Source organism: Ochotona princeps, chromosome 19 (assembly GCF_030435755.1).
Source record: "Ochotona princeps isolate mOchPri1 chromosome 19, mOchPri1.hap1, whole genome shotgun sequence".
Taxonomy (NCBI): Eukaryota; Metazoa; Chordata; class Mammalia; order Lagomorpha; family Ochotonidae; genus Ochotona; species Ochotona princeps.
Genome location: NC_080850.1, coordinates 37,538,678 through 37,671,971, shown reverse-complemented (window position 1 = coordinate 37,671,971; position 133,294 = coordinate 37,538,678). Strand labels below are relative to the sequence as shown.

At 44.9% G+C, this 133,294-nt stretch overlaps 1 protein-coding gene across 2 annotated transcripts; it reads left to right on the top strand.

Annotated features, from left to right (window-relative positions):
- The first annotated feature begins 35,789 nt into the window (after positions 1-35,789).
- CDC42SE2 (CDC42 small effector 2) lies at positions 35,790-130,795 on the top strand. Of its 2 annotated transcripts, none has more exons than XM_058677731.1 (5): positions 35,790-35,913; positions 63,498-63,663; positions 94,260-94,594; positions 127,194-127,295; positions 130,656-130,795. In XM_058677731.1, the coding sequence occupies exons 3-5, from the start codon at positions 94,541-94,543 to the stop codon at positions 130,752-130,754; spliced, it is 255 nt and encodes an 84-aa protein (XP_058533714.1). In that variant the 5' UTR covers positions 35,790-35,913; positions 63,498-63,663; positions 94,260-94,540; the 3' UTR covers positions 130,755-130,795. The 2 variants fall into 2 exon arrangements, with proteins under 2 accessions (XP_058533714.1, XP_058533715.1); XM_058677732.1 differs by having other exon boundaries at positions 35,836-35,913; positions 63,512-63,663.
- Positions 130,796-133,294: the final 2,499 nt, after the last annotated feature.

Genomic DNA, 133,294 nt, shown 5'->3' with positions numbered 1-133,294 from the left:
TGGTCGGTGCTGTTCCAATCTGAAGCCAGGAGCCAGGAACTTCCTGCTGTCTTCCACACGGATGCAGGGTCCCAAGGCTTTGGGCCGTCCTTGACTGCTTTCCCAGGCCACAAGCAGGGAGCTGGATGGGAAGCAGGTTGCCAGGATTAGAACCGGTGCCCATGTGGGATCACGGCGCATTCAAGGCAAGGACTTTAGCAGCTAGGCCACGCCAGCCCCCCCAAAAAATCTTATGAAGCCTGAAATCCTAATTCCATCCCGTTCCTATTTCTTCTCTCCAAGAGTAATTCCTTCCTTATAATTTCTTAATATCATTTCCTTCATTTTTATGCTCTTACCAAATATGTATGTATTTTGAAATATATTTTAGCTTTAAAATATTACTAATATTATATATGTTAGGTTTGAAAGATTTATCAGTATTGTGGCATGACTGCCTAGATCTTTCCCTTTAGTATTTTCTTCCACTGTAAGAATAAACTAGTTTATCTGTGTCTCTGTTTTGTGTCACAAGCCAATTCACAAAATGTTTGACACATTGTTTTGTACACCCATGTGAAAGCTCATGTGAATTTATACCAAGAAGTGAAACTGTTGAATCATAGGGTATGTACATATTCAACTTTTCAAGAAATTGTTGGGGCCCGGCACGGTAGCCTAGAGACTGGAGTCCTCGTCTTGAATGTGCCTAGATCCCATATGGGCGCAGGTTCTAATCCCAGTAGCCCTGCTTCCCATCCAGCTCCCTCCTTGTGACCTGGGAAGGCAACTCGAGGATGGCCCAAGGACTTGGGACCCTGCACCTGCGTGAGAGACCCAGAGGAAGTTCCTGGCTTCTGGCTTCAGATTGACTCAGCTGGAGCCATTGCGTTCACTTGGGGAGTGATCTTCCTCTCTGTCTCTCTTCCTCTCTGTATATCTGACTTTGCAATAATAATAAATAAGCCTTTTAAGAAATTGTTAAATTGCTCTTCAAAGTGTTATTATTGGTTTATATACCAATTAAATTAAGTCCCATATCTCTACATTCTCATTATAAAAGACTTCTCTTATTTTTGCCCTGCTTTGAGAGTTTGTGTTTCCTGACTACTCCTGAGGCAGATGATCTTGTCAGATGCCTGTGGCCACTGTGGTTTCTCTATCCTTTTTTATCTTGTTAGGTTGTCTGGCTTTTTCTTGATAATCCTTTTTGGATTCTAGATATTAATCCTCTGTTGGTTATCTGTGATGGTAGGGATCTTCCAAAATGTGTCTTTTAACAATTTATTACAAGCTCAGCTGGACTAAGTGATGTTGTTTGTATGCCTAGAAAAACATTTGTTTGTTTGTTTTTATTGGAAAGGTAGATATACAGAAAGAAGGATATAGAGAAGAGAAAGATCTTCTGTCTGCTGGTTTACTCCCCAAGTAGCCTCAATGGCCAGAACTGAGCTGATCCAAGCCAGGAGTTTTTTCCAGGTCTGCCACATGGGTGCAGGGTCCCAAGACTTTGGACTGTCCTTGACTTCCCAGGCCACAAGCAGGGAACTGAATGGGAAGTGGGGCGCCGGGACATGAACCAGTGCCCATATGGGATCCCGGGGCATGCAAGGTGATAACTTTAGCTACTAGGCTACTGTGCTGGACCAAAAAAAATTAGTTCTTGATGTTTCTGGAACATATTGCTGTTTGATTTGGCAGCACGAGTAAATACATTGCGCACAAGTGTGAATGAGCATCATCCAACCCAACCTTAACTGAATACTTGCCAGGCCCAGTTTCCGAGAGAGGTGCTAGGGATTCCGAGGTGAGGCCCTTGAGCAGAGGACAACAGTAAGAAGAGCAATTTGAGTACTTAGAGCACGAGAGTGCCACCCAGGAACTGAACACTCGATTTTAAAGCTAAAGCAAGACTTTATTACAATGTAGCTTTTAAATTAGCATAAGTGTACTATTTGATATGTCTTGCATCTCGAAGAACTAAGTAGGTAAGAAAGAACTCATACATACACCATTAGAATGAGGGGAAACAGGGTTTTGTTGGGACTTTGAGGGAGTTTCAGCTTTGTCACAAGCTGCTTCATTTAATGTTTCTCCTCTATGTTTTACTCTAGCAAGGGAAATGCAAAAAGCTACTGTTGCAGATGGGATTTGCAGAGAAATAGACTTCGAGATGGGGATTTGCTGGCCAGAGGTTTCAGTTAGGCTGTCTGGAAGGGAGGTTCACAAAGTTTCAGGAGAGAGCAATTGAACTGGCTTGTTGCTGCAAAGGCAGCCTGGAGCTGGACTGGCTGTATTTTTTTTTTTTTTTTAAGATTTATTCATTTTATTACAGCCAGATATACAGAGAGGAGGAGAGATAGAGAGGAAGATCTTCCATCCGATGATTCACTCCCCAAGTGAGCCGCAACGGGCCGGTGCACCCCGATCCGATGCCGGGAACCTGGAACCTCTTCCGGGTCTCCCACACAGGTGCAGTGTCCCAAAGCTTTGGGCCGTCCTCGACTGCTTTCCCAGGCCACAAGCAGGGAGCTGGATGGGAAATGAGGCTACTGGGACACAAACTGGGACCCATATGGGATCCAAGCAATTCAAGACAAGAACTTTAGTCACTAGGCCACTGCGCCGGGCACAGTACATTTTTTTAAATTATTTTTTCAAGAGGCAGAAAAAGATACAGACAAAATCAGACAGACAGAGGGAGCTCTCATCTTGTGATTCACTCTCCCAAGTACCCCAAGCTCCGCCAAAGCCAGGAGCCTTGAACTCATTTCCAGGTCTCCCTCATCAATAATAGAATCTCCACCAATCACTATAGCCATCATCGCTGCCTTCTAGGGTCTGCATTAACAAGTAGCTGGAACGAGGAACTGGGCATTGAATCTAGGTACTCCAACTTACGATTTAGACATCTTATCCAGAATCTTAATTGCCAGGCTAAATTCTTGCACTTTAGAGTAGTTTTGTTTGTTTTAATGTGTGCGAATGAATACATCATAAAATAATGACCAGAAATACATTATAGTATAGTGAGTACATAAACCACTAACATTGTTTATTATCACTATCAAGTATTATGTCCGTCTGTTGCGGCCGTTTGGGGAGTGAACCAGTGGATGAAAATTATTTCTGTCTCTCCTTCTCTTACAGAAGCAGATCTCTGTGGATCTGCCTTTCCAATAAAAATAAATATTTTTAAAAACTGTTACAATTAAATATGGAAACACATGAGAGCCCAAATTATTCAAGCGATCTTAAATCACAAAACCAAAGTCAGAGGCATAACAATGCCAGACTTCAAGACATGCTACAAGCCAGTTATAATTAAACAGCTGGGTGCTGGCATACAAATAGACATGTAGACCAATAGAACAAAATAGAAACTTTAAAATTGAATCCACACAGTCTAGGACCGACTAATCTATAAAGGAGCTAAAACTGTTCCCCGGAGAAAGGCCAGTCTCTTCAACAAAGGGTTTTGAGGCTATTAGGGCTGCACATGCAGAAGGATGAAGCAAGACCCCCTGCTTTATGCAAAAAATCAAAATGTCTTAATGTTCTAAACAACTTGATAGCGTCAAATTCCTGGAGGAAAACACTTGGAGACTCTGTGTAACATTGGCCTAGGCTGACTTCTTGGATGTGACCCCAGAAGCACAGGCAATAAAAACAAAAATAGATAAACATGATTACATCAACCTAAGAAGCTTCTTCCCAGCAAACGAAACACTCGACAAAGTGAAAAGGCAACTGAGAAAATGAAAACGCTGCCATGTATCTGATAAAGAAGTAATATTTAGAGCCCAGCACAATGGCTCAATGGCTAAATCCTCACCTTGCAAGTGCCAGGATCCCGCATGCACGCTGGTCTATCTCTTGCTGCTCCACTTCCTTTCCAGTTCCATGCTTACGGTCTGGGAAAGCAGTAGAGGATGGCCCAAAGTCTTGGGACCCTGTACCTGTGTGGGAGACCCTGGCTTTGGATCAGCTCAGCTCCTGCTGTTGTGGCCATTTGAGGAGTGAAGCAGCAGATGGAAGATTTTTCTCTTTGTCTTTGCTTCTCTCTGTGGATCTGCCTTTCCAATAAAAATTTTAAAAATTTGTATTTAGGGGCTGGTACGTTGACTGAACTGACTAATTTTCCCCTTCAGGCATTGCCATATGGGCACTGGTTCGAGTCCCAGCTGACCCCCTTCCCATCCCATCTTGCCTTAGGCCTGATGGAGCAGTGAAGGATGGTCCATGTTTTGGGACCCTGCACCCACACGGGAGACCTGGAAGAAGCTACTGGCTCCTGGCTCCTGGCTCCTGGCTCCTGATTCCTGGCTGCTAGCTTCAGCTCTGGCTTTTGTGGCTAGTTGGAGAGTGAACCAGTAGATGGAAGGTCTTTCTCTCTGTCCCTCCTTCTCTTTGTTAATCTTTCTTCCCAATAAAAATATACCTTAAAAAAAAGAAGATGAAAGAACGAATACTTAGGGCCCAGCACAGTGGCCTAGTGGCTAAAGTCCTCGCCTTGAAATGCGCCAGGATCCCATGGGTGCTGTTTCTAATCCTGGCAGCTCTGCTTCCCATCCAGCTCCCTGCTTATGCCCTGGGAAAGCAGTCAAGGATGGCCCAATGCTTTGGGATTCTGCACCCGTGTGGGAGACCTGGAGGAGGTTCCTGGCTCCTGGCTCTGGATTGGCACAGCAGCAGCCATTTTGCTCACACTTGGGGAGTGAATCATCAGATGGAAGATCTTTCTCTCTGTCTCTCCTCCTCTCTATATCTGACTTTGTAATAAAAATAAATAAGTCTTTAAAAAAAAAGAATGAATACTTAGAATATCTAAGATTAAGAAACACAACAACGAAACAGTCCAGTTATGACTGCCGGGATTAGAACCAGCGCCCATATGGCATCCTGGCACATTTAAGGCAAGGACTTTAGCCACTAGGGCACCATATTGGGCCCGCCTACATTTTTTTTATTTCAAGATCATCAGCTAAGGGTACTTGTTTGATCCAGCAGGTAAGACTCCCATGTTCCTGTGTTTAATCCCCAGTCTGGCTCTTCATTCTGGCTTCCTGTTAACGCGGACCCAGGGAGGCAGTTGCGATGGCTCAAGTAGCAGGATTCTTGCTGTGCGTGTGAGAGACCTACTTTCAATCGCAGTCTCCTGATTTGGCCCGAGCCATTGTGGACACATGGGAAGTAAATCAGAGGTTAGCAGTCCTCTGTCTCTACTTGAATATAATTTTAAATTTTTTCCCATTAATTATCATTTAGCTAAGTTTGGTACTTGGAAGCTCCTTGAAGGCAGTTTATCCCTGACGCCACATTTTTTTGGTTATTCTGAATACACCTCACTATCCTTTTCAGAAGACTGAAATGCTGACTTTTTTTTTACAGTTATTTTTCTTGGAAACGCAGATATACAGAGAGAAGAAGATACAGAGAGAAATATCTTCCATCCACTGGTTCATTCCCCAAGTAGGCGCAATGGCCAGAAGTGAGGCCATCCTAAGCCAGGAGCCAGGATCTTCTCCCAGGTCTCCCACACAGGGTCAGTGTCCCAACGCATTGGGCCATCCTGTACTGTTTTCCCAGGCCACAGGCAGGGAGCTGGATGGGAATTGGAGTATCCAGGAAACTAGCTGGAGACCATATGGGATCTTGGTGCGTGCAAGGCGAGTACTTTAGCCACTAGGCTGCCATGCCAGGCCCAAATTCTGATTCTTTAACCTAAAAGAGTCTAGCCATTTTTCCTGGGAACTGTAACGTGTATTGCTTTTCAACACTAGTGTACAAGTAAGCCTATAAAGCACAATTCAGTGAGGTGGTTGTTCATTATTAAACTCAGGATTTAGATTTCTGTACCATCAGAAAAATCTCACATTGGGGCTTTGATACACACCCCAGTGCTGGAGAAGAAAACTTACGGGTTGTCATAGCAACTGAAATTTCAGTATCTGTTGGTTTTAATTTCTTCTATATATGATCACTCAAACTTCCTCTATATTTTGTGTCAATATGGCTGAGTAATGGTTGATACAGGAATTACTTAAGAAGTATTGAATTTCTGTAAATGGAAGTTGTCAGCATGCAATGCTCTCTTTGATCATATGCCTGTGCTTAATTATGTCATTTGTTTTAAGAATAGCTATGTTTTTAAAAATACTTTTGATCTTTTTTCCCTCAGACAAGATTCCTAAGCAAGCAGCAAATAACACCCATTTCCATCTGCCACAGCACATTTAGCTAGTGTGACTTAACAGCACCTTGATAAACTGTTCTGTTAAAACTGTTCTGAAAAGGAGGTAGAATGGCAGAAAATGATGTATCATTTAGGATCACAAAGCAAATCAGGACAGAACTGTGACTGGGGTTTTTATCCGGATGAGCCATCACCAGGTGGTGCTCTGGGGAGCTTTGTGCTCTGACCTAGTTAACCAGAGCCCGCTCCACCGTGGGACAACAGTAGACTCTGCAAGTTGTCTGTGTGTCTACAAAAACAAAATGTCTCCAAGAGCACCTCACTGGAGACTTTAAATGCTTTGTTTATCTGTCCCGTCTCCGGGCCCCGTCAGTATTTATTAACAACCACTTAAATGCAAAGCACAACTCTAGGTACTCAGGCAAAACAGAGAGAGAGAGAAAGGTCACACATTCCCACCACCCACCCACACACCAGAGTTCACAATATAATATTCTCTTGTGTGAGCACATTAGCAATGGGAAGCAGCCAGGCAACCCCTGGAACACTCACTGCCTTCCCTGAGGCTGATGCTCCCTGTGCCACTTCTAAACACTGCAGGAGGAGTCTCCTCTGCCTTCTGTTTCATTCCTCCCTGATCTAGAACAATCTCCAGTGTGAAGAGGAATTGCCACTTATTTTTAAAAAATGAATTAATTCTTCCACCCTTTACAATTTATTTTTCCTTCTCCCTTTTTCCATTCCCATCAGGTGTCAATATGTAATGGGTTGTTAAATATTGGTGTTGAAAAGAGCATGGCAACTTACTGTTGATTCGTATGTATGCAAGAAGCCAGAAATCACCCAACATGAACATTCATCATAAACATTGCTTAAAGATACAGTTTTCATGATTAGTCAGAAAAGCATAGCCCCGACTAGGCTCACATAGAAGAGTGTTCCAGAATTTATTTGAATTCATAAGGAAAAGTAGTTGTGTTTTCCTGCTTCAGTATATCTGTGATGAAAGGGAATTTCCCAAACATATTTCATTCGTTCGGGTTTGGTTATCACAATGCGAAGATGAAATGGATTTTTGCAAGTGCACACAAAGTCTATAAGGGATTCTTGGCAATTCAAAAATCCCAAAATGTTCCATGGTGGTCAAAAGCATAGGCTTTTGGGGCTGCCAGTGTGGTGCAGCAGGTGAAGGCACTGTTCACAGTGCTGGCATGCCACATTGTACAGCTGGTTCGAGTCCCTGCTGCTCTGCTCCCTATCTGGAGCTCTAGGCTCCTGACTTTGGCCATTGTAGCCATTTGAGGAGTGAACCAACAGGTAGAAAATCTGTCTCTCCCCAGTCTATCACTCTGCCTTTCAAATAAATAAATGAATTTCTCTGAAACAAAAACACAGTCTTCTGGTATAGGTACCTGGGCCACCTCACCTATGAAAGAGAGAATGGTCCTTATGTGAAATGAATTGATCCATGTGAGCTACTTTCTTTTTTTTTTCTTTTTTTTAAGATTTATTTATTTTATTACAGCCAGATATACACAGAGCAGGAGAGACAGAGAGGAAGATCCTCCGTCCGATGATTCACTCCCCAAGTGAGCCGCAACGGGCCAGTGCGCGCCGATCCGAAGCCGGGAACCTGGAACCTCTTCCGGGTCTCCCACGCGGGTGCAGGGTCCCAAAGCTTTGGGCCGTCCTCGACTGCCTTCCCAGGCCACAAGCAGGGAGCTGGATGGGAAGTGGAGCTGCCGGGACCAGAACCGGCACCCATATGGGATCCTGGGGCGTTCAAGGCGAGGACTTTAGCCGCTAGGCCACGCCGCCGGGCCCCGTGAGCTACTTTCTAAGTAGCTGTGTGGGTAGCCACTGTGAATATGCAGTGGCTGTTCTTTGCACTCTCTGATAGTGATCTTACTCCAGAAAAGAGAACTATTTCTAAAGAGAATGTAAGAGGAAGACAAGTGCCAAGAGAAGACACTCTTCTCGGCCCCTGCTGTGCGTGTCTCCTGCACGTGCGTTATCCACTGAATGCCCCACAGTCCGGTTTGAGGCTCTGATCTCCACCCTTGTCCACGTGTCTAATCTCAGCAGTCTGCCTGCAGGAGAGGTGTGTGTGCTAGTGTGGCAGGGGGAGGGCACGCTTGATGTCCCAGCCACCGTCAGCCCCAGCCTCCGTGATGCCCTTGCAAGCGCAGAGCTGACTGTACAATTCCTCCCACCTGCCTTCCTCCCACCAGCCACTCCAGCTGGCCTTCCCCTTCTGTTTCTTGCTACCCAGCCTCCAGCTTTGTCCTCAGTTCAGGTCTTCAGCTCTCTCACCCTGAAAGCAGCACCGCCTGGTTTCTTAGCTTAATGTAATGAAGTCACTGTCACCACATTCAGTTTTCTTAATATAGCAGATTATTTTTCTCTCCTCCTTCCTGGCAGTGTTTCTTAGCTAATTTAATTGAGTCGTCATCACCCTATCCACTGGCTGAAAATAGCAGGAGTGTTCCCACCCCTTCTTTCTCCTTCCGCTCCAGTCCTCAATAGAACATCACTAGCTGTAAGAGCCTAAGTGTTCCTTCTTTCCTTCCTTACCTAGCCAACATTTGAAGCTGATCTGGAGCACCTGCAGACCAGATGTGAGTGCCTCTGCCCACCGGCCAACCTCCTGTCTGGCCTTGTCCTTCACCCATCTCCCCTGGTGAGTTTTCCGTCCTGTGCTCCTGCCCTGCCCTGCTGAATAGGGCATGTGTTTACAGAATGAGTCTAGGGGAGGCTGACCTGGTGGGCACAGATGTTGCCATTGTAGCTAACTCTCCATTGATCTGATCAACAGTCTTGCTTTCTTGTGATTGGTTTTACAAATCAGATCCAAAACCCAATTTTTTTTTTTGCGAATACAACTCCCCTCAAGGGGCTTGTTTCCACACGTTATTTCTCTTGTTTTAAAGCCAGTCCCCTGAACTAATACACTACATCCTACCTTCTTGCCAAACAAAGGACATTGTTTGTCAGTTCTGCTGCCCAGCACATACTACCAACTTTGCATTCTCCACTAAATCATTTCCATTGGCAGGCAAGGATGCTGCTGTTTGTGCCATCTTAAATAAAATGAATGAAAAAGCTTTTCTGACCCACTGACCACTCTCCTCTGCTTCTTTCCAGAGGAGCTTCTTAGTAGCCATATGTGATCTTCCATCCACTGGTTCACTCCCCAAACGCCCACAACAGCCAGGGCTGGCCCAAGCAGAAGCCGAGTCCACATGACAGTTGGGAACCCAAGGATTTGACCCATCATCTTCTGCTTCCTGGGATGCAGTAGGAGGAAGCTGGATTGGAAGCAAAGGATCCAGGACTCAAACCGGGCACTGCAGCATGGGGTGCAGCCATCCCGTGTGCTGGCTTAATTTGCTATGCCGTCATATGTTTACCTCTCCACAATTCTTCACATGCACCCACATCCACAACACTTGGCTTCCAGGAATGCCTAGTTCTCTGGTTTTGCTCCTGCCTCCCTGGCCCCGGATCTCACTTTTCAAACCAGCCCCATCTACAACCTTGCCCATCTTGGCATCTTGGGTTTCATGGCAACTTCATCCTTCCATCTCTGCAGCTCAGAAGCCTTCATGTTTCCAAGCCCCCTCCTCCCTGTCTCTCACAGTTGCCATCCAGTCACTCAGGAGCTTCTGGTGGGCTGTCCCTTCACCAAACCTACAGAATCTGGTCTTGCCCTCCCTCCTTACTTACTTCCCTCTTCTGAGCACCATTGTCTCTCACTTGCCTTACTTCCTCCTCTCTGTCTCTTCCTCCAACCCAGACCCCCAAAGTCAGCCTCAAAACAGCAGCTAGAGTCAGCTGTAGGAGTGTAAGCTGGATCATCCACTTAACTATTCAGGGTCCTTTAGGAACATCTCATTTCATTCAGAGAAGCTAAAGCTCTTACAAGCGGCTCAGCGTCCTGTGACACCTCTCATCCATCATCTCCCCAACCTTATCTCTTCTTACTCTCCCCCTCACTTCCTGTTCTCTCTGCCGTGGCTCCATTACCCCAGGGACAGGCCTGGGCGAGGAACTTTATGCCGTCTCTGCCCTCTGCCCTCTGCCCAAAATGCTCATTCCCTGGAAATCCCCGTAGCCACCCTGCACCCTTCCTCCCTGTCTTCCCCAAATAAGAGAGTTTTCTCAGAGAAATGCTCCCTGCTCTGTGATACACTTCTGCAGCCTCACACACATCTTCATGTGCACACACACACTGCTGGCACTTGGGCTTGTTTTTACCTCATTCAGCTTTCCCCGTTTTTCTGTTGCAGCCATCACCTTATGTATCATTTACTCATGCATTATATTTGTTTGTTTATCTTCTCCCCCCACAAAGTGTAGGCTTCTTAAGGAAAAACTCTTTGATTCACAGATTTATTTAAAATGTGTCACAACATGTGGAGTTGAGGAATACTTTTGATATATGTTTTGTTTCTATACTTGGGAAAAGAACAGAATTCTTTTCCTCTGATAATGCCCAGAGAAATGTTAAATCCAGTACTGGGTGCCTAGCTTCTGCATTCAAGCATGGAGTGAGGCCCGGCCTGACCACGGGATCTGTTTGCGCTCCCTGACTGAGTCACAGTTTGAAGCACCTTCCAGCAACAGTGTTTGAACTTTGTTCAGCCTAGGAACTCAAGCTGAGTGGGAAGACTGAGCTCAAGTGGATCGTGTCACTCCCGGATCCACTTTGCTGCTCCTTGACTTTGACAATGGGTCTGGGACTTCTAGAGGAGTCCTGGGCACAGTCAGGCCTCTGGCCCAAGTTCCTCAGCCCTCTGTCTCCAGCCTCATTGCCCTCATGGATGCCTGGGTCATGGTGGATATGTGGATAATGCTACAAGGTTCAGACTCCTTCCATGAGCCCCAGCAGCCCCATTGTGGGCTTCTGCAAGGGGACAAAGCACAGGGAAAGGAAAATGTTGCTCCGCCCACCTCAAAACCACAACGGGAGCACCAGAACGAGCACAGGGCAGAGTGGTGGCGAAGGTGCAGGGGCTGACTGGCTGCGGAGGTCGGAGTGACACAGCGGAAGCAGGAGACACAGCAGGCAGTAGTGGGCAGGAAGCAGCACAGAGCCGGCCAGCAAGCAGAAGCAGCGGCTGGGTGAGGTCAGAGTCAGGGCCCACAGCAGCCCTTGTGGAGGGACAATGCAAATAAGATACTAACTGGGCCAGGGCAGAGGTGGGACAGATTTTGGCAATGAGTGTGAGAATTCCGTGGGTACAGTTGAATCCAAGGGGTCCGGAAGAACAACAGTTTTGACTGGTTAACTCGATTAGTTCCAAATCAAGAAAACATATGAAATTATCTCTGCAACACATGGATGTCTTCTACCCTACATCAGTTACAAAAGCACAAAAAAATCCCAAATTGCAGGGACTGACACATGACATTAACCCCCTTCACAGCAGCTCAATGCTTGATTTTTCTCACGCCCTCCAAGATTCATCTCCAGCTGGTGGGAAAGCGTGCTCTGCTCCCTGTCTGTGTTGTCAGGAGTCTGTCAGCACAGGTGCTCGCTGCCAGCCATTGTTTATGATGCGACGTCTGAATTAGCTGGCCAGTCTGCCACTCTTCCTGTAGTCCCTGCAGAGCATGTGTGCTTAGGATGATTTGAAAAAGCAGGAATCCTGAGTTTTTGTCCTTGTTTTTATTTTATTTTTGATGATGTTTACATAGTTGACTAGGGTGGGAAGGGTCAAGGGTGAAGGGAAAGTGGGTGAGATCATTGTTTCCACATTTTCTTCTTCCTATATCTGGGGGAAGGAGGGAGAGAAAGGGAGAAGCTGCACCCAGACACCCAACCGCCTCAGTACCCAGGGACGGGGAACAGCCCCTCACTGTCATCCCAAGGCGCTCAGTGTGGAGCATGCTGTCAGGATTCTGCTCAAGTGGTTTCAGTAGTTCGATAGCACTGAAATGCCAAACCAAGAATGAGGAAGTCCTTCCAAGGTCCATTGGCTGACACAGTCCACCTTACTTCTCCATTCGCCCAGATATCTGCTACCAACACTTGTGGTAGTTGAGCAATTTGCTCTGCCTTCCTTCCTGTGCAGTGGTATCAGATATCCTCTGCAGGTTCCAGTGGGCTGCCATATCCTGCATGTGCAATGGGTGTGCTGTCCTCTGCTCCATCTAAGCCATTGAGGAGGTCCAGTTCTGACACATGCACTCTGTAGTCAGAGCACAGATCTTGTGATTCTCCCCGTGGTTCAAGTTCTGAGTCTGGCAGTTCAGTTGGGGTAATCCCCAAAGAAACTGACTCTTGTATGTGCTTGCCAGTACAGGGTCCAGTCTGCGTGTCCCCCGCATCTGCCTACGCACAATAGTAATTGCAATTGCTGGGTCAGTTCTGTCTCCAGCCCCATCTCTTACATAAATCAATGGATGCTGTGGCCCAGCCCAACCCTGCGCACCACACACTTGGCCTTCACGTGCACCAATGAGAGCTATAGCCTAGTTGGAGCAACCCCTAATAACCCAACTAGGTTGGCCCCCAGCCCTGGTTCCTGTGCTGGCTAGATTGTGCAGCAGACTGGTCCATGTCTCATTCAGCTCTTGTATACTTCAATGGGTATTGAAACCTAGCTCAACCCAACCAACCGCAGTATCCAGCCTATACTTGTGCTGGCAGGTGCCACCACCTATCTAGCTAGGCCTGCCCCGAGCCCCAGTTCCCATGGTCACCAGTGGGAATTGAAAACCCATCAGAGGGGTGCCCACAGTTTCCCTAGTGGGCCCACTCCCAGTCCTGGATCTTGCACTTTCCCAGTGATTCTACAGTAGCTTGACAGGGTTTGCTCCCAGTTGCAGCACTTGAGAGCTGATGCTGTGGCAAGGTCCAACGAGCCTGCACTCACTCTGGCTTATGCATTCACTGGTGGTTATAGTCAGTTATCCCAACCTGGCTCTCCCCTAAACCTGTTCACATGCAGGAGGAAGGCCTGATTTTAATTGCACAACAGAATCTGGGTCCCTGAATTGATCCCCAAATGTGGATCGGCTCATAAATCTTAAGCCTCTGAGGGGATTCCAGGTCCCCAAGGAAGAAACATACCCTAAATGGTCGACAGGGCCTGTGGTAGTTCAGAGTGATGTACACTGGGGAAGGCTGGTGTAACATACACAATGCTGGCTCTCAACTGACACCAATTTGTGCAGGACTAGGCCAGGTGATTAGTGGAGTTTTCACTTTGGCCTTCTTTGCAGCAAGCTCAGCAACCCTTCTCTGCCACAACACTCAGTCCCTTTCTTTTGAGAATTTAAACCTTGGGCCCGGCAGCGTGGCCTAGCAGCTAAAGTCCTCGCCTTGAACGCCCCGGGATCCCATATGGGCGCCGGTTCTAGTCCCGGCAGCTCCACTTCCCATCCAGCTCCCTGCTTGTGGCCTGGGAAAGCAGTTGAGGACGGCCCTGAGCACTGGGACCCTGCACCCGCGTGGGGGACCCGGAAGAGGTTCCAGGTTCCTGGCTTCGGATCAGCGCGCATCGGCCCGTTGCGGCTCACTTGGGGAGTGAATCATCAGGCGGAAGATCTTCCTCTCTGTCTCTCCTCCTCTGTGTATATCTGACTGTAATAAAATGAATAAATCTTAAAAAAAAAAAAAAAGAATTTAAACCTTTTCAGTCCCGGCGGTGTGGCCTAGCAGCTAAAGTCCTCGCCCTGAACGTGCCGGGATCCCATATGGGCGCCAGTTCTAATCCCTGCAGCCCCACTTCCCATCCAGCTCCCTGCTTGTGGCCTGGGAAAGAAGTTGAGAAAGGCCCAAAACCTTGGGACCCTGCACCCATGTGGGAGACCTGGAGGCAGGAACTGGAGGCAGTTCCTGGCTCTTGACTTTGGAATCGGCGCAACACCTGATGTTGCGCTCACTTGGGGAGTGAATTATCGGACAGAAGGTCTTCCTCTCTGTCTCTCCTCCTCTCTGTATATCTGACTTTCCAATAAAAATAAATAAATTAAAAAAAAAAATAGAATTTAAACCTTTTCAGTACCATTTTAAAAAAATATGCATGTGTTTATTTTATAGGCAGAATTACAGAAAGAGGCAGAGAAAGAAATCTTCCTTCTTCTGGTCTGCGTTCCAGATGGTTGCAGTGGCTAGTGCTGGGCCAGGCCAGAGCCAGAAGCCCGGAGCTCCTTCAGGTCTCCTTATGGGCTCAAGGACCAAAGCAGTTAGGCCCCACTTGGGGACTTTCCCTGGCACATTGGCAGGGAGCTGGATTGGAAGTGGAACAACAAGAGCATAAAGCAGTGCCCGTGTAGGATGGCAGCTGCTACAGACAGTGGCTTACACTGCTGCACCACAGCACTGGCCCCCATGAGGACTAGGAACTGGCAGCTTCAAGTTGCATAACATTCATTTCATCGCCAGTTTAAATCCGTACAGTTTATTTTCTTTGACCTTGAATTCCCAGGTGAAGGCTGCTAATACAGCGCTGATACCCGAGAATGTGTGATATAAACAACTTTATCCTGCACTTGTCCTCCCAGGAAGGCTTTGTAATGCTTCATCACTGACAATGCTGTTGGTCGCAGAGTTCACTAGATATCTACCTCAGTTACAGACCAGTTCAAACGAAACCACTTGAGGTATTTCACACAGAAGGAAGTTAGTAGCAGGAGGAACTGATAAAATTAATGGAAGGGCAAAGGAGCAGCAAGATGAGGGCAGAGTTAGAAGGCCGGGAGCGCTGCGCTTCGGACCAGCCCGCTGCCGCTACAGCCAGAAGTACCAGAGGGAAAGAAATGGCTGCCTTCCCTTTGCCGCAGCTTCAGCCCCCACCTTGCAGTCCCACCGGCCGAATCCAAGGCAACCACAGCAAGGGAGCATGGGAAATGTAGTTGCCAGGCTTTCAGCCCCGCTGTGATCCAAAGTGCAGGAATGAGGCTGACAGCGAGACGTCAGCTCCACCCAGAGTGTCCTTTCTTCCCGGGGCTGGGCGGAGTCCATCGACGGGTGCGCCTGCTACTCTGCACCTGCTGAGAGGACGATGAGACTTTGCCTTTTCAGTCTCCTAACGAAAATAATGAATTGTGTTACTGATGTTCCCGTTGTTAAATCCCGCTTTGCATTCCTGCTTCCAAGCCTTCTGGATCATGACGCACGTCTGAGCGTAGCCGTGCACACCTGTAGTTGTTTTCTGTATGTGTTTCCAAATGCTGCATTGTCGCTAGCATGTTGTTCAGGGTTTCTTCATCTGTGTTTATTTGCCCTACTGATACTAAATTTTTCTTCTCTGTGCTGTTCTTGTGTAAGTTTGTAACAAAGTTATTTTCATTTCACCAGTTTGTCTCTAGTTCTGTGGTTCTTAATTTTCTGAATGATGAAGGCATTGTAAGTTTGGCCTTTTTAAAATCTCCCATAAAATTCTGAAAGTAGTGCTTGAAATGGCGGTGTATATTTTAGGTAAATGGTGTTATGCTCATTAGTGTTTTTCTTATTATTTCTGAATCTGTCTCTGGAATTAAAGTTTTTTTTTTTTAGAAAATTGCATTTTTAGGGCTTGGCAGCGTGGCCTAGTGGCTAAGTTCCTCGCCTTGATCCCATATGGCCGCTGGTTCTAATCCCGGCAGCTCCACTTCCTCTCTATATCTCCTCCTCTCAGTATATCTGACTTTGTAATAAAAATAAAATAAATCTTAAAAAAAAAAAAAAGAAAATTGCATTTTTAAAAACTTAGTAGCATACAGCTGTTAAATGTAGTCTATTGTAATTTAAAAAAATGTTAAATTACCTTTTGCAGCAAAGGAAACCATGCCAAGCCACAGTGACAGAATACGATTCAGTGGGTTGGCCGCTGTGTCTTCTGGTCTGGGACAGCAGGACGGGTAGTCTATCCTAGCACGACGTCTCTCATCTGCCACCTGCAGGCTCCCTGGCCTCAGAGGCTTCTCGTCTTTTATCCAAGAGTGTGGTCCATTCACACTGGCTGTGATTCTAGTATACTTGAGTTCATCACTGTCAGTCCTGCTGAATTTTTTGCTGCTTCTTTTTTTTTTTTTGCCTTTTGCTGAAATAAACTTTTCTAGGTGCTTTTTCTGTAATTATTCATTTTACATGTCTTTTTTTTTTAGTGGATTTTCTGAAATTTTTTATCCTGTCTTTAAACTATCTTGAATTTAAAGTGTATCTATATCTTCTTATTAATTCTCATCACTGCCTCTCTGCCTAACTTGTCATCTTCTATATTATTGTTCTGTGATATTTTGGATTATTTTAAAATGCTTTATATTTCAAGGAGCTTCCATATAGTATAACATGTTTGAAAGGTACAGAAGAATGTGCAGTGAAAAATCTTCCCATCTCTGCGCCCTTACTTTAGCACCCCTTCTGCATAGAACTCTTACTTTAGAAGCAGGTGCCAGCAATGCCTGCACCCATATAAGCGTACATTTGTATCTGAGCTGCTGTTCCCCACCAGTTCAGCTGCCTGCTGAATTCTGGGAAGGACAGTAGAGCATGGTCCAGGTGTTTGTGCCCTGCCAGCTGTGTGGGAGACCCAGATGAAACTCCTGGCTTCAACCTAGCCTAATCCCAGCCATTGAGGTCATTTGGGGAGTGAACCAACAGATGGAAGATCTCTCTTTTTCTCTCTCTCTAATTCTCTCTTCCTATAATTCTGCCATTCAAGTAAACACAATAGTTTTTTTTTTTACATAATTTTAATATTTGAATCCATTTACCAAGACTTGCTATTACAAGTCATTGTGATGTGTTTTACAGACATCAGGCTAGTTCTCCCAGTAATGCTGTGAGACAAAGCATTCTCATCCTTTTGACTGATGAGGAATTTTTTTTTTTAAGATTTATTCATTTTATTACAGCCAGATATACACAGAGGAGGAGAGACAGAGAGGAAGATCTTCCATCCGATGATTCACTCCCCAAGTGAGCCGCAATGGCCAGTGCTGCGCCGATCTGATGTCGGAAACCAGGAACCTCCTCCGGGTCTCCCACACGGGTGCAGGGTCCCAAAGCTTTGGGCCGTCCTCGACTGCTTTCCCAGGCCACAAACAGGGAGCTGGATGGGAAGTGGAGCTGCCGGCCCTGCCTAGTTACTTTTTAAAAACTATTGTATTGGTCCCGGCGGCGTGGCCTAGCAGCTAAAGTCCTCGCCTTGAAAGCCCCGGAATCCCATATGGGCGCCGGTTCTAATCCCGGCAGCTCCACTTCCTATCCAGCTCCCTGCTTGTGACCTGGGAAAGCAGTCGAGGACGGCCCAAAGCTTTGGGACCCTGCACCCGTGTGGGAGACCCGGAAGAGGTTCCTGGTTCCCGGCTTCGGATCGGCGCACTGGCCCATTGCGGCTCACTTGGGGAGTGAATCATCGGACGGAGGATCTTCCTCTCTGTCTCTCCTCCTCTGTGTATATCTGGCTGTAATAAAATGAATAAATCTTAAAAAAAAAAAAGTAACTAGGCAAAATGCTCACCCTTGTTGTTTTCTTTTAACGAAAAATTATCTGTAATATGTATTATTCTGTATTGGGGGCTGTTTTATTTGAACTCTTCACCTTTAGAAATTATTATTATTATGTGATTATTTCTCTTAAAACTTTTTTTTCCCTCTTTGGGGCCAGCACTGTGGAACAGTGGGCTAAGCTACCACAGTCAACACTGACATCCCATAGGGCACTGTTTCAAGTCCCAAGTGTTTCATTTCCAACCCAACTTCCTGCTACTGGCCTGGGAAAAGTAGTGAAGATGACCTTAGTTGCTGGGCCCCTGCCCCTCGCATGAGAAGACAGGAGGAAGTTCCTGACTCCTGGCTTTGGCCTGATCCAGCTGCAACTGTTGTGGTCATTGGGGAATGAATCAGCAGATGGAAGAGCTCTCTCCTTCTCCCTCTCTCTGTGCTTTTCCTTTTCTCTCTGTTATTCCTTCAATTCTTTCATTTCAATCAAATGTCAAAATTTAATCATTTGAAAGGTGTTTATTTTATAGAATTATTTTTCTGTGACCAAAGATCTTGAGATTGTATGTATGCCTTCTGTTTGCTGTGTCTTTGTGAACTGTAAGCTAATCTCTGTTTCACTGTTTTTGCATTGTGTACTTTGAGAGAATCTGTTTTCATTGTAAAAATGGAGTGCAAAATTCATATGACCCTGGTTGAAGAAGCAGTTCTGCGTGTGCCCCTGCCAGGCACCCTGGTGGGGTTCCACTGGAGTCCAGCCCCAGTTTGAATATGAATGTATCAGCTTGGAGATACTTACAGGGGGCAGAAGAAATGCACGTTCCACGTCTGGGAGAAGCTTTGTGTTCCGTTTGGTTTCTCAGCTGAGGAGGGACGCTTCTATCCCAGCGTTCCCAGCGTTCCCAGCGTCCCGTGCGGAGCCTTGTCTTGACTCTGCTCTGGTTTGACAGGCAGTTTTTCTGTTCCTCTCCCACAGCGGGGAAATCCTTGCTGAGTCATCGCCTCTCTTCCGAAGTCTCAGTTTCACCTTGCTGCCCTGAACGGGCTGCGGCTGTCTTGCCTCCCTGTTGCTGCACTGTTGACAGCCCGGCTTGTGGACGCTGGGGTTCACATTCGGCCTCATGGTCCTCTTTGCGCCAGTCGGTGCACTGTACACGTGGCTTGCTACCTTCTCTGGCACCAGGAAGTGTCTCAGTTACAGATTCGAAGCCTTTCTCTGTGTTTTATGCAACGTTTTCATTATGAAATTTTTATTGTGTTCTATCTTAGCTCAGAAACCAAACTGCTTTCCCATTCTTTCAGAGATACAGCATTCTTTCATAGACACAATATTGGGTTTCTCTGCAAGCATTCTTCGCTATGTCTATTTTTGCCTGGCTACTTCTCGAACTGTACATCTGATTTCTACTACTGATTTATCTAAGAACCCGGTAAGACTATGAAGAGAGTACATTTACATGTTAAAGGACATAATGTAACTGTCAGTCTTCTGCCGTCAGGCAGATCTTAACCCAGAACTGAGGCAAATTTCCCACACTATGAACTTCTCCTAGTGTCAGGGGATCACAGAACTATTGGCCCTGACCTTATATATTAGAATTTGATACAATCTCATCTGTTTATAAAGTTTTGAGTAATGGTTCCCTGATTTTTTTTTTTTAAGTGTTTTAATGATGTAATTGTTTTTTGTTTTTGGCTTTCTCTGACAGGTCACATGGAATTCAATCCAGTGTTTAGTGACAATAAATGAATTTCTTATATATGCTATAGCTTCCTTTTAGATATTTTATCTGGTTTTTTTTTTTTTTTTCAAGAAAATTGTGGTCTTATTTTTGCCTGGCGCCTCCTCTGTAGCCTATCGTATTAGTTATTCACTGACCATTGAATCTACTCAAGTATGATTCTCCGTGAGCTTGTTTTTACTAATGCTGTGCCTCAGCTCTCAGAGTTATATATTCCTACTTTTCTAGCCCATGTCGCCCTCCCCCCCTTTTTTTCTCCTATTAATATCACTGGTATTTCTTTAGACTTTATTCTATGCTGTTCTGGATTTAAGGTCACAAATATTCTCCTTCACTTAATAAAAGCATGTAACAATTTGTTTTTACTCTGAACTCCAGTGTAATTTTTTTTTAAATTCATTTCTTTGAGAGACAGAGAAAGAAGGAGCGCTCGTGTCCATTGTTGTGTTCCTCAAATGCCTGCAGTGCCTGTCAGGGCTAGGTTGACTGGGAGCAAGGAACACAAGCCAGGTGTCTCCTTTGGATGCAGCTGCTCCCACTGCTCCCACCGTCTGCATACACAGGAAGCCAGACTCAGGCAAAGCACGGCAGAGTGGGAGCAGAGTGTCTTAGCCTCAAGGCCAAAAGCTTGCCCTGACCTTATTTTTGAGTCTTCGCTGATCTCTTTCTAGGCCGACACCTTGGCTTGTGTTCCATCCTAGGTCTTCCTTCTTGCATATTTATCTCTTCACCTTAATCTTCAGTCTCTTCATGTCCACAAACACAGCCAGAATTCTTAATTCCTGCATCTTCTTTAAGCATTTTTTTTTTTTTTGCAAATGTCATCTTTTCAGTGAAGTCAGCTTTGGCCACCACTTCATTTAAAATTTCTTTCCCTCTCTATTTTCTCTTCCTTGTAGTTGATTTTTTTTTTCTTTTTGGCACTAACCTTTGGACATTCATGTAGATATGGAAACTCATCTTTCCCCCTGCAATGCAGGCCCTCAATAAATCCTTGCTGAATGATTTGTTAATAATATTACTTCCTTTTTGCTCAACTAGTGCACTCTTAGTATCTTAGTAGATAGCTGAATTTTAGTTTGGTTTGATATTCTTCAAAGTGTACCTCACATAACTATTAGTTACTCACTGGTATGTGTTTATTTCACCCAAATTACTAATTCCACAGTGAAATGTAAAGAATGGATGGCAGCTATGGGTAGAAACTATTCAGAAAACAGAATTGAAGGCTGGATTTTTGTCTCTTTCTACTTCAGTACTATCTTCTTGTGAAGGTAGTAGTTTTGTTACATGGAGCAGAAGTGAGTTCCATCACCACTTTGACAGTAATATGGGTAAACTCTTCTGAAATAAATGGCTGAGAATTTATAAGAATTCATCTGTATACTGTTCTCTCTAGAAAAGTTTAGATGTTTGCAAAAAGGATGTCCATCTCTTTCTGAGGTTTGATGGCTTATTTCTTGCATATACCTTTCCTTGAGTCTGATTATAGTCCTAATACAAAAAGTGAGTCCATCTGTTGTATCAGGTGAATGAGCGTTCAGATCAGCAAACCCCAGCTGTGTCTCACAAGGTCAGCTTCGCGGTGTACAGTGTGTGGCCACACGAGGCCCCGGGAGCAGAAGGGTTATGCTCTTGGGCTAATGTTTTGGTATGGCTGACTTGCTCATCTTAATTTTTTTTAAAAACTTCGCTTTTTCAATTTTGAATTCACAGGAGGGCCCAAAAATTATTTAGCAAGTTCTGGTCTCAGTGGTTCTTGGAGAAAATGGAGAGGTTCTGATGTCAACGCAAAGGTAAAATTCCTTTGGAACTGAGTTTCTGGTTAGCCCAGGAGGTGTGCACTCTGGGTCAGTATTGAAGCCGACTTTGGCTCGGTGCTGTCTGAGTTCCTTCTGCTTAGGCTTGTCCCTAAGAGGAGTCACGGGTAGATCCCAATGAGGACCCAGAGGCCAGAAGACAAATGGAATGAGAATCTTGATATACAGACTGAGAGTGGTTGTCAGTGGAAATTCTGGAAGATCTTCAAGTTGGAAGCAGGAGAATGAAAAAAGTTAAATCATACAAATATCATCTCTAAGAGAGCTGACGTGGCTTAACAATATTAGGCCTTGAAATTAATAAGTGCTACCAAATGCTCCATGATGATGAAAAGCTGCATTTCCATTACCAGGAAGGCACAATGACAATCGCATGACTTGGCCTTAACATTTAAAAAGCTCAAAGTGATATAATTACAGTCAGAATCAGATAAAGTCATCACAACAATGGGTGATATTAATCTACCTCTTTCAATATTATGTAAAACAATCAGCCTCAGAATATCAAAACAAGACAGATTTAAGCAATATGGTTAGCAAACTTGATTCTGTGGACACATGGAGATCACTGTTCCATTGACCACAGAGAATGTCATTTATTTTAAACATGCAAAGACCATTTTCTTTTTCTTTTTTTTTCAAGATTTAGTTTTATATTTTTATTGGAAAGGCAGATATACAGAGAGAAGGAGATACAGAGAGAAAGATCTTCTGTCTGCGTGTTCACTCCCCAAACAGTTGCAGCAGCCAGAGCTGAGCTGTTCTGAAGCCAGGAACCAGGAGCTTCCGGGTCTCAGGCTGGTGCAGGGTTCCAAGGCTTTGGACCATCCTCGACTGCTCTCCCAGGCCACAAGCAGGGAGCTGGATGGGAAGTGGAGCATCCAGGATTAGAACTAGCACACATATGGGATCCTGGAGCATGCAAGGTAAGGACTTTTAGCCACTCGCCCACCATGACGGGCCCAAAGAGCATTTTCAAGAAAGTGTTACATGTCAAGCGGCCAGAACTCTGGAGCAGGCGACTGCCCTGTGGGAGTGAGTGAGGTAGCCATAGATTTCCATGATGTCAGCAGCAAGACTGTTGCTCCAAGTCCTGGTGAATTAGGTTTTCGTAGCCAGTGCTACCTGCCCTGCCCTCAAAGGCTGAAAATAGGAAGATCATTTTGAAGGGAGACGGATTCACTGTAAATCAAACAAGCATGAGAATGTTATATTCTTTTTATGGCTAGAGCTTTTTTAGGCAAACCTAGAAAGTGGCTACCCTACCTGACACTGCTCAGAATTTCAGCCAGACTGATGAGAAGAAGACCGGAAATGAGGCAGGAAAAGACTGATCAGAAGACTGAAAATGAGGCAGGTGTGCCGTCTAGCAGTTAGGATGCCTGAGTCCCATACTAGAGTGCCTGGGTTGGAGTCCCAGCTCCATTTCTCATTCTAGCATGACATTTGGTTCTCAGCACCTTTTTCCCAAAGAGACAGCCCTAACCATGCTTGATTGTGCTGGATAGCAGAGCTTATTTCAGGTTTTTGTTCCATTTGGTTTGTAAATTTATGTATTTTGGGTCTGTACCTTGCGTAGTGTTCTTTGATAAGTTACTGTAGCTGATGGATGCTCTGGGTAAGACTGAACATATTCAGTGTAACCCCGATTTCTCTGACGCGGGCCAGACTCCTAGCCAGGAATACTCTGCTCTTGTCAGCATTGCATCCTGAAATGTCATACCAAGAGGAAAAAAATGTGCTCAGTTTTCTCACATTAGTATAGGGTTTAATATGCAGGTTATTATGCATTGCCATCTTGTAGTTTAACAGTCATGAATAGTGCTAGAAGTCCGCAGTGCTTGGTGTCTTACCATGGTTCATTGAAACTTAAAAGGAGAGTAATTGCCAGAGCGCAGGGTTCCTTGCATTGCCTTGCATTTTGGAATCACTTGGAGACCTTAAGAAGGAAAAAAAAGGGAGCCAATGTTTTTATCTTCTATGTTTTCCTGTACTGATTTTTGCTCAACAGCAGCATTCTTTTAAATCAGAATTAGTAACATTTATATTTTGTTCTTTTTTTTTTTTTTAAAGAAGTTATTTGTTTATTTAGAAGACCAGAGTAATGGGCAGAGGGAGAACCAGAGATAACCCAGATAACCTCTACAGCAAGTGCTGGGCTAGGCTTCAGCCAGGAGCCAGGAGTTTCATCAAGGTTTCCCATGTGGATGGCAGGAGTGTAAACACACGGGCCTTCCTCCACTGCTTTTTTCCAGGCCATTAGCAGGGAACTGGATTGGAGGTGGAGCAGCTGGTACCCGAACTGGCACCCCAATAAGATAGCATCGCAGTCAGCAGCTTTAATGGCTATGGCAACCCCATGTTTTGTTGTTTAATCATGAATCTAACTTTTAATTTAGTATACTGTCACAGCTAAATTAACTCAACATTTCACATTTTATCTTTTCTTCCACAGTTTCTTCTTTCATGTTGCAATTAAAAGTAAATCCTCAACTAGTTAGTTTAAGAACCAGTGGGGTCAAGGGCAGGTATTTGGTCTAGTAGTTAAGATGTCACTTGAAAGGTGTTTTCAGCTACTGGGTCCAGGTCTTAGTGTGCCCCCCAGGAGGCGAGAGAAGCTGCTGGAGTTCTCTTCTCTCTGCCACCTCCTTGGGGAACCCAGATTGAGTTCCACACTTCCGACTTTCGCTTGACCCCACCCCTAGCAGCTGCTGGCGTTTGGGAGTAAACCAGCAGACATTCCCTGTCTCTGTTTCTCCAACTCTTAGATAAATAAGTAAATAAAAGGTTTTAAAAGTGAGTTTACAAGGCATAAAAAGACACGGAAGAACCATAAGGCTTCTTGTTAAATGTAAAAAGCAAATCTCAATATCATCCTGGATGTTTCTAACAATGTGACATTTTAGAAAAGGCAACACTAAGGAGTTAGTGAAAATCTGAGTGACCCCTGAAGGGAAAGAGGAGAAGGATGAATGGGAGATCGTTAGGGTGCTGAAACGATTTTGGCTGATACTGTAATGATGGATTTTCATTCTGTGAAAATCCATAAAATGTGGAACAGAAGACTATGCTCTGTAGTTACAGTTTACTGTGGTGAAGTATAAAGTTAGGGTTTATACAAGTAAACTGATGCTAAGGTAAATTATGGGCTTTAGTTAATAATAGTATATCCCTATTGACTCATGAGCTATAACAAATTACCACACTAATGAAAGATGTTGATCAAAGGGGAAACTGGGGTGGGGGGATGCAGTGGGAACGCTCTGTGAAACCTAAAACCAGTTTGAAAAAAAAATCACTAATTCAAAAGCACTTAAAAAAATAAACCATTTTATTTATTTATTCATTTATTTATTTGCTTATTCGAAAGGTAGAGTGACAGAGATAGCCTGACACATTCATTCTGCTAGTTCACTCCCCAGATGCCTACACAGCCAGGAATGGGCCAGGCTGATGCCTGTAACTCATTCTGGGTCTCACACACAAGCAGCATTGACCCACGCCTTTGAGCCATCACCTGCCATCTTTCAAGATGCATATTCGCAAGACGCTGGAGTCAGAAATGGATCCAGGACTTGAACCTCACTTCTCTGAGATGGGACACGAGTGTCCTAACTAGTGTTTTAACCACCGCGCCGAATGCCTGCCCTTCATTTCTGATTGGGCTGCCTTTGATGGCCTGGGAAAAGCAGTTAAGGTGGCCCTAGTGCTTGGGCCCCTGGCAGCCATGTCAAAGACCCAGTTGAAGTTCCTAGATCTTGGCTTTGACTTGGCCCAGCCCTGGCTATTGCAGTCACTGGGAGAGTAAACATTGGATGAAAAATCTTTGAATCTCTCTTTCTTTATAATACTGACCTTCCAATATACAATTAAATCTTTAAAAATATACATATATATACGTATATATATAGATAGATGCAATATGACTTTAAAAACAAAGCCATTAGTAACAATAACACTATAGCTACTTATCAAGATTAGTGACTTTTAGAAAAATATTTTCAATTAATGCTGTATTGATTTACAATTTATCAGTTAATGCAATATGAAAGTAAAACAGACAATATTTCTTGGCAGGCCAAAGCATGTGATTGGCCCTGTTTGCCTGTAGCAGGAAGCTATGGAATAAGCTGTGGAATCCTGCCCTTTTTGCTAAAGCAAGAAATTACTCTGCAGATAATTCTTTTTGCTAAAGGCAATTTTTAATAAGACTTTTACATTTTTTTCCACAAAAAAAATAGTAATTCCCAACAACTTGTCAAACAGCTAAAATGCTAATGTCCAAAAAGTTGTTTTGTTTTATAAAACAATTTTATTTCTTTTTTGAGACATCAGCCTCTTCAAAGGGGTTCTGCTATTTTTTTGTCTTTTCATGTCAGTAGGGTAGAATATAGAATTCTGTATTGTGAGAGAAGGAAAAATTTGTCAAAGAAATGATATATGAGTACTAGAATGCCAGATGGACATGGCACTTCCCAGACTGAATCTCATGTTACCCCAGCTAATAAAAACCTGTTGAGATTAATGAAAACTAAATGAAGGAAAGAACTAATCTCTTAAATAGGGATGGTTGATTAAAGGCAAGTAGATGAGCATAAAATAATAGTGTAGGTAATAATTCCTCTTCAAGTTTCCCATACTATATAAGAGGATGTAATTGAAGCAATAATATTTTGAAGTTCAGAGGTTACATATGATGTATTATCATATGCCTATATATAAACTTGACTCTTTTTAAGATTAATTTATTTTTATTTGAAAAAAATAAAATCACAGAGAGAGTAGAAGGGACAGAGAGAAGAGGCAGAGACAGAATCTTACATCTGCTGGTTCACTTCCCAGTGGCCACTGTGGCCAGAGCTGGGCTATGCCGAAGTCAAGAGCCGGGGCTTCAACCGGGTCTCCCGTATGCGTGAAGCGGTCCAGGCACCCAGGCCATCCTCTGCTACTTTCCCAGATGCATTAGAAAGCTGGATCAGAAGTGGAACAGTCAGGATTGCATCCAGTGCTCATATGGGATGCTGGCACCACAGGTAGAGAATTAGCTTGCTATACCACAACGCTGGTCCTAAACTTCACTCCATAATCAGTGAATTTTCATCTTCCTGCCCAACTCATCACCATCTTCTCCAGGTCACCAGACCCTTGATGTGAGCTGGTGGATTTCTGCATATTCACTGTCATTTCCCCCTCTGTCCACGTGAATGCTGGTTTTATTCTCTATCTCCTAAGAGAGCAACATACCTCTCATAAATGTCTGATTTTGTGCACCAAGTTCTTTTACACCTCGAAAATTGCATCCCTCCTTTCATTTCTCATTCATTCATCTGGGTTGCTCTTTGAGGAATCCTTTCAAGACTCCCTTTTTCCTCCAGGCCCATGAGAATACTTAGCAAAGTGTGTGCACTTCCTCTTCACACGAGAGCAGTTCTGGTGCAGGAAGCCGTGGTGGCAGCTTCTTGATTCTGCAGCTTCTGGACAGAGCCTGAGCCAGAGCAGGTTCTGCATGTGGCTACAAGATAGGGAACAGAGAACCAAACACCGATCCCACTGTAGTGTTGGCTTGGGAACAAAGTCAAGATCGGGAACTGCATATTAAAGCCAGGGTGAGAAACCCAGGAGAGACGGGAAGCTGCTTGTGAGTGTGAGAGGTGAGCCTGGAAGGGCCTCATCAGACAGAGGCCATGTGGGCAGCCAGCCGTTAAGACATAGAGTGGTGCTGCTTTTAAAAAATTTTTGTTTTATTACTACTTTTTAAGGATTTATTTATTTATTTTGGAAAGTCAGGTTTACAGAGAGGAGGAGAGACAGAGAGGAAGATCTTCTGTGGACTCACTCCATAAGCTGCCGCAATGGCCGGAACTGAGGGGATCCGAAGCTAGGAGCCAGTAGCCTCTTCCGGGTCTCCCATGCAGGCGCAGGGTCACAAGGCTTTGGGCTGTCCTCAGCCACTTTCCCAGGCCCCCAGCAGGGAGCTGGATGGGAAGTGGGGCTGTTGGGGTTAGAACTGGCACCCATATGAGATCCCGGCACATTCAAGGCGAGGATTTTAGCTGCTAGGCCACCGTGCCAGGCCCTGCATTGCTGGTTTTAACATCTGTTGCCTTCCCATCCTCCGCCCAACAGATTAAATGCCCAGACTCCCTCACCACATCCCCATAGTTTACTATGGATCTTGACGCACACAGATGGGTGGCAAAAAAAGCCTATGGAATGCAACTGAGCTGTGTGAACCTTTCTTAAATACCATTTCTTAGGAATTTTCACAAAGAATACTTTTGCCCAAAACCTGACCTCACCTGCAGTGGGAAAATATTCTTTTTTACAAATACTTATAATAGGGTTTGGCTCACCTCTTGTAACCTTGGATTTTCTACCTTGTATTATACGTGTTTGGCTGTATTCTGCTTTCTTCAGAGTCCCTCCTTGGAGAAGGACCACTGGCAGAGCAGCTCTAAAGACCACCACCCAGCAGTGACATAGGTTTAGTTTGCTTTTAGAAAGATTCAGTCTTGGGCCCGGCGTGCTATCCTAGCGGCTGAAGTCCTTGCCTTGCTCGCGCCAGGATCCCATGCGGGTACCAGTTCTAGTCCCGGCAGCTCCACTTCCCATCCAGCTCCCCGCCTGTGGCCTGGGAAAGCAGTCGAGGACGGCCCAAAGCCTTGGGACCCTGCATCCACATGGGTGACTCAGAGGGGTTCCTGGCTCCTGGCTTCGGATAGGCGCAGCACTTGGGGAGTGAATCATCAGACGGAAGATCTTCCTCTCTGTCTCTCCTCCTCTCTGTATATCTGACTTTGCAATAAAAATAAATAAATATTTAACAAAAGAAACAAAAAAGAAAGATTCAGTCTTCAGGTCGTTATTGTTCCTTTCCTGCTGTTTCTCAGCTGCTTTGGTGTTCATTTTTGCCAGATGAGGATATTGACTTAAAAAAAAAGCATGCTTATATATTAAAGGAGAAACAGGAAATAAATATGTAGTCACTTGGTAATGTTACTTTAAAAGCCAGCGTAGAGTGAGCTAGTGAAGAAGCATTCAGGACCCCTGCATCCGACATCGGAGTGCCTGGTTCTTCCTGCTAATGCAGTCCCTGGAGGCAGCAGGTCCAGGTCAGCCTGCCATCCACATGTGAAAACTGGGTTACATCCCTGGCTGCTGGCCTCAAAATGGCCTAGCCTTGGCTGTTGAGGGTGTTTGGGGACTGAACTAAAGGATGCAATTGCGCTACCTATCTGTTTATCTATCTATCTACCTTCAGTTTATCATTTTGCCTTTCAAATAAATCTTAAAAACTAAATTGATTTTTTTAAAAAGTTATTCTATTTTTATGGGAAAGGCAGATTTACGGAGAGAAGGAGAGACAGAAAGAAAGATTTTCCATCTGCTGGCTTACTCTGCAACGGCTGGAGCTAAGCCCATCCGAAGCCGGAAGCCAGGAGTTTTTTCAGGACTCAGAGCCGGGTGCAAGGTTCCAAGGCTTTGGGCTGTCCTGCCTGCCTTCCCAGGCCACAGGCAGGGAGCTGAATGGGAAGTGGAGCAGCTGGGACATGAATTTGCACCCATATGGGATCCTTGCGGCTGCAAGGAAAGGGTTTAGCCACTGGACCCATAAAATGAATTTCTTATTTTTTATTTTGCTTTTTATTCATGAACTAGTGGAAATTTAGAAATATGTATGTGATGTGTCCTGTATTTCTATAGAATAGCATTGGTATTTTTCAAGTTATAATTTAGTTGTTTTCACTATTAAAAACATTGCAGTAAAGTTGTGGAAAAAATTCCCCTGTAATAATGAGGACAAATTATTGATCTTCTTATGTAAACTATTTCATCTACTTTTCTCCAAACCGAATTAGATAGGTACTATTCCTACTTTAAGATGAGTAGACTAGAACTTAAAGAGGTTAAGAAAATTGCCCGTAAGTTCAAGATCAACCAATTTGCAAAACCAATCAGTATTTGCATTGGACATTTGGCCTAGGCGTTTGGGTCCTGCTTGGCATTCTTACATGCCTGCGTACCAGATTAAAGTAGCCTGATTCTCATCCTCGCCGTCCTAGTTCCCTGCTAATGTGCACCCTGTGAGGCAGGAGGTGATGCTCAAGGTGTTCAGTCTCTGCCGCTCATGCAGGAAATCCAGGTTGAATTTTGTGCTCCTGGCTTCAGTGCAGCTCGGCCTCAGCTGGCGTGAGCATTTGAGGAGAGAAGCAGTGGAAGCGCTCGCTTGCCTGCTCTCCACACATCTCTCTGCCTTTCCAATCAAGAAATTATTTTCAAAATGTCTACCTGATCTTGGAGGATATTCTGTTTTACCACCCAACACTGCCCATCAACTCTCTTGTCTATTCAAGGACCAGAACTCTATGTAGCTAGAAATTCTCTATGCATAATTTTAAGGACTCACTAGCTTGTTTCTCCAAAATAAAGTCACATCTGCTTTTTACCCCAAAAGAAAAAAAAATGACATGTAAGTCCCCATCTGTCAGATTATTAGGAATTTCTATCTTTCCCCACAGGTTCCCTCCTCCCATGTAGATACAAACATGGGGCCCGGCGCAGGAGCTTAGAGGTTGAAATCCTCACCTTGCATATGCCAGGATCCCATATGGCGCCGGTTCTAATCCCGACTGCTCCACTTCTCACCCTGCTCCCTGCTTGTGGCCTGGGAAGGCAATCAAGGACAGCCTTAAGCCTTGGGACCCTGCACCCACGTGGGAGACCTGGAGGAAGCTCCTGGCTCCTGGCTTCAGACCAATTTAGCTCGGTTGTTGCAGCCACTTGTGGAGTGAACCAGTGGACAGAAGATCTTTTTCTTTGTGTCTCCTATAAATCTGTGAATAAAAATAAATCTTAAAAAAAAAAAAAAGATGTAAATACAGGACTGTTGGCTAATGTCTGTAAATTGCTGCCTGTCTTTGTGGCTGACAATGGAATGAAAACTTAGGTACGCTCTCTACATATTTTTTTAATTTATTTTTATTTGAAGGCCGAGAAACAGAAGCATGCTCATACATAGAGAGATCCTCCCTCCGCCAATGCCTGCAAGGGCCGGAGCAGATCCAGGACTCACCCTGGGTCTCCATTGTGGGCAGTGGTGCTCAGGCAGCTGAACCACCACCTGCTGCCTCCCAGCCTGCAGGGCAGCAGGAAGCGAGACTCAGGAGGAGCCAGGACTTGAACCCAGGCTGTCCCCAGGTACATGCTGGAGGTAGGAAGGACAGTGCACAGCTGGTCTAGATAAGGATTGATTTCATGTCAGTGACTGCATGGTTTCCTATTGCAGCTTAACAACTTAATACAAAGTTAGTGGCCTGAAACAACACCCATTTATTAGCTCATGTTCTCTGTAGGTCAAAAGTGCAGCGTGGTGTGAACGAGGTTCTCTGCTTACAGTAGCACACGCTGAACACAAGGCCTTGCAGGTCTGCCTTTAGCTCTGCAGCCTCTGGGGAGGGGATCTGCTTCCAGATCCGCAGAACTCAGCTGCTCGTGGATAGAGGCTGCAGGTCCCCATTTGCTTGCTGGCTGTCAGCCAGGGACCGCTCTCTGCTCTTAGAAGCTGCCTGTACCCTCTTCATCTTCAAGTAGGGCATCATGTCCTTCTCTTGCGTTGGATCTCTTTAACTTCTCTTTCTGCGTCTAGCCAGAGGAAGCTCCCACTTTTGAGGACTCACGTGGTTAGAACAGGGTCACCCAGAGAATTTCCTTATTTCTATAAGGTCAGTTATGACACATAACCATGAGAATGGTATCTTGTCTTGGTACATGCAGATTCTGGGGATCCGGGCATGGAATAGTTGGAGTAGGGCATGCTGCTTCCTTAGCCATCTGCCCCTCCACAGTACCTCAGTGACAAAGCTCAGTGGCAGTGCCAGGGGGCAAAGTACCGGAATCCTCCCCGGTACTTAGCTGAGCCGGACTGAGCTGAGTCACTAAGTAATGCTTACTGAGGAGGACTGCTGCTGGACTGGGAAGACTCCCTGCTTTCTCTTGACCTGAATTTACCCCACCCCCCCCCAAGTTTTGTTTTGTTTTGTTTTTTCCTTGTTTTTTTTTTCTCATCGAAAACTTTGTGAAAGCAAGTCACAGGTCTCTGTGTTAGGAGAAAGTGGCAAGGTGTCTGTGCCATCTGTTACAAGGACACCGATCTCCAGGTGCTTTGAGGGTGACTGGATGCTCCCCTCGCTCGCTTCTTGCTGGGGCTGTGGTGAACCGTTCCTGCTGCCCTGTGACTGTGGAGGGACTTTCTAACAGGCCGCCAGGGCTAGTTCTGCTGGTTCCTGGGGCAAAGAGCTTCCTGAGGGCCCGGCGGCGTGGCCTAGCGGCTAAAGTCCTCACCTTGAAAGCCCCGGGATCCCATATAGGCGCCGGTTCTAATCCCGGCAGCTCCACTTCCCATCCAGCTCCCTGCTTGTGGCCTGGGAAAGCAGTCGAGGACGGCCCAATGCATTGGGACACTGCACCCACGTGGGAGACCCGGAAGAGGTTCCAGGTTCCCAGCTTCGGATCGGCGTGTACCGGCCCGTTGCAGCTCACTTGGGGAGTGAATCATCGGACGGAAGATCTTCCTCTCTGTCTCTCCTCCTCTCTGTATATCCGGCTTTCCAATAATAATAAAATCTTTAAAAAAAAAAATCTTAAAAAAAAAAGAGCTTCCTGAAGATGAAGGTTGGGGAGAGGCGGAGAGCGTGTTCTCCATCAGCAGTCCTGGTGCAGAGCCTGCCGCCAGCCTCTGGACTCCATCTTTCCCTGCTCTTACAGGCCATTTTGCTGCTGCAAAGGTCACAGTCCATCCTGCTGCTTGCCCTCCCTGTGGTCACACCCTTAAGGTGCCGGCTTCTGGACTTTGGCTCACTGAGCTCTGTGTGCCTTAGGTGTGCCACATTCTCTTTCTCTTTATGGTGTACTAGTGGGTTTTCTTTTAGCTCTTTTTGCTTTAACTTTCATAGATATTTAAGGGAACTTTTGTTGCTCATCAGAGGAAAATCCATGTTACTTGCTTACATTTGAGGGCGTTTTCATAAAGTTCCTGGGATATGCTTTATGCAGGAATTCAAAAAATGTTTTGAGCCAAAGCAAACTTTTAATTCTCTGTTTTTCCCTATGCATCTTGTTTTGAAGTGTCCTCCTCTGAGTGTTAACTTCAGAAAAGAGAACTGGTCAGTCACACTGCGCTCTAACCCTTCCTCCCTTCCACCTTTGCTTGTCCCCAGAAGCTTGGTTCTTCCAATTGCTGACATACATTTGGAGCGAGGGGCGACATCGCAGTCAGATCACAGGGTCCGGGTTGAGGCGGGACATGCTGTGTGTACCTTCATCTTCCTCTCCCCAGCCCTGGCCCTTGGGCGCTACTGAAGGGTCCCACCCAAAACCCTCCACCAGGGGCTTGCCATTCACAGCTCAGAGAGTACTCTTCTATCTGAACGTCTGCTGACCTTCTTTCCAGAGGCTCACCTTGAATTCCTCTCCCTCTGAGAAGCCTTTTCTGACCCAAATAGACCTCATTGATGGCTTCAAATGTATTCACAGGCTACTGTGTCTGATTATCCCAGTCGTTGCTGTGGGACATTTCATTAAGGACAAAGACCATGCTTTATACCGAATTTTCCCACAGTACTTGGTATGCTACCTGGCAGTTAGCAGGCATTCAACGAATATTTGTGGTTTGATGAGCAGTGAGGATCAGTTCTCGGTAAAAGTGTGAAGCAGTGTAAGTGAGGTTGTCTGCTTGCCAGTGGATGTTTCAGGCATAGAAAGCGCCACTGGCTTCTTTGCTTCTCTGATTTTGTGATTTTTCTCCTTTCTCAGTAAGATCCATGTGTTTTCTCATATTTCTCAATCTCCCTTGGTTACAATGTATATGCCACGTGTCCTGTTTCCTTGACTGAATACTTAAGACACCTGGTGTTTGCCCCTAGATTTTATGTTTCTTATCTGTGTCTTACAATTTTTGTGTATCTTTTATCACACCAAAGACAGATCACATATAGAACAGATGCTCAATATATGAAATGAGGATGCTGTATCAACAAAAGAATATGTATTGTATCATTTGTTTCTTGGAATAGCCTTCCTAAATCTTTGGGAAAAAAAAATCTAAGTCATGAAGCTAATTGATATAACATTAGTCAGTGGCATTCACCACTCTGTTATTCATTTCTAAAGCATAAGCACAGAAAAAGTTTCTAACTTTATGATAAAAACAAAATCTTCCCTTTGCTTTAACTTTCTTTTGTTTCACTTGGCCAATTCAGTTGTTCCTTTCAGAGTAATTGAAGTGTCTGTATCTTTACCAGGACTGATGATTCTTTGTATCCTAAGTGGTTTGCTTATACTTCTAATTAAGAGTGATGATTTATCATGCAACCCTGGACACAAGCAACTATTAAACCAGCACAAGAGTCACTCTGGACAAACTAAGAAGTATGGTGACACTACTTTGAAAGTGCAATAAATGTATATTGTCATTCAACTGTAAAACCATTCTGTTAGATTTGGGCCTTATATCTTTCAGCTTCTTTTGTTGCCTGGAACCGTGCTTGATACATTTGTGGTAGTAAAGATAGTAGCGCCCTTTTAAGATTGTTCATTTAATTGAATATTATATCTCTTTTAAAAATCTTTATTTATTTGTATTGGAAAGTCAGATTTACAGAGAAGCAGAGAGAAAGATCTTCCATCTGCTGGTTCACTCTGCAGGTGACTACCATGGCCGGAGCCGAACTGATCTGAGGCCAGCAGGCAGGAGCTTCTTCTGGGTCTCCCATGTGGGTGCAGGGTTCCAAGGCTTTGGGCCATCCTCGACTGCTTTCCCAGGCCACAAGCAGGGAGCTGGATGGGAAGTGGAGCTGCCGGGATTACAACTGGCACCCACATCCGGGGCATTCAAGGCGATGACTTTAGCCGCTAGGCCACACCGCTGGGCCCGATTTATTTACTTTTTTTAAAAGATGCTTTTAAAGGCAGAATTACATCAAGAAAAGGAGAGACAGCGAGGCCTTTCATCCACTGGTTCACTACATAGCTGCTGCTTTTTCTAGGCTATCCTGGGGTCAGGATCTGAGATGGAGAGGCTGGCCCCCAGATGGAGTACCAGCACTGCAGATTTAGTCATTTGAAACTAATTGCAGACAGATTTGTAGATAGGTCTTCTATCTGCTTGTTCACTCTCCAAGTGGCTTCAAGAGCCAGGGCTGAACCCGGCCAGGGCTAGGAGTCAGGAGGTGGTTCTACCGTGTGAATTCCAGGGCCCAGACACTGGTTACCCACTGCTTCCTTTTCCAGGCCATTAGCAGGAGGGAAGTGTATCGGAAGTGGAGCTGTCAGGCTGGCACTGTAGGAGGTGTCTTCATGTGCCACAATGCTGGTCCTTGTTTTTAAGATTTTTAAAGAGAAATCTATGTAACAAAGCAAAAGATTATAGAATCAGGCCAGTGCGAAAGCTCTGAGAGTTGATAAGTAATCCTCAGCAGTAGGTTAGGCCAATGTGTTCCTTCCTGTTGTCCTTGAGGCGAATGCTTCCACTTGTTATGGAGCAGCAAGTATGCAGAACAGGGCCTTTTGTACTGTCACAGTTGCATTTTTATCAGACTTTTAAATGTACATTATGTGAATAAATTGTAAAGTGACAACTTTCTACCCTTGTCTTTCATTTAGAACAAGAGTTTGCTTGGTGATGATTTTAAGGATAGTGCAAACACATCCTGATACTGACTCTGGTGAAAGCTGACCCTGAGGGAACAATGTTCCAGTCCTGTGAGTTGTAGTCCTTCCAGAATATTCAAGTAACAAGTGGCTGGAGATGAAGTCTGAGAACTAACAGGAAAAAGGCAAGGACTCCGTGAGGACTTTAGTTTTAACACATGAAGTATGGAGCTGTTAGTGGATTTTGATCAGATGGGGCATGGGTTCATTCGCCGCCTTTAGAAAGACATTCCGACTGTTGCTTTGACAACAAACTAAGCTGAAGGTGACCAGAGACCATCCAGCGGTACACTTGTGGCCAGAGGGGTAGGGGTAGCAGCCACAGTCGCTGCCATCGAGGAGCTCACGAGCTCATTTCTAAGGACTCGTTCAGGTGTCTCTGGGTTAGGTAAAGTACACGGCCGGAGGCCCAGGACACCTGGAGTTCCCACACCTATCCAATACCGAGTGGGCGTCCTCGGCCACCAGCCGGTCAACGACCGCGTTGGGACTCCGCCCTTCGCGTTGTCGGGACGGTGGCCCGAGGACTCCCGCCCCGGCGACCCTCCCCTCGTCAGGGCGCAGGCGCCGCCCCTCACGGGGAGCGAGCCGGCCAGACCAAGGCGGGAAGGGACTCTCCCGCGCGCCAGGCCCCGGTCGCCATCTTCCGGCGCGTCCGTCCTTTCCCGCGCGGGCCGCAGCCCCGGCTGCCGAGCGCCCCTGAACCTCGCAGGCGGCTTGCAGGTCGGCGCGGGCCACACCACCGAAGTCCCCGTCGCTCAGCCGCCCGGCCATCCCCGAGGCGGGGGCGTGCTGGGGCGGGGCCTCGGCGGGGGCGGGGCCGGCGCGGCGCCCCGCCCGCCCGCTGCGCTGAGCTCGCGCCCCGCCCCCGGCCCCGCCCGCCCTCGCGCGAGCCTGGGCGGGGAGGGCGGGGCCAGGAAGAGGGGAGCGCGCCGGGTAGCGCAGCTGCGGGCGTGGGGGTGGCAGGAGCCGCGGAGCCGGCACCGAGAGCGGCTGCCGAGGAGCGGGCGGCCGAGACAAAGGCCACGGTGAGTCCAGCGCCGGCCGCCGTGGCGCGCCGGGCCTCGGTGCGGGTCCCTCGCCGTCCTTGCGGGCGGGGCCCTGAGAGCCCCGAACCCCCGCCCCGAGGGCTCCGGGACGAACGCGGCCCGGCCCTGCCCGCCGCGCGTTGCGGGCTGTGGGCTGAGCCTGCGGCTCCATTTTCAGGTCTGGGCGAGGTCGTCAGCCCCGGGGACCCCTGCCTTTGGGCTTTTCCTGGAGTCCCTCGGAGGGATGGTTAAGAAGAGCTCAGTTGGAAATTCCCAGCAGGCGGCGGCTGAGGCGGCGGCAGAGCAGCAGCCGCCCGCCCGGTCGCCCGCCCGCCCTAAAATGGCATTGCAGACCCCCTCCCCCGACTTTGCGGGTGTCCAGCCGGGACGGTGCGGCGAGGGGTGCGCGAGGAGGGCCCGCGTCCTCCAGGTGAGGGGCTGGGAGGGGGCGGGGACCCGAGGCGCCCGGGACGGAACGCGCCCGCGGCTCCCGCAGCGGCTCGCCCCCGGCCCCCGGGGTCGGCCGAGCCCGGGCTACTCGTACAGGTTGTCCTGCCTGGCGCTGATCCGAGGAGGGCGAGAGGAACTCGGGTGTGGTAGGTGGCGGCTCGCTGATGCTGCATTTACTAGCTGAGAAGCAGCCGCGGTCGGCTGACGGCTTGTGCACGGGCAGCCGCGGTGGGGTTCCTCTTGAGCCGCAGTTATTTTAAATGATAAGCTTCTGCAGGCGAGTTTGCTGATGATGTGCGGTTTGCACAGTTGAAACGTGTTGTTGCAGCGCCTGGCGTGTAATAGACGCTTCGTAAGTGTTGGTCATGGGAATGCATGAATCTCGTCCCATCTGGTACTCTCGAGGCACTCTGAGGGAGGAAGGGAGGAAGGTTGGGAAGCAACACGTAGGTTCTCTCATGTGCTTGGTTGATGAATAGTCGGCTTACCAATATAACACGGTGTGGGATCATTTTGAGCAAAGTAATTCGTCACTTTCTCTGAAAAAGCCATTGTAGCTAATTCCTTTTGGAAATAATGGAGAAGATAAAGAAATACTGGGAGTTTTAAAATTTTTTAAGATTTAACTTTTCTGTTTCATTATAGAGTTGAGGTGATTTTGAGGGATTGTGGCATGGTGTTGAGCCTCTGCTTGAGTAAGGAAGAACCTGGAAAAAACTGATGTCCTAGAGATGTAATTAAATGTAACCGCCTCCTGAGCACACGCTGCTTAAGCAGCTGTTGGGAGTTGAGGCCTGTGCGGTATGCTGAATTTCTTGGGTGAACAAACCTGGTGACTTCCTCCTACACGTGAGCAGGAGAGTGCAGGTGGGGGCCCTCTTCTGCCGAGTCTGCTGTAGGTTAGGGGTTCTGCTATAGGTTAGGAAACCCCGGGGAATTGCAGGAAATGTGCGTAGGAACAGGGCTTTAAAGGTTAATCAGTAACTTTTTAAGGATCAAATTATTTGGTTACATTTTTACACTGCCAGTGTAATAACGTTGCATTTTTTCAGGATAGGAGGAAGAGGTTTAACAGTGTTTCTCCTCTGAATTTCATATTTAGGAGATTTTGGTGCTGTGTTTATTGAAGAGTAATGCACTTCTAGTTCTGCTTTCTGTAAATAGTTTTTGGAATAGCAACATTTTCCATTTTTAAAAGGCCGGAGAGGTCAGCAGTGGATTCATGTACTTTCAGAAGAGTTTTGAAGGAAGCATCTTTTGGGGGATGTTAGGCCTTGCAATTTACGTACAGATGCAATATTGACTTGATACTGCTGGAAGGGAATGATTATTATTAAGTTGAGGGTCCATGTTGGGATTTTTATCTAGTATTATAAAGCTTGAGGGGCCTGGCTCGAGAAGTTAGTGGCTAAAGTTTTCGCCATGCATGTGCCAAGATCCCATATGGGTGCCGGTGTGTGTCCTGGCTGCTCCGCTTCCTCAAGTCCTTGGGACTCTGCACCCATGGGGGGGACCTGGAAGAAGCTCCAGGCTCCTGATTTCAGATTGGCTTGTATCTGGCCATTGTGGATACCTGGGGAGTGAATCAGTGGAATGAAGATCTCTTTATTGGTGTCTCCTTCTCTCTGTAAATCTGCCTTTCCAATAAAAATCTTAAAAAAAAAAACTTGGCAAATAAACCTTATTAGAGAGTGAAAATTGTAGTGTTGCATTTATTCTGAACATAAGTTTGCATTGTCTGTATGTATTTTCATGTTTAAAAAAACAATATGGTTAGGCACGGTCAGGCCCTTTTAACCGATAGCAGACTCACTAAAGAACAGTCACCTAATAATGTATTTCTTAAAATGTGTCTCCATGTGAAATGATGTGATTGTGTTTCATTTTATTTGGCCTCTTTGGAGTCTAGTTTAGGTATATATATATATATTTTTAAGAATCATTTTTATTGCAAAGTCTGATATACAGAGAGGAGGAGAGGCAGGAAGATCTTCCATCTGATGATTCACTCCCCAAGTAACCGCAATGGCCGGTACTGCACTGAGCTGAAGTCAGGGGCCAGGAGCTTCCTCCAGGTCTCCCACACGGGTGCAGGGTCCCAAGGATTTGGCTGTCCTCAACTGCTTTCCCAGGCCACAAGTCAGGAACTGGATGGGAAGCAGGGCTGCCAGGGATTAGAACTGCGCCCATGTGGGATCCCAGCACATTCAAGGTGAGGACGTTAGCTGCTAGGCCACCGCACTGGGATATATATATATATATAAATATTGCTTACATAGCTGAGAGGGATGCATTCCGATGTGGCCCTCTGATTAGGGTGGGGAGGAGGGGCGGGCGTGAAGGAAGTTGAGTAGGACTAATGTTTCAGTCTTTTTTTCCTCCTGTGTTCTGGGGAGGAGGGGAGAGGCTTGCTGTCAAACCACATCAATACCTGGGTTTGGGGCCAGTCCTTTGATAACTCTTTAGAGACCTCATTTTGGTGGTAAGTGTTCTGAGGGTCTTACTTGAGTGGTTTTGATAGTTCTGAGAAGTTGTTGGTTTGGTTGTGCAGGGTTGCGAGAATCTTTGCAAGGTCTGTTGGCAAAATCCACCTTAGTGTATCCATTGACCCATGAACATGCTGCAGAACTTGGTCAGGAGATTTGTCCAGCCTGCTCTTTCCATCCTCCAACGAGGCAGTGGACGTCCCCTGCTGGCTTAGCTGAGCTGGCTGTCACATCCCCCATGCTGTCCACTGCACAGGCATTGGCAACTGAGGCGACCCAGTGCTAATACATGCATAGTCAGTTTAATATGTCACAGTCTTGATCTTTGCAGAATGATGTAGGTAATTGTTTTAATAGTTAGCTTTTAGTCTAGGTGTACCTTTTTACTTAACCAGTGTTGATATGCTATACATTGTTGAAGTAGTTATGTTTGAACTTTGAGTTTTTCTACTTCCTGTTAGCTTTGTGTGGTTATTGTTTCTAGGAATAAGGAGCAAAGTCGTCCCTCTGATTTTATTGGTTAGTCATGGAAGTGTTTTTTAAATGTTGTATTTCTCGTGGGAATAGTTTCTTGAAGTATACCACTGGATCTGGTTTTGCAGACGCCTAAGTGGATGAGAATGGAGCCAGATGCAGGGCACTGTGGTCACACTGCTGTGTAACAAGTGCTTGGTGTGCTGGGGGAGGGGGACAGGTGACCTGAACGTCCTTGGACTTGGAAACATAACCTGTTTTCAAAGGTTATTTGTACCTTGAAGCAGTGTATCATTTTAGGGGCTAAATTCCAGCATGATCCCAGTTTAAAAATGTTACAGTATTTGGAATGTTGGTGGTTTTTTTTAGATTTATTTTTTATTTTTATTGGAAAGTCAGATATACAGAGAGGAGGAGAGACAGAGGAAGATCTTCTGTCCGTTGATTCGCTCCCCAAGTGGCTGCAACAGCCAGAGCTGCACCAGCCTGAAAACGGGCCCAGAATACCCTGGGGTCTCACATTCAAGTGCAGGGTCCCAAGTTTCTGGGCCGTCCTCCACTGCTTTCCCAGTGCACTAGCAGGGAGCTCGATGGGAAGCAGGGCTGCTGGGATTAGAACCTGTGCCTATATGGGATCCGGGCGCATGTGAGAAGAGAACTTTGGCTGCTAGGCTACCGTGTTGGGCCCAAAATGTTGATAGTTCTTTGATGGAGTCTGTTTGTGGGATTCCTTCATTTTGTATAGGGCTTTTTTTTTTTTTTTTTTTTTTAATTGAGAAGTCAGACACAGAGGAGAGACAGAGAGGAAGATTCTCTTCTAATGACCCACTCCCCTAGTGGCCAGCTGCAACTGCTGGAGTTGCGCTGATTGAAAGCCGGAAACCTCCCCAGGGTCTCCCACGCGGGTGCAGGGACACAAGGCCCTGGGCCGTCCTCCACTGCTCTCCCAGGCCACAAGCAGGGAGCTGGATGGGAAACCGGAGCACTGGGACCAGTGCCTATATGGCATCCTGGCGTGTGCAAGCAAGGACTTTAGCCGCTAGGCTACCTCACTGGGCACGTGTAGGGCTCTTTAGAATGATTTAGAATGTTTCTTTCCTCAAATGTAATTAATCAAATCATTGAGAGTGATGCTGAATTGTCATATTGCAGCCCTGTCCTGCTTTCCCTGTATGAGTTGTGAGGGTTTGTCAGCAGTTTTTACTAAGCAGTTTTTAAAGTGCTGTGAAACTAATATCTTAGATGATCTAGGATGAGATGGGTGGCTATTAAGTTTGTAGGCTTTTTTTTGTTTTGTTTTAAATCATGTGTTTAGCTTTCTCTTCTGCTTTAGGAGTCAGGGATGTTCAGTTTTGTAGGATTTTTCTGACAGTTGAAAAAGTATGTTGGTTTTGGTCTGTTGTTCATTTCAGCTTTCATGAAAGAAATATTCTGCATTTTACCGAGTGTGACTTGTTCATGTTGGTTTAGATTTCTGTGACAGGAGTTTCCTGTATTCATTCTGTTTACTTGCTAGTTAAGGTAAAGGCATTTAAACCATTTTTTTTTTTCGTATTACCTGGTAAAACTTGTAATTCGGCTTATTAATTATGAACTTTATGCATCCTGTCGCCTCAGGTCCAAGCTTAAATGCAGTGGGCCTTTCTGTAGTACTGGCAGCTAATGAACACAGTAGGGTTTAGCTGAATCTACTCTGGCTTCTCATCTAAAGGGACTTTCTGAATTGAAATCCTGAAGACGTTGGTAATAAGTTGTTGTTAGCCCAACTTTATGAAATTGCTGTGAAGGTGTTTCAGTCGGAATGGATTATACAACCTCCTGGGATGGATGTTTGATGCCTGCCTTTGGCTTCCAGTTTCCTCCAGTGCAGACCCTGGGAGGGTTCCAGCCATCCACATAGGGTCCTGGGTTGAGTTCCTAGTTTGGGCTTTGCACCTGGGGTTGGGGCTCAGCAGCGTCTGCTGTTTGTAGGCGTTTGGCTTCTGCATCCGTAGATGAGAACATTTTGTGGTCTTGATCCTTTGCCTCACAAACATTCTTTTAAAATCAAAATTCAAAGGCAGATGTACTTCCTAGAAAGCATTGGAAAGTGCACATGAGATACAGGTGCTGTTGTAGTGATTCCATGAGGAAGCCTGCTCTTTCCATTTTGCTGCTTACTTGGTTAGGCATTTGTTCTGAGATTAAGAAATCTTTATGGGGCCCGGCGGCGTGGCCTAGCAGCTAAAGTCGTAGCCTTGAAAGCCCCGGGATCCCATATGGGTGCCGGTTCTAGTCCCGGCAGCTCCACTGCCCATCCAGCTCCCTGCTTGTGGCCTGGGAAAGCATTTGAGGACGGCCCAATGCATTGGGACCCTGCACCCGCGTGGGAGACCCGGAAGAGGTTCCAGGTTCCCGGCTTCAGATCGGTGCGCACTGGCCTGTTGAGGCTCACTTGGGGAGTGAATCATCGGATGGAAGATCTTCCTCTCTATCTATCCTCCTCTGTGTATATCTGGCTGTAATAAAATGAATAAATCTTTAAAAAAAAAAAAAGAAATCTTTATGATCAGATTTTGTAAGCATCTTGCACCAAAACATGCATTTTTAAACTTGCTGTATCTTTGACTCTTTGCTTGGTTAAAGCAAAAATGAATCATACTACATTCAGTACTTTGTACATTGTGGGTAATGAAGGAATATGGTAAGTTTTCAGCAGAAAGCAGCCCCTTTCCCTGTGCCTTCAGACTGACTCCAGGCTGACTTGTTTCTGTGCCTGTGGTTGAACTCTTCAGCAGAGAACTCGCTAGCACTTGCCAGTCCTGTTAGGTGCTCACACCCATGGTCACTTGTCAGTGATAGTCCTGTGTTCACCATTCAGAGGTACAAGTTGGTGTTCAAACTCTAAGACAAGTCAGAGCTGTTCCTTTCCAGCTCAGACCTGCAGACCTAGGGAGCTGGCTTTGAGTTCCGGTCAGCTGCTGCTCTCACTTGGCCAGCTCTTCTAGAAGTTGCTGTTACTGTTGGGGTTCAGCTCCGTGGGACTGGGGCCCCAGGGGCAGGTGTGCTTTCAGTGCAGCTCAGCTGATAGTGATTTTAGTAGATTGTTCAAAGCTGACTTTTTTGTCTGAGTGCTGGAAATGATTTGGGGGGATTCTGTGTCTGGGGACCTCCAATTTTAATGACAATGATAAGAGTTTTTCTGTGGCTGCTGTTTTGCCTTCCAGTTTGCCCCAGGGATTTTTGCTCTAACATTTTAACCAGAACTGTCCCTGGTTTATTAAGGTGATTTCACGCAACATAGTGTGAGAGTTGAGGCTTTTCCATTCTTCCACATCCTTCTGTCAAGTACTCCTACTTGAACATCACTTCCAAGTGCCTGAGGACCTACAGTCCATTGCTGCTGCCTTTTTTTGTTGTTGTTTTGTTTTAAGAAGCCTTCCTAGCGTGACTATTGGCCCTGTTTGGATGGTCTGGCTGATACCCCTAGTTCCCTTTTTCTCCCCCCTTTGTTGTCCTGACATGACCAGTGCTCCCAGCCCTATACCATTTGTATCCGTTTGTGCGTAGTGAGGAACCTGCAGCCTTTAACCTTGGCAGTTGAGCATGCTTTGAGAAAAAGCACCCGTCCTCACGCAGGTGTCCCTGAGATTCATAGTCTCTGGTGAGAAGGGCCCTGTGCTGCATACAGTGCGGTGGTCCTGGTTCAGTACGTCTCCACTGCTCCAAGGGACCGCTGTAAGCCTCTGTTCGAGTCTCTGCTGCCTCGTTTTCTCTTGGTTTTCAGCTGGTGACTGGGTTTTCCTGTATATTAAAAAAGGAGGGGCTTGCATTGGGGTGTGGCAGGTGAAGTTGCTTGCCCGTGATGTGGGTTCTGGCTTGGGTATTGGTTGCTTCGCTTGTGTTTTGCTCCCTGCTAATGGCCTGGGAAATTAGCGAAGGATACCTGAGTGTTTGGGCCCCTATAACCACTGGGAGGCTGGAAGAAGCTACTGGCTTCATCATCAAAAATGCAGCCCTTTGGGGAGTGGGTAGTGGATAAAAATTCTGTCTCACGTAAGCGAATGCAAACAAATAATTTTTTAATGAAAACAATCAGGAGAAAACTTGTTTCCCTGCATCTTTACTTCTGTTGCATCTCCACATTTCCTGCTGTTCTGTCACCATCACTTCCACACTTTATTGGTTCTGTCAGTGACATTGCATTGATTGCAGGCTGTACAAACTCATGTTCTGAACTGTTCTGTTTTTACTGCGCTGTTTCTACCAGCATCACCCATCCTCCCCAATGGCATATCTTTGTGTAATTAATCTTCTCTAAAAATGTTGGTATTTGCAGTCACGGATATTCCCTGTCTGGTGGATCCATTACAGTGTTTACCTTCTCCCTTCTGTGAGGCGGCTCTGTCCGAGGTCGCTGGTGACCTCTTCCGTGGTAAATCCCCTGGTGTCACTGTGTCATCATCCGTGTCTCACTGGGGAGCAGCAGTAGCAGCATTTGACATGTCGCAATTACTGTTCCTTGAAACCCTCCTTCCTTTCTGTAGCGGATGCTGCTGCTTGTGTGCAGTTCATCTTGCTGTTCCTTTCCGTGGCCCCTGCTCTGAGATGTGAGGCAATGTGAGGGCTGGCTTTCAGCCTTTTCTGTATTTATATTTATGTTTATGCTTGTGATCTCATCCTGTCTAGCTAGAATTATGCTATTTCAAACTAAAGATTATCTTAATTTTAATCATCTTTTGTAAGCTCCATTTAAAAATTGCTCAGCATTTTCAATTAGATAAAACATATCCCATATTTAACTTAAAAATTTGTTCTCAGTAAATTCTTCCCCATCTTATTAAATGTCAACTAAATCTATTTTTTGGAGAGACAGATGCTTTCTCTGCTGGTTCATTCCCTAAACTCTGTGGTTCATTGCCACAGCAGCTGAAGCTGAGCTGACGGAAAGTAGGGAGCCAGGAGCGTCTTCCAGGTCTCGCTGGTGGGTGCAGGGACCTAAGGCTTCGGGCTCTTTCCCTGCTGCTTTCCCCTTCTGTAGGCAGGGAGCTGTGTTGGAAGTGAAACAGCCAGGATGCAAACCCTGTGCCAGCCCCTTGTTGTATGCATTCTGCTTTCTTATTCTTTACATCTAATTCAAATAATCTGCCACAAAAGGGTGTCTCTTTACCTTAAAAGATGCCTTAAAGAGAAAGTATGAGAATGTGCTGTCTTTGGTGCCTCCTGTCTGAGCCCGCAGCACCTCTTGCCTGTGTTACTCAGTAGCCTGCTGCTTTCCAGTTCAGCTGCTGCTTCTGCTCTTTCCTCTGCTCAGCAGAGTGACCGTGGAGACCTCTGCTCTGTCAAATTCTTCAGTGGCTTTCCATAAATAAAAGTCAGGACACCTACAATGTCTACAAGGCCTTCCATGAGTTGTTCCTCCTGCCTCTGATTTCCTGTCCTGCTGGTTTGTCCTTGGTGTACCCCACTGCAGCCACATGCAACCTGCCAAGCTTGTCGTGCGTTAGTGCCCTTAGGGACAGAGCTGTTTTTATGCCTGTGCAGCCCCCAGCACTGAGAAGTGGACAGCAAAAGGCAGGCACTTGGCTGTGCGGAGTAACGTGGCTTACTCACCTGGCTACTCTGTCTTCTCCATATATGCATGTTTTTTGAAAAAGATTTTGAGCTTCAACCAGAACCCTGTAGGAATGAAGTAGAAGCATATTTGTGCACAAGAAACAAAGGTAAATTTTGGGTAAATTCTTGTGTATGGATAGTGAAAACAGTGAAATAATGAGAGTCAGAGGAGGTAGGAAAGGAAGATAGGTGAAACAAATGGAATTAAGAAGGAAAGCCTGATGTGAAAGTAGGGTGACATAACTTAACAGAAAAACCCAATAAACTAGTTCTGGCTGGCCCGAATTTCTTGTAAGTAGCTTTTTTTTTTTTTAATTAAATTCTGCTTGTTGGTGGTTCAGACACTCAAGGTTTGGCCATTTATTTATTTATTTCTGCTTGCTTTGTTAAAAGAATCAGGGAATGAGGCTTATTGGTTGCCAAAACATATTTTTCTATCTTTTTCTAAACTTGTTTTATTAAACCAGTTACTGTTAAAATGTCTGGTATTCTTAACAGATCGTATTCTTGGGTAGAAAGCTCAAATAGAAGCCTCAGAGTTTGAGGGACATGGTCAGTAGACCTTGCCCTGCCGCCATTGCCCTGTGTCTTTAGGGCCCACCCTCTAATAAAGGGGCAGCACATAAGTATATTTGTAGTGATCCCATGGTGTTGAGTACTGTTTATTATGCACAAAGACACATCATTGCTCTTAAGCTAGAAATGCTTGAACATTCTTAAATGCACGGCAGGGAGCTGGGTTGGGAGCAGAGCAGCTGGGCCTTGAACCTGTGCCCATATGGGATGCCACTGTTACAGGTAGCTATAGTTTGATATTTAGGTAGGGAATTTGAAAACAAAGCAAATTCATGATGTGCAGAGCTCAGTATTTCATTCTGCTGAGAAAAGCTTATTTTATTTTTTTTTCAATTTTTCCCCTTAGCTATAGGGTCCACCCCCCCACCCCGTTGATTTAAAGTGTTTTAGATGCGTCTTTGAAATGGGTAGCTTAGAAGTTGCTGAATGAATGCCACTTTTGTTGACTGTATTTGAAAGTCAGACAGATACTGCATCCTCTTGGACCACTTACTCATTCCCAAAATGCTCACCGTAGCCAGATGGGCCACACTGAGGCTAGGTGCCTGGAACGCCATCTGGATCACAACTGGGAGTGGCAGGAATTCAGCTTCTTAAGCCATCACCTGTTGTCTACAGGAAGTACACAAAAGCAGGAAGCTGAATCAGAAGTAGAGGATTTGGGAGCATGAACCAGATACTTGGATAAGGACCCAGGCATTTCAAGTGGCATCCTAACTGCTATGCCAGATGCCCTGAAGAGACAGTGTTTTGAAGTGCACCTGTGTAGTATCCTCTGTACACCAGGGTGAATATTTTCCTAGTTTATGTGATATGCACTAATATAGTCGTAGTCATTTGTCTTGTGTAACTTTTGTGTGGCTGTACATGGACTTGGGTCTCATGACAATAGTGGTATGAGTATATATATATATATATATTTTTAAAGATTTATTTATTTTATTACAAAGTCAGATATACAGAGAAGAGAGACAGAGAGGAAGATCTTCCGTCCGATGAGTCACTCCCCAAGTGAGCCGCAACGGGCCGGTGCGCGCCGATCCAATGCCGGGAACCAGGAACCTCTTCCGGGTCTCCCACGCGGGTGCAGGGTCCCAATGCATTGGGCCGTCCTCAACTGCTTTCCCAGGCCACAAGCAGGGAGCTGGATGGGAAGTGGAGCTGCCGGGATTAGAACCGGCGCCCATATGGGATCCTGGGACGTTCAAGGCGAGGACTTTAGCCACTAGGCCACGCCTCCGGGCCCATGAGTATATTTTTGTATAAACAAAAAGAGTACATCAAAATGTACATGGAAAGCAGTGTTTTGATGAAAAATATTTTGGATTCTATGTTTAGTTCTTTCATAACACACTTGATAAACTTTTTGAAGTGTCCTTAGGTTGTATAGCTTTTGTAATATGCAGATATTTCACAGATGCTTGATATTTTAGTTGCTAAGCAGTAGTATCTCTAAAAATAAGAGTTAGTGTTTTTCAAATTAAAATATATGACCATTGCACTTGTTAAAATTGATTTTTGATACAATTTAGTTGGCACTGGGCTCTCCCCTCCCCCAAGATCCCTCCCATTTATTTGTTCTACCCCCAGGTTCACAATGTGTGTCCATCATGAATTTTCCCAAGTCCATCACTGGAGTGTCTCTCAGCCATGTAGGAGACTCATTTCGTTGTGGGTTCATTCTTGTATCCTGAGGCCCTAATGTAGGCACAGTGAGGATTAGATCTTCATTGTTTATGGGCAGTATCAATAGCAATGATAAAGGGGACATTGACCATCTCAGGTGATTATAAACAATCAGCCTCTTGTGGATGGTTGCACTTTTAAAGTCTTTACCAAATGCAATCATTTTAGATATTACATTAGATGTGTTTGCAGTTTCCAAGTGATATATTTTATAGACTAATTAGACCATCTTTGTTGAAAATTGACATGGTCTAACCTGAATTTGTAAACATTTCACATGTGGAGTAGCCATCTTGAGATGAATATTTTTGAACTCGTATGTCCTTACTGTTAATTTAGCCAGCTCTGTAGTTTGAAGTCTTCTGCGGTATCGTGCTTTAGCTTGTGTATATTTGCATATAGATTATAAAATAACCAAATGGTCATATTGAGAAAAGTGAATTCAATTGTTACGTGCTATGTAAATCTCATAATGGGTCCATTAAAATAATACAAGATTTTTAAATACTCATTAATTTATTTTTATCTTATGAAATATAAAATCATTTATATTATGATTTTATATTTTTTAAAATATAAAAAATAAAATTATACATTATGATTTTATATTTTATAAAAGTTATGTGAAATTGCCTTAGTCCTCTAAGAATAAAATATAAAGCATACTCACCTAAAAAATCTAAACTTGGGACCAGTGCGTATAACTTGCTAATGTATATAGCAAGTTAATCCTCCACCTGTGATGCTGTAATCCCATATGGGCACTGGTTCAAGTCCTGGCTGCTATGCTTCCTATCTAGCTCCTTGCTAATGGCCTGGGAAAGCAGTGGAGGATGGATCAAGTCCTTGGGCCCCTGGACTTACATGGGAGAGCCAGAAGAAGCTCCAGGCTCTGACTTTCCATTGGCCCAGCTCGGGCCTTTGTAGGTATTTGGGGAGTAAACCAGCAAATAGAAGAGCTCTGTCTCTCCTTATCTCTCTGCAGCTCACTCACACTGTATGTTTAATTTGACCCTGGCGTGCTCTCCGATTATCTTAATCTTGCCTACTACATTCTAGCCATGTTAGTCTGTTTTAACAGTTTCTCACATGTCCCATGCTTATTCTTGCCTTTGTAGATATTTCTTAGAGTATATATTTTTTTGAATTCTTGTGTTATTTATGTAACAAGTAGAATTATATTTAAAGGGTAAGACAGAGTTTTCATCCTCTACTCTATTCTACAAATGGCTGCCACAGCCAGGGCCTGGCCAGACTGAATCCAGGAGCTTTACCAGGTTTCCCACACAGGGAATTGGGCCATCCTCCTCTGTTTTTCCAGAAGCAGAACTGCTGAGACTTGAACCAACACCCATATGGGATTCCTGTGTTTTAGGCGGTGGTATAACCTGTTGTACCGCAATGCTGGCCTCAGTGCTATTTTAGATTGATGTGTGTGGTTGAAAGGTGGGGAGACATAGGGGGATTTTCCATCCACTGATTCAGCTGAAATGTGCACAACATCAAGGGCTAACGCAGGCAGGAGCCAGGAGTCTAGAACGTCATTCTGGTCTGCCTGTAGGTGGCAGGAGGTTAAGCATTTGACCAACGTGTGCTGCCCTCCAGGAGTTTGGATCCGAAGCACTGAGTGGTTGGATAGGCACTGGCACGCTACTTGGAATGTGGGCATTCTGAGCCACAGGTCAACCCTTGTGCCGCAGTGCCTGGCTCTTATCTGACAGTCTTTTTTTAAGATCTATTTATTTATTTTTATTGCAAAGTCAGATATACAGGGAGGAGGAGAGACAGAGAGGAAGATCTTCCATTCAGTGATTCACGCCCAAAAAGTGACTGCAATGGTTGGAGCTGCGCCAATCCGAAGCCAGGAGGAAAGAAACGCATGCACACACGCACGCGCGCACACACACACACACACGACATCCATGTTCAAGCTGCTGGTTCCCTCACTAAATGTGCACAACCATTGGGCTGGAATGAAGCCAGGAGCCAGGAACACCATCTTAGTCTCACAGCTGGGTGTGAGGAGTCCACGTTCATTGCCTTTCCATCAGCAGGAATCTTTGAAAGCAGAACCGCTGGGGCTGAAATGGGCATTCAGCGTGGGATGCTGGATTCCCAGGCAGTGGCTTGACCTATGCCACAACACCAAGCTCTACCATTTTTTTTATTTTTATAGCACTTGCTGGAATTCAAGAATTGTCTTTAGTTACATATTTTTATTTTTACTTTTTTAAAAGATTTATTTGTTTATTTTTATTACAAAGTCAGATATACAGAGAGGAGGAGGAGAGAGGAAGGTCTTCCGTCCGATGATTCACTCCCCAAGTGAGCCTCAATGGCCGGTGCACGCCGATCTGATGCCAGGAACCAGGGACCTGTTCCAGGTCTCCCACGCATTTGCAGGGTCCCAAAGCATTGGGCCATCCTCGACTTCTTTCCCAGGCTACAAGCAGGGAGCTGGATGGGAAGTGGAGCCGCTGGGATTAGAACCGGCACCCATATGGGATCCCGGGGTGTTCAATGGGAGGACTTTAGCCGCTAGGCCACTGTGCCAGGCCTGATTTTCAACATTTTTATGAATATTTAATAATTGAGATTAGCATTGTGGCATAGTGAGTTAAGTTGCTGACTGCAGCACCAACAGTGGCTGCTGGAGACCCAGCTGCTCCGCTTCTGATCCATCTTCCTGGAAATGCAAATGATGACCAAGGTGCTTGGGCCCTTGCACCCATGAGGGAGACTAAGAGGACTTCTTGTTTATGTTCTGTCATCTAATGATTGTTGCTACATAAATTTCATGTACAGAAATTGGCTCTTTTTTTATGAGAGATAATGAGCACTCCCATACACTGTTTGGCCGGACACTTGGAGGGGGCTTGGGGGCGGGGCTGGAGCCAGGAGTGCAGTTGCAATCTCCCCTGTGGTTGGCAGGGAGCCAGTGACTTGAGCTGTCATCACTGTCTTCCGTGTCTGCATTGCAGGAAGCTGGAGCCAGATATCGAACCCAGGTACTCTGATGTGGGACCAAGCATCTTTTTTTTTTTTTTTAAAGATCTATTTTTATTGGAAAGGCAAATTTACACAGAGGAGGAACAGACAGATCATCTGTCCGCTGGTTCACTCCCCAAGTGGCTGCAACAGTCAAAGCTGAGCTGATCTGATCTGGAGCCAGAAACTTCTTCCAGGTCTGCCACACAGGTGCAGGGGCGCAAAGCTTCTGACCGTCTACAACTGCTTTCCCAGGCCACAAGCAGGGAGCTGGATGAAAAGTGGGGACGCCGGGATACGAACCGGTGTCCATATGGGATCCCAGTGCATGGAAGGCAAGGATTCAGCCATTAGACTTGCACCAGGCCCAGGTCCAAGCATCCTAACTGCAGCACTTAAAACCTGCCCCTATTTATATATTTATTGCTTAACTGTATACTGAAGCTTTAGTTCAATTCTGGAGCAAGCAAAAAGATTTTCAAATGCCTCAGTGTTGTAGATTGTGTTACTGAGAGATAAATGAGCCTGTTGAAGAGTGTTCTTTCGTTGTTGAAGAAAGCAAATCTCTTTAAGTTGGCTAAAAGTGTAACTTTTCCCATCCTTGCTTTTGGAATGATTTACATAAATATGCTTGAGTTGACTCCATGCATTCCCACCCCAAGGTGAAGGTCTTATTGTAGAAGTCTTATTAAGGGTCCAAGCAATAGCCTAGTGGCTAAAGTCCTCACCTTGCATGTGCTAGGACCCATAAGGGCCCCGCTTCCCATCCAGCTCCCCGTTGCCTGGGAAAGCAGTAGAGGACGGCCCTAAACCTTGGGACCCTGCACCTGCATGGGAGAAGCGAAAGAAGCTCCTGGCTTTGGATCAGCTCAGCTCTGGCTGTTGTAGCCACTTGGGGAGTGAACCAATGGACAGAAGATCTTCCTCTCTGTTTCTCCTCCTCTCTGCATATCTGACTTTCCTATAAAAATAAATAAATATTCAAAAAAAAGTTGTACTGAAATTTTTATTTTGACAGAGGGCAAAGCTGTAAATAAAGCTGTGATTAGAAACAGTGGTGGGTGGACCTGGCACTATAGTGTAGCTGTTAATGTCCTCACCTTGAACGTGCCGGGATTCCATATGGGTGCTGGTTCTAATCCCGGCAGCTCCACTCCCATCCAGCTTCCTGCTTGTGGCCTGGGAGAGCAATCGAGAACAGCCCAGGGTCTTGGGACTCTGCACCCACATGGGAGACCTGGAACAGGTCCGTGGCTCCTGGCTTCGGATCAGCGTAGCACTGGCCGATCACTTGGGGAGTGAATCATCGGATGGAAGATTTTCCTCTCTCTCCTCTGTATATATGGCTTTCCAATAAATATAAAATCTTAAAAAAAAAAAACAACAGTGGTGGGTGCATTGTGTTCAGTCACCTCAGGATAGGGATTGCTTCAGCAGTGCACAGTTGCCTGCTTGGGTTCAACTGCCAGAAACCCAGATGGGGCAGGCAGGTCAGGGGGTCGGAGTCAGTGCCTGGTGTGGCTGGAGAGGCAGACCTGCATTGTGTGCCCAGCTCCTGGCTTTGGCCTTGGATGCCTGAAGGATTAACCTATGATGGGAACCACTCTGTAGGTCCCCTCAAACCACGGGATTCCATGTTCATAAGAATTATTTAAGTAGTAGCCCTAGAGTAAAATATGGGGCTATGGATATAAGTTCTTTTTTGTATTTTTATTTTGCCTCTAGTCCTTCTGATACTTTATGTTAAAATAATTGTAGAACAGTTTTGAGGACTTTCATTTTGTGTTATGATGGCTGTTGATTGCAAGGTCGTATTGCTGTCCTTAGTTCAAATTTTGTCAGGTAGTTGAGTTTTGAAGTGATCTTTCTTTAGTGCTCGCCCACTTAGAGTTGTGTGACCCACATGATGTTCTTCCTTTACCGCAGTGACATCCACTTCCTGGGGTAGATTGCTGTCTGGCTTTGTCTTTGTTGTTTTTACCCTTGTCCTCTTCTGTGTTCCATGGCTTGTTCACAGATGCCTGCAGTCTCTGTTTTGTTCACTAGCCATTTCTCTTACCACACTTCCTGGATGGTGCATACATCGGTGAAAACATGTTTTTTTTTTTTCATGTGGTAAAGAAAAAAAACAAAAAGCCATGGAGTAATATGCTGAGAAATGACACATTAATTGTCTACAGTGGAGACTAGCAGTCACTAAGCGAACTTCTTCAGCATGTTATTTCCTGTGTTTGTGAACGAGTGCAAAGGTAGATGGTAGCTGTGCTTATTGAGAAGCAAAGTGAATCTGGAGTGGAGCGAGAGGAGTGTGCAGAATCATTCTGTGTGTGTTACTGTGGAAAAATTGGAATTTATAAAAGCTTTATTGTGACTTTTCAGTCTATTTTCATGTTTTGAATAAAGACTTTGTTTTAGTAAAAGTGGCACTAAAAAGCTTGAAAAAACCTGGTAAGTGGCAGGTGAACTGCATGTCTGGTCTGATTTCCTGTCACTTGGGAAGCAGCGTGAGGGAGCCAGGAAGATGGACTTGGGAGTCAGGACGCAGCTCCGCTGAGCCCTTGTCTTGTTCTGCGTGCTGCATGGCAGATTCTTACCCTTGATCATTCCATTTTGCATTAAATGACTGTGATTGGTGTTTTAGACTCAGTGAGGTAGCACACATAAGCACTTGGCTAGTAAGAAACATTAGTGTTTCATTTGCTTTCTACTACACCTTATTGATTTTGAATGTCTTGGACTTTGCACTTGAAAGTGAATTGCAATCAGAAAGCTGAAAATGAATCTGAGCTTCGAATCACCTTACCTAGACAGGGTGGTTTTCAGGGGCTGTTTTTTTTTGGAAAGTATTTGGCTTTCAGGAGTTTTAATGTTAAAAACCAAAATAGTACTGATTATGATGTGATGAGTTAATTATTGCTGACTAAAATGGCAAGAAAGTAACTATTTCTGCATTTCTTGAGAAAGCAAAGCATTTGTGTGGGAAGTAACAGTTTTATGCTAAAGATGTGTATTTCAAGACTAAGAACTGGTTTATTAAAAAAAAGTCAAAATGTAATATGTTCAGCAGATATACAGAGAGAAAGGTCAGGTGTGGTGGCTTAGTGGCTAAATCCTCACCTTGCAAGCGCTAGGATCCCGTTTGGGCACCGAGTGGTGTCCTGGCTGCTCCACTTCCCATCCACCTCCCTGCTTGTGTCCTGGGAAGGCAATAGAGGACAGCCCAAGGCCTTGGGACCCTGCACCCGCATGGGAGACCTGCATTTCAGATCTACTCAGCCCAACTTGGGCCATTGTGGCCTCCTGGGAAGTGATCCAGCAGATGGAAGATCTTTTTCTCTGTCTCTCCTTCTCTCTGTAAATAAGACTTTCCAATCAGAATAAATAAAAAGCACCTTTTTAAAGTATAAGTCATTCTTGTGCAAGTATTGCCACTATCTATTTTAAGATTATTTTCATTACTCTGGAGAGAAACTATCATTTCCCCATTTTTTTTTTTTTGCTACAGCTCCAGGCATCCCTGTTACTCTGTTTTAGCCTTTTTGGACATTTACTATAATGGGATCATGACCTGTGACCTATTGTGATTTTTTTCTAATTAGTATAATTTTAAAAATAATAATTTTTCTTTGAAAAAGATTTTACAGAGGAGAGAGAGAGAAGGTCTTCCAACCGCTTGTTTAGTTGCCAAATGGCCGGAGCTGAACTTCCTAAAGGTCTCCCACCTGAATGCTGGGTCCCAGGTCCCAAGGACTTGAGCCACCCACCATTGCTTTCCCTTGCAATAAGTAGAGAGCTGGATCAGAATTGGAGCAGCTCCGACCTGAACTGATGCCCACATGGGATACCTTCACCACAGGGTGGAGAATTAGCCCGCTGCCCCACCACAGTGGCACTCCTTTAGTATAATGTTTTAAGGTTGATTGGTATTGTGGCATGTTTATCAGTTCTTTTTATAGCCAGCTGTTCTTCCACTATATGGGTTATTATTATTATTTTTTAAAAAATTTATTTTGTTTGAAAGCAGAGTTACAGAGCAAGAGGGAGAGAGAATCCATCTGCTGGTTCATTCCCCAAATGATTATGGCTGCCAAGGTTGGGACAACCCTGGCTGAAGGCAGGAGACAGGAGCCTCTTCTGAGTCTCTCCTCGGGGTTCAGGAATCCAAGTGCTTAGGCCATCTGCTGTGCTTCCTGGGCACACGAGCAGGGAGCTGCACCAGAGCAGGAGCAGCCAGCACAGGACCAGGTGCAGATTAGGAATGCCTGTGGGTTTCGTGGTGGCTTAGTCTTCTGTGCCATGATGAGAATCTTTTTATCCATTTATCATTGCTAATAAAAATATTCATTTATTTGAAAAGCAGAGTTACACAGAGAGAGGAAGACACAGACACAGCCCAAGAGCGACCTTCCACCCTCTGGTTCACTCCCCAAATGGCCCCTGTGGCCATGTCTAGGTCAGTCAGAAGCCAGCAGCTGCTTCTGAGTCTCCCACATGGGTGCCGGGGTCCAAGGCTTTGGAGCATCTTCTGCTTTCTCAGGTGCCTTAGCTGGGAGCTGGTTGGGAGTGGAGCAGCCTGGACGTGAACCAGCACCAGGCAGTGGCTTTAGCGTGCTGTGCCATTGCATAGGCCCCTGTCCGTTCATTGTTTAACAGAAATTTGGATTGTTTTTACGTTTTAGCTGAATACTGCTCTGAACATGATTATTCATACTCTTATTTTTTGTTTGGATACATAAAGTTTTCCTGGATATATACCTATGAGTAGAATTACTGGGTTGCATGCCTAATCTTTTAGCGTTTTAAGGAACTACTGGACTGTTTCCCAACATGTTCTACATTTCTGTCAGCAAGGTTTGGAATAGTGACCACCTTCTATAACTGTTTTTTCATTTAATCTAATGTACTCAGGGTTAATCCATGTCGTATGTATTTTTAATGACTAAATAGTATTTCATTGCATGCTGATTAAAATCAAATTTTGTTTGCATAGATTATTTATAATTAAAAGCACATGGTTCCAACTTGAGACCATTATGCTCAGTGAAATAGGTCAATCGCAAAAGGACAAGTATTACATGTTTTTCTGATATAAGGCAACCTTCATGCAAAATACAAGCTCAAAAATATATAGGTAAACATGAATGTACATAGGACATCTATGTATAATAGACTGTCATATCGAGATGTGAAGATACAGGACATATGCATCTCTACTTCCAAATCCAAGATGGACTGCCTCATGAAACTGTTAAATATATTCTGACAATAAGAACTAACTTTTCTTTTACTCTTTTCTATATAGCATTCTGTCTTCCCAATACAGTTTGTCACAGTGCATTTGCTTCGAGATATTGGTTTGTCAAAGCCTGAATGAAAATGCATACTGATCTCTTTATAACAGAAGTGTGAAATTAAGGGCTCGACATGCTGATTGACTTACAAAGGGACACATCTTATTGATCACACTGTACATTGAAAATGTTGAGTATTTCTAACTTTTCAAACTCGATAGTTGAACGTAGTCTATACTGAATGCACAGGTCACTTTATACAATGCCTACTTTATAATAGTTATTTGACTGTCATGTAATTTGCTGAATACCTGTGTACACAAAGCACTGACAACATAGTATACTGTAGAGTACCCTCTGTTTACTCTCTTGATCCACTGGCTGGCTGCTGCAGTTCATGGTCACTTAAAACCCCCCAGTGGCCATGTGATCACCACTTTCCTGGGCATTTCAGTATCTTTTAAAATTCATTCCTTTCAGGAAGGGAAGAGAGATGAGAGGAGGCAACGAGGGGAGTGGGGAGTCCCCACATGGCTGCAACAGCTGGGGCTGGGCCAGGAATAAAGATGGAGTTTCATTTTTTTAAAGCAAAAATTGGTTTCTTGGAATTTGTGTGTAGTGTCTTCGTTTCATCTCCTTTGGTAGTTTGTATTAGGTCATTCTTTTTTTTTTATATTGTGCTAAGGTCAACAGGTGTTTGAAAGCTGTCATACTGTCCTGTTTTTGCTGGGTTTAATATCTGTAGTTCCCTTAAATTCTTTGCTTGTACGACATCATATTTAGACTTCCTACTACCTACTTTTCTTGACACACTCTAATGTACTAATTCTGTTAGAATGCGACACCCAGAACTGGGTGCCATACTGCTGATCTTCTGAAATGCAACTTTTGGTGCTACACTCACCCTGCTCATGTAGACTCACAGTAAATGTAAGTAATGTAAGTGCTCCACAGAGAGGGTAGAAGATAAAATGGAAGACTGCTCACACTTGTGAGATCAGAGAAGGCCTCATCAAGGAAGTAATAGCAACATGGCATTCTAGAGTATGCTGGTCAGAGTTGAACGGGGTGATACCTGTAGGCCTGAGAAAAAGCATGATATTTCTGCAGAATAGAAAGGAATTGTGAGTGTTGGGGATGAATCAGTAAATGAGGTTGAAAAATGAAGTGCAAACCAAACTGTAGAGAGGCTCTAAAAAGTAATGTGGAAGAGCTGAAGTTTCCCTGATAATAATGAGTCTTTCAAGGAGATTTTGATACCATGATGTGTTCAGACATTGTTCTAGTGGTATGATGTTAACCTAATGGGCAACAAATTGGAGAACCCAAGATTAGTAACCAGAGATCAGTTAGCAACTACTGTGTTTTTTTCTTTTTTTTAAGAGTTGATGAATGGGGCTGATGTGGCATAGTGAGCAAAGCTGCCTTCTACAGTGCTGGCATCTCAAATGGGTGCCAGTTCAAGTCCCAGCTGCTTCACTTGTGATCCATTTTTCTGCTAATGCACCCGGAAAAATAGCTGAGGATGGCCTAAGTAAGTCATTAGGCTCCTGTAGGCCCATGGGAGACCTGGAATAAGCTCCTGGGTTTTGACTAGCCCATCTGTGGCCATTGAAGCAATTTGGGAAGTGAACCAGTGGATCTATGTCTCTACCTCTCTCTTTATCTGCTAACTCTGCATTCCAAATAAGTAAATAAATCTTTTTTTTTTCTTTAAAAAAGATTGGAAAGGGAAAGGCAGATTTACAGAGAGAAGAAGATGCAGAGAGAAACATCCTTCGTCTGCTGGTTCACTCCCCAGGTGGTTGCAATGGCTGGAGCCAAACTGATCTGAGGCAGGAGGCAGGAGCTTCTTCCAGATCTCCCACTTAGGTACAGGATCCCAAGGATTTGGGCCAACCTCCGCTGCCCTTCCAGGTTCAAGCAGGAAGCAGGATGGAAAGTGTAGCAGCTGGGACACAAACTGGCAGCCTCATGGGATCCTGGTGCATACAAGTCAGTGATAGAGTCACTGAGCCTTCACTCCGGGCCCAAATAAATGAATCTTTAAAGAGTTGGTGATAATGCCTAAACCTCAACTGGTCCCTGTACAGTTGGGAAGAAGCAGATTGGGAAAGTAGGCTCACTTAGTGTTCGGCTGGGGGAATGAGATGGAAAGGTGGGAATCAAGGATAATACCCTAGTTTCTGTGTTGGGGATGTGGGTCTCTGAGTGAAAATTTAAAGAAAATAGATTTAATGTGATTGGGTAGGGCAGTGATTGCAAAGGAGTGGTATTCTGTTGAGGTAGAAGCAGCATTTCTGTGTGAGGATGTACCAAGTGTGATTGATGTGAGGTTAAACTGGAACACACCAAGACTGGTGCTTTGAGGGTGTCAGGTGGAAGTGGAATCCAGGTAAGTGGTTGAGGTTACTTAGGGGAGAATTTGTAGAGTGAAAGATGTCTCAGTCTGAGAAGCATTAGAGCTGTTGTGTAGTGCTCGTACTGTCAGGTACAAGCTTATGGCATTTTTTACTGGATTGTTTGGAAACCCATCAAATAGGGAAAAGTCAAGGCTGGTTTAGTAAGTAGCCATCCTCCTCCATCCTGTGATTTTTGCCTGTTAGCTTTTCTTAAGTTGTGGCTTGGGCATTGTCTAAGGTTCTCTGATAAAATAGCTACTCTAGAGAGAGAAACTTTTAATCCATTATTAGTGATGATAATGATGAATTCATAGTGAAAGAAGAAGAGTATAACATAGGTTATGTTTGGGAAATAAAAGATTGTAGAGTGTGGGGCCATGAAACATAATGTCTTAAGTCCTTACTTGATACAGTGCTTGGCACATTGTGGCTAAAAAATAAAACTATTTCATTATGCTAGTGACCAGATGAGTGCCTTGTGACTTGAGTGATAGTTGATCCTCATCTGCAGCTGGGAGAGGAACTGGTGTCCATATGGGATGTCAGCACTTGCACATGGAGGATTAGCTTGTTGAGCCATCATGCCGGTCCCTGATCCCCTTTCTACAATGAAAACTAGTTTCTGTTTTTTTTTTGTCAGAATTTTATATGAATTGATTGTGTAGAATGTACTTTCTGACTTCCTTGACTCTATGTAACTGATTTCATCCGTGTTGATGAGTGTATAATAGTTTAGTAATAATTCAGTGAATGTAAACACATTGTTTATCTGTTCAGCTTTGATGGACAGTTGAATTGTTTCTAAGTTTTTGCTGTTAAGAAAGAAAAAAGTGTCGAAACTGTTAGCCACATGTATTGGAGCAAAGAAGAATGCATCTATGAATCAGGCAGCACTCAGAACCCAAAAAGTTGGTAAGTCTGTGTGTAACTGTTGAGTATTAACTGAAAAGAGAAATGAAGTACAGAAACAGCTTCATTGGTTATAGTTCTTTCTTTGCCTTATTTGGATGAAGTCTGATCAGTTGGCAGCCTGTGATTGGCCAAATCTTGGCTGTTTGTAATTGGCAGTGGTTCAACTGTTTGCTACCATCCTGAGTTAGGTTTCAGTTTTTCTTTTTTTTTTTTTAGCCTAGTTTAGGTTGCAGTTTCTTACTCAGTTAACTCAGAGTACTGGAATAGCTTTTTGTTTGATTGAACAGCTGTGGCTGGATTGTGCGATAGGTATGTTTAATTTTGTGTTGAAGAAACTGCCAACTTGTTTTCTGAAACAGTTATGTATTTCACATTTGTGCCAACATGTAAGAGAGGTCTAAGTTACTCCTACCTCATCCCGTGTTGATAGGGTTATCTTTTTCGGGTTTTTTTTTTTTAAAGACTTAATAGTTTATTTGAAAGGGTTAAACAGAGAGGGAGAATCAGATCTTCCATATGCTAATTCGATTCCAAGATGGACATGTAGCTGGGACTGGGCCGGCCTGAAGCTCGAGCTTCTTTCAAGTATCCCAAGTGGGTAGCAGGGGATTGAGCAATTGGGCTGTCTTCTATACTTTTCCTAGACCGTTAGCACCAGTCTGGAAGGGAAGTGGAGGATCCAGGACACGAAACAGTGCCCACATGGGACAGTGGTGTTGCAGGTAGCATCTTGCACACCACAGTGCCAGTCCCTATTTTGAGGTGTTCCCAGAGAAATACAGTATTTCATTGTGGTTTTAATTTACATTTGCCCAGTTTACCATGATCTTCATGTATTTGATGTATGTGTATCTTCTATAGTGAAAAATATGCTTAATTCACTTGAGTTTTATTATAACTTTTTTTTTTAAAGATTTATTTTTATTGCAGTCAGATATACAGAGAGGAGAGACAGAGAGGAAGATCTTCCATCCGATGATTCACTCCCCAAGTGAGCCGCAATGGCCAGTGCTGCGCTGATCTGATGCCGGGAACCAGGAACCTCTTCCGGGTCTCCCACACGGGTGCAGGGTCCCAATGCATTGGGCCGTCCTCAACTGCTTTCCCAGGCCACAAGCAGGGAGCTGGATGGGAAGTGGGGCTGCCGGGATTAGAACCGACGCCCATATGGGATCCCGGGGCGTTCAAGGCGAGGACTTTAGCCGCTAGGCCACTGTGCCGGGCCATATTATAACTTTTTAAAAATGTATTTGAAAGGTCAAGAGTGAGATCTTGTTCTCATTGGTTCAGTCTGACTGCCTACCACACCTAGGGCTGGGCCAGGTGCAGGCCAGGAGTCAGGAACTCCATCCAGGTTCCCCCCATGGTGACAGGCCCAAGCACTTAGGCCATCAGCTACTGATTTCCCAGGGTGCACATGAAGGGAATCCAGGAAGCTGAATTGGAAACAAAGAAGCTAGAACTCGGACTAGCACTCAGATAAGAGATCCCAGCTTTGCAAGCAGCTTAACATACTGCACAGCTTTTGCTCCCGTTTGTGCCTTATTTTAACTGGGGCTTCTTGTTGTTGAGTTTGAGTTCTTTCTAAATTTCTGAATACAGGCCTTTTTTTTCCTAATAACATGATTTGCAGTTTATCTCTTGTGGTATGTGCCTTTCATTCTATAACAAATGTCTTGCAAATAGAAGAGATTAATAATTGCTAACTTTGAAGAAGTCTTACCACTTTGTTCTTTTATGGTGTGTGTTTTCTGTCTTAAGAATTCTTTCCCTGATAACTTTGCGGGTCTTTGGCTGAGCTTGAGCATTATTACCTGCTACCAGTTTAGCATCTGCTGTGTTCTCTGTCCAAAGACGGTGTATTAGATGGGTTTGTGGAGCAGGGATTCGGAGTATGAGCTTGCTCCATCCACTCCACACATTGACCTCTTGTTACAGAATCTTTTGCTTAAGTGAGGGAACAAAAATTTCTTCTTAGATTTCTTCATTGGCTTTATATTTTGAGATTTTTGCCTTTAGGTCTGTGGTCCAGTTTGACGTGATTTTTGTGTCTTGTACAAGTTGTGCATAGCTTGTCACTGGATTGCCTTTGCATGCATGTGGAAAATCATTTGAACAGATGGGTATAAGTCTGTTTCTAGGTTTTCAGTTTTGTTTTATGTATGTTAGTTTTTCTACATGCCAGAGTCACGTGGTTTTCGTATTTGTGTGTCCTGTGATAAACCTTGAAGATAGACAGAAAATGAGACTTCCGAAGTTGTTCTTTTTCATAGTTGTTTGGATTATTCTCATTTGTGTTTCCATGTGGCTTTAGAATCAGCTGTCATTGTCTGCAAAACTGTCAGCTGGGATCTGATTAGCATATGTTGACTGTTACTCTGATTGAGGAAAATTGACATGTTAATAACACTGACTTCAGTGATGTGTGAGCATAGTGTGTCTCCGCTTATTTATATTCTTTGTGCATCATTTGTTAATTTATTCCTAATTGCCTCATATTTTATTCATTGTAAATGAAATTACTTTTTCAGATTTTGATATCTGATTGTTCTTTGAATAGTTTTTCTATTGAAATAGAATTGGATTTTGAATGTTGGTTTTTGTATTCTGCAAGCCTTTGAAATTCACTTATTTCCAGAAGTCTTTGTTTTAATAATTCAATCACCAAGTATATTGTCTTAGTTCACTGTCAGTTTGTAGTTGAAGAAGCATAGAAGTTCAAAGGCTAGTGCTGTGTAGCTGGTGAAGTTGTCACTTACGGGGTCACTGTCGTATGTGGTTGCTGGTTCTTCCAGAGCATCTGCTTGCCAGTGACCTGGAAAGAGTAGCCAAGATGGCCCAAGTAATTGGCCCTTGTACTCACATAGGAGACCTGCAGGAAACTCCTGGCTTCCAGCTTCGAATCCACTCAGCTCCAGCTGTTGTGGCCATTTTTGGAGAGTTAACTTGTGAATGGAAGGTGTTTCCCTTTTCTCATACCTTCCCTCTAATTCTGCTTTTCAAAAAAAAAAATACATTTTAAGAAAAACAGAAATTCATAAAATATAAAATCAGTACTGTTTGAGGAGTTGCATATGGCATCTCCAATATTTTGTCTTTCATTTGTTTTAATGAAATACTAAAATTCCTGATGATATGATGTGGAATCTTGAAATTTCAAGCTACTGTTGTTTGAATAGTTGAATTGTTAGACAATTTCTACAAAATAATTGATTGTGAGTGAGGAATTACTTGTTTTGTAAGGTTGTAATTTTTTGTTGGGTTATTTGTGTGAGTGGTAAAATTATGGGACAGATGGATGGAGCCTCTGTCTACCACTTTGCTCCCCAGATGGCATTTGCAGGGGCTACATCTGATGTGGAACAGCAAGAACTCAAAACTGGTACCTGTATGGGGTACAGGTAAGGGCCTAACTCGGTATGCCGCAGTCCTGGTCTGCTGGTCCTGTGCAGTTGGAATTCTAAGAGTTCTGTTCAGATGGTGGGTTTTGAGGGGAGAATCAGGTGCTAGGTGATGATTTTTGGGGATAAGAAGTGTAAGGGCTTAGACACTGTGACTGGAGCACTGATGGCATGGATCGTGTTGCAGGTTACTGAGATGAGGAAGGAAGAAAACAGTGCACTTTAGACTTGAGAAATTTTGGTTTCTTTGCTTGCAGTGCGAAGTGTTTGTTTAGAAGCTTTGAAATGAAATAAACTGGTTTTTAAAGGTTTATTATATAAAAAGCAGAATTACAGAGATAAGGACAGGTCAGAGGGAGATCTCCCATCCACTGACTCACTTCCCAAATAGCTTCAGTGACTGAAGCTGGGCAGGTCTGAAGCTGGGAACTTTTTCCTACTCTACTACTTGGGGGGAGCCCAAGGACTTGAACCGTCCTACCCTGCTTTCCCAGGCTGTTAGTGTGAGCTGGATGGGACATGAAACAGTGCCCATTTGGGATTCAGGCACCCTGGTAGAGACTTAGCCTGTTATGCCAGGACACAAGCCTCAGGAATCTGTTTTAAAGAGATTAGGAACAGAACTAAGGACACATGCAGTAGTCAGTTGCAGAATTAAAACCCACACCTAGAGCCTGCTCCATAATGCATTCTGTTAGCCTTTATAATAAATAGTATCTCTGAGGCAGAAAACCACGTTTCGTTTTGGCAGTGTTAAAATATACTTGTAAGCTCTTACAAACAGCAGAGTTTGCAAGCTCAGGTAACTGTGGGATCTAAATATAGGTAACCAATAGCCAGATTGTAGACTAAAAGGGAGTGGAGGACCACAGAGCACATGCCCTCAGGTAGCAGGTTAGCTACTAATCAGTGGTGTTAGGTTGTTACCATGTGGGAATGTGGGCTCAATGCTGCTGGATCTTCGAGTTTTTCAAGAAGGTCAGAAAAGTGGATTTTTATTTGAAGTCTTCTGATTTGTGAGTGTAGACAGCTGTCCTTTAACACACCTTGTAGGCCAAGGTTGAGTTGAATATGCTCAAAGATAACTGTGTGTTAGTTCTTTTGTAAGAGTTGTACTTGGTACATAAGGAAGCAGCAGTAGGTTTATATGATAGAAACAAGGTGGTGACTGTACTTAGTAAGTTTATTTCAGGCATTGAAATGTGGATGGGTTATTGAGTTTCCTGTTGAAATTCAATTTTCATGTGGACTTACTAATTATAGATGGAGAAGGGAGCTGCTTTTACGTAGTTTTGCCTCCTAATTTCATACTTCTGTTTGCAAATAGGACCAGGTTTTGAGTCTGGAGTTTTGAGTAAAGCCTCCAATCCAAATGAGAAGAAACCTTCAAGGAACAACTGGTGACAGTCAATGTGCAGAGTCATCTGTGTGCCACCAATGGGGTGTCGTCAACCCAGAGATAACTGAATGGATGGCTGCATTGTTGAGGGGTGGTAAGTCTGACTTTGCCCACTTTAGTAACCTAAATACTTTCCATAAAAAGAGGACTGTTTTTACATTCTTAGCTTTTACTTGTAAATAGTAAATTGATTTTTTTTGAAGATTTTATTATTATTGGAAAGCCGGATATACAGAGAGGAGGAGAGACAGAGAGGAAGATCTTCCATCCAATGTTTCACTCCCCAAGTGAGCCACAACGGGCCGGTGCTGCACCGATCCGATGCTGGGAACCAGGAACCTCTTCCGGGTCTCCCACGCAGGTGCAGGGTCCCAATGCATTGGGCCGTCCTCAACTGCTTTCCCAGGCCACAAGCAGGGAGCTGGATGGGAAGTGGGGCTGCCGGGATTAGAACCGGCGCCCATATGGGATCCCGGGGCGTTCAAGGCGAGGACTTTAGCTGCTAGGCCACGCCGCCGGGCCCAGTAAATTGATTTTTGTATTAGATAAACCATAACCATGCAGTTAAATTTTTTAGCCCTAATAGTGTGTTTAATGTGTGGTTCAGGGATCTGACCTTTTCCTTCCCATTAAGGATATCTTCTCTGTCTATGTATTTCTCCTTTATGTCTTCTGCATTCGAAAGTTTGTGAAGTCATGGTCAGTAACCAGCATTCACTGTTGCGTGATAGGATTTCCTCTTTTGGAAGTGATTGAGGAATTGACATGACACCCAGTTTTAATTAATGCAGGAGAAAGAAGTCTTTTAAAGACTTCTGGGTAAAATTTTCATGCTTTGAAGAAAGCAGGACATGGTCCCTCTTGTGCACAGAGCTTGTTTTATCTGAATGGGAATGTGTCATGTGGAAATGCTGCAGCCAGGGTCTTAGTAACCTGAAGGTGATTCTTCCCGCAGAGGAGGGCAGCCAAGGGCTTGCTGGGATGTTAGGACTCGAGCCCATGTACTGGCCTTAGAACCATCTTACCTGAATTTTGTTACAGTTTAAACAGTTTCCCCTAGAGATTTTGTGTTATTGGCTGCAGAAATCATGGTTTATTTGATTTCTTCCTTTTCTGGTTGTGGAAGCCCTGTGTCTCATGCTTTTCTGCCTTGTCTTGGTCATTAACCTTTTTTGGCATAAGCTACCTCTGTGGCACCAGTGACCCATTTGTGTTTGTACCCTAGTGTCTAACACTGCTGCTGTCTTAGTGATGCCATCAACACATAGTGACTGAACCAAATATATTGGAATGTTGTTTGAAAAACAAGTCTCCACAATTAAATATAGAGTTTCTTTTAATTCACTTCCTTTTCTTTAACTTCATTGCTTCTTGCTAAGATTATGGATGAAGTTTGACTTTTTGAAAATATTTTATTTTATTGGAATGGCAGAGTTACAGAGAGAGGGAGAGACAGGAAGATGTCTTGTGTATTGGTTCACTCCCCAAGTGGCTGCAATGGTTGGAGCTGAACTGATCTGAAGCTGGGAGCCAGGAGCTGTTTCTGGATTTCCCACACTGGTGCAGGTTCCCAGGGCTATCCTGGTGCAGGGTCCCTTTGGGCCATCCTCTGCTGCTTTCCCAGGTCACAAGCAGGGAGCTGGATGGGAAATGGAGCAACTGGAACATGAACTGGTGCTTATAATGGTATCCCAGCACATGCAAGGCAAGGATTTAGCCACTTGCGTCATCACACTGGGCCTGAAGCTTGACTTTTTTTAACATGACTCCCAGGTAGCTTGTTGAGATGGGTTAGTTGTATTGTAGAAAATGTTGGTTGGATTTTGCCTTTGATTTTTGCCCAGTTTTATAATCAGAACCACTTCTCTGAGTATTGCCTTTGTTTATTAAATGAGATTTCATTTTCTTCTGTAAGGAAAGCAGAGAACAGTTTCCCTCCTATTTTTTGCACTAATTGTAGAATGAGAATCATGGGTAATAAGAAATATAGTTTGAGACTATATTTTATTTGACTTTGCAATTTACATTCACAATGGGATCCCTGAAGAATGTATCCTGCTCTGTTGTTAAGACATCATTATGCTGTGGGAAGGGCCGGCCAGCACGGGCAGGTTTGGCAGTGAATATTCTCAGTCTTAAGCTATAGGATGGATTACTTAGTTGTGCATATTTTGAAATTTTATGAAATAAATTATCTCCCTTCCCTAGCTCATGTGCTTGGTCTTTACATTCTTGGTAAAGTATGGAATGAGATCCTTTTATGCTTTTGTCAGATAATCACATAGTATTGTTTTTGTTTAAATTGAAAGGCTGAGGAGACAGTGTTCTTCTTGGTTTCCACTCCCAACTACCTGCAGTGGCTAGTGGTGGGATTGGCCCAAGCGCAGTTCACTTCTACCGTTTAGACGACCGGAGTCACGTTAGCTGGAAGCTGGATTCCGAAGCTTTGTGTAGGACTCGGGAATTTGGAATTAGGATGAGGGCATACTAACTAGGATCTTGACGAGCAGATCAAATTGCTGCTTGAAGTTGCCTTTAAAATGTGCTCTATTTCGTACATATTTTATAGAGATTATAGGAGTGGAACGTGTGTTTCGCCTAAAGCAATTATGGCAAACCTGTGGCCTAAACCTTATAAATCAGAATGTATCAGGATATTTTCTAACAATGTTGAGATAGACGTTTTCCTGAATTTCAGCTGGAAAATGGACATTGAACTTGGCAGATGTCTGCTGACCTTAAAAGTAAAGTTAGGTAAGAAGCCAGCACTGAAAAGTTAGGTAAGAAGCCAGCACTGAAAGCGGAGCAGAAACATCCATGGCTGGTCAAGGCAGTTGAGCTGCTGGAGCAAGCCTGGCTTGAAGTTGGTGTACCTCTACCATGTTATGTGAGCCGACAGTTTTTGTTTAACCCGGTTGGTTTTGTATTTACCCTAACATGTATATTATAATATCCTAATAAAGACATCTTTCCCTTTACTCCTTACCGGAATAATGAAACCACAGGGACTTACAAATAAGTTTAGTTGTGAATTAGGCACACAGGACTGTGATACAGGTGTGTAGGTGGCAGATAATGCTGTTCATTTATTAATTTATTAAAATATTCAAGTATGAGGTTGATGGGCTAAGATGGTGAACAGATAAGTAGTTCATGAAATACAAACAGCTTATTGACTGGAAGGGAGTGACGTTATATGAGTAACACTGCACATAAGCATGTTCGTGTCAGTTGCAGCTGGGCTTGTGTTCCAGGTCCTCTGCATTGTGCTGGCTCTTTGGCAGGGAGCCCTGCTGAGAGCTGGGGCCTTTCACACTGGGAAGCAAGTGATTGCAGGGATCCTCTTCTGGCTAATAGTAACTAATTATTAATTTTTTTGGTCCTAAGAATATACTGTATGGTACATTGGACCCAGTATGGTAGCTAAAGTCCTCACCTTGCACGCACCGGGGTCCCATCCGGGCACCGGTTCATGCCCTAGCAGTCCCGCTTCCCATCCTGCTCCCTGCTTGTGGCCTGGGAAATCTGCCAAGGCCAGCCGAAATCCTTGAGACCCTGCACCAGTGTGGGAGACCTTAAAGAGGCGCCTGGTTCCTGGCTTCGGATCGGCTTAACTCTGGCTGTTGTGGTCTCTTAGGGAGTGAATCATCAAACAGAAGATCTTCCTGTCTGACTCTCCTGCTCTCTGAATATGTGACTTTACAATAAAAATAAAATAAATCTTAAAAAAAAAAGAATGTTTTATATAGTACCTTATTCAAACCTTTTGCGGTGAATCTGTCTTGGAATTCTCTGCTTCCTTGTGTTTTGGACAGGTTACCTTGGTTTGTACTGGGTAGTTAATCTTACATCTCTTTTCAGTGAGAGGACAAGTGGCTTTTATTGATAATAGCATACATTAGGTGAAGTGCTAAGTGCCAGGCTTCATATCGGGTCTGTTTAAACTGTATTTTGACTGATTTGTTAAGTAAATTCCTTTTTGCGCTTGAGAAAAGAGTACTTCGGCTTTTTTTTAAAGCTTTTTTGTTTTTAATTGGAAAATCAGATTTACAGAGAGCAGAGACAGAAACAGCTTCCATCTGCTTCACTCCCCAAGTGGTCTCAATGGCCAGAGTTGAGCTGATCCCAAAACCAGGAGCCAGGAGTTTGCTCAGGGTCTTCCACGCAGGTGCAGGGTCTCAAGGCTTTGGACCATCCTTGACTGTTTTCCCAGGCCCCAAGCAGGGAGCTGGATGGGAAGTGGAACAACTGGGACAGGAACAGGTGCAAATATGGGATCTTGCAGGCAGAATATTAGCCAGTTGAGCCATCCCACCAAACCCAAAGATGTTTTCGAAACTTCACTTTGCTTGTTACGGGTAGGTGGTAGATTAGAAAATAACATTGAAACATACCTGTGATACTACATTGGATGCACTACTGTGCATTCGGGACGTGAGGCCAAGGATAGCCTTGGTGCCTGCTCCCAAGTTCAGTCCTTCGTGTGCATGTCCATTTAGGTCTTCTGCCATTTCCTAAAAGTGGAATTTTAGGGGTGAAGGAAAGTACACATTGCTAAGGCTTTCATTTTGTAATTACCAAATTGTTGTGTGTTACCCTGGACTGTGCCAGCATCCCACAGGAGTACCTGGGTTTCATCCTGAGGTCTGGCTCCTTCTTTGTGTTAGTGCAGATCCTGGCAGGCCACGGGGAGGGCTCAAGTAGCTGAGTTCCTGCTTCCTGACGTGTAAACTGGCAGATGGGTGCATGCTCAGTGTGTCTCTGCCTCTCCAAAAAAATACAAGAAAATATCAGAAGTGATTATGCAAACAATGTAGTGGTGTTATGCTATATTCATACTGTGGTGAAGAAGATCTCTGACATTGCTTGAAACTGTACCCCCAAACAACCTCATCCCTTCCCTCCTCTTCCCACAGGGTACATACGTACTTTGCGGCTTTTTTAATCTGGATACTGTAGATACTTCATAACTGGGATGATACACAATATTAACTTTTTTGTGACTGGCACATTTCAGTTAACCTAATTTGTGCAGGTCATCCATGTTGTGGTATACAATGTTTCCTTTTTTCCCCTTTCTCCTTAAGATTTATTTTATTTATTAGAAAAGTAAAGCCAGAGAGAGATCTTCCATTAGCTGTGACGTTCTCCAATTGGCCTTAATGGCTAGGACTGAACCAGACTCAAGACAGCATTCCCACGGGCATGCAAGGGTCCAAGCATTTGAGCCACATTTCACTGCTTTGCCAGGAGCATTAGCAGGGAGCTGGACCAGCACTGGAGAAGTAAGGGCTTAAACTTGGCATCACAAGTGGCCTTTACCCACTATGCCATATTGCCGGCCCCACAGCAGTTCCTTTTTAAGGTTGTGTGGTATTCCATTGTATCTACAATTAGCCCTTTGAGTCTGTAGGTTTGGCATTATGGATTCGGCTAATGACAAATTAGAAATACTTGAAAAAAATCCATGTGTGATGAGCATGTGCAGATATTTTCTAAGCCACAAGGTATTATAGTTGTTTACATAGCTTTTCCTTTGTTCTTTTTGTTTTTTACTTATTATTATTATTTTACAAAGTCAGATATACAGAAGGGAGGGAATACAGGAAGATCTTCCATCTGTTGATTCACTCCCCAAGCAGCCACAGTGGCTGGAGCTGAGCCAATCTGAAGCCAGGAGCCAGGAGCTTCCCCCAGGTCTTCCACAAAGGTGCAGGGTCCCAAGGCCTTGGGCCGTCCTTGACTGCTTTTCCAGGCCACAAGCAGGGAGCTGGATGGGAAGTGGGGCTGCTAGGACTAGAACCAGCCCCATGTGGGTTCCCGGCGTGTTCAAGGTGAGGACTTGAGCAGCCAGCCTACCGCACTGGGCCCTACATTGCTTTTACTATTGCTTTAACTGTAGAAATAATGCAGATCCGATTTATAGTGTATGGGAGGATTTTTTTAAAAAAGATTTAGTTTATTTTTATTTGAAAGTCAGATATACAGAGAGGAGGAGAGGCAGAGAGAAAGATCTTCTGTCCAATGATTCACTCCCCAGGTGCACGCAACGGCTGGTGCTGCGCCGATCCGAAGCCAGAAGCCAGGAACCTCTTCCAGGTCTCCCACGCGGGTGCAGGATCCCAAGACTTTGGGCCATCCTCGACTGCTTTCCCAGGCCACAAGCAGGGAGCTGGATGGGAAGTGGAGTTGCCAGGATTAGAACCGGCGCCCATATGGGATCCTGGTGCGTTCAAGGCGAGGACTTTAGCCACTAGGCCATGCCGCCGGGCCCATATGGGAGGATTTGTATCGCTTTATGCAGTGCTTTATGTAAAAGATGCGAGCACCTGGAGGTTGATTTGTGTGGAATCCTTGGACCAACACCCACCCACTGACGCCAGGGAGTGACATGTGTACCATGTGCTGTTTACTGTTCATCCTTGGTGGACATCCGTATTGCTACTGCTTCTTGGTTCTTGGAATGCTTCTGGTGTGAATGAATGTGCAGATATTTCTGAGCTTGCCTTCAGTATGTTTGAATATATCCCAGAAGTAGAATTGCTGGATCCAGTGGTATTTCTGAGCTTAATTTTATGAGGGCCTGTGATAATGTTTTTCATAGCATTTGGACCATCTTAAAATCCAACGGAAAGTACGCTGGATTTCACTTGCCTACAGTTACTTTTTTAAAATACTGTTCCTAAATGATTTCAGCAACGCTACACTTGAGTTGCAGTCATGGGTTTCTGATGTGAGAGTTTCTGAAGATGTGAAGTAGCTGAATGAGTGATTTCAGTTGAATTACCTACAAAATGAAACAGATACATTTCTAGAACTACTTCTTTGTGATTTGTTTCTGTAACTTGCTAAGAATATCAACACATCTTAAAAAGATAGTGTCCTTGCCTTTGCAGCCCCAGTTTTATTCTTCATTTGACGCTGAATTAATCACTCCAGAACAGATTGATATTCTTAAACCCAAGGAATTTTTCTTAAGTGAATGCTTTTCCTTAAAATTAAAAATCCTTAAGGTTTTACATGCTAAAAATTTCAAGTGGTGTACCAACATTATATCTTAATTAAAAAAAAGATGATTGTTTTAACTCTGTATCAGTGTTTGATATACTTAATTTTAATTGAAAATTTTGTTTTAATTTTCAGATTTTGTGTTAACATTGCTCACAAGATGAATTCAGTTGTAAAGTGTTCAAGAACAAGATCAAACATTTGTTTATCATTTGCATCCATAGGACAAAAGGTTCATCAAGTTTTAGTCAAATAGGAATTTTTCCCCACATCTTTAAAGAAAATGAGGGGGATATGAATGCTCTATAGCAAAATTAAAAGTACTTTCATTAGAAAAAAGGCACCTTACACTTTGGGTAAATGAAACGTTTTGTTTTCTTGACGTTTCTGAAGGTATTCTGAAATTTTTATTGCAGAGTGCCTGATTTTTCTAAATGTTTATTCTTTACAAATATTGTTTTGAAAGTCGCATTGTTGCTCTGTATTGCCTGTAATCTGTGGCTACATCTTTAGATATGAGAAGTGATTTTTTAAATAGCTTGCTTGACTTTAAGTTTCATTACTGTGTAATCTCCTTTATCAGTACTCTGAGTGGATGTTTAAGACAGTTGTGTTTGTTATGTTTGGTGTGAGCTGGTGGGAGGGGGTGCAAGAGGTGGTGTAGCTTGGGAAGAATGAGTCTCTAATTCTCACTGAGTTGAGAAAACATAATGAAGTCTTTTATGTCCCTCTCCGTAGACCTGCATTTCAAAGACTCACATTTTAATAAGAATTGGTTGTGCAGCTGCAACCCTGGCAACAAGGCCCAGGAGAGAAGAATTGGGGCAGGATTCCAGAAATGAAGGCAGATAGTGGTCTCATGTGGAGCAGAGCTAATGAAACAGATAAAAATATAAAGCTTTTTGTAGGAATAATACCAGTAGTTTCTTTGGCATAGCAGATGTTGAAGTTTGCCACAGTGATTTTATTATTAAAAAGTCCAAAAGATGTTGTAAGTTTCTCACTCACCGAGAATAGCTATACTGTATGTTAGCTCAGTGTAAAAATGCCCTGAAAACTATTGCGAGATTATTTCTGTGAATTACCTCTGTAGTTGCGGCTTTTGGTGGAGAGTTCCTGCTTTCGAAAGAGTAGGAAATTTGTTAAACTTTTAAAATTAAATTTGAGGCTTATTTTTTAGTAACTTTAAAAGTGTTGATAATAGTTTCAACAAATTTCTCATGGTTATTGAACTTTTTAGGTGCCTTTGGATAATGGAATGTGTTAAATAATTTCTCTGACACCAGGAGGTGACTGTGTAAGCTGTCATTAAGGCACGGCTTGTTACCTGCCTGCCACTTAGCTCATGCCGGCTCTCCCTCCGTCGTACTAAGGAATATTGTGGTAAAGTGTTTTTGTGTACATAGGTATTTTTTCATTTACAGAAGTGATACTAGTGAATATGAACATTTTGAATGTTTTATAAAAGAAAAAGTTTACTCAGTTTCTGCTGGAGGGTATTTGAATGCCAGTGTCTGTTCTTCCCAACTAGAACTGCGCCTCACAGATGGTTAGATACGATCTAGGGGTTGGCTCTTGAGGTTTTAGCTTCACTTCTTTAATTAGAAACTTACAACATTTTGAAAGAGATTTACTAGCTGCCAGTTAATGGATTTTAAATTTCATATCTTCTGCACTTCATGATTGAATATCAGTGTTTTTTTTTAATAGTTTAAATCTGCAAGAATCTCTTACATTGAATGTGATGCATGTCTCCTTACTTCGGTGCTTCCATTCCGTATGTCTTGGTGTGTGCAGGCTCTGTGAAAGCCTGAACAAGAGAGGCATGCTGTAGTCGCTAACCTGAAGATGAAGTGACTCTGATTATCCGTTCCTTTTTGATCCCAGTCTAGATGACGTGATTAGCAATTAGCCTGCAGTTGTGCTAAACCTGAACTAAAACTCTGTAAGCTTTGTTGCCTCTTAATTATTTCATGTGTTTATTCCATGTATTTTCCTTTTGATTCCAACATAAGAGAATATCTTCCTGTCTGCCATTGTACTTGGGGACTCCAGTTTACTTAAGCTAAATAGTTGAATCCTGATGTCTTGGTTCAAGGAAGCAGTGGGTCATTGCACTCGGTTGACTAATAATTGATTCAGGGGGGACCATGGCAACCAGATTCGTCCAGTTAAAAGGTAGCTTTGAAGTCACATTATCATTAACCGTTTTTTTCCTTGAAAGTTATTTGGAAGTCAGAGTTGTTGAAAGGGAGGGAAGAGGAAGAGATCTTCTCTGTTGCTTCTTCCCCATATGACCACATCGGTTACAAAACAGGAGGGTTTTTTTTTTAAGGATTTATTTATTTTTAAGGCAAATTCCGATATACAGGGAGGAGGAAAGACAGAGAGGAAGACCTTCCATCCAATGATTCACTCCCGGTGCTGTGCCAGTCCGAAGCCAGGAGCCAGGAACTTTTTTCCAGTCTCCCATGCAGGTGCAGGATCTCAAGGCTTTGGGCCATCCTTGACTGCTTTCCCAGGCCACAGGCAAGGAGCTGGATAGGAAGTAAAGCAGCCTAGACACAAACTGGTACTCATATGGGATCCCGGTGTGTGCAAAGTGAGGATTAGTCACTAGTCTATTGTACTGGGCCCAATTGAGTGATTTTGATAGTTCTGAGAAGTTGTTAGTTTCATTACACCAGGGTTGAGAAAATCTTTCCAGGCTGTATTGGTTGACAAAGTCCACTTTAGTGCATCCACAGACCCACAAACATGCTGCAAAGCTTAGCCAGGAGAGTTGTCCAACCTGTTTGGCTTCCCATCCTCTGATGTCCCCTGCTGTTGACATCCCCTGCTTGCCTAGATCATCTGGCTGTTAGGTCATCCATGTGCATCTGGACATGCTGTCCACTGCACAGGCATCAACAGCAGCTGAGGAGACCTAGTCCCAATATGTGCTTTCCAAGGTCGGACTACATATCCTGTGATTGTCCCTGTGGCCAGGGTCTGAGTCCAGTGTTCTAGTTGGGGAGTTCCCCAAAAAAACCTTACCTGGGGTGACCTCAAACCTTGATTCTTGTGTGTGCCAGCCAGTGCGGGGTCAGGTGTGGCCTATCCCTGCGCCAGTCAACAAACACATGCCAGTGGATACTGCTGCCTGCTCAGTTCTGCCCCAGCTCCATATCACAAGCACATCGATGGGTGCTGTGGCCCAAGCCCAGCCATCCAACCACAGACCTGGTCCTCATGCATACCAGTGGGTGCCGTGGACTAGTAGGGACCACCCCCATTGCTCCCACCTGGTGCCCCCAGCTCTGGCTTTTGTGTACCAGCCTCTGCTGCAGCCTTGCACAACCTCGCCCACATTCCATCTAGCTCTTGTGCATACTTTTGGTTGCTGCAGCTTAGCTCAGTCTGACCCACACCCAGGCCTGGCCCTTACATATGCCAACAGGTGCTGCTGCCTTGTCCAGCCTGGCCCACCTCCAGCCCTATTTCTTGTGCAGTAGGTACAGCCTAGCAGGGGAGTACCCACAGTTCCCTGCCAGGCTCCCTCCCAGCCCTGGATCTTGCACCTGCGAAGGGGATATTGTGATGCAGCCTGACATGACTTGCACCCAGTCCCAGCACTTGCCAACTGGTGCTACAACCTCGCCTCATTTGCCAGCACCCATCTGGCTATTGTGTGTGCCAGTGGATACAGCTGCTTACCCCTGCCTGGAACATTGCCAGACTGCTCCTCTACGGTCCCAGCTCTCATGTTCACCAGTGGAAGCAGCAGCCCAAGAAGGGAGTTCTCAAAGTTTGATATATTAATTTGAAAGGCATAATTGCTGTTTCACTTCCCAACAGTCTTACTGGTTAGGACTGGGCCATGTGGATGGCAGGGGCCAGGTGCTTGAAACATCTTCCACTGTTTTCCAAGGTACATGAGCAGGGAGGTAGATTGGATGTGGAGCTGGGAGGGCTTGAACTGGTGCTCACACAGCACGCCATCATCGCAGGAAGTGGCTTAGCATGTTGTACCACAGTTCTAGCCCCCATTTTAAATGCAATATTTTAATTTCAATGTGTCATTAAATTGACAAACTTGATTCATTTAAATCATTGTAATCGTTGATGTAGGCCTAATTTTGTGGAGCAGTTGATACTCAAGCCAGTGTTTGTATGGGATGTTGGTGTCATAGGCAGTGTCTCAGCTTGCTAAGCCACAGTGCCAACATTTTTAGTTTTCTTTAAATCTAGGAAAACATTCTGTCACTGATTGCTTTAATGTACACTCTAGAGAAGATGGAAATTCAAGGATGTTGAATTCCTTATTAAATGTACTCTCATTTCAGTTTATAAACTAGTAATAATTTTTTTGACTGATTATAATTTCTTTTTTTAAATTTTTTAAAAAAGAGTTTATTGGAAAGTCAGATATACAGAGAGGAGGAGAGACAGAGAGGAAGATTTTCTGTCCAATGATTCAGTCCCCAAGTGAGCCGCAACGGCCAATGCACGCCGATCCGATGCCGGGATCCAGGAACCTCTTCCGGGTCTCCCACGTGGGTGCAGGGTCCCAAGGCTCTGGGCCATCCTCGACTGCTTTCCCAGGCCACAAGCAGGGAGCTGGATGGGAAGTGGAGCTGCTGGGATTAGAACCGGCGCCCATATGGGATCCCGGGGCATTCAAGGCGAGGACTTCAGCCACTAGGCCACGCCGCCGGGCCCTGATTATAATTTCTGAAATAGTTATTACTATAACCTCATCGAAGCCTTCTATTACAGGGTTGAATATGAAATGAAAGGTCCTATTACGAATAATTAAAAACACTTATTTCCCAATAGTGTGTAGGATTCTAGTGAGCATTTAAAACGTATTAATTGCTGACTACAGTGATATACAAATAAGCAGTTAAAACCGGTTTGTGAATGAGTCGCCACAGTACTTCTGTAGTGCTCAGTAGGTCCCTCAAGTGTAACAGCAGCGTGTGTCAGTCCTGCAGTACAGTTGCTGATGGTTGAGTGGCAGCCAGGAATAAAATACCTCCAGTTCCCCCAGTCCTCATGCTGCAGTTCGTCCCAGCTCCCACTTCATTCCATTAGCAGTGTATTGGTATGAAAACTGGAAAGGTAGGTTGGCTACTGTTGCAGAAACAGCTCAAAGTTTTTGATAGACTACCTTGTTAACTCCCGTGATCGGTCTTATTAATGGACTGCTGGACTATTAGATAGGAGCAAGGCAGTGCCCCCCATTGGAAAATTAAGTAACGAGACTTTCGTAGTCGACGAAGAGACACTCGGTCGGCATGTCTGCTTTGGAGATGTTACATACTGTGTTCTTTGGTGGCGGGGCAGGTGAGCAAGAATGGAAGAACCTCAGCTTGGCACACAGCGTTTGGTGAATTCCTTCTGAGCTCAGTTAAAGCAGATTAGTTGTAGTTGCCATATTAAGCAGATATGCCATTGTTTTCCTCTTAAGTGATGCTTCGCTCTGTGAGTGAGCCTTTGGGAGTCCCCAGAGTTACCCAGGGATTTGCGAATTCTATGTTACCTACTTTCATCAGGGCCTGAAACAGTAGTAATTAATGTGACCGAAACCCGTGGGTTGTTCTTACGGCTTGACTGATTGGCACGCCAGAATTACTGTTTCAGCACGGAAGTGAAATGAAAGAGTGTATAGGCTGGTGTGCAAGGCATGCTTCTGTATGATGAGTTACTGATTAGTAAGCCCTTAACTCGTCAGATCCGCGTGCCTGAAACATAGTAGACACATTGGTGAAGCAGAAATGTCCTCCATTGCTCATTTGCTTGTTTTCAAACCTGTTTCTTGAACTTGCACCACACAGTTGGTATTAAGGATTGAGTCATGTCCTCTGCTGCTGTTGTCTGTTTATTAATAGCATTGCTACTGTCTGTAACATAAATGTGTATTAGAATCCCACATTGCAGATATGTGCTGAAGTGTACTTCTGGTTAGGTGGTGGTCCAGGAGAAGATGCTGATGACCTGATTCAGTTACAGAGTGAACAGAGGGGCTGAGTATATGTGATTTTAAGTTTTCACGGATAGACCTCAGGCACCACTTAATATAGTAAGAGGAGGCGTTCTTCCTTCAGTGGGTCACGTGACATTAGATGCTTTGTCTCAAATGAGCTTATTTGTTTAACCTTTGATTTGTCATTCCATGAACAACCTAATTTAAAAAGACATTTTAAAAAGGTTTATTTATTTTTATTGGAAAGTCAGATATGCAGAGAGGAGGAGAGACAGAGAGGAAGATCTTCTGTCTGATGATTCACTCACTACTCAACGGCCAGAGCTGAGCCAATCTGAATCCAGGAGCCAGGAACCTCCTCCAGGTCTCCCATGTGGGTTCAGGGTCCCAAGGCCTTGGGCCGTCCTCAACTGCTTTCCCAAGCCACAAGCAGGGAGCTGGATGGGAACGGGGCTGCTGGGATTAGAACTGGTGGCCATTTGGGATCCTGGCACATTCAAAATGAGGACTTCAGCTGCTAGGCCACTGCGCCAGAGCCCTGTGAATAACCTGTTTTAAAATGTCATTTCCACTTTCTATGTGTTTGCATATAAACTGTCATATTTTTCTGTTCTAAAAAAAGGAATACATTGTGTATCAGGATTAGGGGGAGATAGAGAAGCATTTTTTTTTTTCTTGCATAATTTTCTGTAAGCAACCAAAAGGGTAGTAGCTATTGCTCAGTCACTGGGGTCCTACATACGTACGTTTGTAGTATCTCCAGCAGCAGCTACCTCTGTGACCATTCTCATGGTCCCCATCAAGGGTGTGACTGCTTTGAGGGCCTTCTAGGTGTGACATGTGCAGTCTGCGTCGTCTAGTGTTGGTCTCCACCATAAAACACAACCTTGTCACTCTGTATGAATTCCTGGGTAATTTTTCTTGATTTTGGGAAGACATGCATATTATTCCTGTGCAGTTCAAATATGGGCTAAATAAGGAGCATAGGGCCCAGTATGATGGCTCAGTTGACTAGTCCTCCCCTTGCAAGTGTCAGAATCCTATATGGTTCGTATCCTGGCTGCTCCACTTCTTTTCCAGCTCTCTGCTTGTGAGCTGGGAAAGCAGTAGAGTATGACCCAAAACCTTGGGACCCTGCACCTGTATGGGAGACCCGGAAGAGGCTCCTGGCTCCTGGCTTCAGATCTGCACAGCTTCAGCCATTGTGGCCTCTTGGGGAGTGAACCAGTGGACAGAAGATTTCTCTTTGACCTCCTCTGTAAATCTGCCTTTCCAATAAAAGTAAATATTTTGAGGGAAAAAAACCCAAGAATAATAGATTTATTTGATGCTTTTTTCAACATTCTGAAGACTGAAATATAAATGTACTTTTTGTTAATGTTTTACTGTTTTTAGAAAAATAAAATGCACAGAATGTTAAAGCTTTAGGGTAAAATTAACATCAGATTTCTCTCTGACAGTTTGGATATTTTTGTTAATTGAGACTGCATGAGCAGTTTTGGGAAAGTCTTGAGTTTAAACTGCCTATTTGTGTTTCACTGGAATTAAATAATTCTTTTGGAAAAGTATAAATTCATTCTCACTAGATGTGATATTCTGACTCTGCTGCTGACCACACAAGTCAAGATAGCTTCTGCGGTTGGTAAATGCTAGCTAGCATTGATGGAGTTTTGTGTCTTTTCCTCTTTAAAATTTCCAAGGAATTTCAGTATATTTTCCAGGGTTTTTTTTCTTAATCTGTAGAGAAAGTTTTGAGCAGTTTTTAAGAATCCGTCTGGTAAAGGTGGGATTGGCTTTTTTTTCCCAGAGCTTGTAAGTATAAATTTTATCATCTTAGTACCAAAAGTAATCATCTTGAGGCATGTTATTTTTGTAATATGTCTGGTTTTATTTTGCTTTTTTTAAAGTTTGTGATAATCACTAGCAGTTTATGCTGGTACTTCAAAAAAATTTATGAAAAATAGAATTTAAAAATAAGTTTTATCTCTTAACCTACTGTGTATGCTAGCTATGATGTTAACCTTATTGATAATACAGTTTGATAAAATATTTTCTGTAGTCTCGTCTGGAAGGAGACATTTAAAATAACCAAGAATTCATTAAAGAATATGACTTAGTTGTGTTGTAGAAAAATAATTTTGTGAAAGTGTTACCCATGTGCAAACTTAATGGCGGCTGAAAATAGCAGTGTCTGTAGGGGAGAGAGCAGTAAGTTTGCATGAAGAGTCCTAAGGCGGCAGGTGCAAATCGCATCGCTCCTTTGACTCCCCAGTGTCAGGCGTGGGAGAGCGCTTGGGTTCTTCCTGGATGGCATCCTCAGGAAGGTCACTGCAGAGGTCAGCATTAGCATCTCTGCTTGAAAATTTTGCTTTTGTTTTAATGCCAATGCTTTTTGACAAATGGATGTTGAGTCCGTTATGTATCGGAGTGTTTCTGAGGCAGACGCAGTGTTGGAGAATATGAGCCTTCATACTGAGCGACATACAGATTCATTTTGAAGGGAGAAAGTTGCTACAGACGACCAGTGTGAGCATGTTTTTATCATACTCTCCACCTTTCATTTAGACTGTCCCACACCCGGATGAGGAGCTGCAGTCCTCTCAGCTGGCCTTCTTGTCCCCAGAGGGTTGACCAGCATTCCTGGCCTGCCCAGGAAGCGTGAATGGCACATACTTCTCATTCCTGCAAACCTTTGTAGGTTGTCTCCCTTAGTCTGCTCCACGGGACATTTGGCAGATGTTGTGGCAGTAACTCGATGTTAGACAAGCATTTCTCCCCAATCTTTTGATCTTTACCCGTCTTGGTTGTTCTATACAAAGGAAAGAAAACCTGGCGAAAAACAGTTGAGTGTTTGAATGGATTTTGTACAATTAATAATGGCTACGTCAGCCATGTTAGAATTATTTATCCATTTAGCTACTGAAAATTGCTTATTATTAAGTTAGTGTGCCATCATTAAACTAATTATGCATTACATTTAAATCTTTGTAAAGATTTATTGATTTTTATTGCAAAGTCAGACATACAGAGGGGAGGAGAGACAGAGGGGAAGACCCTCCATCTGTTGATTCACACTAGCTGAGCCAATCCAAAGCCAGGAGCCCCCTTCTGGTCTGCCAGTCAGGGTCCCAAGTTTCTGGGCTGTCCTCAACTACTTTCCCAGACCACAAGCAGGGACCTGGATGGGAAGCTGGGCTGCCAGGACATGAATTGGCGCCCATATGGGCTGCCAGCATGTTTAAGGCGAGGACTTTAGCTGCTAGGCTATCGCGCTGGGTCCACATTTAAATCTTTTAAGGCAAATATGCTTCCGTTAGCTTAGATGAATTTTTGTTTACTGTACCTTAATATCAGTCTTGCTTTACTTTCACTTTTAAATGTAAGTTATAAGAGAAAGGTTCATGTTTTTTTGCGTGTGTGTGTGTGTGTGTGTGTGTGTGTATGCAGTTCCAGCTTAGAAACTGAGGCATTCCCAGGAAGCATCAAGGAAGCTTGTCTGTTCAAGTATCGGGATAGAAAGAAAATGTGGGCTGTACTGATTTAATTTTAAATATTTGCTTATTTTTATTTGAATGGTGGATTTCAGAAAGAGCGAGATCTTCCAACTGCTTGTTCACTCCCCATAGGGCCGCAGTGGTTGGAGCTAGGCTCATCCAAAGGAGCTTCTTCTGGGTCCCCCACATGGGTGCAGGTGCCCCAGGACTTGGGCCGTTTTCTGCTGCTTTCCCAGGCACATTAGCAGGGAGCAGAATCAGAAATGGAGCTGGTAGGATTAAAACCGTGCCCTTGTGGGATGCCAGCATGGCGGAGTGTTGGCTTACTGTGCCGTTGTGCTGGCTATGATGCTGATGGTTTTAGTGAAAAACAAAGTAATATGAACAATATGTAGATAAATTTACCATGTGCCACATACAGCTTCAATTTACTTATTCAATCATTACATAAATCTTCTAGTTAGAGACTATATAAGCTCAGTTTTGCAGACTAGGAAACAAGGGCACAAAAAGGTTACGTATCCTGGGCACGATGATAGACCCAGAGAGTGAAGGAATTCAGCATTCTCAGGTGTACGTAGAGTGAGAACAGGAGTTCTAAATCACTGGAGCTGCTGCCTGCACGTCTGTGTGCAGTGTGGCTGGTACTCCCCTTGTGGGTGGTACTCCCCTTGTGGGTGGTACTCCCCTTGTGGCTGTCGCAGCCGTTCTAAAGCTTGTGGTTGAACAGAGGCTTCACTCTGTGGATGTCTAAGCAGTGTCAAGTGCGCATTGCTCTCCAGTCTCCAACTTCAGCCAAGGAACAGTGTTTTGGCAGAGGCAAAACAGCCCCTCAGTTAAGACGAATTTATTGTAAAACAACTTGCAAGGACACAGCCTAACTCAGTAGGGGCTGAACTATAGCACAAATATTGAATGTAGCTTCACACATAGCTAGTGACGTTGGTAAAAGGACGCTTGAGGCTTCCAAGAGGCTAATGTGAAAGGTCTATCCTAATTCATTTTAACAAAAAGATAGGAAGTCAGTTTAAATAGTTTAGATATTGATAACTTTAGAAATAACAGTAAACCTCTTACAAATACCAAAGAAACAACTCAGCAGTTAAAAATGGTTACCACTAACAGATGGGGATAGATGAATCAGAAATTTGGGTTTCTAAATTCTAAATTACTAAATTGGCTTTTGTTAGTCATTGATTTTTCTTTTTTAAATCTGTATGGGAGAAGGTTTTTAATCTGTAGTGTTTTTCAGAGAACTGCAGGTAGTAGGGTAGAATTTGTACATTGCTTGGTAGACAGTGGATGGTACAGAGCTACTCGTCAGGAAGGATAAAACACAGATAGGTGGAGGAAAAAGGCGATTCAGTTTTGCACATACTTGTAGGATGCGGCCCAGTGTGTGCAAGCGTTGGCTGTAAGTGTCTAGTTAGACTAAGGAGAACAGTTCACAATGCTAATACAGATTTCAGTGTGTCCGCTGATGAATACCCTGAGAACCTTCTGTATCTCATGTATTTGTAACAGGAAGTGAAGGGAGGATTTATGGAGAGTAGATACATGGAAATAGAAAAGGAGATGGAAATTGAGAAAGAAAAGGGGATAGGAGAGTGAGAGAAAAGGCAAAGCAAGATTATTGGTGTGAAGGGAAGATCAACATGGCAGTCATTCTCATATAAAGATTTATTTCAAAGCTAAAAGTACACACACACACACACACACACACACACACACGGAGAGGGAGAAAGTGACAGGTGGAGGGAGGGAGAGAGAAAGACAGACAAACTTTCCATCCAGTTGTTAATTCCCCAAATGGCCAAGGCTGGGCCAGCCTAGAGCCAAGAACCAGGGTTTCCTCTAGTGCAGGAGCTCATCTCTTGGGCTGTCTTCATTGGCTTTCCCAGGCACATTAGCAGGAAGCTGGATTGGAAATGGAGCAGAGAGAACTCAGATTGGTACCCAAATGGGTGGCCTGTGCTGCAGGCAGGTGCTTTAACTGTTAGGACAGGGTGTGGGGCCCAACAGTCATTTTCTTTTCTTTTCTTCTTCTTCTTCTTCTTCTTTTTTTTTTTTTTTTTTGATTCATTTATTTTTTATTGGAAAGTCAGATATACAGAGAGGAAGAGAGACAGAGAGAAAGATCTTTCGTCCAATGATCTCCGTCCAAGTGGTCGGACTGGTGCTGAGCCAGTCCGAAGCCAGGAGCCAGGAACTTCCTCTGGGTCTCCCACGTGGGTTCAGATTCCCAAGTTTCTGGGCCGTCCTCGATTGCTCTTCCAGGCCACAAGCAGGGAGCTGGATGGGAAACAGGGCCGCTGGGATTAGAACCAGTGCTCATATGGGATCCTGGGTGTGCAAGGCGAGGACTTTAGCCACTAGGCAACCGCACCAGGCCCGCAGTAGTCATTTTTAAGCGGAAGAAGAAATGTGGGTGGTAGAGAATAGCTTCCATGGATGTCACCTCCTTCTGTATTTGTCTTGCAGACTTGAGTTTTAGCTCCTATCTTGTAAGCCCCGCCATAATGGTAGCTTTATATTTAGTGTTGCATATGTCAGTTTTAACTGGGAAAAGAAAGATGCTAGAAAAAGCCTGAATAGGCTTTTGTGAAATGTTATCCTACTATACTTTGTAGCATACTAATATCTAAAAATCTTCCCTTCACTACATGGAGTTATGAATACATGACATACAGAAGTAAATTATAATGAGATAATGGGTTTTTAATTTTGAGATAAGGAATACCCACTCAAGTTTAAAATATCTGGTCAGTAATGAAAATTACCAACTGATTGTAAAGTTTCAGAGCTTCACAGTGTAAGGCGGTCATTGTTGTGCCATACTGGATGAAGCTGCCACTGGGTCCACATTTTGCAGTGCTGGTTCAGGTTTTGGCTGTTTAGCTTTCAACCCAGCTTGCTGCAAAGAAAACAGTGAATGATGGTCCAGTTACTTGGTTCCCTGCCACCCATCAGGGAGACTTGGGTGACATTCTAGACTCCTGGCTAGCTAGCCTTGCCCATTGTGGCCATTTGAGGAATGAACCATTGGGTGGGAAATCTCTCTCCTCCCCCATCACTGTCGTTTTGCCTTTTAAGAAACTGTCTTGGGCCAACACAATGATCAGTAGGCTAATCTGCTGGTTTGTGTCCTGACTGCTCCTCTTCTGCTCCAGCTCTGTGATCTGGGAAAGCAGTGCAGGAGGGCCTTGATTCTTAGACCCCAGAACCCACAGGGGAGACTCAGATAGAAGCTATTGGCTTCTGGCTTCAGATGGACTCAGCTGAGGCCATTGCACCATTGGAGAGTGAACCAGAACACCTCTCTTCTGTGTAAATTCTGCCTTTCAAAAAGAAAAAAAATTTTAAAAAACCCTAAGTAATGTTCAAACAAATCAAACTTCTGTATGAGAGCTGTAAGTCTTAACATAAAATAATCAACAATATACCATACTCTTAGGACACTTACAATACTAAGTTGAAATCTCACCAAATATTTATTGGAATTATTTCAACCTCAGTCAGAATTACGGGAGACATTTTTGGCAGAAGTCAACAGGATATGTATGTATATAGAAATGCATATGATCTGGTAAGTCCAAAGCAGTCTTGAAAGAAAAGAATAAATAAGGTTGGAAGATTTATCACTATTTGACTTCAGAATTTATCGTAATAGTGCTGGCATAGGAAGGACAAATAGACCAGTAGAATGATAATCAACCTGGCAATACTAATTTGATTGTTTCTGAAGGTGGTAAAGGAACTTTAGGTACTAGGAAATGGGCATCCTTAAATATATGAACAGCCATAGCTGAATATGTACATGAAAAGATTGAGATTTCTTTTTATTATACCACCCAGTAATAAAGTTTTAAAGTGAATTGGCATAAAAATAATAAATGTTATTAAAAAATGGTAATCTGACCTTGTGATAACCTAAATTTTTTTTAACACAAAGATCAAATGTAACAAAATTGATATATTAGACTTCATTGGCAGTGAAAACTCAAATTGTTAGAAATGTTATTTGGAAAGATGAAGACCTACACTGTCTGCTATGCTGTCTGTACTGGAAATCATGGGCATTGTTAGCAGGAATGCAGGGTAGTACAACGGATTTGGAAAATGATGGTTAATAGTTTCTCATAATGCTAAAAATTAGGCTAAATAGTGTGGATCCATCCCATTTCCAGTCTGAGGTATTTACCCAGAAAAAAACAGTAAACTTCATCCACACAAACACTTGCACGCACGTAGCTTTTATAATTTAATAGTGAGAAAGCTGAATACTTACCAAAGAGAATGGAGAAGTTGTAGCATATTCATGTGTTGAAACCTACTTAGTACTAAAAAAGAATAAATTACCATGCAACACGAACATGGATGTGTCAGCCAACTGAAAAAAAGATACCTGTTGTGGTTACATTTAGGTGAAGCTATAGAAGCGATTAATCTCTGATTAGGAATTAAAAAATGTAAGGAAAAGTATTCTACTTGTTTTTGATGAGTCCATGCCCACCCTCTCTTCAGTCTGTGCTTTTTATAGCTGACATCAGGAAGTAGTAGATTGTTCCAACTTTGATAAATCATGAAGGAGTGAATGTAATACTTAGTTCTAAAGATTTTTTTGAAAAATTATTTTTCTACGAAAGTCAGATTTACAGAGAGAAGGAGAGAAAGAGAAAGATCTTCCATCCACTGGTTCACTCCCCACGTGGCCGCAGTGGCTGGAGCTGAGCTGATCCTGAAATCAGGAGGCAGGAACTTCCTACCAATCTCCCTGGGCGCAGGAACTTCCTACCAAAAACCCTGGGTGCAGGGTTTTAAGGGTTTGGGCCATCCCCAACTGCTTTCCCAGGCTCCAGGCAGGGAGGTGAATGGGAAGTGGAGCAGCTGGGACCCAAGAGCATGCAAGACAAAGACTTTAGCTGCTAGGCTGCCGCGCCAGGCCCTCAAAGATAATTTTTAAAGGAATTTATGTTGGGCCTGGTGCTGTAACCTAGTGTCTGCTTAGTGACTGAAGTCCTTGCCTTGAATGTTCTTGGATCCCATGTGGGCACTGGTTCATATCCCTTCATCCTGGCTAGCTTTGTCTATTGTGGCCATTTGAGGAATGAACTGTCGGATGGGGAATCTCTCCTCCCCCATCTCTGTTGTTCTGCCTTTTAAGAAACTTACTTGGGCCAGCGCAATGTATTAGAAGGCTGATCTGCTGGTTTGTGTCCTGGCTGCTCCACTTCCGATCCAGTTCCCTGGTTATGATCCTGGAAAGCTGTAGGGGGCAACTCAAAGCCTTGGATTCCTTCGCCTTTGTGGAGAGACTGGGAGGAAGCTTCTGGCTCCTGGCTTCAGATTGGCTCAGCTTCTGCTGTTGCGGCTACTTGGTGAGTGAACCAGCAGGTGGAAGATCTGTCTCTGTTTCCTCCTCTCTGTGGATCTGACTTTCCAATGAAAGTAGATAAGTTAAAAAATATATATGTTTTTAGAAGGATCTTGTGTCAAATTAATATCAGGAACCATTTCAGTTAGTTGAGTATGAATACTCAGACTTGGCCATTGCTTGTTATCTGGCAGAAACTTCTTGGACAGCTGAAAGATCCCATGAGCCCCTGCCTATAATGTTACCTCATTCTTCAACTCCCCTGGCTAGGATGTCATTGTTACGTGATGCTGTGTTGCTGTTTTTATCCCTGATCATCAGTTCATTATCATCTCCTACTGATTGTTACTGCTACTTTTAGTTATATTTTAGAACTTTAGTAATTAAAATTAAAACACAGAAAATTGCATAGCACATAATTGTACTATTTAACAAATAGTTATATAAAACACCTAGGGGGTGTAGCTACCGCCTGGGTCAGCATGCAGTATGTTGCCAGCATTCTGGAAGCCCTTATTCATCCTTTCGTATCTGTAGGTCCTGCCCTCAACCTGCTCCTGACTTTTATAATTCGCTTGCTCTCGTGCCTTACGTGTGCATGTCTAAATTACAGTTTGGTTTAATCTGTTCCTGAAATCTCAACATCTGTGGTGCAGGGAATTGTCATTCATTTTTATTCTTATTTTTAAGTTCTTTAAAAAATTAGTTTAGTTGAAATGCAGATTTGTTTATTTGAAAGGCAGAGCTAACAGAAAGAGAACTCTTCCATTTGGATGACCCAAAGAGAACTCAGGTGGCCACAGAGGCCCAGAGCTCTGTCATTCCAAAGCCAGGACATTGTTCCTTGTCGCTGGATGGATGCCTGGGACAGCAGCACCTGAGCCATCCTCTGATGCATTCTTAGGCCTGGTAGCAGGAAGCTGAATCAAAAGTGGAGCAACTGGAACCACCCTTTCCCCCCATTTTAAATTTGTGTTCAGTTTTTAGGCTTTTTTTTTTTTTTTTCATTTATGGTACAATTCCATAGGGTCTGGGATTTCCCTAACCCCGCTTCCCAAATTCCCATCCCCTGGTTTTCCCCATATTATTACAATAGTGTAGTCTTTTTTTTTTTAAGGTTTGCAGCAAATTAGAGCCTATCTTTGTTACTTCATTCTGTTTGTCTATTTGGGTAACAAATAAGAACATTTGTATCATAGCTCTTGATAATGCATACAGAACTTTTATATGCTTCATTTAATTAAGTCTTCATTTCGGACCAGTGAAACTTGCAGTGCAGCATTCCATTTTCTCACTGACAGAACCCAGCATCGCAGAGCTTGTCAGTTGCCCTGGCGAGTATTTCTGAAAATGACTGAAGTGTTGTAACGCCGCACATCATTTCAGAGTCTGAAGGCTGAACTTTGGAATGGCTTTCCCACAGAGCTAGCATGGATAACACTTGGAACTAAAATATTTCATGTTATGTTAGAAAAAATTGAGTAAATGTGTACTTAAATGTTCCCCTTTTCAAATCAAGTCTTTTGTTGGAAGCTGATTTGAAGAACCTTTTTTTGAGTAGGGTGCCTGGACTCGGGGGCTTTTGTTTTGTTTTGTTTTTTTTCCCTTTATAAATTCTCTGCACTGGAGGGTGGAGGATCAGCATTGTGGGCCAGTGGATTAAGCTGCCACCTGTGATAGAGCATCAGTTATCCAAGTGCCAGCTTAAGCAACAGCTGCGTCACTTCTGATCGAGCTCCCTGCTGGTATGCCTGGGAAAGCAACAGATGATAACCCAGACACCTGGGTCCCTGCCACCCACATGAGAGACCCAGATGAAGAGCTTGGCTTCATTCTGACCCACTCCTGCCGTGGGTGTTTGTGGGGAATGAAGTGGCTTGTGGAAGATCTCTCCCTTTCTCTGCTCCCCCTCACCCTGTCTCTCACTCCGCATTTTGAATGAATGAATAAACCTTTCATGGAAAAATCTGAAGTTGTCCACAGTAGAACTGTTCATACAGATAGAAAGCTGTAACATTGGAGTAAGGAACGAGGCGGGAGCCACATGTTGGCTCATCTCTCACGTCGTCTGGAAATGGCTGGTTCAATCAAGCAAGCTCTGGCAGCCACTCAGAAGTGGCCCCGGACAAACCCACCAGCAGCTGCTTAAAGAGAAGGGGCCAGGATGGTGTTTCAGGTGTGTTCATCTTGTAAAATCTGGGGAATCTCAGAGATGGTCTGTTCTGCTACAGTCTGACCCCTTATGTATGTGTGGAATGTGCTCAGCTGTGTTCATAATCTTGGCCTAGGTGACAGTGTTATCACAGTCTAAATGCTGCCTAAATGCTTTTTAAAAATGCAAGGTTTTAAGAGTGGGCATGTTTTAAACAACAAGTGCAGGTAACTGTTAATGGAGGTATTAATGGCACAGTTGAAATACTTTATGAAGAATTCACTAATTATCTGAAGATGTTTACATACAAGCATGTTTGAATTATATACTTTGGGGAAAAAAATTCTACAGAGGACATCTGTTTAGAAAGGCAAGAAGATAAAAATATTTTTTTTATATTTGGGATCTGAAAAAATTTATTAAAGCAGAGCTTGGAGTCAGGATTGTCAGAGGATTAGGGATTGGGAAAGGAGGGATATTAACCAGAAGTTACAAACCCATCCCATGTGGTGCTAGTTCATATCCTGGCTGCTCCACATCTGATCCAGGCGGCTGCCTATGGCCTGGGAAAGCAGTCGAGGATGGATCGAGTCCCCGGACCCCTGCACCCATGTGGGAGATCCAGAATAAGCTCCTGGCTTTGGATCAACCCAGCTCCGGCCGCTGTAGCCACCAGGGGAGTGAACCAGTCAGATGGAAGATCTCTCTCTCTCTGTCCTTCTGTCTGTAACTCTGCTTTTCAAATACAAAAATAAATCTTTTTTAAAAGTTTATTTTTATTGCAAAGTTAGATCTACAAAGAGGAGGAGATAGAGATAAAGATGTTTTGTCTACTGATTCACTCCCCAAGTGGCCACAGCAACTGGAGCTGAGTCCATCCAAAGTCAGGAGCCAGGAACTTCTTCCAGGTTTCCCACAAAGGCGCAGGGTCCCAAGGCTTTGGGCCGTCCCCGACTACCTTTTCCAGGCCACAAGCGGGGAGCTGATTGGGAAGTGGGGTAGTGAGGACATGAACCAGCACCCAAATGGGATCCTGGCACATGCAAAGCAAGGATTAAACCACTAGGCTACCATGCTGGGGCCCAAAATAAATCTTTTTTAAAAATCACAGTATATACTTTGAACATATGCAATTTTTTCTTTTTTTAAATTAATTTATTTGTTTTCTTAAATAATGTTAGTTGATTAGGGTACAAAGGGTCAAGGGCTACTGGAAAGTGGATAATACCATTGTTTCCACACTAAATTTTTTTTTTTTCCCTGTATCTGGGGTCAGGGAAGAAACAAAGGGAAACACCCAACCCAGCCTCCCACCCATCCCAGGTCGGTCCCCCATGTGAGACACGCTCTGAGGGTCCTGCTCAAGCAGTTTTGATAGTTCAACAGTTCTGAATTGCTGCCAATCTCGCTGTTCCAATCGCGATGAAACCTATTCAGAATCCACGGGCTGACATAGTCTCTTCATGGTTAGGGTTCTGAGATCAGCAGTACCGATGGAGGGATCTCCAAAGAAACTTCATCTGAGATGATCCCAAACCCAGTCAGCTTATGCACATGCTGGTCTTTGCAATTGCTGGATCAGTTCTGTTTCCAGCCCTGTCATCTACTTGAACCAATGGATGTTGTAGTCCAGCTCGATCCTGCTCACTTTTTACTTGGTCCTCATGCAAACCAGTGGGAGCTGCAGCCTAGTTGGGGTGACTCCCCATAACCCCCACCAGGCCTGCTCCCTACCCTGGTTCCCATGCATGCCAATATGTACCGTAGGCTTGTTCAATCTGTCCCACATCCCATTCAGCTATCGTATATGTCAATGGGCATTGAAGCCTAGTTCAACCCAACCAACCCTACTATCCAGCCCACATACATACTGGCATACTGCTACATACTGCCTTCCGGTCTAGCCACTCCTGCCCCTGTCCTGGTTTTCGTGCTCTCCAGTGGGAGTGGTTACCCACAAGGGAGGTGCCCACTATCTCCCTACTAGGCCACTCCAACTTCTAGATTGTGCACTCTCCAGGTGGTTCTGGCATTTAACTTAACAGAATTGGCCCCCAGTGCCACCCTCTGCCATCTGATGATGTGGCAAAGCCCACCCAGCCCTCACCCACTCTAATTTTTGCTTGCACCAGTTGGAACAGTCAGCCCAATCTAGCCCTTCCCCAGTCTAGCTCACATGAGGCCCATAGGTGTTGTAGCCCTGCCTGGTCTGGTCTGCCCCCATCCCAACTCATGCTCTCCAGTGGGAGTGGTTGTCCAGCAGGGGAGCCCACATTCCCCTGCCGGCTTTGTCTCCTCCCCGCTCCCGGTTCTCACGTGTGCTGTTTGGGCGCTGCAACTACATCTGGTACGGCTCACCTCACTTGGCATTCCTTAATGTGCACTGGTATGTGTTGCGACTGAAACTGGCCTGACCCACACTCTATGCTGGTTCTCGGATTTGCCAGCGGTTGATGTGAACTGGTTCAGCCTAGTCTGCCCCCCACCTATGCTATATGTATGATGGTGGGTATCATCTTCTCGCCTGGTCTGGGTTGCTCCATATTGTGGTTCCTGCGCTCACCTGTAAGGGGCTGTGTTCCGACAGAGGAGTTTCCCAAGCTCCTCCTCCAGAACCTCTCCCTATGCCAGGTCTTGTGCGTACTGGTGGTTCCATGGGCCAGCCCTCATTGCTGGCCTTCAATCCATTCTAGTTCTTGGTGCTGGCTGTTTCACCCCAGCCAAGGCTTGTCCATACCCAGACACTGCTCACACATGGCTCAGTAGGGGCAGAGACTCAGCCTAGTCCGTCCAACATCTACCCAGATTCTCCAGAGCGCCAGATGGTGAAGGCGTCTAGTCCAGCTTGGTACGTCCAGCCCCAGTCCACATTTGTGCCTAGGGAGATTGCAGCCATATCCAGACCAGAATGCAACCCCCACACCCTTCCGTGGGAATCCCAACCCAGCAAGTGTATACTCTCACAGCTCCCCAACTGAGTCTATTCCCAACCCTAGATTGCATGCATGCCAGTGGGTGCTCTGACCCAGTTGGCTTAGCCCCTCACCTGCCTCAGCCTTTGCCTTCAATGCTGTGGGATAGTATCCCTGCCTCATGCAGACCAGTTGGTGTAAGAACCTAGGCTGGAATGACATGTGCTCCATCCTCATTTCTATTCTTTTTTGTGGGTTGAAGTTTGCTTGGCCCTGCTTGATCCACCCATTCCAGTTGCAGCTCGGCCTACCCCACATCCTATTTTAGATACACCTTCGGGTGGTGCTGCCTTGACCTGCCCAGATTGCCATCGGTTCCTTTACCCATAAGTTATGGCAGGTGCCATAGTCACTCCTATAGCCCATTGCCACCGCAGCTCGCGAGCTAACCTGCGGAACTTGTATCTCCACAGGGTTGGGCCCACACTTCCCCCGCAGAGTTTGCTCCCGGACCAAGTTCTCTCGCGTGCCTGCCAAATGTGACCAGTCCACTATTCCACCACCCAGTCAAGTAACGGTACTTGCCCTGCCAGACAGGCCCCCATCCGTAGCTTTGGTGTGGACTGGTGTGTAGCAGTGATGCTCTATGCTAACAGCCCATCTCAAGATTCCTAATTTGGCTGGTGATTCAGTCTGGCCCAAATAGATCTTATGGCCATTCCCCTCCAAACCATCAGGTCTCAGTCACCATGCTTGCCCGAAAGTTTCATGACCCTGTAACTGGGAATCACTCAGAATTCATCTCTCAGCTAGACTAAAGCTGGCCTTATTCATGGGTGTCCCTAAACAGCAATTTCATATCCTAAAAACCCCAGAGCTCGCCGCTGGGTGGCCAGCAGGAAGAGCCTGGCACCAGTTGGTGCACTGCCTGCCTAAAGCCAAGGACTCAGTCACTACCTTTCGGCACTGGCTTTGAGTCCCCAGCCTTGGATGGCCCGGCAGGGGGGCCCGGCAGCTGCCACCCTGCGGGGAGCTGCAAGCCACCCTCAACCCCAAGGCCCAGACCCCTGATAGAATGTCTCAAACATGTCTTGTAATAAATATTCCTAAGTTTGATATGTTTGCTTAAATAAAAACTCTTGGAGTTGCAAACATCCTTTTGGCTTGAGAATGTATTTCAACAAGTTCGTTACTCAGGTTGTCGTGGGTTTTTGTATTATTGCCCTTGAATGAGTCATCCTTGAGCTAAGCATTAGGAAAGAGGAAGTGTTGCAAATGTTACTAACTTAGTACACAGTAGGTAAATGTACATGTTTTTTGGTTATTTTTAAAACACATTCATGTATTTGAGAGGCAGAGGGAGGGAGCTATCGGGAGCCAGTGAACTCAGTCCTAGTCTGCCATGTGGGTGCACCAGTAGTGCTCCCTCCCAAGAGCAGAGACCGAAGCTGAGACTCCTCCCACCCGGGGTACTACTGTACCAGGTGGGTGTGGGCTTTCCAACTGGTAGGCATAGGCCCACTCCAAGAAAATGTATATTTTAAAATACACAAAAACAGTTTATTTTTGAATGAGAGGGAAACTTTAATTTTGGGGGGATTGTAGCAGAGTTTAAGTATTATGGATTTTAAACTGGGAAGCTAATGAGTAACTATAATACAGTAAGTAAATACAATACCTTCTAAATTAAAAATGTTTGAAAGAAGTTTTGTTAAACGACACTTGGTTTTGGTAATTTATATGTAGATGAGAAAGCCAGTGATGTTGTTAGGAGAAGTGAAACAGATTTGAAAGGCAAATACAGAGAATGTTCACGTTCGAAGGAAGACATGCTGCTTTCCTAGATTGGTTAAAAAGATGCTTCATTTAAAATGGCTTCTTAGTGGCCAAGATCTTTGATCTAGGATGAGCTAGAGCTGGTTAACTAAATACCAGCACTGAAATAGTATTCACAATATGTGGATATAATCCTTTGTTTTTAAGGTTGGACAGAGGAAATGTCCAACCTTAAAAATGTCACAGTGTTTACCCAGTTCTGTGGAAAAAGACTGCACTTCTCTGGTGTTACAGTAAGCATTGTAGAGTCTGAATTTTTTAAGGCAAGAGTGTATGTTTTCCTTCTGATCCTCTCGGAGCGTCTGCTTAATTAGGAGCTTGTTCCTTCCCTTGAGTTTGTTAGAGATGGGTCCCCTGGCCGAAGAAGCAGGCGTCTAAGTGTGTGCGCCTGTTACTCTTCAGAACACAGCCTGTGCTTGTCTCTTTGAAGCTCTTTACCTTTGAGCATGACTGCCCTTTGTGCCTTTCCTGCTTTTGAGGCGGGGCTTTGGAGAAAGTAGAGTTTAATTTCTCTTCGTGTTCAGGGGTAATGTGGTTGTTACTGAACTGTAGTTGACAAACCTTAGGAATGGGTGAGATCTCTTTTGGAAATTTATAAACACATTTTTTTTCATACCACTTGGTGCACAGTGTCCCAATCTCTCCTTGAATAATCAAATTAGGACATCTTCAGTTTTTTTTTATTTGAAGAATGATTTTCTTTCTTCACTATACCACCTCTTAAAATTGTTGCAGTAAACAACTGTGTGTCCTCTTGATTGCACGTTCCTTTTCCTTAGTTGTCAGCCCACTGTAATCTGATTGCTGCCCACACGGCCTCACCGACATTGTAGTCGCAATGCCCACAAGGTGCCTGTTTCCTGCACACTGCACTGAGGAGTCCCCCGTCCTTCCTGTCAGGGACAGTTAAACCTGTTTCCTCCCTGAGAGAGGCCCTGGTGGCACCACTGGAGTTTTCCTCTCTGATTCTGGGAACACTCCAGTTCTGATAAACTCTTTGCTTCTCGCGATACTGTTTCCCTTAGAGACGGTCATTTGTTCCTTCACTGTTGATCTGCCTGCAGAACCTCTTGCCTGCAGACTTGTAATGCACCTGTCTCCTGGATGTTTTCACTTAATAGTACAGTAGACTGCATCTGAAAAGAACATTTCAAGGTGAGCCCAAAAAGGGAGGTGCACTTCCTGCCTCACAGAGGCAGGCCTGCCACGCTCGGGGCGCTGCAGGCAGGGACTAGTTGTGTGACCCTCGCTTTTGTCTGCTTGTCAGCATTGCTATGTCAGGACCACCTACTATATGAGCAGTGGGGTATGGTTGACTCAAGGTAACCTTGAAGTCAGCAGCTTGGCGGTTGAATAAAAAAATAAGTTCACTCTTCCCAGCTCCACATAGAAACTGGTTGGACAGATTCTGACCGGACATACTTGGTTTGCCACTGTGCTTGTGGGGCGCACAGTGTTCATAGGGGTGAGGGATCTGTCACTGATGGCTCAAATGAAGTCTAGCTAAACTAGCCACGTTTCAAAATTTGATGGATCAGGTGATAATTTTGTTTATTGTTTTGATAAGCTATGGCTGCTTACTGTTACCAATTACTATGTAAGATATGTATGAAAACCCAGTGAGTAAGCTAGTGAAGTGATGGTCAGTAGTTCCTCTTGGAATTAAGAGATTTAAGTACGACAGTCACAATGTTATAATTAGTAATTTAAAAAATTAAATATATATTTTGCTAGTTAAAAAACAATGCTTTGTGAGGACAAGATTTTATATTTAGTTTTGATGTTATATCCTAGCACTTGACATTCCAAAATAATGTGTTGAACTGATATCAGTGTCTTAAAATCCTTGACATTTGCTGTTTATTATGAAGGATAATATTGCTCTGAATTTTATCACAGAATAAATGCTTTCAACACTAAAGTTAACTTTTTCTTTTCTTTCCTAGACTACCTGCTGTAAGCTCTGGGTTCAAGACAACAATTGTTACATTTCCTGGTGATGCAGGAGCATGTCTCTGTAGAACCAGAAGCAAAGCAAGAAAGTGATCTGTCCTTTTTGCTTTAACTTGTGGAAGAAACTTGACTTTCAGAAAAAAAGCACAGTAAAACAAAATTATTATTTTGCCTTCATTGGACATTCATCCTTTTGAGAACTATACTTCGTGGCACCTTCTGAGTTGAACTTAGGAATTCTTGCTGCTGCTAACCTGTACCTCGAACTCTAAGCATGAGTGAATTCTGGTTGTGTTTCAACTGCTGTATTGCAGAACAGCCTCAGCCTGTAAGTATGAAGTCCTGTGTGTACACATCAGGTGGGGTGCTGATTAAATGAGCCACTGGCCCTGGACTGAACACTTAGCCATTAGTTGTATGGCAGTTCCAGGTAGTGTTACAGAGGATAGTTCAGTGGAACCTGGTATATGTGGGGTGTGTGTGTGTGTGTGTGTGTGTGTGTTTGAAACAGTGTGTTAGGAGTACCTTTGGTATGTCAAAAGTTGGGCTGGACCATTATCCAAGACCAAAGAAATTGTGTTCTACCATCTAGACAGTTATGGAGACCCAGGAAGGAGACAGTAAGGGTAAAATGGCAAAGTCAGCCTCAGAGCCAGTGGATGTGGCAGCCAGATGGCCTGCACGTGTTTCTCAACCTACTGGCTCATTTTCCTCTCAGCAACCCTCCCAGGAAGATTTCTTTCTCTTTATTTTTCAGTTGAAACTGGTTCAGTTTGCTTTTTGTCCGCCACCCCCCGACTGTGTAGAGGGTTAGTGATCTTGCAGACTTGTTGGCATATGCTCCATTTATGTCCCTGAATCCTGTGTGCGTTTCAGCTGTCCCAGACTCCAGCCTACGAGTCATTCATGATGTCCAAACCGCTGCCTCTCTGAAGTCTTCATCCGATTCGCCCCCTCCCTGATCTAGATGGTACCTCAGGTCTTCACTTCTCTGTTACAACCTGAACTGTTTTGCATATCCTGTCTCTACTACCACATTAAAAAAATTTTTTTTCTTTTTAAGATTTTAGTTGAAAGGCAGACTTTACAGAGAGGAGAGACAGAGCCATCTGCCAGTTCATTCCTGAAATGACCATACAGCTAGAGCTAGGCAAATCAAATCTGGGACCTTCCTCTGTGTCTCCTATGTGGGTGCAGGGGCCCAGGAACTTAAGTCATTCTCGCTGCTTTCCCAGGCCATAAACAGACCAGGATTAGGCTGCCGTCCCACTGTGCCCCCGCATTAACATTCTTCTTCTTCTTCTTTTTTTTTTTTTAAGATTTGTTTTCTATTAGAAGGCAGATTCACAGAGAGAAAGACAGAAAGATCTTTGATCTGCACACTCCTCCCCAATTGGCTGCACTGATGGAATTGAGCTAATCCAAAGCAAGGAACCAGAAGTTTCTTCTAGGTCTTCCACATGGGTTTAGGGTCATAAAGCTGTCCTCCACTGCTTTCCTAGCCTAAACTAGGGTGCTGGATGAGAAGTGGAACAGCTGGGACGCGAACCAGCACACATACAGGATCACAGTGCTTGGAGCTGGAGGATTAGCCAATTAAGCCATCCCACCACGCCCCACAATTACATTCTTTAAGGGCACTGACTGTAATGACTTTGTGTCTTCAGGAGCTCCTGTAATGCCTCGGAGAATGTAGGTTATATGTGCTTAGCTGGTTAGCTGATTGAACAAATATTTATTTCATTTATTTTTATTTATTTTTTTTATTTTTTTTTTTTAATAATCCATTTTATTGTATTGTTGTTGACAATCTTTACATAGTTAACTATAGTTGAAGGAAAATCAAGAAAGAGAAAAAAAAAAAAAAAAAAAAAGGTTCAGGGGGATAGGGAGGTGGGCAATGCTATTATGTCCATATTGTTTCCATCATGTATCTGAGGTAAAAGGGGATATTGAGGGAGAAGCCCCACCCGGTTTCCCGCCCACCCCAAGTCCCGGATGTGGGGCATGCTCTGAGATATGTGCTCAAGTGGAGTTAATAGTTCTCCAGTTATGAGTCACTGCCAGTTTCGCTCGATGAGGTGGTCCACTGATTGATATGGTCCATCATGAAGTCTCCATTTGTCCCATATTTCGCTGCCAACATGTAGCTGAGATGAATGATTGTCCTATTCTGTCTTCTGTCTTTTCTTGGTTAGAATTCTGAGTCCAGCAGTTCAAGTGGGGAGATCTCCAAAGATACTTTGAGGTATTCCCAGACCAGATTCTTGTATGTTCTAGCAAGCACAGGGCCCGGCACAGTCCATCACCCTGATCAGCTGGTGGTTGCAATTGCTGTGTTGGTTCTGTTTTCAGTCCTGAGTTGCACTGGAACCAATGGGTGTTGCAGTCCAGTCTGGTTCGGCCCTTACATCAACCAGTGGGAGCTGTAGCCTAGTTGGGGCGACCCACAATAACCCCCACCAGACCGCCCCCTACCCTGGTTTGCCAGTATGTGTAGCAGAAGACCAATCTGTCCCCCATCCCATTTGGCTCTGGTACTTGTCAATGGGTATTAAAGCTTGGTTTTATCTAACCAACTCAACCATCCAGCCCTCACAGATATTGTTGAGTACCTCTCTATCTAGCCATCCCAGCCCCCATCCTAGTTTTCATGCCCTCCCACGGGAATAGTGACCCAAGAAGGGGGAACCCACTTTTTCCCTCCCAGGTCTCTCTGTCCCGGTTTATGCACTCTTTAGGTGGTCCTGTGATTTGACTCGACAGAATTAGTCCCCAGTGCCAGCTTCTGCCAGCTGATGCTGTGGCCCTGATCTTGTCCACATGCAGCGCACAGGTGTTGTAGCCTTGCTTAGTCGTGTCTGTCTCTATCCCAGCCAACACTCTCCAGTGGGAGTGGTTGTCCAGTGAGGGGACCAGCCCCTGAACCCCCCCGCCAGCTCTGCCCCTCCCTTCCTGGATCTCACGTGTGCTGGATGGGTGCTGCATTCATATCCAGTACAGGCAACCACGCCCTGGCGTTCCATAATGTGTACTGGTTTTGTCGCAACCAAACCCGGCCCATTCCACACTCTGTTCTGGTGATCGGATTTGCCAGAGGATGACATGAACTGATTCAGCCTGGTCTGCTCCTGACCCATGCCGAATGCATGCCAGTGGGAAACTTTCCATGGCCTATTCTGGGCTGTTTCCAATCATGCTTCTCGCGCTTACCTGCAGGGACTGTGTCCTGCCAGAGGAGTTGCCCAGGCTCCTCCATCAGAACCCCTCCCAATGCCAGATTTTGCGCTTGCCAGGGGGTTCTTGAGCCAACCCTACTCAGTTCACCTCCTGTCCTAGCAGGAACAGTGGCTTTTCCTGGCTGGCTTTCACCCCATTCTGACTCTTGTTGTTGGATGTTTCAGCCCAGCCATGGCTCGTCCATACCTACATACCTACATATTTGTTTCATTTATTTTTATTTTTTTGTTGTTAATTTTGTTTTAATTTTGTAGCAGCATGAAGGCAAGAAGAAAAGTTGTATTGATAAAAATGTGCTTAAAATCACACTGCCCAGATTTTAATCTATAAATTTGCACAATTTAGGCAAGAAGGAAGTTAGACATTTAAGGTAACTTCCTTTTCTCCCTTCCCTATTTTCACTGATCTGCAGATGAAATCACTTCTGGGTATTTGAATTTTAAATGTTTATGTAGACTGATTTATCTGAAATGCAGATACACACAGAGGGATTTCCCATTTGCCAGTTCACTCCCCAAATGCCTGCCGCAGACAGTCCTGGGCCGGGCCCAAAGCTAGGAGCCCAGAATTCTGTGTCTCCCAGTTGGTGGCAAGGACTGAGATCCCAGACTGTGTATTATCAGAAGTCTAGAACTGGGGGTGGAATTGAAACTCAAACCAAGGCACTCAGATATCCCAAACAGCATCCTAATTGCCTCACCAAATACCCACCTTAATAGTACAGTGTTGTTATAATTAATTAATATGCTTTGCTGTCTCATGGGAAATATTTATTTTATTTTTAATACTTAGTTGAAAGAGATGCACAGCTTTGTGTGTCTCCAATTAGTGTGAAGACGGTTGAGGTATGGAGGAGAGTGGGTGGGACAAATGCTTCATTTTTTTTTTTCTCCTATGTCCTCAGTAGGGGAAGAGGAGGGGCCACTCTTTGCTGTCAGATTATATCAGCACCAAGGGATGGGGCACAGTCATGGATCATGCCTTAGACACTCTGATGTATGAAAGGATATGACTTGAGTGGTTTTGATAGTTCTGAGAAGTTGGCTTCGTTGTACCAGGGTTGAGAAAATCTTTCCAAGGTCTGTTGACTATGTCCACTTTAATGCATCCACAGGCCCAGGAACATGTTGCAAAGTGTGGCCAGGAGAGTGGTCCCACCTAGTATGCCCTTCATCCCTTTATGAGGCACTCAGCATCCTCTGCTGGCTTAGATGAGCTGGCTTCCATGTTCCGCTTGTGCATCTAGGCATGCTGTTGACTGCATGGGCATCAGCAACTGAGGAAGTTCAGTCTCTGTTGGTCACACCATGCATGTTGGGGTTTCCCTTAGAGCAGGGTTTGAGTCCAGTAGTCTAGTTGGGAAATTCCCCAAGAAGCCTTGCCTGGGTGATCTCAGACTTGACTCTCATGTGCACCAGCTTAGCTCAGCCCAGCCCAACACAGGTCTTGACAAACGCCAGTGAATGTCGTGGTCCTGGCAGCCCCCCAATAACCCCAACCAGGTTTGGCTTCAGTTTTTGCACGTGCTGGCATGTGCTATGGCCCAGTCTGGCCCATCCCACATCTTGTGTGACTCTTGTGCACATCCATGCGTGCTGTGGCCTAGCTCAGCCACATTGCCCCACACACTGATGGGTGCTACTGGCTTGGCCAGCCTGGCCCGCCCTCAGCCTTGACTCTCATGATCACCAACAGAAACTGCAACCCAGCAGGGGAGTGCCTATAGTTCTCCTAGTAAGCCTGCTCTCAGCCCTGGATATTGTGACTGCCATGAGGTGTTGCAGTCCATCCTGACATGACTCACACTCAGTCCTGGTATTTGCCAGTGGGTGCCCAGCCCAGCCTGTTCCCAAACTGGCCCATCTCCATTCCTGGCTCTCATACTCAACAGTGGAAGCAGCAGCCTAGTAGGAAAACCCTAAGTTTTCCTATCAGGCCTGCTCCCAGTCCCAGATCTCATGAGTCTTGGCATGGTCTGCCCTCCGTGCTGGCACGTGCTGCCGGCTGGATCGTCCCAGCCCTTTCCCAGCCCTGGCTCCTGTGAGTGTCAGACGAGTTCTGTGATCTAGTCTGACTCAGCCTGTTGCTGCTTCCAGTTCTTTGTGTGAATCAGTGGGTGCTGTAGTCCCACAGAGGCGAGCCCACAAGTCCCTGAAAGAATCTGCTTCCAGATTCGGTTTTCACGTTCTGGTGGGTGTTGCAACCCAGGCTGACATGGCCCACCCCTTGCTCTGACATTGGTGGGCAGGTATTGTGGCCTAGCACAGCCAGGCATGCTCCTAGTCCTAGCTTTTGCATGTGCTGATGGGGCAGTTTAGCTCACTGCAGGTCTCCAACATGGGCAGGTTCCTTGGCCTTATCTGGAAATGCCCTCCAATTCCTTCACCCCACCAGACCACTCTTACCTCAGCTTCCTCTCCTGCCTGCGAGTGCAGTGGTTTGATCCCTGGAAGATCCTTTAAGTTACTCCTCCCCTGTCAAACAAGCTTTTAGCCACTCCTACTCGAGTGTGTCCCCAACACCCCTTTGGGCAGTCGGTAGCCTCCAATCCCTGCGGGCCAGAGTGACACATCCTGGCCTGGCATTCCTTACCTTACCTAAGTATCTTTTTTTTTTTTTTTAATTTATTTATTTTTATTATAAAATCAGATATACAGAGAGGAGGAGAGACAGAGAGGAAGATCTTCCATCCGATCATTCACTCCCCAAGTGAGCCGCAACGGGCCGGTGCTGTGCCAATCCTGTGCCGATCCGATGCCGGGAACCAGGAACCTCTTCCAGGTCTCCCACACGGGTGCAGGGTCACAAAGCTTTGGGCCGTCCTCGACTGCTTTCCCAGGCCACAGGCAGGGAGCTGGATGGGAAGTGGAGCTGCCGGGATTAGAACTGGCGCCCATATGGGATCCCGGTGCATTCAAGGCGAGGACTTTAGCCACTAGGCCATGCTGCCGGGCCCTTACTTAAGGATCTTAAAAAAAAAAAAAGAATATTGGTATAGTTAACACAAACTTGGTGTTAACCAGGCCCAGAATATATGCTGGTTTCTGGCTGCTTTCTCCCAGCAGTGTAATACTTGCCTGGGTACAAGGCAACCTAGGCAGTTGCCTACAGCTAGTGTGTGGGGGATGTTTTCATACCTTTTCATTTTCAACTATATTGGTCATATTTTTGAGCTCTCTTTTAGTTATATTTTCTTGTTATTAATTGTATTTTTCTTCCTGTGATATTTCATAGCACAGATTTTAAACTCTGGGTATTTTCTTTAGGATTGTATTGGATGTGGAGATGCGGTGAAGTTACCTACCACATTGAGAAGTGTGACACGTGTGTTCACTGATATAGATTTTTGCAAATTGTTTGTCATTTTTTTTTGGAAAATTTTGTAATGTCAGTTTGCATATCTCTTATTAGATTTGTTCTAGATATTTTGTGTTTTTAAGCCTTGAGATCTTGTTTTTGTATTACATTTCTTAGTTACTGCTGTAGGACCTCACTGAACACTTCAGTAGTTATTTAGTTGCAGTATTTATAGTGCTGAATAGCTCTAAATATTGACTTGAAATTTTTTTTTTGGATTTGAACCATTTATGCTTTTGTGATCTTAGCTGCATTACCTAAGAACTCCAGTATCATATTAAATGGTTTCTGTGATGTCCAACAACTATCCTTACCCTGGCTTGAATAGGGAAGATCCTAATTTAATTAAATTTCTGTAGTTTATGTGTGTTTGGATGAAAAAAATTTTAAATTGCATATACGTATTCACTGGTACGTATAATTTATAACCTGGCATTATCAAAGATTGTACTTTCAGCATTTTTAAAAAATAGGATTTGTTTATTTTGAAAGCCAGAATTTGGGCCTTGCACAGTGGCCTAGTGACTAAAGTCCTCAACTTGAATGTGCCGGGATCCCATATGGGTGCCGTTTTTTTTTTTTTTTTTTTAATATATATATATTCTGAATTTTTAAAAAACCTATAAATTCTGAATTATGTATATACAAATTTTATACACACATACACACACACACACACACACTCTTTAGAATTCCTGGCAGCCCCGCTTTGCATTCTGCTCCCTGCCTGTGGCCTGGGAAAGCAGTTGAGGACAGCCCAAGGCCTTGGGTCCTTGCACCTGCATGGGAGACCCGGAAGAGCTTCTGGCTCCTGGCTTCAGATCAGCGCAGCTCTGGCCATTGTGGTCACTTGGGAGTGAATCATTGAATGGGAGATCTTTCTCTCTGTCTCTCCTCCTCTATTTATCTGACTTTGCAATAAAAATGAATAAATCTTAACAAAAAAAAAAAAAAAAAGCCAGAGTTTGAGAGGGAGAGGAAGAGACGGAGAGAGAGCACTTTTGTTTGCAGGTTCACTTGCCAGAAGGGCTGGTGATCTGTACTGATCAAGCCGAAGGCAGGAGGCAGGTCTCCCTCCTGCCTGGTAGGGGACCAGGCACTTGGGCTGTTTTCCTGCTTTTCTCAGGCCTTTAGTTGGGGACTGGAGTAGCTGGGAAACAGCTCGGTAACCATATGGGATGCTGACGGCTTCCCACAATATTTTTAAAGGTTATGGAACACTTGAGACCTATTGCATTGATTTTAGTATGCCTTGTAATTTCTTGAGGATGATATGTGGAATAAAGCAAGCATAGTGAATAGACTTTGATGTGAGGTTTTCTGTTTATCTGAAGATTAAGCCATTTAACTACATGCTGTAACTGTAGGCATCAGAGTAGAATTCCCTCTGGTTGCCTGGTTTTTGTCCGGTGTTGTCTTTTCATTTCTCTGGAAACATTTTCTTAAATAAGGTCTGAGCTGTGCCATTGTTCCTGTTGAAACTTCCTGTGATGCAGGAATCTTGCAGCGCTGGGCCGGGGGGGGGGGGGCGCGGGGGGAGGTAAAGGCAGGGAAGTGTCACTTAGCGCTGCCAGCAGGTGAGCCTGTCTCATTGGGTTGTGACCCACACAAGACTTCTTACTTTTTTTTTTTCTCCTTTAGGTAAAACCAGAAAAACTAGGGAGATCTGGTGTGGAGTATTTTCTTTGCACCAGATGGGTTAGTTATCTGGTAAAACCCCAGTTGCTTAGGATAGTGTAACATTGTTGCTGTGTGGGCAGGGGCTGTTAGCAGTAAGGGAATGCAGTGTGCTTACCTTTCTGGCCTTTGCTGAAACAGGCTGCATGTTTCTCTGATTTGCACTGTGAGAACATGGTATGGTTCCTGCAGAGGGAACCCTTACAAGTGCACTCCCCTGGTGGCTTTTTCTCACTGTGTTGAGCCTGCAGCGATTCACTCATTGCAGTGCAGGCTTTCCGGGAGGAAGTGTTGGTTTTTAGTTCTTACAATCTTTCCTGTATTGATGGCAGCCATGACTCCCATGTTCCTTACGTGCAAGACCAAAAACTCCAAATTACATTGTCATTTTTGAAGCTTGATTTATTTGTTGTGAATATTTATAGTATATAATCGAATGAATCTCATTCTACAGGTATAGTAGATTAGGAATTCAGATAGCAAGAACCTACATTTGTGGACCTACACATTGGAAATAAATTTTATCTATATACAAAGACATTGCTGCTTGAGTGTTTCCTACATCTTTTTTTTTTTTTTTTTTTTTTTTAGGATTTATTTTTATTTGAAAGGCAAATTTACAGAGAGAAAGTGACAAAGATCTGTCTGTTCACACACTTCACAGATGGCTGCAGTGGCTAGAACTGAGCCGATCTGAAGCCAGGAGCCAGGTGCTTCTTCTGTGTTGTTCGTGTCAATATAGGGTCCTAAGGACTTGGGCCAATCTGTGCTGCTTTCCCAGGCCACAGGTAGGGGCTGGAGCAGAAGTGGAGCAGCTGGGCCGTCAACCACATGTGGGATGCATGTGCTGCGGTAGAAGAGCCAGTTGAACCATTGCGCCGTTTCCTGCATATGGCATTTATCGTGCCAGTATTGCAGCATTGTTCAACAAACACATATTTGTATAAAATGTTTTATGAACTGCCAGGGCATATGATTTCTTGCCCTTTCTGACTTAGAGAAATTTCACAGAACTTTGTAGGTCAGTGGTGCTCACCATTATGGAGGAATGGCTTGCTTGTTGGCACCAGGTAACAAACTTAAAGAATGCAAGAATAATTGTATTTTTGTGTTGTACAAAATCATGTGCTTGATGTTCTATTAGACAGTAACAGAGTGGCCTTATCTGAAGCTGCCGTGGTGTGTGCAGTTTTTTCTGAAGTGTTTGCTGAGTAAAGTGCCACATGCCAGCTCACCCACTCACTGTTGATCTCCCCTGCTCTTGGCACATTCCATGTGTGAAAGGACCCAGGATTGGAAAGAAAATAGAGTGCATTTTTCTGAGTATTAGCATTAAATTTTTTTCTTCCTACTCCTTTGTTTCAACTCAGTATAATACAGAGTGTAATATTTGAATCATGTTAATATGAAACTTCTAAATTGACCATAAGTGTTGTTGCATGTTGTAGGTTTTAAGTTGAAAAGTTACAACTTTGCAAAGTGCTTTTTAAGAAGAGTTTTTTCAGGCGTTTACACAACTGCTTTGAGCAAGCTTGTGTTAGCAGTGTTAGTGAAGTTCGAAGGTATCTGTAAAAAGCATGAATACTGAATTATTTAAAAAAAACTTCCCCTTATATCCTGCGCCTTTTACTGTTTCTCCTTTGGCACTGAGTTTTCTGTAATGCTGGTGTCCTTGAAATGTATGTCTGTACCTGTACACACAGTTGCCATGTGTTAGTGAACATAACACCCCTGTGGTGTTGGTGCTGTGAGCCAGGCAGTGAGGAGAAAACACCAAAACAGGTCTTGGTTTTGCCCTCCCAGTGCTCTCCTCCGGCCAGGCGAGACGTTTTGTGTATGAATAAGTGTGTATGGCACCAGGTGAGAAGTACTACTCTGTGGAGAAAGAAAGCAGGAAAAGAAGATGTAAAGTAATCTGGGAGGAACCAGGTTGTTAATTGAAATTGAATGTTCAGAGCTAGACCTTTAGCTAAGTGGTAAGTGCGTTTAAGGGCGCGGACTGCACAGGTATGGGGGCAGAACGCTGTGGTCAGCTGAGCTGAAAGTGCACACGTGGAGCATGAGCGACAGGAAGGAAGGCCGTGGGACTGGAAGGGGAGTCAAGGTGCCGACAGTGGGAATGAGGGCAGAGAGGTGACCAAAGGCCACTTCCTGTGTGGCCTTGTGCAATGGGAAATCAGTGGTGGTTACGACTGAAAAAGCAGGCAGGAAGAAGGTACGGTTTGGGCATGCCTGTGTGTCGACTCAGAGCCGCCTATGGGAGTGGAGTGGGGAGTGTGTTCCTCAGTGCAACTGTCTATTGCCTGTGGTGGCTTTTCTCTCTGGCTGTTGTGTTATACAGATTGAACCCATGATAGGGTGAGGGGGTGGAATGCAAGTTCTGGTGCTGGACCTGCAACAGAATAAGCAAACAAAATAAGGAAGGCGTCTCTGCTTGAGGAAATAGACAGGGGCCTGCTGTTCTCTTTGATGTTCTAGAAAACATCAGAGCCAGTATCAGAGTGGTGGATGCTGTGGCTTAGGTGGTTAGCTACCTCCTGCAGTGCTGACATCCCACATGGGCGTCTCAGCTGTTCCACTTCTGATCAGGTTGTCTGCTAATGCTCCTAGGAAAGCAGCAGATGATGGCTCAAGTGTTTGGGCCTCTGCATCCATAGGAGAGATCTCTAAGAAGCTCTGGGCTCCTGGCTTCAGCGTGGCCCAGTCCTGGGTGTTGCAGTCATTTGCAGAATGAACCAGTGAACGGAAGATCTCTTACGCTCTTTGCCTCTGCCTATCTGTAATTCTTCCAGCTAAATAAATTAAAAACAAACCATACTTGCACCCCAGGAGGATGAGCTGGCATGTCAGTAGGTGACAAGGAAACTAGTCTAGCCCAGGGTGGTGAATGTCCAGCCATTTGGTCTAGTCCTGCTAAGACAGTGGCAGGCAGCATTTAAAAATCAGTGCTTGTGTAGCAGGCTAATTTTTTTTTTTTATTAGTGATGATGCTTGCATAGTTGGTCAGGGTGGGAAGGGTCAAGTATCAGGGGGTAGTGGGTGGACCCTTGTTTACAAAATTCTTTCTGTATAGGGGCAAGAGGAGGATACAAGAGGAATAACCGTGCCCCTCTCCCAACCGCTGCATTACTCTGGGCATTGGGGAGCTGCCGCCCAGTGTGGACCCAGGCTCCCCGTTGTTGAGTGTTTTCTGAGGGTTCTGTGTTTTCAGTAGTTCTGAGATGCTGCTGATAGTACCGCTCCAAGGATGAGGAAGTATTTCCGAGGTCGACTGGCTGCCATAGTCTACCTCTGAGTCTCCATTGGCCTAGAAATTTGCTGTCAAGTTTCATTGAGGTAGTTGTCAATTTGTTCTGCCCTCCATCCTCAGCAAACTAATGGGTGCTGGGGCTAGCAGGCTAATTTTTTTTTGAGGATTTATTTATTTTATTACAAAGTCAGATATACAGAGAGGAGGAGAGACAGAGAGGAAGATCTTCCATCCGATGGTTCACTCCCCAAGTGAGCCGCAATGGCCGGTGCTGTGTCTATCCAAAGCCGGGAACCAGGAACCTCTTCCAGGTCTCCCAGCGGGTGCAGGGTCCCAACGCCTTGGGCCGTCCTCGACTGCTTTCCCAGGCCACAAGCAGGGAGCTGGATGGGAAGCGCGGCTGCTGGGATTAGAACTGGCGACCACATGGGATCCCGGTGCGTTCAAGGTGAGGACTTTAGCCGCTAGGCCACACCGCCAGGCCCTAGGAGGCTAATTTTTAAATGGGCGATTTTGTATGGCCTCTGAATGATGTCTTAATTATCAAAATGGTTCTTGGCATTCCCATCCCATCCCATTTCTGATTTACTCTGCAAATGGCTGCAGTGGGCCAGGCCACAGCCAGGAGCTCCATTCACAAATCCTACATGGGTGGGGGTGGAGTTCAAATACTTGGTGATCTTCAGTTGCTTTGCCAGGCACATTAGCAGGGACCACTTGGAAATAGAGTAGCTGGGACTCAAACCAGCACTCCTATGAGATGTAGGTTGTGCCTTAACCTGTTGCCAGAATGCAAATGAAATAATAAGAATAGACAGTTATTCCTATCAGTTGAGAACTGAAAAATTCACTCTCTGAATAGGCATCTTAGTGAACTGGTTCAAGTATTTTAGCTGTATTACTGGCCCTGAAAATTCAGACTGTTGTAAACTGAAGTTGCCTGCCATGCCTTAGGATTGGCAGGGTGTGGTAGGTTATATTCCCTGCACCTCTGTTTTAAAAACTGTGATGAGAGAGAAAGAGATATAAAAACAGAGCTTCCGTCTGCTTATTGGCTCTCCAAATGCCCACAGGCATTGGGCCAACCTGAGAGGGAGGCTGAGCACAAAGTCCAAGTTCAGCCATCCTTGCTGCTTCCAGTGTCAGTGTAAGAAGGAAGCTGGAGTTAGCGTGGAGTTTTCAGCACTCTGATATGGGACACAGGCATCTTAGCTAGTGTGCTCACCTCCAGGCAGATACCTTGTCCTGTTTGCATCTGTCCAGATGTAAGTGCAGAGAAAGCTCAGATATGCCTACATGTACTTGAAAACAAGCTAGAAAGGCTCTTGGCACATCTGTTGGGGAGATAAGGTTTTGGCATTCCAACACCATTGCTTGAGCCTTTATCCCGCGATGTTGGTGACTTATTATCCATTGCATTTAGTCTGAGTTCAAGATGGCGAAGGGGATTAGAAGACAGCAGAAAACCACGTGTTTTCAAAAACTGTTTGTAAATGGCCACGGGTGTTTTGTGTTTAAGTTTTCAGTTGATCTTTATCTGGTTTGGATTGGCGTTCTTTACGGGAAGATGAAGCAAGTTGTTTAGGAAACAGTCTGATTATTGTGATTTTTTTTTTTTTTTTTTACTGTCACCAAAGATTGATTTATTTGAAAGGCAGGGTGACAGGGAGAGGATTGGGAGTTGGGCAGAGATCTTTCATTCACTGGTGCACTCTCCAGAGGGCTTCAGCACGAGGCCTGGGCCGGGCCATAGGCAGTGCTCCATCGGAGTTTTCCTCGTCGGTGGCTGTGGTCTGTTACTGGACCTCCTACCACTGACATGGTAATGACCATGTACATTAAAAGAAGCTGAATTGAAAGATGAATAGCCAGGACTCAAACTGGCAGACATGGGTTGCTGGAGTGGCAAACAGTGATTTAACCTTCTGTACAACAGTGCCAGCCCCAATTTTTTTATTAATTATGTTTTTGATAGTTGGTTAGGGGCATAAGGGTCAAGGGCTACAGGAAGTTGGGTGAGATTACCATTTCCACATTCTCTTTTTTTTTCCTTCCTGTATTGGGTTCAGGTGGGAGGGGACATTCAAAGAAGCCACACTCAGCCTCCCAAACGCCTCTGCACCCTCGGTTGGAGAACAGCCACCCAACACCACCCCAGGGTCCCCGATGTGGGGCCAGCCCCAATTCCCCAATTTTTTCATACTTAAAAATGTGATATTCACAGAGGAAATGATGCTTTAATGGTGAAAAGAAAAAATATTCAATTCTGTTTGAGGATGTGTAATATTTAAATATATAGAAATACAAAACATGTAACAATATATACCAATAAACAGTTGTAAACCACTGTTCAATAGATGTCGTACTGATAGACATATGGGTAGTTTCTAACTCTTAGTATGAATTTCCTACTGCAATTGTCTTTTAGCACATGGACTTATTTAGCCTATGTATGCAGAAGTTAAAGTTCTGAGTGGTGTGGTATGGAAATGATCAGCTCCCCACATTTGTACCAAATTGTGTAAAAGGAGAGTTGCTGGAATAGCAATGCCAGGGTAGTTCTACCTTTAAGCAGGACTTCACTTACTGCTCCGTGGGTTACTCTGTTTTTAATTTATTGATAGGCATCCCTTTTTGTGATATAAATATAAAATCTTTGTGGATTGTAAGTTTTAAAGCGTACTTAACACTGTCTTCTTGGGTTCTGTTTCTGGTTTTAAGTTTTGTGTTAACACTTCGGGCGTAGATACCTGCCAAGTGTTGTATAAACAGAATCCTGTTGGTTTTTTGTGAAAGCAGTTGGCTTATAGAGAAGGAATCTTAATGCCATTTATTTTCCATAGGAGAAGCTGTCTGTCCCCCAGGGCCTTGGTGCTGTCCCCTCTCCTGCACCGTGAGGCTGTGCAGGTTGCAGTTTGTCCCCGCCTCTGGACGCTGCCCGGAGAGTGGAGCCGCCAGCTTGCCTGTCCCTCCCAGGACATGGCACCATCCTTTTCTCTTGCTTCTTCTCTTGTAACGCTTTGCTCCGTTGTGGTTTGGCATTTCCATATACAGCCTCAGGTCAGCTGCTCAGGTTTTCTGGAAGCCTTAGTTGACTTTCTCTTACTTGGGTTGCATTTCTGCTGAGGTGTATTTTCATATGTGAAATGGTGTGTGTCTTTAATTTTTAACTACTTTTGTAAAATCTTTAAAAAGGCTCCCTGTGAATGTAAGTGATTAAACATACATGAACGTGTAACGAACTCCAGCTATGTCTCAGCTTCAGTGCTTTCATCCTTGTTTAATCTTTGATTTTGAAGTGAAGGCTGGAATATTACATCATTTCACACATGACTATTTCAGTAGTTAACTCTAGAAGATAGGCACTTAACCACAGTATCAAAATGAATATTTTTAAATTTTACTTTACATGTACAACGTAATAATTATGAAACTAAGGTGAGCATATTCCAAACATATTATAGAAAATAGGAATAAAAGATTATTTTGAAATCCATGGATAGATTTTCAAAAAGTTCATGGAAATGTGTGTTATATTCATGCATTTTAAAGTTCTCTGCATCAGAGTATTTTTATTTTAATTCTGTGTTCCATAAACCATTTGAAGTCCCTTTGTATTATGAAACATATTTCTGAAGAAATTGGGCATTTGCAGTTCTCTTCCTGACCCAGTACCTAGGGGAATGGCTGACCTGATTTGTATGCTGATTATTTTATTGCTGTGTTTAATACTTTTCTCATTAAATTCCTATACAGTATAGTTCAGGTTGAGAGGAAGCGTGGATAGATGAAAGCAATGTGCAGTTTAGAAGTTGATTCCTTTTGCTGCAGATGGCTGAGCTTGTTTACTAGATGGGCCAAGGATTGGGTTATTGACAGAGTGGACCGTCACCAGTGGTGCTCTTGTGTGCCTCAGGGTTAATGTGCTCTGGTGGCCCTGTGGACTCCCATCTCCAGATGTGCACCTGGGAGTGAGGTGCACCTGGGAGTGAGGTGCCCGGCCGTGGGTCCTGGGGTGCTCCCCTCCCATCCTCGCCTCCATGCTGTGTGAGGCTTTGGTGTCAAGGTTGTACCTTTCTGCCTGCTCACAGTGCTTGGCAGCACAGGGCGTGTTCAGACTTCTGCATTTTTGTCAGGGAAAGACTTAGTGGAATCCCTTTGAGGATTAGTTCTGGACATTCTTGAAAAGGTGAAGAGTGGCCCTGACTCATTTGACTGTTAGGTTAGTGCTGTTTGTCCTGTTTATCAGTAACTCTTGTGGAAATAAATAAATAAGGTGTGTAGCTACATCTTGACGTATGTTCTAAATAATGATAAAGTTTAACTTTTAGGGAAACAGAAGTACCAGCCGTAGCTGTAGTCAGTGTCTTGCTCCCACATCGGAGCAGGTCACTGCCAGCATCTCTCATGCAAGCCTATCTCACATGGCCAACCACTGATTACAGAACAAGTCGGAGTGCGAGTGCTGGCATTCAGACAGGATTATGTTTATTGCAGCAAAGATAATGACTACAGACAAAAGCAAGAAACTCAGGAAAAAACTGAGAGGGAAGGGAGGAGGGGAGAAACCCTTTTGTGGTCCAGTAATTAAAATATCTGTGCATATGCGCACACCTTTTAGTTTCTCTGAAAAAGCCCATTGGAAAATGCTGTCTCTCCTTAGTCCTTCCTGTCTGCTCCTCAGGAGTCAGTGTGAGCTTCTAAACTTATTTGAAAACCAAAACAGTTCTTAAAAGATCCGTTGTTTTGAGGTCATGTGAGCACATCTGGGAGATGGTTATGTTTATTTAGAGAACACTGTTGAGTTACAAGCTGTCTATGTCCGTGGTGTCAAAGTCTGCATCTTTTAAATGGCTAAAGTTGACTTCTGTGGCACAAAATTTTGTTTTACTGACTTTTAGATTTCGTAAATACAGACACAGCAGGAGTGAAGAGGCTGAAGGCTTTGTCCAGTTTGTGTGGGTTAGATTAGATTCTTCCATGGCCTTGATCTATAGGAATAGTGAAGAATACTAGCAACTTTGATTTTTAAAAGTCAGTTAGGAGGTGAAGTCTGGGGGTGACACGTTCCAGAGGCGAGTGTTTGTGTTTACATCATATACTTTGTGACTAATGACAAGTTAATGTTCAAACAATTATCTAAGACTGGTATTTATGATGTCTGTGATACATTGAATATTTTTAGAAGCATTATAAAAGAATTTCTTACCCATTAGTATAAATATGTGGTTAAAAAAACTTATTTATTTTTCTGTACCTTAAATTTATTTACAGGGATTTAAACATTTTACGGACTGTTTTTGTCAACTTTCATGCAATGCATGTTCTAGCTCATTTCTTAGTTCTCTGTAAGTACTAAGTATTTTGAAGTTTGGTCTAGTCCCTTGTCACTTTTATACTCAGTAAAAAATCTGAATTTTTTTTTTAGTGCTTAGATCTATTTTTTATATTGAACTTTCCTTTAATCCCTTAACAAGCCATTTCTTATATCATTTGTGTGTTTTAGCAAGTAGAATGTTTATTTTCTGTTTTCATCTGTAAAAATGAACATGATTTTAATGAAATCAAGATTAACTGGTAAAGGCTTTTTAGTAAACTGGATACCTAGTCAAATTCTGGTACGTGGCCTGTGGTGCAGAGAGATTTTCCATCCATTGTTCGCTTCCCAGATGTCTGCAGCAGGGTTGGGGCAAGCTGAAGCCAGGAGCGAGGCTCTGACGAGAGTGGCTGTCCTCAGCTGCCCTCCCAGGTGCCTTAGGTAGGGATTCCTGCTGACCGTGGGTCACAGTGCCGCCCCTTAGCCGCCGCCTTCTCAGACCTCCTTATGTTGAATACTTTCCTGTATGTTAATGTTGTACATGGATGTTATTGTGATTCCCTTGTTTTCCTGTCCCTTTGTCTTGGCTTGGTTCTACCTGTATTTTCTTTGTTCTTGTAGCACCTACCTCTGATTAAGTGTTGGGTAATGTCTTCCTGGTATTTACTTATTTTTTCTGAAATGCGGAGAGTTGTAGGCTGAGCGCACCCATTCTCGGGTCATTCCGAAAATGCCTATGGCAGCTGGGGCTGGCAACTCAGAGCAGCTCTGCCAAGAGGGAACAGGGACCCAGCTGCTGAAAGCCATCTACCTGCCCCTTTCTAGAGCCCGTGTTAGCAAGAAGCTGGACTCAAACCCAGGAGGCACCGTGAAGTAGCTACAGGCCTCCCAGCTGGCATCTTAACAGCTGAGCCAAGTGCCTGCTTCTTTATTGGGAATCTTAACATCCACAAGTACTTTTGTCGTGTATGCACATTGTGGTTAAGATGCCAGTAATGGTTCTAGCTGTTTGTTCGTATGGGCTAAGTAAGGAATTGTCCTGCACATGAAGCAGAACAGTGATGTTGCTCGATGCCATTTTCTCATCTGCCTTACAGGCTGGTGAAATTAAGTAATAGAAGCCAACTGTGCGTTTAGCAGCATTTAGGTATGCAAGTGGCATCATTCTTAGCAGCCCCAAAGCGTTCAGAAAAGCCGAGCAAGTCTGCCTCTACGTAGGAAGTTCATTTTCTTGAGGGGTTGAAATGTGTTGCTGGGACTTATTTTTCTTTCTTGGCCTGAACAGATTAGTCAAACACATGCAAATGAGGAAAACGACACAGGATTCAAAATATTACGGTAGATAATAGATGGAACGCATGAAATAATTTATGAAAAGTGTTTAAGCATCGTTCTTGGTATATAGTGCACTTACTATTAATGTTGAATTAATAAATTGCAATTTCCTCTCAGTGCTTTCTTTTGGTTGTTGTTGTTGTTTGCCCTTTTTCCTGTTTAATTTCAATTGCAGTTTATTTGAAGTAAATGGGACATTGGGTCTGGTTGGTGATACCTTTTAAGTTGTGTTTGTGGGGTCAGTTATGTCAGAAGAAATTCAGTTGTCTGATGTAAGAAGGGATGATAGACTGAACAAATATACAGATAATCTCTCTTATGAAACCTCACTTTTATTAGAAAAATCTAAAGAACAACAACAACAAAACATAGACAATATAAAGAAAGAAGAGACCCAGGATGTTGTGGAACAACATGCCACAGTAATGGAAGGCATTGCTATAGAGCTACAACTTGAGTCTCTGCAGAAAGCCTGTCACTGACATTAGGCTGATGGAAGAAAGTAGGTGTCTGTTGGAAACAGGGAGCCAGGCATCTGTAGCTTAGTTCCTGGCACCCCCGAGGAACTGGGGTGGAAGGGTCTTACAGATGGCGCTTGGGGTCGAGGAGTCCATGATCAGCTCATGCCCAGCTTCCTAGTTGGTTGGATGCCAGCTGGGAGGCCTGTGTCCGTTCTATGGCACCTGGGTTTGAGTCCAGATTGCAGCTTCTTGATAAAATGCTACCTGGAAAGCGGCAAGTGGATGGTTTCAGTAGTTGGCTTCCTGCCACTTTCAAGGGGAAGCTGGTTTGAATTCCCAGCTCCTAAATTTGTCAGGGAATGTGTGATGGTCAGGTGGGCCCTAGTTAGTCTGGAGGTTACACAAAGGTAGCAGCTAAAATGTACCTGGATCTGAAATTGCCCCAAACACACCCATGCAGAGAATACTGGTCACCAAGGTTCTTATCTATTGGAAAAGCAAATGACACACTGAGTCTGATGATTGGAACCTTGCAAGGCCAGCTGGATGGCGTCCCTCAAGTCAGTGAATTCCTTTTGATAAAGGACAGGCAAGGACATCTTGTGTTAAGGGAGTCAGACATATAAGGAGGGGTTCAGTTTCTGAAGGAGAAGAGGTAATTAAAAGCAGCAGGGCCAGCGCAGTGTTGTAGTAGGCTCATCCTCTGTAGTGCTGGCATCCCATTTGGGTGTCGGTTCATGTCCTGGTTGCTCTTGTTACCTAGCTCCCTGCTTGCTGCCTAGGAAAGCAGCTGGATTGGCTCAGGGCCCCAGGCTCCTGCATCCACTTGTGAGACCTTGCAGAGGCACCTGACTCACAGCTCTGGTTCAGATCAGCTCTGGCCATTGTGGCTGTTTGGACAGAGAACCAACAAATGGAAGTCAGTGTCTGTCTCTGTCTCTCTGTCTCTGTCTCTCTGTCTCTGTCTCTCTCTCTCCTGTCTCTTCTGTCTCTGTAAAATCTTCCTCTCAAATAAAATTACATAAATCTTGAAGCAACCACAACACTTTGAAGAGGGGTGGAAACTTAATGAGATGGAGCCACAAGTTAACTACACATTACTGCCTGGTTCTTGGGCTGCCTGCAGCCTGATTGCCTCTTCCTGCAGCTTTCAGCAGAACGGCCTCTGGGGAACTGGCTGGTTCCGTAAAAGGGACCTGCTGACACCGGCAGCCCATCATCTCCGTGGACCCTAGTGCTCAGTAGATTCTAAACCATGCCGAGAGAATGCTGGAGGAAAAGGTGATACAGGGAGTGGAAGAGTACTAAAAGCAACCAAAGCCACGAGTGAACTTGAGATGACTGAGATACTGGCTGTTCTAAAGCAAGACCACAGAGGAAGGCAGAGAGAAGCAAAGTCAGAAAAAGAAGTGTTGGAAAATAATATGGTCACTGAAATACTGAAGTTTATGACAGGCTGGAAGGTAAAGTTTACAAAAAGCAAAACAGAAAGGTAGAAAGCAGAAGGAAAACATTAAGACAATTCGATGATTAACTCTGGAAGTTCAGAATCTGCCGGTAAATTCAACAAAAGAACAGAGGGTTACAGGGAAATGGATTATCAAAGCAGTCAATATACAGGGACATTTTCCTGAACTAAGAAAGTCACAAGTTTCTTGGTTGAAGGAAATGTTCAGTAAAAAAACTCACACCTATTGGTCAATTTTCAGACTCTATACAGTTCATCTAACTATTTCACCATTGTATGACAAGATATTTATGGAGGATATTGGAACAATTAGTGATACTTTGCTACAAAGTTAAGCAAATAATTCTAACAGAAAGCAATACAAGAAAAACGAGCTGGTTACGTTGTACCACTTGGATCAGTTGTAAATGAGTGGATGTAGTGCTGAGTTTTTCTTTATTAGATGCAGTCAATGGAGAGCGCACATGCTTCTTTCCGAGCGGCTGTCAGTACAGTGGTGTTCAGGGAAGAAGAGTACACAGGGCAGCGGGTGGTTACAGGTGTGCAGTACCACCGTGTACCTTGTACTGAAACTGCCCTGACATGTTGTCACAAGCTTAGAGGCTTAACATAACGCCTTGGAGTTCTTCAAGTCAGACATTTATTGTGGATTTGTTTCATCGTAATGAAGGTCATCACATTACATCCTGTTTTCTTTGTCAGTACCCATAAAGTTAGGGATCCTGTACATAGCCGGTGGATCACAGAAAATGTCTCAGCTGGACCTGTGGTGGCAGACTTTGTAGTGTAAAGACTGCAACCCCATGGAAAACATACTAGCTTTTGAAAAGCTGCCTCAGATTGCTTTTTGGAACCATTTTATACTTCAGTTGTCATATTTCAAATATGTAACTTAAACCAGGTCGTAGCTCTAAATATGGCACAAATAATTCTATTCTCTTAAAGTGTCTCATTAAGAACTAAGGACAACTAATTCCTTCAGTTTTGCTCTTGGTTAGTTTGCCTTTGAGAGGGTCATGCAGATGTGCTCTTAGAAATTCCTCTTAGAGGGCCCGGCGGCGTGGCCTAGCGGCTAAAGTCCTCGCCTTGAAAGCCCCGGGATCCCATATGGGCGCCGGTTCTAATCCCGGCAGCTCCACTTCCCATCCAGCTCCCTGCTTGTGGCCTGGGAAAGCAGTTGAGGACGGCCCAATGCTTTGGGACACTGCACCCGCGTGGGAGATCCGGAAGAGGTTCCAGGTTCCCGGCTTCGGATCGGCGCGCATCGGTCCGTTGTGGCTCACTTGGGGAGTGAATCATCGGATGGAAGATCTTCCTCTCTGTCTCTCCTCCTCTGTATATCTGACTGTAATAAAATGAATAAATCTTTAAAAAAAAAAAAAAAAAAAAAAAAAAGAAATTCCTCTTAGAAATGTTTCTTGGGGCCTCCTAAAGCTTTTCATCTCATAGGTTGTGAAATTTAGATTGGGAAAAGTTATTTGTATGCTGAAATATAAACAGCACTGTATAGGGCTGGACTTTAGATGTGTTGTAGCCACCTTCTGTTTTTAAGTAATTCCAGAATGAACTATCTTGCCTTTCTGTCCTTTGCCATAGGAAACTACCTGCTTGTAACTCTAGCTGGTTGTTTTGACTTCTTGGAGGTGACCTTGGGAGATGGACCTTGTAGAGCTGGCTCCTTAAATATACCCGGCCATGTGAGGGCCACGGGGAAGGGAGGTGGAGTCCAGAGTCTTGGAGCTCAGGAAGCCTGATGATAAAATTGTCCCTGGTATTTTTTTTCCTTGAGAAGATTCAAGAAGGATGCTATGTGGAAGAGGTTTACTATCTTTTTTCCAGTTTTGACATAAACATGAGAATATAGAATCCAAAGTAGGCTACTTAGTTATTGAAAAGCAAGTTTCCTTTTAATATCTATGATGCCTAGTATATGATTTTTCTTCCATTTATCTGTTGATGTTTTAATTAGGGATTTTTGTTTTTAATATTGGAAAATGAATTCCACGGGTGATTTTATTAGCTCATATTAGTACATGTCCGAAAGTTGGATCTAGCAACTGGTCTGTTACGTTAAGACTCTCTTCTTTCTTTCCTGTTTCAAAATGATTAAATGCTTGAAAAACAGTTGTGGTATATTCATTTTTATTGTGTCTGAGAGAGACTGTCCATCATCTCGTTTATTCCCCGAAAGTCCTCTGCAGTGAGGACTGGCCGTGTTGAAGCCTGGAGCTGGCCTCTCAGCCCGGTCTCCCATGTGGCTGTTAGCGTGCCTGCCGCTGGGCTTTTGCTTTGCACTGTGCATGGGAGCTGGAACCAGGAATTCACAGGGAAGCTGAGTCAAATCGCAGCACCCTGAGGACTGTGGCTGTCCAGCCGCTTTACCAAGTGCCCACCTCTCTCGCGTTTTCTTCACATGTTGGCATTTTGCTTTCTGACTACAGTGTGTTGTCCCACACTGCAGGCTCAGCGTCCTGGTGTCAGCCCTGGGAGTCCGCTTCTCACTGCAGTCCTGCCTCAGGAGGGAATCGGACTCCATCCGTGTGTAGGTACAATTCCATGGTCACGCTTGGGGACTGCTGTGGTGGGTAGCCTGTAAAAACCTTAGAAGTTGGGGTCGGAAGAACTGGTTTTCCCAGAGGAGATGAGGGAGGCTGCTATTTCCAAAAGAAACAAAGTGTGCAGAAAGCAATGGCATTTGTCCACTATAAAGAATTCCATCTATTTCTGTGGAAAGACAGAAAGGAAATCTTGGTTGGTCAGTTGGGATAACTAATAAGCCTGGTAGAAATGTTAAAGCTGCCTTAGATGTTCTAAGAACTGTACAAAACATGCCATGCATTGAAGGTCTAGAATACCATAAATGTTCATTGTGCTGAGAAAAACAGAAATTGAAGTGGATACAAATCAGCAAAAATACATTTAAAGTTGAAGATGTATGGGTTATTTAAGTGTCCTGTGTTAAAACTTATTAATGTGAGTGGCACTTATTTATGTGTTTGCCACTCACATAAGCCAGCCCAAGAGCTCACATCCACTGGTTCACTTTCCAAATGCAATAATGGCCAGAACTGGGCCAGTCCAAAAATAGGAGCCAAGAATTCAGGCTGGGTTGCCCGTCTAAGTGGCCAGGACCCAACTCCTTGAGCAGTCACTGTCACAAGGGGTGCGTTAGCAAGAAGGCAAAAGGAATCTGGAGTAGATCTTTAGAGTTGAACCCCAGGGCTCGGATGTCAGTGTCCCAACTAGTGGCTCAACCGCTGGGCCATGTACTTGCCACTGTCAACAGCATTGTGTTTTACTGACTGATACATTTGTTTTTAAATATATATATATATATATATAAACATATATATAAATATATATAAATATATATATATAAATGAATATATATATAAATATATATATGTAAATACACACACACACACATATATATATATATATAAATACACACACACATATATATGTAAAATTTATTTGAAAGGCAGAGTTAGAATGTGTTCCATCTACTCATGCAGTTCCTAAATGGCTACCATGGCTAGGGTTGGGTCAGGCTGAAGCCAGGAACCTGGAGCTTCTCTTGCTCATCCACATAGGTACAGGGGCTCAAGCACTTGGGCCAGCCTCTGCGGCTTTCCCAGGCACGTTGGCAGCAGGGAGCTGGATTGAAGTGGAACAACCAGGACTCCAGCTGGTACCTACATGTGACTCCAGTGTGATAGGCGGGGCCCTGCTGTACCACAGTGCGGGCCCCTAAGCGATAGTTTTGAATGTTGAAAACTTATATTTATCAAATACTGATGCAGACTTTAAGGCGGTTTCATACTGCATTGATAAAATAGTTATACTTTTAGCAGGAGTTCTTCGAAGCCGTGATCTTTAGACCCTTAGTTTAGCCTTTTCTCTCTAGTGTCATGGTAAATGAATTTTGTGTGAAAGATAACGAGCAACAGGTAGGGACTTTGTGTTGTTAGGCAGTTAATTGTTGTAGCTAAGGTAATAGAAGAGAAAGACTGAATCTTATTCTCAGCATCGTATTAGAACTTAAAAACATGTTATATTTGTTAATATCTTTTGCTTAAATTCTTATTTGTGCTTTTTTTTTTTAAAGATACATTTATTTTTCTTTAAAAGGCATATTTTACACAGAAAGGAGAGTCAGTGCAAGAGGTCTCCCGTTCGCTAGTTTACTCCCAACATGTCTGCAACAGCTGGAGCTGAGCCGATCTGAAGTCAGGAGCCAGGAGTTTTTCTGTGTCTCCTGCGTGGGTGCAGGAACCCGAGGAGTTGGGCCGTCCTTCGTTGCTTTTCCAGTCTAAGGAAGGAACTAGATTGGAACTGGAGCAGCTAGAACACAAACCAGCACCTATGTGGGATGCTGGTGCTGGCAGGCAGAGGGTTAGCGTGATAAGCCACTTCACCAACCCCTCTTGCTTTTTTTAAAATGTTAAAGATTTGGAGAGAGACAGAGAGAGAAGGAGAAAAAGCCTTCCATTCATTGGTGGCTGCCATATCCAGGGCAAAGCCAGCGGTTTCATCTCAGCTTCCCACATGGTTGATGGACCCAAGCAATTGGATCATCTTCAGCTTTTCTCATGCCAGTAACAGTGAGCTGGCCAGGAGGTGGAGCAGCCAAGGGATGACCTGTTTGGGATGCTGGCATTGCACACAGTGACTTTATTTGCTTTCCACAGTGTCCCTTACCTCTGTTTTTAATGCTCTTTTATGACTGTTCGTGATGATTGGCTTAATATTTGTAAAGCATGAGATAGTAAAATTGCCTTCAAGGTTAGTCTGCCTCAGCAGTAAAGCATATGGGATATGGTGTATTTAGAAGCCAAGTCGTCCCTGATAAACCTGCTAAGAGATCGCATAGAAAACAGGTGTCAAATCACACTTGAACTCTTGAATACAGGGGTAAGGAAAGATGTGTGGTATTAACATGTGAAAAAATGATGGGATGTTTATTTCTCTGTGTCCAGTTTTTAAGATAGCAGTGAGCTCATTGTGGTAAAACCTGTTTAATTAAAACAGATTTTGCACTTATTTATTGGAATGAGTGATAGGAAGATACACACTGGGAGGGTTATTGTCCATCTGTTGGTTTACTCCGCAAATTCTCCAGCTGCCAGTTCTGGGCCGGGCTCAATTCAGAAGCCAGGAACTCGGTCCAGGGCTCCCAAATCAGTGGCAGGAATCCACATTTTGGGGCCATTATCTGCTGCCTCCGGTGGATTAGTGACAAGGGCGGTCACAAGGGGAGGAGCCAGGGCTTGAACAAGGCCCTCCAGGACGGCACGGGAGTGCTGCACTCCAATGCCCACTTCAGAACCATTGAATTGTTTTTAAGGATTTATTTATTTTATTGGAAAGACAGATGTACAGAGAGGAGGAGAGACAGAGAGAAAGATCTTCCATCTGCTGATTCACTCCCCAAGTGGCCGCAACAGCCGGTGCTGTGCCAATCTGAAGCCAGGAGCCAGGAACTTCTTTCCAGGTCTCCCACATGGGTGCAGGGTCCCAAGGCTTTGGGCCGTCCTCGACTGCTTTCCCAGGCCACAAGCAAGGAGCTGGTTGGGAAGTGGAGCTGCCGGGATTAGAACCGGTGCCCATATGGGATCCCGGCGCGTTCAAGGCGAGGACCTTAACCATTATGCTATTGTGCCGGGTCCACCACTTAATTTTTATAAATTGAGAGATACTTTGTTAGTGGCTTGGTTGGTGAGAAGTTTTGTTTTTAATGAGAAAACTGTACAGCCTAATGTGCAGCTTTGTAAGTACTTAGTATAGCTATGGCAAATTATACCACTTTTTTTTAATTTAAAAGTCAGATATACAGAGAGGAGGGGAGATAGAGAGGAAGATCTTCTGTCCGATGGTTCACTCCACAAGCGGCTGCAGTGGCTGGAGCTGAGCCAATCTGAAGCCAGGAACCAGGAGCCCGGAGCCTCTCCTGGGGCTCCCACGTGGGTGCAGTGTCCCAAGGCCTTGGCCTGCCCTCAACTGCTTTTCCAGGCCACAAACAGAGCCGGATGGGAAGTGGAGCTACCAGGATTAGAGCTTGCATCCATATGGAACCCCGGTGTTCAAGGCAAGGAGTTTAGCCACTAGGCTATCGCACTGGGCCCTATAACACTCTTTGGGGAGAAGAGCAGGTAAGAGGAGTTGACCAGTGGCCAGAAGCTGGATGAGATTTTGCCAGAGGACTGCAGGTTGGAGTTGTTCTGGCAAATGAGTTTGTGTGGCAAAAACATTTGCCTAGCATGTATTAAATCCGCTTAAGTATTATTCATTGCTATAAAATATCCACTGTCAATCTTCAGGGCATTGATAGTAACTGGAATTTTATTAGAGATTTCAGTCCCATCCCAGACTTAAAACTCTAATTGAAACTTGTCAGCCTGAGTTGTAACACGCCTTCCATGGATTGTGGTACAAACTAAGCTTGGAGAATGGCTTCTGTGGAGAGTCACCTGTATGACAGTGGAAGCGTAACAGTGTCTGTGAGAGAATCAAATGGTCATTTTTATGCAGATGCGGAAGCTCCGTTAGAGTTGGCAGCACCTTTTGGGGGGGGGGGAGGTCATCCATATATAATTGTTCTTGGGAAATGTGTAGTCATAATATTGAGTAAGAGCACGTTTCCAGAGAACTGAGCTGACATTGTTTTGTTTAAAGCCTCTTATTCATTCAGTAGCCTCTGTTGTCTTCTCTGTCAGGCGCAGCTGCTGTCGGAGAACTCCGAGAGGCGCAGGGAGAGTGAGCGGACAAATGACAGTGCAGCACTGGAAGTGCAGCAGGTCAAAGCTGTGGCGCTGTGTGCTCAGACTGAGAAGTATCCAGTAGAGAACACTGGCTTGGAATTGGGTGCTAAGAGGGAAGAAAAGCAGCAAAGTACAAAGAGGTTTGGGTAAAGGTACCTCACGCAGCCCGCTGTCCCCCTTCCATGGAAGGTGTTCCATCTTTGATGTTAATGATCGTGCCTGATGTCATGGATGTCTCTCTGGGGGCGCATGCGTGTGCCCAATCACCTTGTGGCACCGTCGCTTCATGTCTGCTGCCCAAAGAGACTCTCAGTGTTTCAGAAACCTAAGGAGTGCCCTTACACCAAGAGAAATATTGTATAGGTTAAGTAATTTGGCCCAAACAACTTAGAAAGTATTTGTCATAACTCTATTACCATTTGAAAAGACAGCATTTAAATTTCATTCTTAAAGGACCCCATAATTAGTTAGGGGGCATTTGTCCCTGCTGGGCATCCTGCATTTTCTGACTGAGGTCAGATGGGCCGTCACCATCCTTTCTTCCTCCTTGTTCTTACTTGGGCAACTCCTGAAAGCCCAACATCCCAAAGAGTTACTGCTGAAAAAATGTTGAAACCGAATTCTCTCAAGCTGTAGCTCCCGTGGTGTCATATGAGGGAGATATCTGGCTGAGTCCTGGCTGTCTGCCATGCTGAGGTGCCTCCACGTTGCCGTGTGGAAACCATGTTCTTTCTTGATCTAATTCGCAGACGGGGATGGTCACTTTAAGGTCTGGTCCAGTATGTGAACCCTTCATGTGCTCGGGCCACACTGGCGTGCGGGGTTGTTGGTTGACACCCTACCCAGAAGCCAGGGGTTTTCATTCCTGTCCTTTGGCTCTGTGTGTGTCTGCTTCTGGAAGCATCATCCCAGGCGCTTTCCTTGGCCACTCGTTAGCTCCTTTGGTGCAAGACCCCGCTTTGTCCTCAGCTGTGTGTGCCTGCACACAAGCTGCCTGGGGAATAGTGTTAGAAGAAAGTGTTTTATCTGTCAACTGATTGAGGGATTACTGTCTTAAAAATTAAAGTTGGTTAGCAACCTTCAAATGTCAAGGAAGGCAGGATGTTCATATGGCTACAAAAATGTGTTTGAAAAATAAGCCATAACAACTAAATGCAAGGCTTATTCATTTAAACACTGGTTGATAAATTACCATGTGTCACATTTGGTGCAGACCCCTTGCACACAGATTTCGTGTGTCTTTGTCAAAAGGAGTGTGTCTGCCATGCGGTGGGTAGTTTGACTCTGGTGTGACCTGCAGACTGCTTTGAGGGTGGTGAACACGGGTACCAAACACTGGCCTGGAGGTGCTGAGGTGGGCATGCTGAGTAGTAACAACGAGGACTCCCGGCCCAGGGTACAGAGGGGAGAGGGCATGGTGCCTCAGGGAACTGTGTTAGCGAATGAAAGCTCTGCCAAGAAGCAGTGAAAAGTGAACCCTGAGATAAGGGGGTGATCCATGTGCTGTGAGGTTTTGAATACATCCTGAGTGTTTTGAAAAGCCGCAGGGGTACTGGGAGCTGGTGTTGTTAGAGATAGGCGCAGGTAGAGGAGGGGCAGAGAGAGAAGGTGCTCCGGCTGGAAGACATCACTCCCTAGTGGCGCAGGTCCGAGCCAGAGGACCCTGAGGTAAGGCCGTGGGACTGGGTAGAACTGAGGGCGCTGGGGCTGGTCACCCTCCTCCTGTCTCCTTGCCTTCAGTTCAGATCTGGCTGAGGCCCATGTGGGTATGTCATGGAGGACAGGGGTCCACAGCACTCATCGCTGGTCCTTGATCTTGGGCAGCGTGAAGGCATTTCCAGGGTGGTAAGAATAACTGAGGAGTTTGACATTCTCAGTAGTGTCCCCATAAGAGCACAGTGGCTGTGTGCTGACAGCGGTCACCACGCAGCGGCACCCCAGGCGCCATTTCCTGTTGTTCTCTGCAGATGCCTGGCTCTGGGATTCCCCTGATTTGCCCGTGCTTTAATCTTGGGTCTTGAATTCTTCGTGCAGCAACCGCTCTCCCCTGTCCCCTAAAGTGTCGTCCTATTAAATGTGTAGTTTACAGTGTTCACTTACTCTGGGTCTGGGGTGCACTGGGAGTGTTGGACACTTCTGCCCGTGAGGGGCCACCTAGTGCCCACCTTGAAAGTCCTTGCCCACCCCCTTGCCCTGGCTCTTTCCTGTCAGGCACTGGGGATGATGACGTCTCCACTCCTTCGGGGAAAACATTGTCCTCATATTTCGTCCTCTCTCCAGCCGCTGCCCTGACTTCTCCGCGGCCGAACGCCCCTCCCGATCTCTGTACTCTCGCTTCTGTGCCTCCTCAGCTCCCGCCAGTGTGTTGCCCTGCTACTTCCTGGCCGGGGGACTCTCTGAGGGGCTGTCGAGCCCAGGGGCAGGCCTGCCTGTCCTTGCCTTCTGGACATTGCTTCTCCACTCTTGCCTGCTCTCTTTTTCCTGCCAACGTTGAGCCTTTCTGTACGAGACACGAACTCCACCCACCCTTGTAAATGTGGAAGTCCTTTCTGGTTGAGCCCTCGTTCAGAACCCTGCATCCCTCACCTCACGGGAATCCCTTTTGTGCGTCTTCAGCAATCCAGGGTCTTAACACAGTCATGTGGAACCTGGTGCTCTTCCCATTGCACCTGCTCTACTTGAACCAAAGTCTGCGTGTACTCTGGTTGCCTTGTCAGTTTTCAGATCTGGCCAGTGAACAGGTGCTGATTTTACCCACTGAACGGCTTCTCGGTGTGCTCACTTTTCCCCATATCTGCTGCTGCGCTGCTAGCTGAATCCAAACAGTCTCTCCCCACCATCTTCCCTGTAGCAGACTAACTCGGACGTCACCCTCTGCCTGCCCCTAGCGTGCTCTCGGCTGTGGGCGGCCTTTCAGAGCCTCCTGCCGTCCGTCTGCATCCGAAGCCTCGCAGTGTCATTCCCTGTGTGTGCGGAGTGGTGGCCCTGTGTGGTTCGGCTCTTGATTTTTGTTCCCATCTCCAAAATCAGGTGCCTGCTCCTCCTGGTGCTCTGGCACCACCACCCTGCTTCCCTCGGGACTGCTGCACTCCTGCCAACTGTGGAGGAGGAAGGCAGAGGCTCTGCCTGCGCATCTCGAGGAGACCATGGACGAGGGACGTCTGACCCCAGCTGAGCAAAGGGCAATTAATCCCCATTTTCAGATTTACCTAGCACAGGATAGAGAAGCTCCAGTCTCCTTGTATTTCACTTTCCAATATGAACATAGCCGCTTCGAAACCAGTTTTGCTAAGTGCTTTTGATACTGTTTGCTGTCTTATTAGTGTATATTACTTTCCTTTCAGAAGCACACTGTGGCAACTTCCTCTGAAACATGGTCCTGCAGTAACCCAGCTGACAGAACATGTTACTTGTAAGCCAGGCATCCTGCTAAGCTTCCCCTCGCCTTCACCCTCACCCTGTCCCTTCTGCAGGAAATGCCAGCTCAGGACTCGCAGTGGTCTGAGGGAGGTCTGAATCTCTGAGCCCCTGTTTCTGCTGGGTGGCCTGGGAGAGGCACAGCAGGAGTGGCCGACTGTCCCAGGACTGTTTACAGCTGCATGGGGCCAGGAGCCTGGAAGCTCACAGGCTGCCCTTCAGGCAGGGCACAGGCAGGGAAGGGAACCCCGATATTATGTGGTGCCCAGAGGAGTGGTGCTTCCTTTTGCTGGTTCACTCCCCAAGTGCAGGGCTAAATTTGGGAGCTGGGGACCGAATCCGTCTCCCATGGCAAGAACCTGGGTGCCTGGGCTATGGCTACATGGTCTGCATTAGCAGGAACCTGGAACCTGGAGTCAAAACCAGGTGCCCAGCAGGTAGGCTGGACACGCACTGGAAGGTCCATTTGGATGACCAGGTGAATAGCTGCGAGGCAGATGCAAGCAAAGTGTAACAGTGCTGTCAGGAAGGCAAAAGGGCACGGCATCATCTTTTTCTTTCTTAGTCCTAAAAAGGAAAAGCTCGCATTGTTTCCTTAATGCTTCTTCATTTTAAATGTATTTGAAAGAAAAAGCAGCAGGGTGAGGGAGAAGAGACTGATCTGGCACTGGGCCACTGTGAAGCTGGGGTCCAACAAGTCCACCTGGGACTTTCGGATGGCAAGGTCTTCAGACTCTGGGGCTGTCATTTGCTTTTCTCCCAGACATATTAGCAGAAAGCTAGATCTGAAGGGGAGGTGGGATGCTGCCTGTGCTGAGTGCAGCCGTACCCAGGGTGCAACATGCCTGCACACCCAGCCCAACAGGAAATTACATTCAGTGTCCCGTGCCGAGCTAGCGTGTACTGAATGCAGTGAGCAGAAGCAGAATTTGGGAAGTGGTGGAGGAGGCCGGCGGTTGCCTGGTATGCACACAGATTGGGTGGTGGCTGTGGGGCAGGAGGCAGTGAGCCTAGAATGAGGCACTTCTGCGAGCACTTTAAGCCACAGAGGGCAGGAAACCAGTGCGTGTGCTAGAGTATCTTCAACCCATCCTAAAGAAAGGGGCTTGAAGTATGGAACCTAAAGTAATGAGAGTATTTCGTTCCTTGGTATTACTATAGTTCGTACGTTTAAAAAATGTATTAAATTGAAAGAGTTACAGAAGAAAGCGAAATGTCCTCCATCTACTGGTGTAATCTCCTGATGGTTTCAACATTCAGGCTGAAGCCAGGAGCCTGGAGCTTCCTCCGGGTCTCCCACACAGGTGCAGCTGGCCCAAGAACTTGCGTCATCTCGATGCTTTCCCAGGTGCACTAGCAGGGAGCTGGATCAGCAATGGAGCAGGCTGTTTCAGGTTTAAACCTGCTGGAATAAAAGCTACAAAGCAGCATGAGTACATGTAAGGACTTTTTAAATGCTCATATTTGCACAACATCTGCTTTTGTGGCCTTATGGAAAATGTTTTAATCGTAAGGAGCTGTGAAGTTGGAACTACCTTGATAGAATTTTAGGATTTATCTGGACCATTCCTGTGCTGCAGACACACAATATAATGTTCCAAGGTGTTTTACCCAATACATGTATAATTTGGTTTTGAGGCAAGTTGCAATTTCAGGAGCAGTATACTGCTGAGGGAGGTAGAGCTTGCTCTAACCCAGCTATGTCAGGCCCCCTCTTCCAAACAGAGCATGCTGAGGGGTCATGGATGGTTTACGATGGTTATTAACCAGGCTAGGGAAACAGCAGGGTAAAGGGATAACTCCAGTGAGGTGGAGAGGTGTGTTCGTGGGATCAGAGGGTATGCTTGCAGCTAAAATGCCCTGGGAGCAGAGTCCAGCATCCTGTAAAGGGTCATTCCCCCCGAAAAACGAATTTTTTAAAGATTTATTTTAGAAAGGCAGATGTAGAGGAGAGACAGAAAGATCTTCTATTCACTGGTTCACTCCTCAAGTGGCCGCAATGGCTAGAGCTGAGCAGATCCAAAGCCAGGAGCCAGGAGCTTCTTCCAGGTCTCCCACGCAGGTGCAAGGACCTTGGGCCGTCCTCGACTGCTTTCCCAGGCCATAGGCAGAGGAGCTGGATGGGAAGTAGAGCAGCCAGGACACAAACCAGTGCCCATCCTGGCACGTGCAAGAATTTTAAGAATCTAACCCCAGTGTGATCAACTGAGTTTTCAAGTGGACTGAGTTTTCGTTGCAGTCAGAGCAGAAAGTGGCTGTGAGTGGAAGAGGATCAAGTTGCATATCCTGCACAGGACAGTGCAGGAGACTTGCTGTAATCGGCGTAATGTCTAAAACCAACGCCGTGCTTTCTAATAACAGTACTGACTGATGCTCGTTTTACAACGGTCTTCTTTCTTAAAACTAAACAAAAAATCATGCAGTGCTCACACAGCTAAGTGGGTGGCCAAAGGTAAGACTGAATATTTATTCAAAGCCTGTTATTTTTGGTTCCTGCATTTCTCCTGGGGATTTGATCATGAGAGGTCACTGTGGTGATCTGTTCCAAGAGCTAAACTGAATCATTTGCTCATAATACATAACATCAGAGTAACTTCTTTTCCAGTAATACCATTTTGTCAACACATCTTTCCTCATATTTTAGAAACGGCGACGACGGATTGACCGAAGTATGATTGGAGAGCCAACCAACTTTGTGCACACAGCTCACGTGGGGTCAGGAGACCTCTTCAGCGGGATGAACTCTGTGAGTATGCTGGTGGTCACCTGCATGCCCAGTGCCTCAGCCGTGAATTCCTGCACACCAAACAGAAATGCATCTTGTGAGCATAGAAGACAGGCAAGGATGAAAAATTAATCATCCCTAAGCTGCCAAGTTAGGCATTTATGTGTATTTTTTGTTTTGAACTTTTCATAGCTATCCTTCTCTTGAATAAGTCATTTAAAGCTTGAAATGAGTGCAGAATAGAGGTTGATCTCCCATCTATTCTCATGCTTTCTCCAAAGGAACTGAGGCTGAACCTTTGAACAGCAAGTTCAACACATTAATTGTATCTTTAGGAACAGAACTTTAAGATTCATGTATGTATTTGAAACAGTTGGAAATCTTTATAGGAATCTGCTAGTTCCCTGCCTAGATGGTGATAACCAGCAGCACTGGGCTTTACAAGTGAGGATCTCCCACATGGCCGAAGAGGCCCAGGCCCTTGGCCTTTCCAGCTTTTCCAGGCCCTTAGCAGGGAACTAGACCAGAGTAGCCCGGACATAAGCCAGTGTCACAAGCAGTGGCTTTACCTGTAATGCCACAACAGCAGCACTACAGCTGATTTTCACAGACATTTTTCTTGAATCTTCTTCATCATATATTAGCTTTTACCCAATATTAGAATATCTTGTTTATTACCTTACTGTAAATTTCATGCCCTGAGTGGGGGATTAGAATTTGCATCTGTGTCCTTCAGAGCAAGGCAGCAGAATAAGAAGAATCAAAGAATGAAGATCTAGTATCACAGAGATTTCATTGAACTTCAGAAGGCCTTAGCTTCACTCAGCTGAAGTGTTTAATTCTGTCATATAGAATTAGAATAGGGAAAGTCAGAATGCAGTATTAGAAGCTACAGGCAGGAGCCCTCCCTGCGCAGGCCTGAAGTCAACAGGCGGTGCTGGGCGAGCCCCCCAGGGTTCAGAGCCAGAAAGCCAAGGCGACCTTGGCTGGTCTGCTGGATAGCAGGACTGTTAAAGAGGTACTACATGAGCATCCTGGATACAGCAGGACTGTTTGTTACCTGGTAAGCAAAGTGACATTTGTGGCTTCCTGGAAAGGAAAGAGCTTGTTTTAAATCTGTAGGAAGGACTTTGTTTCATGGATCATCTCAGAATTAAAAAGATCAGATAGGACGCCATTGTTTTCATTACTGTGGTTACAAGAGGTCTTCAGGAAGTTCTTAAAAGCTGTATATTACACAAGGATATATACTGATTTTAAAATCATTTTACACTTAAACCTTTTCTCTTAAGGTGCCATTTTCCATGAGCTTCTGAAGTTCTCATGGATATATAATTCAGAGTTTCTTCTTGTCTACTTTGTGTGAACTAGTGTAGGACTTTGGGACTGTGTACAAGCCAGATGGGGCTTGTGCCTCATGGCTCCAGGAAGCCTCTCCTGGGCCTGGATCCCGGCAAGCTGCAGCACTTGCTACAGGCTGTCTCCCGTGGCCTTTCCTAGAGTAGTGTAGTCCACTGAGTAGCACTTTGCATCTTGCTGTGCCTAGGCAGTGGGGGAGGGAGCTGTGGAGCTGGTGAGCTCCCCAATACCTCCCCTGCAGTTCCAGCAGGCAGAAGCCCGGCCCTTGGAATTGTGTTCTGCGAATCACGTTAAACTTTCTCCTACATCATGTCTGCTAACTTAATGGCTCCCAAGAGGTGAGCAGCTGGGATGAGAGATGTGCCTGGACGGTGTCATTCAACAGGAAGGGACTAACACAGTGTTCTTCCAGGACTACCTTGTCTGCTGCAGTCAGACTCCCTCAGGATCATAGAGCCCTCTTAGAATACCATGTATCCACAGGCACGGTAATGCTGAAATGCTGGAAATTAAGAATTCTGTTTTAGAGAAGAAATTTACTTTCTATAGTTTGTATGGCATTATGAATGCATGACATAAAACCACAAAGATGCTTTTTAAAAAAAGATTTATTTTTATTGGAAGGTGGAAATACAGAGAGGAGGAGAGACAGAGAGGAAGATCTTCCCTCCAATGGTTCACTCCCCAAGTGACCGCAACGGCTGGAGCCGAGCCAATCCGAAGCCAGGAGCCAGGAGCTCTTCTGGGTCTCCATTGCTGTTGCAGGGTCCCAAGGGTTTGGGCCGTCCCCGACTGCTTTCCCAGGCCACAAGCAGGGAGCTGGATGGGAAGCAGGGCCACTGGGATTAGAACTGGCGCCCATATGGGATCCCGGTGCGTGCAAGGTGAGGACTTTAACCACTGTGCTATCGCGCCAGGCCCAGATGCTATTTTTAAAAAACTGCGTGAAGTATTCACAAAGCCAAGTTATGGAGTTGGTATCAGGACGAAGTAAAGTTTGTGCCACATGATATGACCTAGCAGGCCACAGCAGCCTCCACCTGCACTGACAGAGTAAGTGTGCTCTTAGGAAAAAAAAGGAAAACCTGAATTCTACAGGGCTTTTTATTGTAAAGATTTATTTATTTTTCCTGGAAAGTCAGACATACAGAGAGGAAGACCTTATGTCCACTGATTCACTCCCCAAGCAGCCGCAACGGCCAGAGCTGAGTCAATCTGAGGCCAGGAACCTCTTCTGGGTCTCCCACGCGGGTGCAGGGTCCCAAAGTTTTGGGCCGTCCTCGACTGCTGGAATTAGAACCGGCGCCCATATGGGATCCCGGCATATGCAAGGTGAGGACTTCAGCTGCTAGCACTGCACTGGGCTGTTTTCTTACAGTAATCAAATAACTACATTAAGAATGTAAGTGTAAGTGCTATAGTAATACATTCTACGACACAGTTGGAATGACATTCCACATTGTTAAACCATGCTTTTTGTTTTTGTTTTGAAATAAGGCAGGTCTAAAATACTAATATGCGCAAACCCTTTTTTTTTCTTTCTTCAAATACAAGTTAGGATCCCCCAGGCATAGGCGGCTCACACATCATGCTTTAGGGGGCCTGGGAGCTGGCATGGCACTGTGCCATAGGGAGGCTCCAGCTGACATGGCACCAGGGTACAGTGCAAGCACTTTTGAAGTTGCTTGTTTAAGGTGTAAGATATCCCAGCACTTCGGTCAGCCATCTTGTAGGCCCAGGCCAAATAGTTCACCGAGTTCCAATAGTGATAAATTAACCTGGACCATGAGCTTCTGGGGTATGTGGACATTTTTTGCTTTATGGGGCTATTTAAAGTTAAGGTTGCTCTAATTTGTATTGCTTCTGATTTATTCCAGCTCACTGCACTGTAGTCTATGAGGTGTCTTTAGGGTAATTGTAATTGATTGGTTGAGAAGTCCTGAGACCATGAGCCGCCAGTCACAGGCACTCGGGCTGCCCCAGACCTTGGCCCTCACCACGCTGCCTTGTTTCCGCTTCCAGGTCAGCTCCATTCAGAACCAGATGCAGTCCAAGGGTGGCTACGGCGGGGGCATGGCTGCCAATGTGCAGATGCAGCTGGTGGACACGAAGGCGGGCTAGTGCGGCTGCTCCCCGTGAGTACCCGGCGTCGACCACGCTGCCGGCCACCTTCACTGAGCCTGTGGGCAGAACAGAGTATTTTCTTAAGCTGTGAATTTACTGGGGGAGGGGAAAAATACTTCAGTAGAAACAGCAGACCTGACCCAACTGAAGTTGAAACCTGGGAGGCGTCTGGGCAGGAGATGGCTTTGCCTCGGGGTCTGAATACTTTTCACATGTCTTTAACACAGTGGAGTTTATTATAAACTTTAAAAAGTCTACTTTTTTAGAATGATGAGTCCTGAAAAGATTAAAGTAACCTGAATTTTTCTTTTGTTTTGTAGGTCCTTGGGAATTTCTATATTTTCTGTCAAGTCTTCTGTAATTTTGGTCTTGTGATTGCATTTCTTTTATCTTGAATTACAAAGAAGCAGTGTGCTGGCCGCTCGTGCCGTGCCGCTCGTGCTTGTCCCGGTGGGATGTTACTGTTTGCTCCGAGAAGAAGAACCTTCGCCGAACCTGCGCTCCCTGCAGCCGCCCTGCATGCCCTCGGACTCCAGACCGACCTCTCCGGCTTGTAGCTGGATTCCCTATGTTTAATCAGTACGGATCTGACCATAGCATGACCTTTCCTGTGAATGCTAACACCACTTTGCAGTTTTCCCCCATTGTAAGCATTTTTCTTTCTCTGCCTTATGATTTTGTCAGTAAGAAGGACACGCTGTTGTTTGTTAACTTGTTGCCACAGGTGTCTGTTGGGAGCCTTGAGACCCACAGGCCTGGTCACTGCCCCCTGTTGGAAACTGGGGTGGAAGAGGTGTACACGCTTAGAGCTGCTTTGAGATCCTTTGCTGCTGCAGGGTCGAGGAAGGTTAGTGGGGGCACCACCTGATGCAGCGCTGCAGACCAAGGTAACTTAGAGCTTGTGAAAGCACAGTTTCTGGCCTACTTGATTGGAATTAGAATGAAAGAGAAGCTGCCATGCTGCTGTCAGTGTCCTGTGTATGGAGCAGAGGGGGAGGCTGCTGCTCAGCCAGTGTCGTTCTGAGAACTGTTCAGGGCTCTGCGTAGCAGCTGCTGCCCGGCGCCGGCTCTTGCTGTGTGCACATGCTGCCGGCCACGGCAGGTGCCAGGAGCAGCACACTGACCTGGCCAGACCACTCTCAGTAAAACAGCCTTGGCTCAGCTTCTAAAACATACTTATCCACCCGATTTTGTGTAAATGCTTTGTCTTCCTCCTAAGAGTCAGTGGTTAAGCCCTATGCCCCAATTGTAGCCTATCCAAGGTCATTTGGTAGGATTACCATCACACGCAGGGACGGGAGCTTAGCTGGGAACTCCGAGTCAGGCAGTGCCGTTTTGCCTGCACATACCTTCGTCCCAGGTGCCACGAGGCAGGTAGCTGACCGAACGTTGAAAGCGTTTCTCCCCTGTGGTGCAGCGGGGGCATCCTTGGCCCTCGTCACGTCGAGCCTTCCTCCGTGTGTTCCGAGCGGACTGTCAAAGATTTGTTCAGAAGCATTTTACAGTTTACTTCCCTTTCGCCCACGTGTCCTGGGCCCCTCTGCAAGCCACTGTGGGCCTTGTCAGCACGCAGAGTTTTCACTTGAGTTGTGACTTCTGAAGTGACTGGTTCGCTGTCTGCGCCAGCTCCTGGCTTACTCTGCTCCTCATCCCCGCTGCTGTGCTGGAGTGTGTCTCGTGGTAAAACACGGCCTGGTGTGGCGCAGCTGCCAACCCTGACAGGCCGCGTGCACTGGTCACGGCTGGTAGAATCCAGAGGCAGGACTCAGGTTTCAGGGAGGCAGCCTTGCCCTCGTTCCCAGGAGGGGGTGTTCCCTGTAGCAACACAGCTCATTTTCAAATTGATGCCAATTAACATTTTACCTCCTGGATGCTCATTTGCCATTAATGCTGTGCTAACAAAGCGAGCTGGATGCAGACCCCTGGCTCAGCAGGGATTCTGTTGGGGCGCTACAGTGGGTCAGGGGTTCTGCCCCAGGATGGGGGATGACATGGGGCCGTCACTGGAATGACTGGGGACAGCGCTAGTAATGGGCCTGGAAAGAGACTGTGTGAGCGCATTAGCTTTCACTTGTGTTATTAAATTATAGCAGTTTCATTCTAGAGAACAAGTTTGCCTTGATTTTGTTTTAAGATGACTTCTGCTTAGCACCCAGAAGATAAAATTGACATATTTTTATAATATAAGCATACTTTTTTGTACATTGTGTTCATTCTTAAATAAAGTGAGTTCAGTGTTGGCTTATAGATATTAAAAAGTATTGATTTTGATTCAATAAATGTTTTCTTCTTTGATTTTCCTTTTTACATTTTTTGGAAGGGTCCCAGCAGCACACGGGCTCTCCGTTGTGTGGCCTGCCCGGGAAGATAACACCCAGCCATGCAGGGAGGGATGCCTGGCAGAACCCAGAGGAGAGGAGAGACAGACAGGAGACAGAGGAGAGACAGAGGCGAGGAGAGAGAGACAAACAGAGGAGGAGAGACAGAGAGACAGACATAGGGATAGGAGAGGAGAGGAGAGACAGAGGGACAGAGGA

Bases quoted from the DNA above. Each gene is read 5' to 3' on its own strand.
- CDC42SE2 (XM_058677731.1), top strand. From the start codon at position 94,541: ATGAGTGAATTCTGGTTGTGTTTCAACTGCTGTATTGCAGAACAGCCT. The intron at 94,595-127,193 runs GTAAGTATGAAG...CTCATATTTTAG, and splicing joins TTGCAGAACAGCCTCAGCCT to AAACGGCGACGACGGATTGA. The intron at 127,296-130,655 runs GTGAGTATGCTG...TTCCGCTTCCAG, and splicing joins TCTTCAGCGGGATGAACTCT to GTCAGCTCCATTCAGAACCA.